The sequence below is a fragment of the Pseudorasbora parva genome, chromosome 16 (assembly GCF_024679245.1).
Source record: "Pseudorasbora parva isolate DD20220531a chromosome 16, ASM2467924v1, whole genome shotgun sequence".
Lineage (NCBI taxonomy): Eukaryota > Metazoa > Chordata > Actinopteri > Cypriniformes > Gobionidae > Pseudorasbora > Pseudorasbora parva.
The window spans coordinates 43,838,183-43,982,361 of NC_090187.1; the positions used below are offsets into that span (position 1 = coordinate 43,838,183).

Genomic DNA, 144,179 nt, shown 5'->3' on the forward strand with positions numbered 1-144,179 from the left:
CGAGCGTTTATTTGGCCCAGATTTGGAGTATTTCGATTTATTCCACGCAGCCGATATTTGGCTCATGAGTTACGATTTCGTCTTTGATTTTCCTCGTCCGACCATGCCTAATGTCGTCTACGTCGCCGGTTTCCAATGCAAACCCTCAAAAGAGCTTCCGGCTGATCTGGAGGCTTTCGTGCAAAGCTCCGGAGATCACGGCGTCATTATAATGTCTTTAGGAACGCTAGTTGGGCAACTTCCTCTTGACATAGCCGATGAAATCGCCGCTGCATTCGCTCAGCTTCCCCAAAAGGTGATTTGGAGATACACCGGAGAGCGGCCGTCTACCATAGGCAACAATACGTTACTGGTCAACTGGATACCACAGAATGATCTCCTCGGACATGTAAAGACTAAAGTTTTTGTGTCTCATGGAGGAATTAATGGTATTTTTGAAGCCATTTACCATGGTGTTCCATTAGTCGGGTTACCGCTTGTTTTCGATCAGGATGATAACATCTCAAAAATGAGGCATAAAGGTGTAGCTAAGTTCGTGGACATAGCCACCATAGATCGGAGTATATTTAAAGATGCCTTACAGGAGGTGATTAATGAGCCGTCCTACAGAGCCAACATGCAGAAGCTGTCCAGTCTCCACAGGGACACGCCATTAAGTCCATTAGACAGCGCCCTCTTCTGGACGGAGTTCGTCATGAGACACCGAGGAGCTGCTCACCTGCGGACCGACTCGTATAAGATGCCCTGGTACTCGTATCACAGTGTTGATGTCGGAGCGTTCTTAGTGTCGGTTGTGTCGTTTACAGTTTTTATTATATTTAAAGTGATCAGATGTTTATATTGCAGGTTTTGTGCGAAAAGAAAACGAGTAAAGCAAGATTAAGTTTGAAGGTGTGTTGCAAGGCTAAAGTGATATAAAGTTTGGGTAACGTGTGTGTGTGTGTGTGTGTGAGAGAGAGGGAGAGAGAGAGTGTGAGTGTGAGTGTGTGTGTGTGTGTGTGTGTGTGTGTGTGTGTGTGTGTGTGTGTGTGTGTGTGTGTGTGTGTGTGTGTGTGTGTGTGTGTGTGTGTGTGTAGATCCAAAAAGCTTGGATCCCAAAATGATTTAAAAAAAAATATAGAGTTTTTTCTGTAAAATGAGACCATTTTTATCAATTTCCTCCAATGTATGTGTGTAGGGCGCTCTTTTAAATTCAGATATTCCTAATTCTCAAAAAAATGTAAAATGTGCTGCAGAGCTGAAGGGGTTAAAAAAAACTCACATTTTTTCTAAAACATTCATTTTACTTCCATTAGATCACATATACTTTTTTGTTTTGTGTGTGTGTGTGTGTGTGTGTGTGTGTGTGTGTGTGTGTGTGTGTGTGTGTGTGTGTGTGTGTGTGTGTGACCTGGTAATCCCTACGTTATGGGGACAAAATGTCCCCACAAAGATGGCAATATCCGAAATCCTTGTCCTTGTGGGGACATTTTTAGGTCCCCATGAGGAAAACATCTTATAAATCACACAGAAGGAGTTTTTTTGAGAAAGTAAAAATGCAGAATGTCTCCTGTGATGGGTAGGTTTAGGGGCAGTGTAGGGGGATAGGATGTACAGTTTGTACAGTATGAAATCCATTACGCCTATGGAAAGTCCCCATAAAACATGGAAACATGACATGTGTGTGTGTGTGTGTGTGTGTGTGTGAGAGTGCTTGCGTGTTTGTGTGTGGGACAGAGTGTGCGTGTGAGTCTGTGTGTGTGAGATTGTGCGTGTGTGAGTGAGTATCTGTATGTGAGCGTGTGTGAGTGCTTGCGTGCTTGTGTGTGAGAGCATGCGTGTGAGAGAGTATCTGTGTGTGTGTGAGTGCTTGCGTGTTTGTGTGTGTGTGAGAGAGAGTGTGCATGTGAGTCTGTGTGTGAGAGTGTGCATGCATGTGTGTGTGAGAGCATGTTTGTTAGAGAGTGTCTGTGTGTGTGTGTGAGTGCTTGCATGTTTGTGTGTGAGTGTGTGTACGTGTGTGTGTGAGAGAGTGTGCATGCGTGTGTGTTTGAGAGCATGTGTGTGAGAGAGTATCTGTATGTGAGAGTGTGTGTGTGTGTACGTGTGTGTGAGTGTGTGAGAGAGAGTGTGCATGTGAGTCTGTGTGTGAGAGTGTGCATGCATGTGTGTGTGAGAGCATGTTTGTGAGAGAGTGTCTGTGTGTGTGTGTGTGTGTGTGTGAGTGCTTGCATGTTTGTGTGTGAGTGTGTGTACGTGTGTGTGTGTGAGAGAGTGTGCATGCGTGTGTGTTTGAGAGCATGTGTGTGAGAGAGTATCTGTATGTGAGAGTGTGTGTGTGTGTACGTGTGTGTGAGAGAGAGTGTGCATGTGAGTCTGTGTGTGAGTGTGCATGCATGTGTGTGTGAGAGCATGTTTGTGAGAGAGTATCTGTGTGTGTGTGTGTGTGTGCTTGCATGTTTGTGTGTGAGTGTGTGTACGTGTGTGTGAGAGTGTGCATGCATGTGTGTGTGAGAGCATGTTTGTGAGAGAGTATCTGTGTGTGTGTGTGTGAGTGCTTGCATGTTTGTGTGTGAGTGTGTGTACGTGTGTGTGTGTGAGAGTGTGCATGCGTGTGTGTTTGAGAGCATGTGTGTGAGAGAGTATCTGTATGTGAGAGTGTGTGTGAGAGTGTGCACGTGAGTCTGTGTGTGAGAGTGTGCATGCGTGTGTCTGTGAGAGCATGTTTGTGAGAGAGTATCTGTATGTGAGAGAGTGTGTGTGTGTGTGTGAGAGAGAGAGAGTGTCTGCATGTGAGAGTGTGTGTGCGTGCGAGCGAGTGTGTGTGATTGTGTGTGAGAGAGTGTCTGCATGTGAGTGCATGTGTGAGTGAGTAACAGATAGTGTCTGCATGCGCGTGTGTGTGTGTGTGTGTGTGTGTGTGTGTGTGTGTGTGTGTGTGTGTGTGTGTGTGTGTGTGTGTGTGTGTGTGTGTGTGTGAGAGAGAGAGAGTGTGTATTGACAGTCGAAAGTTTGTACTGTACATCATGTGATTAGTGATTAGTGAAGGATCATGTGACACTGAAGACTGGAGTAATGATGATAACCTCAGCTTTGGTGAGCAGAAGAGACTTCTTTCAAAAAACATTAAATCCTAATTATTCCAAACCTTTGAATGACAGCGTATTGTATAGAACTGCTTTTCTCTCCGGTTTGGAGCTGTTTATGTGGTTTTCTGATTATTTGATTAAAAGTTATGTCAACATGTATTTCTGGATTTCTGACAGACCTGAATGTGAGAATGCATAAAGGGCTATTTTCCTTTTTGGTTAATGTTATACACGGTAAAAAAAAAAAAAAAAAAAATGTCTCCAATTGAAAATTTTCTGGTGAATGATCACATCTAAATTTTTCAGTTGGGGGAACTGAAATTCTGTGAATTAATGCAATTTAATTCACAGAAATATTTTTTTTTCACAGTGTATAACGAATAAAAAATTTCAGTTGGAGACCTGATTTTTTTTTTACAATGTAGTTTGACATTTAGCCAGTGGCCCGTGTGCCTGAAGTCTGAGGCTACGTCTACAAAATAATACATTTTTAAATAAATTTAAAAACAGAGTTTTCGTCTAAAAATGCTCCGCGTCCACACCATCATTTTCAATCGTTTTCCAAAAAATGTTCATCTGCACTGAAACGTCTGAAAACGCTTACATCCCCGTACTGCGGGGTATGTACAAACTGACATTATTATTTAACAAGGCTGTCAAAACAGAAAGCATACAAAACAACTGCTGTACAATGTCGTTCACCATCTTGGCTGAATTGGTCATAAGACTGCATCACATGGCTAAAAATGCGTCATTGTATTAAAAAGCCTCCGTTTTCACCACACTACGGCGCGAAGACGGCGTTTTCAAAATGATACGTTTGCATTGACTTAAAACGCTGTCTCGGTGTGGACAGAAGGCCAAAACAGAGAGAAAAATAAACGTTGTCAAATGAAAACGTATCAGTGTGGACATGGCCTGAGCATTTCTACACAATAATGTGGACTGATGAAGCGTTCTCATAAGTAAATGGACTGTCAATGTGATTTCATGTGGACTTTAAAGATTAAAATCTTCCACTATAATCAGGAAAGCATTAGCACATCATTAGAGCGTTTTGTCCCGTCTGTAATTACGGTGATGTATTACAGTGACCTGCGGGACTCGAGTCTAATAGAGGTGACACTCAACACTACTTACACTGTTACTGCCTGTAATGAATAAAACCGCTTTAATATCCAACAGTGTTAAATCACTGCTGCGAGTCTTCAGAGCAATTACAGCTGATTGCAAGGATAACAAAGCGCTTAAATGCAACATACGTCAGTTAAAATGTATTTATTTTTTACACAAGAAAGTAGTACAATTTAACATATATAATTTTATTTTATACATGAGCACTCCTGATACAAAAGAGTCTAGTGTGATATGATGTGGAAACATCACATAGATATGCAGTATAAAAATAAAACAATAAAAAAAATTGACAACATATAAAACACTTTCTTGCTCATATCATGTTGACCTTTGCATTATGGGAAGGGTGAGCTGAGCTGAACATAAAATGCACGGGTTGTTCAATGACTTACACTTGCATAGTCTTTCCTAAATCCTTAAATAAACTCTTGCAACCCTACATTTTTCTTCACTATGAGGTACTAGTGACTAAAACAATGTGGTGATAATGTCAATCAAACTGCTGTTTGTGTACAGTTTTGTTTCCTTGTTCAGTTAGACGTTTGTGGAAGTAATTTGGGGGGACCATTAGTCTTGGCGATAATCATCAGTCCTAATTAACAGAACATGTCATGCATATAAAACCCTTTAGATAGTGTAGCACTTCACATTAGACTGACACGCAGAGAAAAAAAAAAAGGTGCAAAATTTATACTGGCGTGAAACCTTATCAAGCCCTAAAGCGTGCACATTATAAAATCGATTATTACCTTTAAAGGTGTGGCTGCATGCCATTTGACTTTTTTTACTTTAGTTAGTGTGTAATGTCGCTGCTTGAGTATAAACAGTCTCTGCAAAGTTACAGCGCTGAAAGTTCAATGCAAACGGAGATATTGTCTTTTAAAGTTACGGCGGTTTATTGCCTACAAAAATGGCCGGTTTGGACTACAACGAGCTTCTTCCTGGGTTGGTGACATCATAAACCCTCGCTAGTCTCCGCAGATGTGACTTCTGCCCGTAATGGGAAGGGGCGTGGCCTTAACCTGTGCTTGGCACTTCAGCCAATAAAAATACAGGAAACTACATTTGGCCATCTGACCAATCTAAGACCATTGTGTTTTTCAGAGGGAGGGGCTTCAGAGAAGCAGGAAGCAAACGAGCCGTTCAGAGGACAGACAGCGGTGTGGAATAAAGGGAGAATAGAAGAAAAAAAAAAGGATTAAGACATGTTATACTGCGCCCCATAAACACAACCAAGCCTAGAAAAAAAAACACAGAACCACCCCTTTAAAGTAGACAGATACTGCACATTTTTATGACTCATGAATAAAAAACATTAGTTTTTGCACCAACAAATGTATTTAAAGATGCATCTGAATTGGCAGCATCTGTGATGTGATGCTGATTGACACAGATAATGGCTTTCATTCGTCTTTTAGCTTTTAAAAACGAGCATGTTTGCGTTAAAGCACTTGCATTGGAAATCTACCAGTAAACAAACAGTAAACATTGGTGAAATTGTATTTATGATGTAAAAAATGTGACCATGTTTATCGGCTTCACATGGTCATGGCAGGAGTTGAAGAGTTGACTGTAACTCAGACAAGTTTAGTAAGTGGTTCTTATCACCCTTCAGTGTAAAAGAGTTAAACTTAGTTCACCCAGAAAGGCAATCATCATTGAATTATGCTAATGTTGTTTCAAACACATAAGACTTTTGTTCATCTTGGAAACACACATTTTGATATTTTTAATGATATCTGAGAGATTTTTGTCCCTCCATTGACAGCCTACGCAACTACCACTTTGATGCTTCAAAAAGTTAGTATCATAAAACAGTGGATTATTCCAATTTTTCTAAAGAGATACAGCCCTTTTTTTATGATGAAAATATTGAATTTAGGCTTTTATTCACATATGAACATTGATCAGCGAAAATATATGGAAGCTCGACATTTGATGTGCGAGAACAAATCTCACTGGTTCCTGCTCAACCTCAAACGTGATGCGTAACACGAGACTGAACCTCATTGGTTCTTGCTGAACCTCAAACGTGATGCGTAACACGAGAATTAACCTCATTGGTTCTTGAGAAGATTAAACGTGATGCGTAACACTAGAATTGACCTCATTGGTTCTTGCTGAACCTCAAACGTGATGCGTAACACTAGAATGAACCTCATTGGTTCTCGCTGAACCTCAAACGTGATGCGTAACACGAGACTGAACCTCATTGGTTCTTGCTGAACCTCAAACGTGATGCGTAACACGAGAATTAACCTCATTGGTTCTTGAGAAGATTAAACGTGATGCGTAACACTAGAATTGACCTCATTGGTTCTTGCTGAACCTCAAACGTGATGCGTAACACTAGAATGAACCTCATTGGTTCTCGCTGAACCTCAAACGTGATGCGTAACACTAGAATGAACCTCATTGGCTCTCGCTGAACCTCAAACGTGATGCGTAACACTAGAATGAACCTCATTGGTTCTTGAGAAGATTAAACGTGATGCGTAACACGAGAATGAACCTCATTGGCTCTCGCTGAAGCTCAAACGTGATGCGTAATACCAGAATGAACCTCATTGGTTCTTGAGAAGATTAAACGTGCTGTTTAAAATGAGAATGAACCTCATTGGCTCTCGCTAAAGCTAAAACGTGATGCGTAACACAAGAATTGACCTCATTGGCTTTCGCTGAAGCTCAAATGTGATGCGTCACACGAGAATGAACCTCATTGGCTCTCGCTGAACCTCAAACGTGATGCGTAACACGAGAACGAACCTCATTGGTTCTTGCTGAACCTCAAACGTGATGCGTAACACTAGAATAAGCCTCATTGGTTCTTGCTGAAGCTCAAACGTGATGCGTAACACGAGAACGAACCTCATTGGTTCTTGCTGAACCTCAAACGTGATGCGTAACACAAGAATGAACCTCATTGGCTCTCGCTGATGCTCAAACGTGATGCGTTACACAACAATGAACCTCATTGGCTCTGGCTGAAGCTCAAACGTGATGCGTAACACTAGAACGAACCTCACTGGCTCTCGCTGAACCTCAAACGTGATGCGTAACACAAGAACGAACCTCATTGGTTCTCGCTGAAGCTCAAACGTGATGCGTAACACCAAAATGAACCTCATTGGCTCTCGATGAAGCTCAAATGTGATGCGTAACACAAGAACGAACCTCATTGGCTCTCGCTGAAGCTCAAACGTGATGCGTAACACCAAAATGAACCTCATTGGCTCTCGATGAAGCTCAAACGTGATGCGTAACACGAGAATGAACCTCATTGGTTCTCGCTGAAGCTCAAACGTGATGCGTAACACAAGAATGAACCTCATTGGTTCTCGCTGAAGCTCAAACGTGATGCGTAACACGAGAATGAACCTCATTGGTTCTCGCTGAAGCTCAAACGTGATGCGTAACACCAGAATGAACCTCATTGGTTCTCGCTGAAGCTCAAACGTGATGCGTAACACGAGAATGAACCTCATTGGTTCTCGCTGAAGCTCAAACGTGATGCGTAACACGACAATGAACCTCATTGGTTCTCGCTGAAGCTCAAACTTGATGCGTAACACCAGAATGAACCTCATTGGTTCTCGCTGAAGCTCAAACGTGATGCGTAACACGAGAATGAACCTCATTGGTTCTCGCTGAAGCTCAAACTTGATGCGTAACACAAGAACGAACCTCATTGGTTCTCGCTGAAGCTCAAACGTGATGCGTAACACGACAATGAACCTCATTGGTTCTCGCTGAAGCTCAAACTTGATGCGTAACACCAGAATGAACCTCATTGGTTCTCGCTGAAGCTCAAACGTGATGCGTAACACGAGAATGAACCTCATTGGTTCTCGCTGAAGCTCAAACTTGATGCGTAACACCAGAATGAACCTCATTGGTTCTCGCTGAAGCTCAAACGTGATGCGTAACACGAGAATGAACCTCATTGGCTCTCGCTGAAGCTCAAATGTGATGCGTAACACCAGAATGAACCTCATTGGTTCTCGCTGAAGCTCAAACGTGATGCATAACACGAGAATGAACCTCATTGGTTCTCGCTGAAGCTCAAATGTGATGCGTAACACCAAAATTAACCTCATTGGCTCTCGCTGAAGCTCAAATGTGATGCGTAACACGAAAATGAACCTCATTGGTTCTCGCTGAAGCTCAAACGTGATGCGTAACACCAAAATGAACCTCATTGGCTCTCGCTGAAGCTCAAACGTGATGCGTAACACCAGAATGAACCTCATTGGTTCTCGCTGAAGCTCAAACGTGATGCGTAACACCAGAATGAACCTCATTGGTTCTCGCTGAAGCTCAAACGTGATGCGTAACACCAGAATAAACCTCATTGGCTCTGGCTGAAGCTCAAATGTGATGCGTAACACCAGAATGAACCTCATTGGCTCTGGCTGAAGCTCAAACGTGATGCGTAACACCAGAATGAACCTCATTGGCTCTGGCTGAAGCTCAAACGTGATGCGTAACACCAGAATGAACCTCATTGGCTCTGGCTGAAGCTCAAACGTGATGCGTAACACCAGAATGAACCTCATTGGCTCTGGCTGAAGCTCAAATGTGATGCGTAACACCAGAATGAACCTCATTGGCTCTCGATGAAGCTCAAATGTGATGCGTAACACCAAAATGAACCTCATTGGCTCTCGATGAAGCTCAAACGTGATGCGTAACACGAGAATGAACCTCATTGGTTCTCGCTGAAGCTCAAACGTGATGCGTAACACAAGAATGAACCTCATTGGTTCTCGCTGAAGCTCAAACGTGATGCGTAACACGAGAATGAACCTCATTGGTTCTCGCTGAAGCTCAAACGTGATGCGTAACACCAGAATGAACCTCATTGGTTCTCGCTGAAGCTCAAACGTGATGCGTAACACGAGAATGAACCTCATTGGTTCTCGCTGAAGCTCAAACGTGATGCGTAACACGAGAATGAACCTCATTGGTTCTCGCTGAAGCTCAAACTTGATGCGTAACACCAGAATGAACCTCATTGGTTCTCGCTGAAGCTCAAACGTGATGCGTAACACGAGAATGAACCTCATTGGCTCTCGCTGAAGCTCAAATGTGATGCGTAACACCAAAATTAACCTCATTGGCTCTCGCTGAAGCTCAAATGTGATGCGTAACACGAAAATGAACCTCATTGGTTCTCGCTGAAGCTCAAACGTGATGCGTAACACCAAAATGAACCTCATTGGCTCTCGCTGAAGCTCAAACGTGATGCGTAACACCAGAATGAACCTCATTGGTTCTCGCTGAAGCTCAAACGTGATGCGTAACACCAGAATGAACCTCATTGGTTCTCGCTGAAGCTCAAACGTGATGCGTAACACCAGAATAAACCTCATTGGCTCTGGCTGAAGCTCAAATGTGATGCGTAACACCAGAATGAACCTCATTGGCTCTGGCTGAAGCTCAAACGTGATGCGTAACACCAGAATGAACCTCATTGGCTCTGGCTGAAGCTCAAATGTGATGCGTAACACCAGAATGAACCTCATTGGCTCTGGCTGAAGCTCAAATGTGATGCGTAACACCAGAATGAACCTCATTGGCTCTGGCTGAAGCTCAAACGTGATGCGTAACACCAGAATGAACCTCATTGGCTCTCGCTGAAGCTCAAATGTGATGCGTAACACCAGAATGAACCTCATTGGTTCTCGCTGAAGCTCAAACGTGATGCGTAACACCAAAATGAACCTCACTGGCTCTGGCTGAAACTCAAACGTGATGCGTAACACCAGAATGAACCTCATTGGCTCTCGCTGAAGCTCAAACGTGATGCGTAACACCAGAATGAACCTCATTGGCTCTGGCTGAACCTCAAACGTGATGCGTAACACGAGAATGAACCTCATTGGTGAGCTTGATCTTCTGTTTACCATAACTGATGTGTGTATTGATGAATGTTTATGTGAATAAAAGCGTAAATTCAATCTGTTTATCATAATAAAGCGATCGAGTCTCTTCAGAAAATTTGGACTAAAACACTTGATGCAATGGATTCGTTTTACGATGTCTTTATGAACTATTAAACGTCAAAGTGGTAGTTGCGTAGCCTGTCAATGGAGGGACAGAAATCGCTCCAATTTCATTCAAAAGTCTTCATCCGTGTTTCGACGCTGAACGAAAGTCTAATGGGATTGGAACGACATGAGGGCGAGTAAATGATGCCAGAATGATCATATTTAGGTGAACTGTCCCTTTAATGGTTCACAGATGCTGTCAATAGAGCTTAACTTGGTCTGAACCTGGAATAATCCTTTAAAGTGTTAGTTAAGTTCCCTCCAAAAAATAACTTTTTCGTCATGTAATCGATAGCAGTATGACTTTATTTCCTCCTCAAGGATAATTGTGCTATTTGCTCTTCCATGCAATTTAGAAAGAACGGAGAACATTTCAAGCTTTTAAAAGGACAAACTGTATAAAAGGAGTCTTGAGTCGTTATTCACTGACGTTTTGTTCTCCCTGCGATCGGATCATGGATTCCAGTGTTGGGTAAGTTACTCTAAAAAAAGTAATGAATTACTAGTTACTAATTACATCTTCAATAATGTAATTAGATTACTGTACGAGTTACTCTCTCCAAAAAGTATTGAATTACTTTTTAATTAATTTCTAAATATCAACCTCGAGTTAAGCGATTCAAGGTTAAACGTGAAACGGCTCTTTTAATTCATTCAAATACATAATACAAAACTACATAAATTACTCTTTAACTGACCAAAGGATTAAAAAATGTGAGAAGGATACATAAAAACATGCATTTTAAAGCTAGACTTGAAATGTTGATGTTAAGTCCACTATTGAATTATGTATAATTATATTTAGTATTTTCAATTACACCTGAAGTAACTATAATCACAGAACAAATAAGAGTAATCCCTTACTTTACTTTTTCAAGGGAAAAGTAATTAAATGACTTAGTAACTAATTAAACCCAACACTGATGGATTCACGGATGCAGTGAAAAGAACGACCAGCACATTTGTCCTTTTCTCCGCAGAAGAAAGAAAGTCATACACGTCTGGCACACTTGAGGATGAGTGACTGAATCTTCTTTCTCGGGGTGAATTATCCCTGTAAGTACATGTTCTTGTGTTACTCACTGTGCTATTTAATGAACACTGTAATGTCCAGAGTGGCTCTACAGAAAGGCTTGTAACACGTGTTGTTTTCTTCAGACAGATGGAGGCGTATCAGCTGGAGCTGTAGAGGGTCATCTCCGCCACGTCGGCGTCTTGCGTTTCCAGTTCCTGCTGGCAGCTTTCTCTGATCACATGCACGACCAGTCCGAAACAGATTAAAATGAGCAGCACTATGCCGATCACCTGTTAATGAGACGGAGAAACACTGGGCATCTGTAACAGGTAACGTGTAACCACACTGTAAAAAACAAAACTGCTGCCTTAAAGGGATAGTTCACCCAAAAATGAACATGTTATGTTTATCTGCTAACCCCCAGAAGGGCTGTCAATTATTATTCGATATTCGAATATGCATTCGAACATGACGTGAAATATCCGTAATCGAACTATAAATAAACGATCCGGTTTTTACAGTGCCATGTACCGCTATTTTTTACAGTCGGGTGCGTTTACATGGAGCCATGGGCGTCGGAAACAGTGTGTGTGTGTGTGGGACAAGACCCACCCACTTTTTAAGACCAATGATATTGGACCAACTCACTTTTATCGTCTCTAATTCAGCACATGTCTGTTTACCTCGACTACCCCTTAACCGAGAAACGTATTATTAAACACATGTTAAACGCTTTATTTGCCCTTTTCTAATATTTTCTCTTTTTTATTGAAAAAAAATACCTTTCCGATCTGATATGTGATGGGGAAAGGGAGTAGAGCGAGTGCGGCAAAAGGCAGATTCGAATTTAATGTCATGCGTCTCTTACCCCTCAGTTTGTGTGAGCCACAGGGTTTTTGTGCATGTTGTCTAAGCATGTTTTGTTTTGCTCTCATAGAATTGTTACCCATTCACATGCATTATATGACCTACACACCGCAACGGTATAATTTGACTTTTTAAGAAAAGAAAAGAAAAGAAAAGAAAAGAAAAGAAAAGAAAAGAAAAGAAAAGAAAAGAAAAGAAAAGAAAAGAAAAGGAAGATATTTTCATGACATGTTTTGTGAGATTCCCCTATTACATTTTGGGGTTACAGAAGAAGTAAATGTAATGTCAAACGTTTCATTGGTGGTTGTCAAGAATCTAGTCAAGACTGGAACTAAACTAAAAAATATTCAATATCTTTGAGTCTCAAAGTACTATAGATGTTCTCTATAGCAAAAATCCACAAATGTTTCATTTTATCTTCAGCGTTCTAAAACGTTTCATTAAATCTTCAGCGTTCTAAAAATGTTTCATTATATCTTTAAAGTTCTACAAATGTTTCATTGTATCTTCAGAGTTTTAAAACGTTTCATTGTATCTTCAGCGTTCTAAAAATGTTTAATTGTATCTTCAGTGTTCTAAAAATGTTTCATTATATCTTCAGCATTCTAAAAATGTTTAATTGTATCTTCAGCGTTCTAAAAATGTTTCATTATATCTTCAGCATTCTAAAACGTTTCATTGTATCTTCAGCGTTCTAAAAATGTTTCATTATATCTTCAGCGTTCTAAAAGGGTTTCATTATATCTTTAAACTTCTAAAAATGTTTCATTGTATCTTCAGAGTTTTAAAACGTTTCATTGTATCTTCAGCGTTCTAAAAATGTTTCATTCTATCTTCAGCGTTCTTAAACGTTTCATTATATCTTCAGCGTTCTAAAAATGTTTCATTATATCTTCAACGTTCTAAAAGCGTTTCATTATATCTAGAGTTCTAAAAATGTGTCAGTGTGGTTTGACGGGCTACTGGATCTCACCTGAGACTCCACAAACAGTCGCTGTGAGCGCAGCATGAGTTCCTGAGGAGTGACACTCTCTTCCTGAATGGGCTCGCACCATTTCTGCGGAGCGGCTTTGTCCACGATCACGAAGCGTCCGTGCCAGTCTGTCATCGCGCAGGCGAAATACTGACCGTCCAGGAAAAGCAGGATCAACCAGACCACGGCAGGAACGAATCCGGACAGGGACACGGACCTCCTGCACCAAACGTCACACCTGCATCCCTGAATGATCATCATCAGCGCGAAGGCCATGACGGCGGGAATGATAAAGAATGCGGAGGAAAACAGCCCGTTCCAGGCCGGATTACACGGACACTCAAACTCCAGCTCCACCAACTTCTCCAGTCCCATCAGGATGAAGCCGAAAGCCACGTTGGACACCAGAGGACTGTTGCTCAGTTCATTCTTCAGTCTCGTAAGCCATTGTTGTCGACTTCCCATACTAACAACACCTGAAAGTCAAGAGGAGAGCTGGTGAAATTCCTCCCACACATTTGGAGAAGGTCACTGATGCGAGACGAATTGATCCTGGGGCAAGTTTTCCCCCCCTCCTGACCTTTAGCATCCCATTGGCTTGGGACAAATGTGGGTGTGTCGTTGGTCGCCTCTCCTCCGCACGTCATTGGCTGGCGGCGGACGGTGGGTGTGGCTTTCATTTAAATGTGTCTTTCATTGACGTGCTTGAGTAAAGTGGAGGGAAAAGTGGCTGCGCTGTTATTGGGCACGTCAGCGTGACTGCAGATCTCAGCGTGCTGTGTCATCAGAATCATTCTCAACTCATACGCATTGTCTAGGCTCGCCTTTACTCTCCTGAGAGCTTTTAAAAGAATCATTACAAAAGATGTGACCCTAAAACCTTTGAACCCACAGGCTTCTGCTTGCGTTGAGTTAGTTTAATGGCCATATATAAACTGTGCTTGCGTATGAATTTTAGCCTGACGTGGTCATACTCAACTCTAGTCAAAATATGAGTGATGCTCCGTTGGGCTTTGATTATGGGGTGTTTCAACCCAACCAGGAAAGTCCTCGATTGGACAGACCGACAACCAATCAGAGCAACAGATGCTAAAGACATCTTTCCCATCGACAAATGCCTTGATCGCGGTCCTCTGTTCCTCTTTTAAAATTAATACGCTGTCGATATCTTCTACAACAGACGCGATGGCGCACTCTACACATCTCAGTTCTTCAACAACAGCCATCATTGAGTGTGTTTACATGCACACCAGTAAGCTGATAACGCACACATATCAGCTTATTGAAATAACCAGTTTTCCCCGTTTACATGCAAACCAGTAAACTGACAACACAAGTAAAAATGGCTGAGTTCGGCTGGCATCCAGGCTATATGAATTTCTCTAGAAAACAAAAAGTCATGTGTTTTGTATGCATGTGTTGGTTTGTCCATCAGGTGGCGCTGTGTGAATGTGAGCGAGTGCAGATCATGATTGTGCTCAGCTCTTAATCCTGACTGACTGTGTGTTAATGACCACACTGTGTGGAGAACATGTGCTTTCTTCTGGGAATCTCAGTAGTGCCCTAGATACATATTCTAGACATTAATACACTGTACCATTATACTGACATGCTTATGGTGTTCTGTGGTTCTCAAGCTTTCATATATATATGGTTCTCATTCAGTTCTACAATACAAGGGAGATCGGGGCTAGTTGTCACAAGTGCTGTATTTACGTAAAGACTGTTTGTTTGGTTTTATTGTATTTATATGATATTTGTATGCAATATGCATTATATGCAATTTAATGTTTGCCATGAAAATAGCCTTAGATGCTGACATGGCATTAAATAAATCTGAATCTGAATCAGTAAAGGTTTCAGGTCATAAATGGTTATTTTCGTCAGTGCTTTTGTAAGTTAATTTCAAAATTACAGGTCAAAATGTAGGATTTTTTTTTTATTATTCTGTCATCTAAACTAAAATATAATTTTTTTTAACATGTGTTTGATACAAAAAAGTTGTATGTATGTGTGTGTATATATATATATATATATATATATATATATATATATATATATATATATATATATATATATATATATATATATAATATATAAAAAATTGGAACATGTAAAATTTGTATAGATAGATAGATAGATAGATAGATAGATAGATAGATAGATAGATAGATAGATAGATAGATAGATAGATAGATAGATAGATAGATAGATAGATCGATGCATTGTTGCATGTTGCAATTTTATAGTATTTATTTATTAATATTTCTAACGGCCAAATGTATACTCATAAAAAAATGTAAGCCTTTCTTCAACTAATTGTAAGATTCCATCGTATTGAATAATCTGTACATTTTATGAATTAAGAATTTTAAATCAGTAAAAATAAACTAGAGCTTAATAACACATTATGTATAAATCTTAAACAGTTTTTTAATTTATAAATACAGATATTTTATATATATATATATATATATATAATGTCCTACATACATTTTATAATGACTCTTCTTCTCTTTATGTCAATATGGGTTTATAGATATGGTACCATATAATTTAATATGGGTAACAGATATTACAAAAAAATGATATTTGTAATATTGACAGAATGCACAAAATAATAATAGGCTTTTTAAAGTTTTTTTTTCTTTCTTCAGAACTCTAAAAAATATGACGATTTTATATAATTATAATTTTTTCCCTAGATCAAATTTTAATGAGTTATTTTTGGGAGTGTAGTATAATTTAAAGTTTGTATTTATTATTTAATATGCATGTTCATTGCACTGCGTGCGACTGTATTGTAATGTAAACGTTCCAGTGATTGAATGCGCTGGAGCTACGCAGAGCTAATGCGCACGACGCACCGCGCACGAGAGCGCGCTCCGACAGCTGATGATGCGCGCGAATGAACCGCGGGGTGCGCGCACTGACAGCTGAAGGTTCTTCGTGATGACGGACACTCCGATGGCCCCTCATCACCATCATCAGCATCCGCGTCCGCGTCCCTGAGCGTCGGCCAGCCGCAGCATCCTCATCCTCATCCGTCCTCCATGCAGCAGAGCCGCGCCGTGTCTGTCGCGTTTCTCGCCGTGCGTCCGCGCTCCTCCTCCGCCATCCTCTGCGACTGAAGCCGCTCCGCGTCCATCTCTCTCTCTCTCTCTCCATCTCCCTCTCTCTCTATCTCTCTCTCTCCTCCTGAAGGATGCTGTCCTACACGGGGATGCTCGCGCTGCTCCTCATCCACGGGAACGTGATGCTCCCGTACGTCTCATCTCAGAGCGGTAAGGATAACGCGACGCGGACGTCCGGGATCTGTGTGTAATCTGCTTTAGAGGTCGATGCCATCTTTACGATGACAGACACCCAACCGCGGTACAGTCGTGTGTGTGTGTGTGTGTGTGTATGTGTGTGTGTGTGTGTGTGGTTCATCACGCGTAAACAGACCTATAGGATCATGTGTGCATGTTCGACAGTGATCGCACTTTCAATACGCGCGTTTTAATAGTGTGTGTGTGTGTCCTATTCTCCTGAGTAATCCGTGTTGTTTACACTTCACATCCTCACACCAGATCTTCAGATTATGTAATGCCTTGATGTCGCTGGTGTTGTGCATTGAGAGATCTTATGCTTTTGAGATGGAAAGTAGTGTGTTTGTGAGCAGTGTGTGTGTGTGTGTGTGTGTGTGTGTGTGTGTGTGTGTGTGTGTGTGTGTGTGTGTGTCCCTGAAGGCATGTGTCTGACTTTACACTGTGGAGAGTCACAGCTGTGACCAGGAGAGGGCAGATTCATCACCTACACACACACACACACACACACACACACACACACACACACTCAGGGCCAGGGTATTCCCTCCTCAGCCAGCAGGAACAACAACTCATGCATCAGTCCGGTTTATGTCTTCGTGCAATGCATGAAAACAGAAAAGCATCAGGTGATGAGTGTGTGTATCAGTGAGAGTTTGTGTGTGTTTGTGTTCAGATATGATGACATATTGATTATTGAGCAGGTCTTCCCAAACGTGTTGCATTGCGGCTTTATTAAACGGGTGTGAGAACATATTTCTATCTAGCTGCGACGTGTGTGTATATACAGCACTTTAAAAAGCAAATATACCTAGTTGTGTGTGTGTGTGTGTGTGTGTGTGTGTGTGTGTGTGTGTGTGTGTGTGTGTGGATTGCTGTTATAGTTGTATTGATATTTTTCAGGGTATAGTATCGGAAAATCGTGACGACACTAGTGTGTGTGTTTAAAGTGCTTGGTAAAGTAATGAATAAACATGCTCTGCTATAGCTGATGCAGTGTGTGAGTGTGTGTATGAGTCAGTGAGTGAGTGTGCATGTGTGCGTGTGTGTGTGTGTGTGTGTGTGTGTGTGTGTGTGTGTGTGTGTGTGCACCAAATGTCCCCACAATGTAATATAAACCTGAGATCACCAGCCAGTGGTCCCCACAATGTAAATTGATTTATACTAAATAATGTTTTTTTTGAAAATGTAAAACTGCAGAATGTTTCCTGTGATGGGTAGGTTTAGGGGCAGGTGCTGTTTGTGTGTGTGTGTGTGTGGGCATGTTTTTGTGACATATGAGGACACAAATGTGTATAATGCCATCGGTATGACACAGGTATTACAGGAGAGGGTGAAATATGAGGACATTACCCATGGCCCCACTTTTCAGTTTTTATTAGAAAGTAAAAATGCAGAATGTTTCCTGTGATGGGTAGGTTTAGGGTGTGTGTGTGTGTGTGATGGGTAGGTTTAGGGGCAGTGTAGGAGGATAGAATGTACAGTTTGTACGGTATAAAAACCATTACGTCTATGGAGAGTCCCCACAAATATAGTGAACCAGACGTGTGTGTGTGTGCGTGTGTGTGCATGCATGAGTGTGTGACAGTTTGTGTGTGTGTGTGCGTGTGCATGCATGTGTGTGTGTGTGTGTGTGTGTGTGTGTATGAGTGATTGTGTGTATGTGAAGGTCTGCTTTGATTGTCCAGACATAAGGTCAGTGGCTCTCCTCTATAATCCAGCTATTGTTTGGTAAATCCTCACACAGATTCCAGCCCCTCTGTAGCTCCACCGTCTGCTGTCTCCGCCTGAACTCTGCGACTCGAGCCTCGCTGCGGCCCACTCAAGACTTAACACTCAAATCTTATTATTAAAATACAGCCAGAATTAAATCAATGTTTAGCAATAACTCAGAACCCCAGAGGAGGAACACGCACCGTATCTGATGCAGAGCTGTTAGTGTGCATGTCTGAGGTTAGCCAGGCATTTAACTATCGACAAATTATATTCGCAGCTTATCCCAACAAAGAGACCCGAGCGGACGTAATATAATACATAACGTGATCAACGTTTCTGTGCTATTAAAGACAATCAATCCCATTTGCCATCATAGCATGCACTGTAAAAAAAATATCATTATACACAAAAATATCATTATACACATTCGTGTCCTCATATGTCACAAAGACATGCCCCGACACACACACACTAAAAACAAGTGACTGATCACATCTTAACTTTTTAGTTTTTATTGCATCAATGAATGAATTTCAATTTGGCCAACTGAAAAATTTAGATCAGTCACTTTTTTAGTGTGTGTGGGCATGTTTTTGTGACATATGAGGACACAAATGTGTATAATGCCATGGGTATGACACAGGTATTACAGGAGAGGGTGAAATATGAGGACATTACCCATGGCCCCACAAAAGTGGAGACATTTTAATTTTTTTTACAGTGTGCAAACTGTTCAAACATTTAACATATTTAAAAAGTGTGTTATTTTGTCTGGCTTTCCAGTGTTAAATAACATATTAAATGGGAGCGCATAATGGGAGTGTCGTCAAGGTCATGGCAATTCCCAGGGATGATAAAAATACATGCAATGAAAGTCACTTTCAAATCTCTCTCTATATATAAAATAAACTTTAATGAAGACATTGCACATGCTTTCCCTGGGAATTGACCCCATGACCTTGACGATACGCCGCCACGCTGCTGTTTGTAATATTAAAATTCATATCCCAGCTAAATATTCAGAGATGAGACGTCAGCGCTGCTCGATCTGTTTGGGAAAGCTGTTTTTAATATTGCATTGGTGTTTGCATCTCGTATCTGCGTTGCCTGCTCGTCCTGCTATTAAGGAATTGATCTGAAGATTGTGTGTGTGTGTGTGTGTGTGTGTGTGTGTGTGTGTGTGTGTGTGTGTGTGTGTGTGTGTGTGTGTGTGTGTGTGTGTGTGTGTGTGTGTGTGTGTGTGTGTGTGTGTGTGTGTGTGTGTGTGTGTGTGGGTAGGTTTAGGGGTAGGGGCAGTGTAAGGGGATAGAAAATACGATTTGTACAGAATAAAACCATTACGCCTATGGAGAGTCCCCACATTTCACAAAAACAAATGTGTGTGTGGGTGTGTGTGTGGGCATGTTTTTGTGACATATGAGGACACAAATGTGTATAATGCCATGGGTATGACACAGGTATTACAGGAGAGGGTGAAATATGAGGACATTACCCATGGCCCCACTTTTCAAAAGGCTTATAAATCACACAGGAGGAGTTTTTATGAGAAAGTCAAAATGCAGAATGTTTCCTGTGATGGGTAGGTTTAGGGGCAGTGTGTGTGTGTGTGTGTGTGTGTGTGATGGGTAGGTTTAGGGGCTGTGTGTGTGTGTGTGTGTGTGTGTGTGTGTGTGATGGGTAGGTTTAGGGGCAGTGTAAGGGGATAGAAAATACGGTTTGTACAGTATAAAAAACATTACGCCCATGGAATGCCCCCATATGTCACAAAAACAAGTGTGTGTGTGTGTGCGCGCGTGTGTGTGTGTGTAGAGAGAGCCCTGAAGCAGCAACAGATATGCGCAGGACTGTAAATGCTCTGCTTTATTCCGCTGCACGCGTCTATTATTAGAACAGACACGAGGAGCACAGAGAGAGTTATTTTGTGTGCGAGGGAATCCAGTGACTCTTAATGGACTGGCTTCATAGTGAGGACTGTGTGCTTTATTACAGACTATAACCTCGCTCTGATGGAAAGGGGACGTGAATATGTCTATGAAGCATGTCTAATCTGGCCTCATGAACAATTCACCGTATAAAGGCACTCTTTGGAGTATAAATAGCTCATGTGACATCCGTGGCCGACAGCCGTGTGTGTTTTCAAAGGGAGAGTGTGTCGTCATGTTCTCACCCTCATGACTTTTGTTCTAATAAAGACTTCTTTTATGATATGATTGCTGTTTTGTACAAGGCACGTCTTCTTTTGAGAAAGCAAAGCCCAACGAGGGCGATTACACAATGACAGAATATTCATTTTGTTTTTGGGTGAATTTTAAGCTATGAGCTTCAGCTTTTTTGAGATGATAATTACAGCATTAATCCTGTTTAAAGCAGATATGCTCATATCTTTGGCCTGACGTGGCGTGACTTTATCTAAAACCGTTTTAACTGCATTTTGGAGACGATTATTGTACAAATGCAGCGTTTCCAATATCATATTAATTGTGATATTTGTACTTTTAATGCATTTGTCACAGTGCAGAACCATTTAAAACGAGCTAGAGAAGATACTTCAAAGAAATTGTAGATGTTTGTTACTCATATAAATATTATGTTGATTAGTGCAAAATGATATGATACAAAATCTGATGTTTTCTGATTAATTCAGTTAAAATGAAGCAAGCTTATGCTTAAAATATGAGTCTCAGAAAAATAAACTCCCTTCAAATGGAAAATATTTCTCATTTTAAGCATAAGCTCACTAAACTTTCAGCATCTTATGACATTTTGCATGTTTATACGGATAAAAAGTACGAAAAAATCTGAAAATCAAGACAATTATGATTGTTAAAGGTGCTTTATTTGCATAATTGTTTTTATATACAGTACAGGTCAAGAGTTTGGACACATTACTATTTGTAATGTTTTTGTAAGACGTTTCTTCTGCTCATCAAGCCTGCATTTATTTGATCAAAAATATAGAAAAAAATGTAATATTGTGATGTATTATTATAATTTAAAATACTTGGTTTTCAATTTATTATACTTTAAATTATCATTTATTTCTGAGGAGTTCGTAAAAGTTGGAATAAATTTTCATCACGGAAAAATCGAATCGCCTTGAGCCAAGGAATCAGAGGAATTTCGTTTCTAGCCCTCGCGGTTCAAAAGTTATTAGCACAAACATAAGTGCAATTTTGGACAGGTGGTGGCGCTAGAGGGATTAAGTTTGGTATGGTGACAGTTCAGACTGTCCTCTACACTCAAAAAAATTAACTTTCACTGTTGTGAATTGCACTCAAATCATCCTTGTTAACATTACTTAACTCATGTAACCACATGAACGTAACTTTACTGAGTTGTTACTACTAAAAATTAGTATTGACAGCTTTACTTAAAGGACAACTCCGGTAAGAAATGAACCTAGGGGTAATTAACAGATGGTTACCGAGTAGATCGTTCTCTGGGATGTGTTTTCATGGAAATCGAATGTAAAGAGTTTTATCTTTAAAAACAGATTAGCTTATAACACTAGTCTATGGGGCACAGAGTAGCGAAATTAAACCGCTAGTTAATACCACTAACAAGGCTCAAAATAGCCTCACACTAACACAGCAGCATAATGAGGGTCCCTACATGCAAACCGAACCATTGAGAACTTTGTAAGAGTACAAACAGTTTAATTAGAAGATACTTTATAAACATAGTGCCTTACGCGTTTACGGACAGGCGCCATCTTGGAAAACAGTCGATAAAGTTAGTAGGCTATACAAGCTCGATAGTCCAGCTAACGACATATATTACAATTATGACCGGATGGGTAATATAGATGGAAAGAGGAAACAAACATACCGGTATATTAGGAGGATAGTATCTTACCTGTCGGACACATTGTGTGAGCTGATGGTTGAAGCACACAGTGAGGAGATTTAGATGCTCCATACGGTGTGGAAATGAACCGGTCTTTATCATCGCTGAAGTGAGACACAATACGATCGCAAATGGACAAACAAGCGAACATGACACGAGCATATTCAAGCAAAAGCAGCATATATTAGTTCTTTCTTGGCTAATGTCCGTCATGTGTGACTGTGCACTGAGCCTCTCTTCTCACCATAGACACGCCCCTTACCGGCTGATTGGCTCACTCTCTTCTCACCATAGACACGCCCCTTACCTGCTGATTGGCTCTCTCTCTTCTCACCATAGACACGCCCCTTACCTGCTGATTGGCTCACTCTCTCTCTTCTCACCATAGACACGCCCCTTACCGGCTGATTGGCTCACTCTCTTCTCACCATAGACACGCCCCTTACCTGCTGATTGGCTCTCTCTCTTCTCACCATAGACACGCCCCTTACCGGCTGATTGGCTCACTCTCTTCTCACCATAGACACGCCCCCTTACCTGCTGATTGGCTCTCTCTCTTCTTGCCATAGACACGCCCCTTACCTGCTGATTGGCTCTCTCTCTTCTCACCATAGACACGCCCCTTACCTGCTGATTGGCTCTCTCTCTTCTCACCATAGACACGCCCCTTACCTGCTGATTGTCTCTCTCTCTTCTCACCATAGACACGCCCCTTACCTACTGATTGGCTCTCTCTCTTCTCACCATAGACACGCCCCTTACCTGCTGATTGGCTCTCTCTCTTCTCACCATAGACACGCCCCTTACCGGTTGATTGGCTCACTCTCTTCTCACCATAGACACGCCCCTTACCTACTGATTGGCTCTCTCTCTTCTCACCATAGACACGCCCCTTACCTGCTGATTGGCTCTCTCTCTTCTCACCATAGACACGCCCCTTACCGGTTGATTGGCTCACTCTCTTCTCACCATAGACATGCCCGTTACCTACAGATTGGCTCTCTCTCTTCTCACCATAGACACGCCCCTTACCTGCTGATTGGCTCTCTCTCTTCTCACCATAGACACGCCCCTTACCTACTGATTGGCTCTCTCTCTTCTCACCATAGACATGTTTTTCTAAAACGGTTTTGAAATAACACTTACCCCACCTTTAAGTGTTTGACCCCTAATTATGCCGATTAAAGCTCACGTGCGTTATTTGTCATACTGTATATACACGCAAAAAATTACTTGTTGAATTTACTTCAAAAAGATGTGGTTGCACACAACTATATTGAGCAATTTTTACAAATAACAGTTTAGTTATATGAACAAAAGAAATTCAAGTAAAGCTGACAACATTTCTTTGAGTAAATAAAAACCATTTGAATTTGTCACTGTTACATGTGCAGTTTACTTAATAATGTTATGTTAACTTTATAAAGGTTAATTATGTAAGGTGAACACATTTATTAATTTAATCTACCTTTAAATATTTTAAATAACAACAAGCATATTTTTAGAAATAATATACCAAATAATGCATTGAACAAACTCTAATTTAATTGAGAGCAGGAATTCTGTCCAATTAATGTGTATAAGTGCTCACAGCCTAAACACACACACACACTCTTCTGCATAACGGTAACCACAAAATGACAGAAACTCCTCAATGTCCGACATAACTGAACATTAAACACTAACATAAACTAATAACATCGCTCCCTTTACTGAAAAACACATAAAATAACACGTTAATCCCTAAATTTACTCTTCTAACGCAGTCCCTTGCAAAGCATGCTGGGAACTACAGATCCACTGCCCAGTTAGTTATGTCAGCACAAATATTTCATGTAGTTTTAACACAAATTAATTAAGTAAACTTCAGTTTTAGATATATTAAGTTGATTGAACACAATTCAATTAAGTTGAGACAAAATTAGATATGTTTAAGTAAAGTGAACTGAAGGCCCTGAATCATTTTTTTCAGTCATTTTTTTAAAATCGAATGACTTTGAGCCATGTATAAAAAAACGGGAACATGTTCTTTACAATGGCAGCACATTAACTCAGAATGCGGTTGAGATTTACCAAGAATTGATGTCACACATGCGAGAGCCGTTAGAAGTTTCTGTCGGGCTGCAAGAAAAATGACTCATTCTTACCACCTGTGTTTCATAGTCCATATGCAATTTACAGGCGGCGGAAAAAGATGAAGAAAGCACATAAAAAGATGTGATATGCACTGCGTCGTGACTCTAAGATTATGATATAAACAAGCCACAGAATTACTGATTATTGCTTAATATGGTAGACACTCGTGACCCGCTCCACCTACTCAACACCCGTGTGTGTGGAAATGTGGTGTTTTATTGTCCTCCAGGGAGCCGTAGTTCCCAGCGGAGAGGTGAAAAACTCAAGTGATCCCGTTAACACACTCAAGCTGCCACCGTTAAACCTTTTTAAGTTGGCATAAGATACAATTAATAAAAGCATCTATTGCCAGTGAGTGATTATGCAGTGATTTCAGTGTGAATGCATGTTTTAAGAATTGCCGTATTGAAGAATCATCTTTTAAAAATGATTGCATGGTCTTTTTTAGTTTTAACCGAGACGTATGAGCATGCATCAGAAGCATAAGCTAATTTCCCTGATAGGTGCTGACTGAAAGCCTCAGTGAATGCATGTCATTACGCACCATCCAGATGTTTCTGTTCCCGCGGAGGCTTGCGGAGAATCGCGCTCCAGTAGAGGAGGTGTGAAAACCCAATCTGTTCGCTAGGGTGGCTGAAAACTCCAGACACGGATGTCTTTATTTCGAGAGAATATAATTATGGTTCACGTGATCGTGCCTCAGGCTGGGAATTCAACTAAGTGAAAATTGTGTCTTTTCATAGCTCGCTCCACACACGGCTTCCTTCAGTCTCTCTGCTGTTTCTGAGCAGGTGCTCACCTGAGCGATCATTGAAATTAAGATAATGTTGTTATTTAGATGTGGATTGATGAATCATTCACAATAAGAGCAGGAACTGTGATGCTTTTTTGCTGTTCGAGGATGAAAAAGCTCTGCCAGAGCTCCAGTTCTTTTCTATATCAGTGGCAATGTTTCTAAACTCCGTAAAAATAATATATATTGCAATTTGATTTCATGTTGACCTTACATGTCTAGGTCCATGAATGTGTAAAGGGGCCTGTTATGCCCCTTTTTACAAAATGTAAAAATCCTCAGTGTGTATGTGAAGTTTTAGCTCAAAATACCCCACATATAAAATGTTAAAATTGGCACTTTTTGAGGGTAAGCTGTTTTTGTTTGTCCCTTTAAATGCAAATGAGCTGCTGCTCCCCGCGCCCTTTTTAGAAGAGCTTTTGTTAGCAGCTCTGAAACTCAAGAAGAAGAGACGTCATGTAGAATGAGACAGGACGTTTCTGAAGGGATAGTTGATAAGTTCATGGGTTAACGATCTTCAATCATTGATTAGCATATTCTGTCATGATAATCTCTAAACCGCTGGTGTGGGAACTGTTGTGAAATGAGCCAGAGAATATCTGCTGATGAAGAGAGAACAGGGATAGTTTAGTTTAATTACGGTTATAATATCTGCTGATGAAGAGAGAACAGGGATAGTTTAGTTTAATTACGGTTATAATATCTGCTGATGAAGAGAGAACAGGGATAGTTTAGTTTAATTACGGTTATAATATCTGCTGATGAAGGGAGAACAGGGATAGTTTAGTTTAATTACGGTTATAATATCTGCTGATGAAGAGAGAACAGGGATAGTTTAGTTTAATTACGGTAATAATATCTGCTGATGAAGAGAGAACAGGGATAGTTTAGTTTAATTACGGTAATAATATCTGCAGATGAAGAGAGAACAGGGATAGTTTAGTTTAATTACGGTTATAATATCTGCTGATGAAGAGAGAACAGGGATAGTTTAGTTTAATTACGGTTATAATATCTGCTGATGTAGAGAGAACAGGGATAGTTTAGTTTAATTACGGTTATAATATCTGCTGATGAAGAGAGAGCAGGGATAGTTTAGTTTAATTACGGTTATAATATCTGCTGATGTAGAGAGAACAGGGATAGTTTAGTTTAATTACGGTTATAATATCTGCTGATGAAGAGAGAACAGGGATAGTTTAGTTTAATTACGGTTATAATTGATGTTGTCATCTTGCTTTATGACGTGCTATTGCGTTTGTGTTCGTACTGTATCAGTAAATGTGAAAGAAGGACGACAGCCTGAGCGACTCCCAAATGTGCTCGACTACAGCAACTCTTCCTTTTCTTCACATGTTCCCGGGGGCGGGGTTATGCAAATATTAGGGTTGGTGATGTCACTTTCTCGTAGTCCCTACAGTCGTTTGGTGTAGTCCTTAAAAAGAGATTTCTGTAAAAGAAAAATATCTCCCTTTGCTTTGAACTTTGAGCGTCGTAACTTTGCAGATGTTGTTCACAGATGTTGCAGCGACATCACACACTCATTAAAGTTAAAACAGTCAAATCATTATCAACCACCGCTTTAAGTCTGAAAGAAGCTCAGTTGTTGTTAGTGAAGTATGTCGGCACATTTCTATCTTTTAGTAGTGCCATTTTCCTCAACAGAGACGAATGAACACGCTGAGCTTGATCCATCTTTTATTTGTGTAAGAATGATGATTAAAAGATGGCTTAGAGCGCCGGTTCATTTGTCATCCTGAGATTATATGACAAAACCACCTCAGTCTTGAATGACCTGCCAAAATATTCCCTTTGTCAGTTTCTTGAGTATAAAATATGAAATTACTTTCCAAATATCCTTTAGATAGAGATAGAGTGATAAAAGGGCTGTGATGAAGATATAAACGAATCAATATTTTGTTGAATTATTTTCGTTCAGCTCAAGAAACATTTATGATTATTATCAATGTTTAAAAAAATCGTGTTGCTTCATATTTTGGTGGAAACCGTGATACATTTTATTTTTCATGATTCTTTGATGAATAGAAAGTTCAAAAGAATAGCGTTTATTTGAAATTGAAGCTTTTGTAACATTATAAATGTCTTTACTGTCACTTTGGATGTATTTGAGTAAGAGTATTCATTTATTTGAGAGGGGGAAAAAACAGAACGCTTGTGTGTATTATATTAAATCACAGATATTATATAAATCGCCCAGCCTGTGCACATTTTGACATGTTTTATTGATATTTTGGTTGCTGCGTTCCAGCACTGTACCGTAGATCTGTAAATGAGACGCATCCGGGATGATTGAGTCTCCGTCGTCTTCAGCTTCTTGGAGTCGAGCCGAGCCGAGCGTCTCGGGCCACATTCATCACGCACCAAGGTTAAACTCAACTGCAGTTTAGAACCATGAGCACCGCTATCATGCCAATGTGATATTTCATATTTGTGCCCAGAGGCAAGAACGATCACAAATGAGATCTAGAGTTGATCATAACTCTGTCTTCTGTCTTTTACTGAAGTCTCCTGCTTCTCAGATGTTTCTCCTGAGGAAAAGAACCTATAGTGAGATCTATCAGAACAACTGTGTGGACTTCAACACTTATGCCCTGTTTACTCCTGGTATTAAAGAGGTGGTTCTGTGGGGTTGTTTCTAGGCTTGGTTGTGTTTATGGGGCCCAGTATAACATGTCTTAATCCTTTTTCTTTTTTTTTACGCCGTATTTTTCTTCTATTCTCCCTTTATTCCACACCGCTGTCTGTCCTTTGAGCGGCTCGTTTGCTTCCTGCTTCTATGAAGCCCCTCCCTCTGACAAACGCAATGGTCTTAGATTGGTCAGATGGCCAAATGTAGTTTCCTGTATTTTTATTGGCTGAAGTGCCAAGCACAGGTTAAGGCCACGCCCCTTCCCATTACGGGCAGAAGTCCCATCTGCGGAGACTAGCGAGGGTTTATGATGTCACCAACCCAGGAAGAAGCTCGTTGTAGTCCAAACCGGCCATTTTTTAGGCAATAAACTGCCGTAACTTTAAAAGACAATATCTCCGTTTGCATTGAACTTTCAGTGCTGTAACTTTGCAGAGACTGTTTATGCTCAAGCAGCGACATTACACACTAACTAAAGTTACAAAAGTCAAATCGCATGCAGCCACACCTTTAAGATGCGTTTTGGTCGATCGGATCACAAGCAGACGAGGGAGACATTCCCGTTTACGCCTGGTGTTTTATACTATCTTCACGTGCTATCAGGATTATAGTATCTATGAGTTTCCGAGGTAAAAATTGCACATGAACGCCTCTGATGTCGTGTTTACCACTGGGAAGTGCGGAAATAATTTTGATACCCAAATTCCCAAAATGGGCGTGCCATAAACTTTAAACATAGAACTACTGCTGTGTCAGGTATGATTTATTCGTTTTTTCCCCCAAACAGCTAGATTGTCTTGTCTTGTCATAATGTAGTCCATAATTAGGCTATATATATGAGTAATAATATGCGTTTAAAGGGTTACTTCAGTGATTTAGCATTAAGCTTTGTATTTAATCTGCCTCATTAATGTAGTAGAAATGTGAAATTATTTTTGAGTTTGGTGCCTTCTTGACTGAGAAAAGACAGACAATGTATTTTTGTCTCATGAAGATGAAAGACAACAACTCCCAGAATGCATTGCTACGCTACCCTACAAGGCCACTCCCAAAGCCACCGCTACTGGATCATTTGCCCAATCAGATATTTATGAATATTTATTTAATTAAAATCACAGCCTTTATGCTTTCATAATCACACATAAGCCAAATCGCGATTGCTGTTCGATTTCGATTAATCGTGCCGCACTACTTTCATCATAACTAACAGTGCAAACACAATATAAATAAGAGATTAGTTGATTATAACGGGAGTCCAGAACTCAGTCACTGATAGACTCGCTCTGTTTGATTGACAGCTCCAGCGATTGTAAAGTGAGCATTCTTTGATTGCTTTCTATATATAATTTAATCACAGTTATAATTACAGATTATTTTCATTCTACTAAGAGAAACAAAGTGAAGTTGACGTTTAGTCACTGCTTTGATTTACTGACACACAGACAAAGATCATCTGACTGTACATGAATCAGAAATCACTGATCTCAGATCAGGCATTAGAATGAACACGGTTACTCACATGTTGTGGCATTACAGTCGAGTCCATATCATAAAAGTCAGTTTGCAAAGAAAATTATGACTGATTCCCCAAAGAATCCACGGTGAAATGTGCCGAATACAAATAAATAATGCTCAGCTGAGACATTCACATTGCTGAGAATAAATAAGCACAATCCTAGCATTAGGATCCTTGTGGAGGTGATGTTACGTTTAGTCGCTCTTCTCTCCTCGTCATCTCACTAACACTCCAGTGGGCGGAGCCAAAGTTGTGATGATGAAGTGGGCGTCGATCTTCTGTTCTTTTAGTAAGATGACCTCTTATATGTCAAAAGCTCAAGGAAAAGCTTAACTCTTTCTCCGCCAAACACAGAAATTTCCGTTATTTGTGAGACAACGCTTCCAGGCCAATAACAGAATTTTCTGTGTTTTCACTGTCGGGCGCTAGGGGGCGCTATTGCGCATCTTCTGAATGAGTACTGAATCTCCTAATAAAAACACACGTGAGGAAGACGCAGTGAAACGAGCGATCGCATGTAATCATATGCATATTAAAAATAACGTGATCATCCTCATTAAACAGCATATGAATCAAAACTGCCTAATGTTACTGAATGAGATGTGGACCCAGGATGAGCTACAGGACTGTGTAAGCATTAGGGGTTGATGGACTCGATCTACTCCATCTGTGTTTGATCATCTCTCTGAATCTGATCTGGAGTCAGTCTTTCACAAAAATTTGATTTTCTCAGCTTTTTGTTCAAAATGTTGCTTTTTTTATGAAACCTACCCATATTCAAGTGTTGATAAAAAAGGAATGCATGAAGCTAGAATAAAACGATTTTTTTTTGTTTAAAAGAAGAGGGTCAGCTCTTTATTTTGATATATTGCTCAGATATTCATTTAACAAAATATTCTATGGGCTATTAAATTTTGGTGAAAATTGTCAAAAACCCTGGCGGTGGCTGGCAACTTTTTTTTTAAACGCTGGCGGGGAAAGAGTTAAGCATTTGACAAATTGACACTTTAATATCTGGTAATGGGGTCAGAAAAATTGACAGATGTTGGCAGATATTTACCCTCGTTAATTTTGACTATTTTTTTCTTTATGTGCGATTTTGCTTCTCTAGTAAATAGGGATGCAGCGATTAACGGTGCTTAAAAAACGTCACGGTTAATTAACCTTAAAGGTTCTTCTACACCGAGTGTTTCTTTTGATTATCTGTGGCAGAGAGATATATTTCGCTGGTCAAATATGCCTTTATGCTTTCATAATCGCACATTAGTCAAATCGCGATTGCGGTTTAATTTCGATTAATCGTGCAACCCTACTTTCATCTTAACTAACAGTGCAAACACATGTGAATTAAAAGTGAATGTGTTTTGTCGTTTAAACATCTTTATAATGATCATGTTTGTTTATATAATGCACAATGAGTTTGTAATTCAGAGGATATGTTTTCATCACGTAAATTCATCAATTTTCCCCGAGATACATAGACTTTATTGTTTCATGCACATTGTGTATCTGATGTAAATAAAACATTTATTTAAATTATAATTGAAAGCATTATTGCATCTTCCATATATACACTGAAAAAAATGTGTGTTGGATTTACATGATTTAATCATGTACATCGGTTCCACATGAATCAATAAAAGGGGCGGTGAAACACTCAGTTTCAGTCAATCTCATGTAATCTTGAGTACCTATAGAGTAGTATTGCATCCTTCATATCTCCGAAAACTCTTTAGTTTTATTATATTTATAAAAGAAATATGGGCTGTACCGAGTCTTTCCGGAAAAAACGAGCGCCTGGAGGCGTATCGAATGGGCGGAGCTAAAGAATGACGAGCGGTGACGTCCTCAAGCGTGGAGAAACCCATCGCTATGGATCTCAGCTAATAGATATATGATCCAGAATCATTCGGAGGCTGAAATAAACTGAACAGGAGAAACAGCAGCAGCAGGACGTCCGTCTCTGTGGTATGGACTGTATTTAGTGGCCTGTCAACATTTGTGTGTCTTTACTCGCAGTTTATGAGGACATGATTCGGTTTATGGACTATTGTATGCGACTAAACCTTAGCAGTAGCAAGCAAAACGGTTTTGCACGTCAGACTAGTGTAACGTTATACAGAGAGCAGCAATGGAGTCCGTTAGCGCATTTGAATGAGGAAGCACGCGATCGTGTCGTTTACTGATGTTTACTCACGCGACGAGCCGACAGCACAGACATCTGAAGCAGTTTTACTCACCGGCTGCTTCCAAAGCAGGACCGAACCTTTATCGCTGGGACCGCTCCGTCAAAAACACACTTCTTTGGTATGATTTGGGGAAGTCCTGTGCGTGGAAGGCGTGGAAATCCGCGATGTTGTGAAGCTTCCCGTCATTTCTGCGTTCAAATCGGTTCAAATGCAGCGCTGCCTTCCCAGAATGCTGTGCTGAAGCGTTGAAGTCGCTCGACGTCACCCATAGGAATAAAGTGGAGCGGCGCGTCAGAAGTGTTCACGGACGACTGGATCTGCAGCTGAGAGTGTTTATGGGCGTGCGTTTCCTCTCTCGCTCTAGTCACGCGCGCGCACCCTACCGGGAGAAGAGCCGTACGGCCCATACAAGGACCTTCCGCTCTATTAACGTCAAGCCGACCCATACTCGAAAAAAAAACTCTGGAACTTGTGAGAAACCGGAAGGAGTATTTTTGACACAGACTAAGTTTCAAAAACTAATGTTGGGCGTTTGATGGAGTATTTCTATGTTTAGGATGGGAATCCGCCCCCCCCCCCCCCCCCTTTAAGTTAAACAAACATAATTTGTTCACATAACCTCAACATCATGGAATGAAGTAATTTTTAAGTAACCCAATTGAGTAATCTCAAAATGATTTTAAAATGGCTTCCTAACAACAGTGGTGTGCAGGGGGGCTTGAGACCCTGTCTCTTTAATCAAATCACAATCTTTATTATTTTTTTGTATTTTTTTTTTTTTTTGGTTACATGACTGATTTATAAAACTGTACTAACTAGCTTTCATTCAGTTAGTCAGCAATAGCACATAATGAACTTGTCAAGTGCTATGAAATGCTCTTTAATGCCATGTGCTGTCTCAGTCCACAGCCTCAGCAATCGCTCCGCTCTTCTCCACTACGGTAACCCAGTATAATTTAAATGGTTCTAATTATTCCAACATAATTAACATTAAACACTATTAAACAATCTAAAGTCTCTAATTTTGCCCAAATAACACATAAAACAACACTTAAGTTAAACAATTGTACTCTTCTCATCAAGTCCCAAGCAAAGCATGCTGGGAACTAGTTTCAGGAAAAATCATGTTCGAGTACTTGATTGGTTCACATTAATCTCAAATAATGTAATCTGCACATTTAAGAGAATTACATTAATCGAAAGCAAACAAATCACGCTTAGAAGAGAAACACAATATTGTTGCGAAGATCGCAAATAATATTACGTAAATTGGACAATGTGTGTTTTCCTTTTTTTCAGTGTACATATCAGTGAATGGAATATAATTTTAACAAACTACACACGTCTTTTTTTATATAGGCTATTAATTCATTTAAATGTCAATCTCAAAAACCTGCCTGAACGCAGCATTAGTGACAGTAAGAGTTGGGTTTATTCCCCTCATGTTGACAGAGCAGAGGTCAGCTTTCTTTAAATCCTTTCTTTAATTCCAAAGGGAGAGATGGACTTTTGTCTTTATTATTATTTTGTGCTGTATTATTTGGTTACTGTGTTATTTCTAGTCTAAAAGGTAGCAAAAAATAACACTTAGTGTTTGTGATTTTATACATTGTTGTGAAATTAATGAATGCATAATAATCGTGAAGCCGTGATCATTTATCAGACAATAATCGTACCACTAAAATCTGTAATCGTTGCATCCCTACTAATGTATGTTTAGATATTTGTTCTGGAAAACAAGACTACGCGAGTACACTGCAAAAAAAATACAAATAAATGCTCTTCTTCTTTAAAGGGGGGGTGAAACACTCAGTTTCAGTCAGTGTCATGTCAATCTTGAGTACCTATAGAGTAGCATTGCATCCTGCATATCTCCGAAAAGTCTTTATTTTTTTTATAATTATATAAGAAAGATGCGCTGTTCCGAGTCTTTCCGAAAAAAGCCGAGCGGGCGGGGGCGTATCGTGTGAGCGGAGCTAAATAATGACGTGTGCTCGCTGCTGCTATTGTGTTGAGTCGAGTGCGTCGTAAAGCTGTGTCATCCCTAACAGCGGGAAAAAAACTTTATTCAAAATAAAAATATGGCTTTTAATCAGATACAGCCATACATCTATGATCCGGAATCAGACCCAGAGGCTGCAGTTGAACAGGAGCAGCAGCAAAAACGACTAGAGCAGGACGTCTCTATGTGGTACAAGTTATACACTAACTATATAATATGCTTAGCGGCTTGTGTTATTTACATATTTATACTTGAATTATATCGTCGTATTTTTGTCTTTGAAGGTGTACATGTGGGAAGTGCAGTTGTGCACGTGTGTTTGTGTGTTTACGCGTGGTTTGTGTAGACAGTAAGCGGACTGGTTTTGCACGGCAGGCTAAGTTAGTGTTTACATAGAAAGACACGGAATAGTAGCGCATTTGAATGAAGAAGCGCGCTTATTGAGTTCAACATATTTCCCCCCTCTTTGTGTATTGTTGTTTGGAGTGCTTTTACAATACACAAACATAAAGTTACACATATAGTGGCCAGCTAAACAAATGTACACGCACTACACATCGCATGCTCCATTGATCAATTAACTATACGTGATCATGTTTGGGCTAACACAGACAAAAACACAGACATTTGAAGCAGTCTCACTCACCGCCTGCGGTTCTAACGTTGGGACTGCTCCATCCTTCAGCATTAGGCGATTGGAAAATCCGGCGTCGAGCTGGGCCTTGTTTATGAAACAGTCGGCACCGAAATGCAGCGAACAGATATAAACATTCGCGCAACTCAGTTGCTGATCCGGAAAAGCAAATTCCATCCACTGTTGCCTTAACGCGGGGTTTTGGGGAATCTGTGCAGGACTGTCTTGGTCTGGCAACCAAAAACGCACTTTTTTGGTGACATTGTTAGTTGTGCACATCACCTGTCCAGCAGCCTACAAGCCAGCGCTTTGATGGGCGTAGGCTGTTACTTTCGCTCTCCCTCTCTCTCTCTCTCTCTCTCTCTCTCTCTCTCTCTCTCTCTCTCTCTCTCTCTCTCTCTCTCTCTCTCTCTCTCTCTCTCCCCCTCTCTCTCTCTCTCTCTCTCTCTCTCTCTCTCTCTCTCTCTCTCTCTCTCTCTCTCTCTCTCTCTCTCTCTCTCTCCCTCCCTCTCTCTCTCTCTCTCTCTCTCTCTCTCTCTCTCTCTCTCTCTCTCTCACGCGCTTCCGGTAGAATTGTCCGTAAGGCCCATACAAGGAAATTCCGCCCCCATTAACGTCAAAGGGGACGCATGATCTCAAAAAACTTGCCGAAACTTATGACTAACCGGAAGTAGTATTTTTGACAAAGAAATACTCCCATCAAACGTCCACCTTAACTTTTGAAACTTTGTCTATGTTTAGTATGGGATTCCAAGTCTTTAACAGTGTAAAAAGATCAGTATGCATGAAACAGCATTTCACCGCCCCTTTAATATTTTTGTCTTGTTTCCAGTCCAAATATCTAAATATTCTTAAATCAAGATGCATTGACTAGATAAGTAAACGACATAAGATATTTTTTCTTTTTTTGTTGAAAATAACATCTAAATGAAGAGAGTTTTTGCTTAAAACAGACGAAATGATCTGCCAATGGGGTGAGAAAAATAATCTCGTTTCTGTTACAATAAGAAACAAGATTTCAATCAGAAATAAGATTATTTTTCTCACCCCATTGGCAGATCATTTCGGCTGTTTTAAGCAAAAACTCACTTCATTCTGATTTTATCTTCAACAAAACAAGAAAAAATATCTCATGTCGTTTTACTGATCTAGTAAATGCATCTTGATTTAAGAATATTTAGATATTTGGACTGGAAACAAGACAAAATGACTAAGTAAGAAGAGCATTTTTTGCAGTGTAGATGCCACGGTGATAAGCAAGCTCATGTTATTTTGTGTATAATGAAAGATGAAGATGATATGAAGCTCGGAGATGCAGCTGAGTCTCCTCCAGACTGTGACTAAGGTTACATGTTTGCGGCTCACACCACCTGTGCATTAGTCAGCTCTGACATCTCACGGATACATGTGACAATCTGAAACCATAAACGGGAACGATGTAAAACCATCAGGGGTCGAGCGCAAGCGAGCAGCGAGTAGATCTGAGGCACGATGCAAGCGAATTTTGGTAACACTTCAGAATAATGGTCTATTATTAATAGATAAATATGCAGGAAGTAATGCAGGACTAATAAGTACACTAAAAAAATGTGTTGGTTTAACTTTAAAAAAGTAAGTAACCTGGTTGCCTTAAACATTTGAGTTTATTGAAATAAACATTTTTGAGTTGATACAATGAAGGAAATTGGTTTAATAAATAGAAACCCAAAATATTATTGTATCTGAACCACATGAAAAATGTGATAAATCATGATAATAGGTAAATTTGGCATGTTTCACTGCGTCATCAGAAATAAAACACACACAATTACCCAATATGCTTACAAAATCGTTTAATAATATTTTAATAAAGGTTGTCGAATCTCAAAAAAATGTTCATTGTATTAACTCAAAATTTTAAGGCAACCAGGTTACTTATTTTTTTTACAATGTAGCCCTATATTAACACTTCAGCTATTATTAACTAATATAGAAACAAGCTGAACTAATCAGTGAGTAATATTAAATTCAGGACTAAGATAGTTTCTTATTATGCAATTAATAGCTACTGAATAAGACTGGCATCACTAATAACTAATTATAAAAATTATAAAGAATTACTAATTAAACGCTAATCATATTAACAAGTCTGAGATGTGAGAAATTGTCTTTTTTTAACTCTTAATGTGGTCATAAAATGCATCACTAATACTTAAGTGTTATCTAGTCATAAAGCAGGAACTTCTAGTGAGCTGGACCATTATTTAAAAGTGGAAAACATTGTTAGATCACTAGTAGATCTTAAAAATTGTCCTTTGTTACTCTGAATAAAGTAATAAAATGCATCGTACCCAATCACTCTTCAAGGATAATGGTGATCTGGACCATTATTTTAATGTGAAAAATCATATTTCCCACTTTAAAATAATGCTCCAGATGACCAGTAGCTCCTGCATAATGACTAGATAACACTTAAGTATTAGTGATGCATTTTATGACTTTATTCAGAGTAAAGAATATGATTAATTACATCTCAGACACACAATAATGTGATCATTGGTGAGTTAGTTAATAGTTATTAATGAGGCTAATCTCAGTCAGTAATTATTGATTACTTAATAAGTAACTATCTCCTAAATTCATTACTCACTGATTAGTTCAGCTTGTTTCTATATTAGTTAATAGTAGCTGAAGTGTTAATGTAGTGCTACGCATTAGTCCTGCTTTACTTCACTGTAAAAATAAATTGTTGATTTTTGTTGGTTTAACTTAAAAAAGTAAGTAACCTGGTTGCCTTAAAATTGTGAGTTTATTGAAATTAAAAATTTGAGTTGATACAATGAAGGAAATTTGTTTAATAAATAGAAACCCAAAATATTATTGTATCTGAACCACATAAAAAATGTGATAAATCATGAAAATAGCACTATTTGGCTGCGTCATCACAAATAAAACACACACAATTGCCCAATATGCTTACATAATCTTTAAAGGCCCACTGAAATCAAAACTGAAGTTTTTTAGCTTTTAGTATGACTGTGTTAGCCTTAAAGTTATTAATAAGCTGGTGTGTGCTCCAAAACTATGACAAAATTTGCATTTAGGAGATATGAGCATTCAAAATGTACAGTCTCTCATTTCCGTTAAAACGAATCTCGTGACATCATCGCAGACTTCACTTTCTCGTTAAATCTTCTGTCCAATCAAAATGCTCTCTAGAATCTAAAGCCCGCCCCCTACACTGCCGAAGCGGCGGCTGAAATCGGTCAGTTGTTTACACACATTTACTAATTTCTACATGGTGAAAGGCACAGCACACTATAATTGTGATAGGAAATAATTCAGTGTAAATATGCTTTCATTTGAGGTGAATGAAGTCTCACGTTAGTTTCACGCACCGCCTCTGCGCACACACACCAACGGCTCTGGTCTAAATTTAGACTACACACACGCGAGCGCAGCGCGGATCATATGCGCGAGTCGGCGCAGACAACAAACTTATCGGACCCATTTGAATTCTGCACAGAATGCTGCATTTCAAGGCGATATGGAGGAGATTATGATGATAAACGGTTAGAGGAAACTGGCTTTACCAAACAGAGAAAGGTCCGCTCTTGCGCTCTAGTCAAACTGTATATTAACGAAACGCTATTGGCTGTTTCAAAAAAGGGGAGGAGCCGCTAACAGCTGGAGCCGTTTCAGGGGAAATCACGTCAACACATCGAATAATGCGGCGTGTTTCAAAGCACTTCAGTGGGCCTTTAAATAATATTTTAATATAGGTTGTCGAATCTCAAAAAAATTTCATTGTATTAACTCAACATTTTATTTCAATGAACTCACAATTTTAAGGCAACCAGGTAACTTATATTTTCTAAATAATGTTTTACAGTGTTCCTGCATAGTTCATTGTAAAAAAATTACCAGGTTTAATAAGTTACCTGCTTACCTTAAAATTTTGAGTTCACTGAAATTGAAATTTTTAGTTAACCCTTAAAGACCGAGACAGCCGCCCGCGGCTAAAAATAACTATCCTTCTAAAATGTTTAATAACTTTTAAACTGCAAATCTAATCTGTATGCCGTAAACGGCACCGTAAAGAGGAGAATCTCCGCTTTCCATAGGTATAATCTCGCGATTGATCATTCAGAGGCTCCATAGTCAGCGTGGATGCGTCATCAAAATATGCAGCATTGATTTGTCCAGGAAACACACGTGGGTTGTTCCCCTGAGCCAAACAGAATTTTATTTTTTTATTATTAGTCCCACCCCCGTGCCCAGATTCGTTGAAACTTTCATCAACTCAACCAACAAACACAGTGTTTGGTCTTTTGAACCACGAATCACGTTTCTTTGAAAAATTAATGTGGGTGTGAATTTGCATGCATCATGAAACCAAACAGATATAAACGCGTGCAAAACGCTTATATTTCGCAGAGCACAGCCAGTATATTTCTCTATTTGTATGTAGTTTGTGTTTTACACAATTTTCACTATTATATTTTCCTCAATTTGTGTTTGAGAAGATTATGTGCAGAGAGGTTGAAATGTCCGTTTATGAAAATAGCCGCCCACATGTAAACGTAGCCCCAATATATTTTATTTCAAAACTTGATGTATTGTTTGCGTTTGTTTTTCATATTCAAATTATAATATATTTCTCTGAAGAAAAATGTTTGTTTCAGTGTTGTTATTATATAACAATCTTTCTGTTTACTTTATTACTTTATTACACACTGTCAGTAAATAAAATACACCCGTTTTCACTCAAAAACCTAGAAACGCCTAGAATAATGTTATAATAAAGGGCTATAACTTGCTGAGGGATTGTTACATGTAGACAAAATTTTATCTGGAAGTGTAAAACAACCAAGTCTAACTTTCTAAAGGAAAAAATCCAAACTTCATGAAATTCTGTTCGAGTTCACAGTAAAAACATCACATTTTTGCTGCCATTTTTCTTGAAATTATATGAATTTAATCCATTCTCAGAATAAATGAATGTAAAATTGGGACATCAAATGAGCTAGATGGAAACTTCAGGTTCTTCTGTTTAAAATGATATATAGCACTTGATGCTAACTGCTAGAATGGGTGAGAAAACAAAGAAAAGTAGAGGCACATCAGGCGCCCCAAAAATGTCCTAGGTCTTAAGGGTTAATCAATAACCTTTATTCATATATTGTTAAAAGATTTTGTAAGCATATTGGGTAAATGTGTGTTTTATTTGTGATGACGCAGCCAAATTGTGCTATTTTCATGATTTATCAAATGTTTTATGTGGTTCAGAAACAATAATATTTTGAGTTTCTATTTATTAAACAAATTTCCTTCATTGTATCAACTCAAATTTTTAATTTCAATGAACTCAAAATTTTAAGGCAACCAGGTTACTTACTTTAAGTTAAACCAACAATATTTTTTACAGTGTATTAATAACAGGCCATTATTCTAAGTTGTTACCTGTATTTCTTTCCCCCGTGCCCGTGAATATCACCTTTCTGTCGGCTCTAAACTCCGGCAAACCTTCATCATTTCATTTACAGGCCCGGTAATCCTTTACAATAATAACTTCATCTGGAAGGCCTCGTCTCTTCATATCTCTCGCTTTCCAGGATCAACAGCGATGCTGGTGTTTTTTTGCCATCTGGAGCTTTGCAAAATACCTTTTCTTAAGCGCTTAAAAGCTCACTGCAAAAACAATCTGAGGTTTGGGTCTTGTTTTGCAGCACAGAAAATATCTAAACATCCTTAAAACAAGGATTAACATTTAATTAGAGGAGAGCGTGTGCAATAAAAAGACTTGATTTCAGAGAATATATATCTTGAATTCAGTTTATTTCTGATTGACAAAAGGCTATTTATCAGGAAAACAATCAGGCAAACGACACATTCAAATTAAATTCACAAGATATATTAAAGCAAGAAAATGTTCACAATGTTGCTAAATTCTTGTTTTTTTTTGGGGGGGGGGTACAACATATATTGGTAAAGACAAAAAAAAAAGAAGCCACAAAAAATATATATATATATAATTTTTGTTTTTTTTTTGTTTTTTTTTGTTTTGTGGCGGTCATAAAATAAAATTTTAACGGGCAAAACTAAACCCACCTTCTGCTCTGATTGGTCAGATGGCCCAGTCTGTTGTGATTGGTCGACTCTTCTCTGATTGGTCAGATGGCCCAGTCTGCTGTGATTGGTCGACTCTGCTCTGATTGGTCAGATGGCCCAGTCTGCTGTGATTGGTCGACTCTGCTCTGATTGGCAGATGGCCCAGTCTGCTGTGATTGGTCGACTCTGCTCTGATTGGCAGATGGCCCAGTCTGTTGTGATGTCTGGAGTGTTACTATTGTGAGGAACTGAAAACCACTAACCATTGACCAACACACACCTGCTCTAAAGGCAATAGTGCAGCATTTCTGTGTTATTTAAAGGTTGCACTCTAAAAAATTCTGGGTAAAAAACAACTCAATGTTGGGTCAAATATGGACTAACCCAGCAATTAAGTTGTTTTAACCCAGCGATTGGGTTGTCTTAAGCAAATATTTAACCCAACTGCAGGATTAAAACAACCCAATCGCTGGGTTAATCCATATTTGACCCAACACTGGGTTAAAACAATCCAGCATTTTTTAGAGTGTGTGTTAGTAATATGAGCCTTTAGGCGGTGCACAACACACACACACACTCTGATTATTACACACATCAGAATGACCTATTTGCAGTAATGATGAATGAATGGCTAGTTATTTGACCAATCGTGGCAATACACACATGTATTTGAATGAATGAATGAATGAATGAAGGAATGAGGGGCATTTATATAGCGCTTTCAAATGTACTACTGTACACCCAAAACGCTTGTCAGGGGTCTCTCCTCAACCACCATATAACATATTTAAACTCATAGACAACCTCATCAGGTTGAATTAGGTGTCTATTAAATAGTGAATGGTGCGAGCACAACTGGCTTTTAAAGGGAAAGGGAGATGAGACCCTGATTGGTTTATTGCACGTTACGCCCAAAACGCACCCATGACTGATTAAGAGATAAGGGACGACCCTTTTAGACAATGCGTCGGCCGCTCTGACCATTTTTCCCGCCGTTAAACTAGCAAAAGTGGATTCAGACACGCCGTAAGAGCTTCAGACAATGTGCTCAGATCGTTAAAATCGGGCCCTTATTGTTTTAAACATTGTTAGTTAATGCATTAACATTAACTAAATGTCACATTTATGCCGAGTAACACAACATTTTGAAGTAGAAAAACTGCAATAATAATTTCTTGTAAAACATACTCCAATAATATTTATGGTGTACGAAGTATAGTGTATGAAGAAAAGTAAACAAGCCTTTACAAAAACGTGTATGAGAATGTTTAAAGTGGAAAAATCACTCAGAAATTAACATTTTGCCATCATTTGCTCGTATGCTGTTATTCTTTAACATTTCTGTTTTTGTGAAAGGGTTAGTTCACTTAAAAATAAAAATTCTGTCATTAATTACTTACCCTAATGTGGTTGGCCAGCCGTCAGACCTCCGCTCATCTTCACACACAGATGAAGATATTAGTGTTGAAATCCGATGGCTCAGAAAGGCCTTCATTGACATCGATTCATGATTCGGATCGCGTGTCAAACTGCTGAAGTCACGTGACTTTGGCGATTCGAATCATGAATCGATTCACTGATTCATAACGGTTTGAAGCTTTGTTTTGAAATCGTCCATCACTATATAAGTCGTTATTTAGTGTTTTTCCCGCACTAACTCTATTCTGGCCTCTTCATAAATGATTGTCGAGCCGCTGTAGTGAGATGGGCTTTGTAACGACGTCTTTAGTGCCTTTATGGGTCTTGAGAGAGGAAATGACATTGGTGTCAATGAAGGCCTTTCTGAGCCATCGGATTTCAACACTAATATCTTCATCTGTGTGTGAAGATGAGCGGAGGTCTGACGGCTGGCCAACCACAGGAGGAATTAATGACAGGATTTTCATTTTTTGGTGAACTAACCCTGAAATGGTGGCCAAATGCTTATTTCCTGGTGAACTATATCTACAATAGACTCCAAGATGAAGAGTGTCTGAAGATCCGTTAACCTGTTTCTCACTGATGCTGTTATTCTGTCTACTGTATTCCAACTGTTTTCCACTCATTTCTGATTTGTTGCTTGTTTCTTCTTGATTTGCATTTGGATCATTCTTCTTTTGTGTTTTCCAACTGATCCGACATTTTGGTTTTTCTCTCGCACATCCCTCTTCTCCCTGTTTTCCTTCACACACTCCCTCTTCCTCTCCAGCTGGGTTTGTGAAGTCGCCAATGTCAGAGATAAAGCTCACGGGAGACGCCTTTGAGCTGTACTGCGATGTGGTCGGTAATCCTGTGCCGGAGATCCAGTGGTGGTATGCCGATATTAACAGGGCGGACTCCTTCAAGCAGCTGTGGGACGGGGCCCGAAAGCGCCGGGTGTCCATCAACACGGCCTATGGAGCCAATGGAGTGAGCGTTTTGGCAATCTCTCGCCTCACACTGGAGGACGCCGGGATCTACGAATGCCGGGCCAGCAACGACGCGCGCCGAAACGACCTGCGCCAAAACCCGGCCATGAGCTGGATCCGAACGCAAGCCACCATATCCGTGTTGCAGAGTGAGTGGTCTATGTACTGTAGTAGCTAGAGGCTGAAACACACCGTAGTACGGCTGTGCGATATTGTAGAAAAACGCAATATGCAATACCTTGTTAAATAATGCGATACGATATTGCTATTAGTGTGTAAAATTTCAATTATATATAAAAAAAATAAGGTAACACTTAAGTATAGGAAACACATTCACTATTAACTACAACTTTACCTCAAACTCCAATTTACTGCTTATTAATAGTTAGTAAGGTAGATTTTGTAGAAATAAACAGCAAATATCCTAGTAATATGCATGCTAATAAGCAACTAGTTGATAGTTAATAACACAGTATAGTAGGGCTGTGCGATATTGAAGAAAAATGCGATATGCGATACCTTATTGCTATTAGTGTGTAACATTTAAATTATATATATATATATATATATATATATATATATATATATATATATATATATATATATATATATATATATATATATATATATATATAAATAAGGTAACACTTTAGTATAGGGAACTCATATTCACTATTACTATAACTTTTGCCTCAATTAACTCCTAATTTACTGCTTATTAATAGTTAGTAAGGTAGTTTTTGTAGTATTTAAGTTTAGGTATTGGGTCGGATTAAGGGATGCCAGGGCTGGACTGGGGCTAAAATTCAGCTCTGGCACGCCCTGCCCATCCGGCCCATGAGTTCCCCGTGAATGTTTTTCTGGGGTTGGGGCCTTAAATTCGCGTATATAAATAAAACTAGGACGAGGAAGAATAATGATAGATATTATCGAATTTGCTACAAATGCAGATAAACTTAATATTGCTTTTTTTGTCACACAGAAATGCCCTTGGCAGTAAAGCACTGATGATTTTGAGCTAGGATGCAGTAAATTTACTTCTTTTAAATGGTGTCATCATTTACTCTCATGTCGTTCCAAACCTGCATGACTTCTGGGAAACACAAAAGAAGATGTTTTGAAGAATGTTGGCAACCCAGCCATTTTGGTTAGGCTACCATTTGAATATTGCATGAACAAAAAAACACTCAAATTATTTTATTTTATGCTACACAGAAATAAAATCATTTAGGTTTGGAATGACATTAGGGTGAGTAAATGATCACATTTTTGGGTTGAACAATCATATTTTTCAAGAGTTAACACATCATTTAAGTAAGACACTGATATATATATATTTCACAAGGCTATTAAATTTCATTAAATGTATTAAAAAAAGTTAATAAAACTTTTAAAGAGAAAAAAAAAGCTTTGTCCTTGATTCATGGGATCCAGACTTTAAAGCTGTTTTATAGACTGTAGTTTAACTGTAGGCCGGATTCATTTAAATGTAAGATCATGGTGGTCACAGGGTAGAAAAAAAAAACCTTTCTTCTTCTATCTCTCCTTTCTTCTTTCCTTTTCTGGTTTTTGCTACTCTGAGCAGTATACAAATCTTGGTATTTAGGGCACTTTTTGTGTTTCGTCGCCTCTTCTTGACGGATCGCTTCCTGTTCTCCTGAGTTGTAAATTGCTTTGGATAAAAGCGTCTGCTAAATGCATAAATGTAATTGTAAAAAACATAGACTGTAAAAACCTTTCTCCTCATTATATGGCTATATGGTTTCTAAAATATATAAAACATATATAATAAACTATTATATTTGGAAAACGGCAACACACAAACGTTTAACTTCAGCAGAACCACAAGTTACATTGCAGCTAACAGCGAAGAAATATGGTGTTTTGGAAGAAACATTTATTAAAATGTTGCTATATTACTTAAATTAATATTGCAGAATATAAATCACTTTTATAGAGGCTGTTTTCGTATTTTCTACAGGTGAACATTTTTTTTACTTATATACCTCGTCATGAACACATGCTCGCGGCTGTTTTCAGCTGATTCGACACAGAGCCTGTAATGTTTCCATATCACACGATTGTGTTCGGAGTCAGAGAGCCGTTTATAGACCAGCATTTAAACGCAGCGTACGTTCGTCAGCGGCTGCGTTGTGCGGATATTAGCCTGCGCAGTTCCATGCGCTCAAATACTAATAAATAAATAGAAAAAAACGAAATATGGAGGGGAGATCTCTCGCGCTTCGGCTTGACAATTCAGAAGACAAACCAATGAGCCGTTATCGCTGCATGTTGTCAGTGGTACAACATTTTTACCGGCCCCAAAGTGCGTCGGCCCACGGTATGCCAGATTACCAGTCCAGCCCTGAGGGATGCAGAATAAGGCATTCATATGTGCTTTATCAGTCATGATAAAGTCCTTTTAACAGGCGTGTGGCCAGTCTATTCTCTGCTCTATGCGTCGACCTAAAACAAACACCTTTCACAATGTTGAAGTAGGCTATTAAAATCATTCAGATATTGCGTGCCGTTGCGATATGCATATTGCGAAATGTACGAATTTCGATATATTGCACAGCCCTACGCAGTAGTGTCGCACCACGTCCCTCGTGCTAAACAACTAAACTAGTCAGCTGGACGGCCTGACTTTATCATCCGGTTTATCCACCTTATTTTGCAGCACAAGTAAGCCAGTTTCTGTGAATGTGCGAGACTTCGAGTGATTAGCCTCTATCGGTGTATTTTAATGATCATGATTATAATAAACACATAATATCAAACTGTTTTTGTGCAGCTACACCGAAAGCTTCGTACATTCAAGTTACATATCCGGCTAAAAATAAGGTGGAGACCTGTGGTGCAATTTAAAATATCCAGCGTTTGTTTCGAACAACTCCAGTGTACATGGTTTGATTTCAATGGGAGTGATTTATTTAGTTTTGACACGATGTAACATATGAATCCAGAGCTGTTGTGCATTTCATGGGTTTAATATCAAGGTTTTGCAGCGTTCAGAACTGACTTGACCATGCTTTTTAAAATCCCATTCACACCGGAATTTAAACTGAGGTCGCAAACTGGACGTAGAATTGCATTTCGAATTAGAAATGAGTTGACTTTAAAAGTTTAACAAAAAGTCCTTTTGGAACAGGGTGAAAGAACACTTCATTTCCCAGAATGCATTGCGTGTGTAAGCTCCGATAGAGTGCATTAGTGCCCACCCTTTCTTTTTAAGCTGTGCTGATTTCGTTAGTATTTTTTCCATTCATTTCTGTTTTAAAAAAGTCTTTGTTAAAGCATTATTAAAGGATAATCACAACACTACAAACCTTTGATTTGAGGTTTTTGGAAATCAGACAGAAATACAAGATGAAATACTTAATGGCTTTAGTGAGGGAAAGAACTGCAATCCCATGAAGCATTTTATGAAATTATGAAAATGTATCTAAAAACAATGGAAAATATATAAAACTACTCATTTAAATATTTTGAGAGCGCTGCAAGATTAACTCAATTACGTCCTTCGTAACGATTTTGCTGCATTCTGCTCGTTTCGACTCTCTGATTGGTGGAATGCTCTGTACAGCATCATGGGTAATGTAGTTTTTCACCAGGACTTCCGCTGATAAACATGATTATTTTAAGACTAAGCTGAAATAATGCAGGTTGACAGCTTCAAAAGAATCAAATGCTATGATTGACAACCCCGTAGCTCACAGTAAGCCTGTCTTTATAGGTTTATAAGTTATAATGAATGGAGTTTTACACCCGGACGCCGACTGTTGCACTCTCTTCAAATTCACTCTTGAACTGAAAATGAGTCAGTCTTCAATTCTGAATTTTGCACAAGCCTGGTGTATTTTGGTGATTTTTATGCACATTCACTCATATTTATAATTCCAATAGAGTGTATTAGTGGCTGTACACTTTTTTTAGCTGCACTGGTTTTGTAAGTATTTTTTCCATTCATTTAAATGTTTTGTCTTTGTTAAAGCGTTATAAGCAATGAAACAAACCAACCAGCTACGAGAAAAATACGAGGTAGTGTACTTAACAGCTCTAGTGAGGGGAAAGAACTACAATCCCATGAAGCATTGTGACCTGCTAAATTTAACTAAAAATGATGGAAAAATATAAAACTACTGTTTTAAGTATTTTAAGAGCATTGATTTGATTACATCATTTGCATTTTGCATCAATTTTGCTGCATTCTGCTCGTTTCGACTCACTGATTGGTGGAATGCTCTGTACTGCATCATGGGTAATGTAGTTTTTCTCCAGGAATTCCGCTGATAAACATGATTCTTTTAAAACTAAGCTGATATGATGCAGGGTGACGGCTTCAACAGAGTCAGAGACCATCGATTAACAACCTCATTGCTCACAGTAAGCCTGTCTTTATAGGTTTATAAGTTATTGTTAAAAATGAATTTCCCTATGGAGAAAATGAATAGAGTTTTACATCCGGACGCCGACTGATGCACTCTCTTAAACCGAAAGTGAGTCAGTTCTGAATTTTGCACAACCCTGGGTTAGTTCGGCTATTTTATGCACATTCACTCCTATTTATAGTGCAATTTCTGTTTTATGAAATTGACTTTGTTTGTTTATAATGCATGTAATCTGATATTTTGGTTTGTGTTCATATAAAAAGAGGAAAGAATCAACTTCACTGGACTCAAAAGTATCACTGGATTATTCCAAAATAGTCATTAGCACATGATTATGTAATGTACACAGCATACACTGCAAAAAACGCTTTTCTTACTTAGTATTTTTGTCTTGTTTCTAGTCAAAATATCGTTTACATTAAGAAACATTTACTAGACAAGTAAAAATTATTGTCTTGTTTTGGGGAAAAATAACTCAAGATGAAGAGAGTTTTTGCTTAAAATAAGATAAATAATCTGCCAATGGGGTGAGAAAAATAATCTTGTTTTCTGTTTGAATTAAGATTATTTTTCTCACCCCATTGGCAGATTATTTATCTTATTTTAAGCAAAAACTCTCTTCATTTTGAGTTATTTTTCCCAAAACAAGACAATTACTTTTACTTGTCTAGTAAATACTTCTCGTTTTAAGAATTTTTAGATGTTTGGACTAGAAACAAGACAAAAATACTGAGTAAGAAAATTTTTTGCAGTGTATTAGGAGCAAAAATCCTGTTTTGTGGTCATACCGCCCAGCCCTACTATAAATGAAAATAAAACAAACCCCATATTATGTTCATTTGAGTTCCTGTTTTTCTGAACGGGGGCAGCATTGTATTGACTCCTTCTGTATTTCCTTGGTGTGTCCAAATGTCCCCCTTTCCTTTAGGCAGACTTTGAGGATTTCAGTAGTCACTCCTCTCCTCTCCTAATGCCCTTGAGCCTTTTGTTGTGGATGACCACAAACCCAGACAAAATCTGCCTCTTCTCCTCCTCCTCCTCCTCCTCCCTCTTTTCTTCCTCATGCCGTCCATCCTGGCTGTTTCTGTATTTCCTGTGTTGCTTCCCGTTTCTGGTGTCCTCTAGTTTTGCTTCCGTTCTTTCTGTTATTTCATATGGATATGATTTCGTCTGTTTGTTTTTGCATTGCGTGGGTTGTTTTATTGACTTCAAAGCCTGACATCGTGTGCCCTGTGTAGAGCGTAAAGCCCAACGGCGCTTTGAAGTCAAGCCGTGTTTTATCTGTGTGTATTTTGCCCTTGGAAAAGGGTGGATGGGACCAGGAAGAAGACACAAGGGGTCATTTCAGTTGTACAGCAATTCCTTATCTTAATACCGTGACACAAAAATCATAATCTTATCTCGGTGTGCCATCTGTTATAAAACTGGCCCGTGTGCCGGAGAATGCCCTTGTGCCTTCTTTGCATTGACTGTTTGCCTGCGATTCAGTAATGACATTATATTCCTCCCGCTCAGATCCACAAACGTAAAGCCAATCAGTGATTAATATGTGCATGAAGATATTCTGTCATTACTGAGAGTCGGTGTGTCTCATATTATATACATGTGACACGGCATCGCCACATGCATATAACAGGCTATACATGCTGAACACTGCAGAAAATGCTCTTCTTACTTAGTATTTTTGTCTTGTTTCTAGTCAAAATATCTAAAAATTCTCACACTAAAGCCCCTTTCACTGCACGTCGGCTCCGCAATATTCCCGGAGCATTGCCGGGTCGCCTTCTGTGTGAAAGCAACCACGTCCCGGCATTGATTACCGAATTCGACCCGGGTCGGGGACCTAGTAATATTGCGGGGTTCGACCCGGGACGAGCGCTGTGTGAACAAAAGCCGAAACTAATGCCGCAACGTGTGCGTAGTTATCGTGCGACTCCTAGAGCTTGTTTCTTCAATAACACAACCCTGCAGTGCCAGAAGAGCTCGTCTGTGTTTTAAACGCAGAGAGTGTTCGGATACAAAAGAAACTAAAATTAAACAAGCAGAAATGAGCGCAAACTGGACACAAGTCGAGACCACGGAGCTCCTTACTATCCGCGCTGAAGCGGAGATCGCTCGCCGTTATACGTCACATCCGGATGTCACGTGTCAACTCGACCCGGGACCGTTACGGGTTGTGTGTGAAAGCGCACATATTACGGTATTTCGCTGGCTGAAGCCCCTTTCACACTGCGATTCCGGCAAATACACGGATAATGTGACCCGGCATTTGTTCCCGGGCCGCTAGATTTGGTCCATTCATACTGCCAGCGAAATACCGTAATATGAGCGCTTTCACACACAACCCGTAACGGTCCCGGGTCGAGTTGACGCGTGACATCCGGATGTGACGTATAACGGCGAGCGATCTCCGCTTCAGCGCGGATAGTAAGGAGCTCCGTGGTCTCGACTTGTGTCCAGTTTGCGCTCATTTCTGCTTGTTTAATTTTAGTTTCTTTTGTATACGAACACACTCTGCGTTTAAAACACCGACGAGCTCTTCTGGCACTGCAGGGTTGTGTTATTGAAAACACAATCTCTAGGAGTCGCACGATAACTACACACACGTTGAGGCATTAGTTTCGGCTTTTGTTCACACAGCGCTCGTCCCGGATCGAACCCCGCAATGTTACTAGGTCCCCGACCCGGGTCGAATTCGGTAATCAATGCCGGGACGTGGTTGCTTTCACACAGAAGGCGACCCGGCAATGCTCCGGGAATATTGCGGGTCCGACGTGCAGTGTGGAAGGGGCTAGTGTGAATGGACCAAATCTAGCGGCCCGGGAACAAATGCTACGTCGCATTATCCGTGTATTTGCCGGAATCGGAGTGTGAAGGGCTTTAGAAACATTTACTAGACAAGCAAAAGTAATTGTCTTGTTTGGGGGAAAAAACTCAAAATGAAGAGAGTTTTTGCTTAAAATAAGATAAATAATCTGCCAATGGGGAGAGAAAAATAATCTTAATTCAACCAGAAAACAAGATTATTTTTCTCTCCCCATTGGCAGATTATTTATCTTATTTTAAGCAAAAACTCTCTTCATTTTGAGTTATTTTTCCCAAAACAAGACAAAAATACTAAGTAAGAAAAGCATTTTTGCAGTGAAGCGCTGTGGATAAGAATGTATAGTTTGTCGAGAGATTTCTGGTGGTCTTGTCGAGCTTCATAGGTCCAGCGTGCTTGTGTGTAGAGGCTTTAGCGTTAATACGCTCACCCCCAAACTTCTCTTCACAGTTTTCTTCCTTGACGGAATAATCGATGGCTTGTTGTTGGCTGAGGATTGTGGGGAGGAAATCAAATCCAGCGATTGACCATTAAACCCTTTCCTCTTAGCAGGTGTCCTCCAGATGACCTTCGGCAGGATCTCCACACAGATATTGACAGATATATACTGGGAGAATGAGGCGTTGAGGTGAGGGTAGGCTCTCTGACGCTGGCCTAGAGAGAGAATATTAGCCGTAACGTTCTCCTCGGATAAAGCAAACTGCAGGAGAAGGTGTGAGGAATGCTAATTGGCTCATCCGACGCTCCTCCCCCAGAGCGGGAATGATATCTAGAGGTTTACTGTACAAGCCAATCACTGGGATTATTTTCCTTCTGGGTGCTGGGGTTGCTACGGTAGAGCTGCTCAAAGCACACACACACACACGTTTGTTTTTGTGAAATTTGGGAACATTCCATAGGCGTACTGGTTTTTATACTGCACAACCCATATTTTCTATCCCCTTACACTGCCCCTAAACATACCCATCACACACACACACACACACACACACACACAGCCCCTGCCCCTAAACATACCCATCACACACACACACACACACACAGCCCCTGCCACTAAACCTACCCATCACACACACACACACACACAAACACACACACACACACACACACACACACACACACACACACACACACACACACACACACACACACAGCCCCTGCCCCTAAACCTACCCATCTCACACACACACTGCCTCTTAACCTACCCATCACACACACACACACACACACTGCCCCTAAACATACCCATCACACACACACACACACACACACACACACACACACACACACAGCCCCTGCCACTAAACCTACCCATCTCACACACACACACACACACACACTGCCCCTTAACCTACCCATCACACACACACACACACACTGCCCCTGCCCCTAAACATACCCATCACACACACACACACACACACACACACTGCCCCTTCCCTAAACATACCCATCACACACACACACACACACACACACACACACACACACACACTGCCCCTAAACATACCCATCACACACACACACACACACACACACACACACACACACTGCCCCTTCCCCTAAACATACCCATCACACACACACTGCCCCTGCCCCTTAACCTACCCATCACACACACACACACACACACACACACACACACACACAGTCCCTGCCCCTAAACATACCCATCACACACACACACACACACACACACACACTGCCCCTGCCCCTAAACATACCCATCACACACACACACACACACACACACACACACACACACACACACACACACACACTCTCCCTGCCCCTAAACATACCCATCACACACACACACACACACACACACTGCCCCTAAACATACCCATCACACACACACACACACTGCCCCTGCCCCTGCCCCTAAACCTACCCATCACACACACACACACACACACACACTGCCCCTGCCCCTAAACTTAGCCATTTTTACGTTCTCATAAACTTTACCTTCTCATCTTTGGGTGAACTAGACCTTTAATCAAGATTATTCAACTTCATTTACAGTGTGTTGTGTCCATTCTCCACACAGGTACACGTCCAGGAGGGCCTCAAGGAAACATAAGCGTTCGTAATGTTGTGTTCTCTAAATGTCCAGGACTTTGCCTTTGTTTCAGAGCCACGAATCAATGCTTCCGATCAGGAGATTTTGCAGCCTAAAGGCGGGCAGGAGTTACCCATCATCCTTCAGTGTAACCTCACGAACTCGCACAGCACCCATCAGGAAACCTTCTGGATGAAGAACGGCCAGGAGATTGCCAAGACAAAGACGGAGCACAAACACACAGTGTTCAAGTGAGATTTCAATGGAAAATTTGCTTTCTTTGCTTTGGGTTTACCAACTGAATGTCTTCTGCATCTGTGGCATGCTGTCAATTACCACAGATTAATCATTTCATCCCTCGGATTATAGCAACGAACAGGAAACTTGCTTAAATTGATAGATTAAGGAGTTCCAGTAGTTTAGCAGGCAGCACTGCAAATAAACGCTTAAAATATGCAATCTACTACAAATACACCCGGCTGACCGCTGGATGACTCTCATGAAAATGTGTTATATTATATTATATATGAAAATGTGTTATTTATCTATAAAGATCCGGTTAAAAAGAATGATTCGTTCGCGAACCGGACATCACTAGGGGTAAAGCAGTGGTCGGAGGTGAGGCACAATCTCACAATAAAATAACAATACATTTGCTACTTAACAGATGTGTTTTATTAACGCCAACATCTGCCCCGACCCTAAACATGCCCTTACAATAATGCAGATACGGTCATTAAATGAGGCGATATTGATGTGCGCATGCCCAGTGCCCGTCGTTGTATCCCTTAACTCTTTCACCATGCTGGACGTAGTGTGATGACATCACCGTTTCAGAAAATATACGGATTCGCTGTACACACGAAAACGGAAGATGATCGTTTTCAGATTTATCCGCTTTGGGACCCGGTTTCAAAAAATATCGAATTCGTTCTTCCAAAACGCCGGATCCGCCTGGACGAAACGCTGATACGGTACAAAATGTATACGTATACAGCTAAACGCATCAAATACACAGAATGATGTACAGATGTCCGTCTTTAGTGAGTATTCACATAAACACAGTCGGTTGTGTCTAACGCGAATATAAATAGTGCAATAGTACGCATGCAAATATTATGAGATCTAAATGTCATTGGTTTAACCAAAAGCTGGAGATTTTGTGATATTCGATCTTATGTTAGGCTATGTGTGTGTGTTGATCAGTTTAAAAAGAAAATACATGTCTAAATGAGATGGTTTGAATGATCCACTGGCCTGTCGATCTCTTAAAGGTGCACTATGCAGCTTTCCGTCCACTAAAGGGCGCCTATTCTTAACAAATGCGTAGTTTGATGACGCAAAGTGTGAGCGCAGCATCTTGGGACATGTGGTCTTCACCTCACAGCCGGTGGAAAACAGGACTCGGGCAGAAATCACGTTCATGCATGCGGTTATTAACGTTACGGTAGAGAAGCAGAGCAGGACCGAGTGTTGAGGAGCTGAGCACGGCCGCTGGAGCGATTTTTAAACAAATTCCCGCCTCGCGAATACCGGGACTTTTATTATGACGGGACGGGACACAGTCGCCGGGCGCTTGCACTGATCCGCTCTTCCAGTTATGATTATGAGGTAAAGCAGCTCTGTTTATCATATTAGATACATTTAAGTGTGTTTAACATGATGTTATGACGTCCCTCTGTGCGTTCACTTGTTCACACTGCTAAGAGTAAAGCGCTCCTGCTAAATAAAAGCCGAAACCGAGGCTAGCGCAGATATGACGCGATTGACAGGCGACTCCCTCAAACGCTATGCTGACACGTCCCGGTCCTCAGTTAAAATAGCAATTTTCTCACAATTTACAAATAGTTGGAAACATCTGGGATATTGTAGGTACTCAACTGAACAAAATATATAACACTGGCCTAGTGGTTTTTGGATATTTTACTGCAAAAATACTACATAGTTCACCTTTAAGAAGTCTTAAAGTCAGAATAGTGACAGATGCTTCTTGGCTAGATTTGATGGTTCTTCATCAGTTTTATAAGCAAAGTAATTACAAAGTTCACTTCTACTCCTCTCTTTATTAATTTGTTTTGAGCATCTTGAGTGAGATTCAACCATAGACCGTAAAAAAATATGGACGACGCAACATCACCCGTTTCCGCTTGCCATAGTTGAAGCTTTCAGGCGGCGGCCATCTTGTGACCGAGTCTGCGCAGTAGCGATTTCGGGCCCGGAGTTGCACAGTAAAGAGCAGGAAGGACAGCTGCGATTTCAAAAGCCCACCCACAACAATTAATTATGTTGGTGTGAAATAAACAGTTATGGAAATGTAGAAATTAAAGCTAAAACTCCAATCTGCTCCCAAAAATCCCGAAAAAAGTCTGTTAGTGCCTCAGTGCCAACTTCACTCAGAGAAGCCGTCGATCTCAGCTTTCAATGATGACGTCACACACCCGTTTTTATATCATCAAATATAAGTAAAACTAAACTTATTTTAAAAACGAACACTTGAAATGAAATCATCGTGATGTTGACGGCCTTCAATGACAAACTAACTTTGGGGAAAAAATATTTGAAGTGTAATTTTATTGTTTAGTTTGCCTCGCGTCCATTAGAAAACACTGAGGGGCGGCTATACTGGGACCGGCCACCGGGGGGCGATCGAGGCGCAAAAGCTTCAGTTTCTGAGAGGGAGACTGCAGGCTTGGATTCAACTGCTTCATCCATTTTGTTCGTCTGTTGTTGCCACATTTGCCGGTTGTTTCGGGTCAGTTTAGGTTGCGTGCGCTGCCATCTAGCGGTGATCTTCGGAAAAGCAGCATGCACCTGTGTGCAAAATCATGATATCGTACTGTTTTAAATAAAATATATACCTGTATTTTTCCAGTACCGGTATACCGCGCATCCCTAATAGGTATACAGCTAAATGTGTCTCTGTGTGGACAGGGCCTTAGTGAAACATCACGAGATACTCTGAGGACGATCAGGATGTTCAAGCACAAAATCTCTTTAGTAACACGTCTCATCAGAGCTGAGCCTCAGCCACTGAAGCCCCCCCAGACCCTTCAGAAAGCCAGTGATGTGGCGAAAGGCGATGTGCTGTCAGACTGCATGTCACCGGCTCCACAGAGACACTTCCACCCTGAACAGACAGCAGAGCGCCGGAAGCTCTTACACTGCGTAATCAAGTCCCCCGTACATGTTCCCAGTGCACCGCGCTGCCAAAGTACATCTCCACCTGAAAACTGCTTTCTGAAAACATTGTCATAATAGGGTTCTCTCCCTGGTGATTAATAATGTAACATATTTTGATGATTAACATTGGCTCTTAAAGTAACAGCGCGCCCAAAAATGCTTCATTGCCGTGCCAAATCTGTACGCTATTATTTTACTTACATACACTATATTGCCAAAAGTATTAGGACGCCCCTCTAAATCACTGAGTTCAGGTGTTCAATCTCTTCATGGCCACATTTACATTTACATTTATGCATTTGGCAGACGTTTTTATCCAAAGCGACTTACATTGCATTTTTAAGGAACACTTTTTACATTTTTGTCAATTCTTGCTTTCCCTGGGAATCGAACACCTAACCTTGGCATTGCTAGTGCCACGCTCTACTGGTTGAGCTACAGGAAAGCCCTCAGGTGTATAAATCCAGCTCTCGGCCTGCAGACGCTTCTACACACATTAGTGAAAGAATGGGTCGCTCTCAGGAGCTCGGTGAACTCAAGCGTGGGGCCGTGATAGGCTGACACCTGTGCAATAAGTCCATTCCTGACATTTCCTCACGACTAAATATTCCACGCTCAACTGTTAGTGGGATTATAACAAAGTGGAAGCCATTGGGAACAACAGCAACTCAGCCACAAAGTGATAGGCCACGTAAAATCACAGAGCAGGGTCAGCGCATGCACAGTGCGCAGAAGTCACCAACTTTCTACAGAGTCAACAGCTCCAGACCCCCAAACTTCTGTGGCCTTCAGATGAGCTCAAGAACAGCGTAGAGAGCTTCATGGAATGGGTTTCCATGGCCGAGCAGCTCATCCAAGCCTTACATCACCAAGAGCAATGCAAAGCGGAGCAAAGGAGTGGAGTAAAGCAGCCGCCACTGGACTCTAGAGCAGTGAGACGTGTTCTCTGAGCGACCAATCACGCTTCAGTCTGACAATCCCATGGACGAGTCTGGGTTTGGCGGTTGCCAGGAGAACAGGACTTGCCTGACTGCATTGTGCCGAGTGTAAAGTTTGGTGGTGGGAGGATTATGGGGTGGGGTTGTTGTTCAGGGCTTAGCCTCTTAGTTTGAGTCAAAGGAACTCTTAATGCTTCACCAAGACATTTTGGACAATTTCATGCTCCTATCTTTGTGGGATCAGTTTGTGGACGGCCCCTTCCTGTCCCAGCATGACTGCGCTCCAGTGCTCAAAGCGTCGCTCCATAAAGACATGGATGAGGAGTTTGGTGTGGAGGAACTTGACTGGCCTGCTCAGAGTCCTGAGCTCAACCCGATAGAACAGCTTTGGGATGAATTAGAGCGGAGACTGAGAGCCAGGCCTTCTCGTCCAACATCAGTGCCTGACCTCACAAATGAGCTTCTAGAAGAATGGGCAAAAATCCCCATAAACACACTCCTAAACCTTGAGGAAAGCCTTCCCAGAAGAGCTGGAGCTGTTAGAGAGGGTGGGCCGACTCAACGGATTAACAATGGGAAGCTCATGTGTGTGTAAAGGCAGGCGACACAAAACTTTTAGGCAATACAGTGTATTATTATATTTCAAATCTTCTTAAGTAAAGTTGTTATTTGCTGAAAATGTATTCAGGATCAGTGGTGTTTTCCAGATGTTGCACCCTTTTTTTTTATATGAAAAAAGATTTTCTGAGAATAATGATTACCTTCTTTCTGTTCTCGTATCTCATGATTCGATTCCCAGGGAAATGCATGTGCATGTAATTTTTCCTCACACATCTTTTGGAGACTTAAAATATACTGCAATCAGTGTAAGCGTGATGTATGTTTTTGTCGACTGTTCTTTTAAGACTTGGGAAATTGTTCTACTTTAGAGTTGACAGTGATTGTTGTGTTTCTTGTTTTGTAGGTTAAGTAAACCGAGGGCAGAGGATTCTGGTGAATACATGTGCGTTTACACCTTTAAATCGTCTCCAAATGCCAATGCTTCCATTGAGGTCAAAGGTAAGAAATCCTGTCAAAAACTCATTAACACACCGTTAACACCATCGAAAAGCTGTTGCCAGCTAGTAGAGACCTAACCCGTGTTATAATTAGGCATTGTTTGGAGTTGTAATTAGCCTCTCTTCACCTTAAAATAATCTCCCGTGAGAGCAACAGTTCTGCTCGGACTCAATCCAGACGGTCACGTCCTGAATTCTCACTGACGGTGAAGCCGTCTCGTTAGCCGTTCGTCCGCGCGGCGGGGGGGGGGCTAATGTCACCCGGATAGCTGCTGTCACTCATCATCAGGACTGCCATCCGGCCTGGACTTCATAACGAGACTAACGTGCTGCGACTGAACATGACGACTCCAGAGAGGGAGGAAAAATCACTCGCGGAAATGTTTTTGTAATTCTCATGATTCTCACTGGTGTTTCTCATTAGATTCTTGTTATTGTACAGCGCCTTTTACCGTAAAAAAAAAAAATTATACTATGATTTTCAACATTTACATTTTTAAATGTATTTTTTTTAATGTAAATAATCACAAATTAGTATAATTATAGCATTGTTTATTTGCACATTGCTAATGATATATATATATAATCATAACATTTAATTTTATTTTAAATAAATATTTTAATTTACATTTAAATGAACATAAATTAGTCCCTGACAATATACCAATATACAATTAAAGATAAAAAGATTTTTTTTATTACAATAAAAACTGCAATACTGTAATTGTTTTTTGTTTTTTTAATGTTTTAAATGTTTAAATGTATAAAATATTATATATATATATATATATATATATATATATATATATATATATATATATATATATATATATATATATATAAAGCACAAATTAGTATCTGATATATAATTATACACATTGCTAAAGATTTTTGTAATTATTTAAATTTTAATTTAACTAAGCATAAATTATTACCTGACAAATAGAATCGTTTTTTTGTTGTATGTTTTATTTATAAAAACTGTAACATTGTGATTTTTGTTAAATTTAAATATCCATTTTTATTTTATAAATTAAAAGTTTAATCACAATAATAAAGAAACTTAGTTTTTTTAATTTATAACATTTTAATTTAAATACGCATAAATTATTACCTGAAAAAAAGTATTTTTTGCATATTACAAAAATATATTTATTTATTTATTTGAAATCTGCTCGATCCAGGCGTGATGTTTAGTGAGAAGCGCTCATTTGGATGTTCTGCATATGAAGTGGATTGTGATCTGCAGTCCCTCGCAGCTCCAGCCCCAGAGACCGGCACAGTCTGAGCTTGCCTGTGTGTTCCTCACAGTTAAGCCAATTTGTTGTGACATCGCTGTCAAGCACACTGAGCATGCCCAGACCGTCATGTCAAGGCTCACTTTAAGCGTTGCCTGGTTACGTAACGCGATGATGTCGCTGTCCGCTTTGGCCGTGCTTTTCTGCCCGCAGCCTGCGAGATGACAGCGCAGCTCCAGTGTGCCACAAGCACCGTCCTGCTACACACACACACACACACACAGCCCCTAAACCTACCCATCACAGGAAACATTCTGCATTTTTACTTTCTCAAAAAAACTCATCCTGTATGATTTATAAGCATTTTGAAAACTGGCTGGTCCCCACAATGTAATGTAAACAAGGGCGCACACACACACACACACACACCATCCTCACGTACTGTCCCTGCCCTATTTATGTCTCTTTACATGCACAACTGGAGACACAAGACGCCTGATGAGCTTCATATCAGGCTGGGTTAAATTCACCAGTCAGCGCTGATTTGATGTTAGAAAGTATTTTGGTGAATATTTTATAATGTCTCCTCATTTTGCAAAAAGGAGAAAATGACTAAATGAAAACCGGACCAGGACATATTTCACCACGTAATCAAATGAACAAAAATTATAATATTTTGTACTTTTGTAATTCAAAATAAGTAATTATTTCTATTAATATTTTAAAAAACAAACTGCAAAAAGAAAATCACACCTATTTTATGACTGATGATTGTTTCTCATTACTTTAATACAGTAGTTTTTACTGCAATGTATTTTAATCTGCAGTCCATCAAATAGTGATGTTCAAATACTATACAGTTTAAATAATGTATAAATAATGTCACATGAAAATAATGTTACAAATACATTTCACCACAGTATATTTAATGGAAATTATTATTAATTATTGCAATATTAATTATTATATTATATACACGTACATGTATTGATAATAATAATTATTATTATTTTGTAATTTATTAAATTAATAATATATAATTAATTAATTATATATTAAATAATTATATTTTAATTTATATACAGTGAGGAAAATAAGTATTTAAACACCCTGGTATTTTGCAAGTTCTCCCACTTGGAAATCATGGAGGGCAGAAATCACAATATATGATTTTTTTAACTATTTATTTGTATGATACAGCTGCAAATAAGTATTTGAACACTTGTCTATCAGCTAGAATTCTGCCCCTCAAAGACCTGTTAGTCTGCCTTTAAAATGTCCATCTCCACTAAATTTATTATAAAGTTTATTATAAATTAGATGCACCTGTTTGAGGTTCTGCATAAAGACGCCTGTCCACCCCATACAATCAGTAAGAATCCTACTACTAACATGGCCAAGACCAAAGAGCTGTCCAAAGACACTAGAGACAAAATAGTACACCTCCACAAGCCTGGAAAGGGCTACGGGGATATTCCCAAGCAGCTTGGAGAAAAAAGGTCCACTGTTGGAGCAATCATTAGAAAATGGAAGAAGATAAACATGACTTTTAATCTCCCTCGGACTGGGGCTCCATGCAAAATCTAACCTCGTGGGGTCTCAATCATCCTAAGAAAGGTAAAAATCAGCCCAGAACTACACGGGAGGAGCTGGCCAATGACCTGAAAAGAGCTGGGACCACCGTTTCCTGTTGGTTATACACTAAGACGTCATGGTTTGAAATCATACATGGCACGGAAGGTTCCCCTGCTTAAACCAGCACATGTCCAGGCCCGTCTTAAGTTTGCCAATGACCATTTGGATGATCCAGAGGAGTAATGGGAGAAAGTCATGTGGTCAGATGAGACCAAAATATAACTTTTTGGTCATAATTCCACTAAATGTGTTTGGTAGAAGAAGAATGATGAGTACCATCCCAAGAATACCATCCCTACTGTGAAGCATGGGGGTGGCAGCATCATGCTGTGGGGGTGTTTTTCTGCGAATGAGACAAGGTGACTGCACTATTAAGGAGAGGATGACCAGGGCCATGTATTGCGAGATTTTGGGGAGACAACCTCCTTCCCTCAGTTAGAGCATTGATATATGCATACCATGGTCTGTCTGAATACTCGATTCTGATTGGCTGGAAGGTGTGTAATAAAAGTGTTTAAAGCACAGATAGTTATGATATCAGTTCTATATAAATGCACTGCTTTTACTGAATCAAACACACACACACTTACACACGGAGGTTGTAAAAAAAATCTTGTAATTTAAAAATATAAGTTACACTTATAACATGTGAAATATAAGCTCTGCATGTTCTTGAGCGGTTTGAGATTCACCTGAATACTAGAAATGTCCTCGAGCTCATAAATATCAGATGAATATGAGGTTGTGTTGAGGTTCAGGTTGAATGTGGCCCATCATGCAGTCTGTTCACCCCCAACTGCTCATGTCTTTGGCACGCGCTCTCGCTCTCTCTCTCTCTCTCTCTCTCTCTCTGTCTCTCTCTCTCTCTCTCTCTCTCTCTCTCTCTCTCTCTCTCTCTCTCTCTCTCTCTCTCTCTCTCTCTCTCTGAGGCAACAGATGGAGGTCTGCATGATGGGATGGGTTGGGATTAAGGCTCTGGATTCACTCCCAGCGTTTCTAATGGCAGGAGTTTACTGTCCACTATCATAATCTGCCCTGTGCATGCACATTTCAAGGTTTACGCGCTGAAGTCTTTTTAAATGGGAATATAATGTGATGTTTGTGCACAGTAATCAAAGATCGGCCTAATCGAATTAAACCACATCCCAGCCTGCACCTTTACGCGTGTTTATATTTAGTAAGGCATTATTAAGGAAGGATGACGGTCTGCCATCTGTCGTGAGCGTGACTCATTTTTACTCCATACATTGCCCAGCATGAGTTCCTGTCTCGATTCTAGTGTATATTTTCCATCTGTTGGCGATTTCATTCGGTTTCAGTTACACAAGCTCTTTCCTTTCAAGGCAAACGAGATGCTCCACAAATAGCAGCGTATAACGGCTATCAGTATCCGACACCGTTCCCGAGCTCTGCCCAGCATTGATCACACACTTCCGCTGCACATCACTAGTGGAGGTTTGGAAGATGATGTGAATTTGGGGAAAAATGTGTTTGTCATGAAAATGTCACAATATATAAAAAGGGCTTCATTCTCTTTTTGCAAATATTACAAAATTGAAAATAATTCAAAATTTACAAAAATACATTTAATTTATTTTCAGAAAAAAATATATCCACACTGATCAGGGGTTACATTATGAAGTGAATAACTCTGATGATCTCTTCATCACGGCTCCTGTTAGTGGGTGGGATATATTAGGCAGCAAGTGAACATTTTGTCCTCAGAGTTGATGTGTGTGAAGCAGGAGAAATGGGCAAGCGTAAGGATTTGAGCGAGTTTGGCCAGATTGTGACGGCTAGACGACTGGGTCAGAGCATCTCCAAAACTGCAGCTCTTGTGGGCTGTTCCCGGTCTGCAGTGGTCAGTATCTATCAAAAGTGCTCCAAGGAAGGACCAGTGGAGAACCGGCCACAGGGTCATGGGCGGCCAAGGCTCATTGATGCACGTGGGGAGCGAAGGCTGGCCCGTGGGGTCCGATCAAACAGACGAGCTACTGGAGCTCAAACTGCTCCAGAAGTTAATGCTGGTTCTGGAGGCAGTGTGATGCTTTGGCCAATGTTCTGCTGGGAAACCTTGGGTCCTCCATCCATGTGGATGTTACTTTGACACGCTCCACCTACCTAAGCATTGCTGAGACCATGTTCAGCCTTTCATGGAAACAGTATTCTGGTGGCTGTGGCTCTTCCAGCAGGATAATGCTCCTGACACAAAGCACAAATGCTTCAGGAATGGTTTGAGGAGCACAACAACCAGTTTGAGGCGTCGACTCGGCCTCCAGATTCTCCAGATCTCAATCCAATCGAGCATCTGTGGGATGTGCTGAACAAACAAGTCCAAGCCATGGAGGCCCCAACTCGCAACTTACAGGACGTAAAGGATCTGCGGCTAACATCTTGGTGCCAGATACCACAGCACACCTTCAGGGGTCTAGTGGAGTCCGTGCCTCGACGGGTCAGCAAAAGGGGGACTAACACAATACTAGGAGGTGGTGATCGGGGTATATATATATATATGACATATGTATATAATGTGTAGTTAGAAATATAAATGAATTATAAAAGCAGGCGAGGTGATGAAGTGTAAGGTAGAAAGTGGCATTTGTGTTTGGAAGGAGGCCGATTTATTGTGTCAAAGAGGCGCTGTGAGTGAGGATAATGCCGAGCTAAGCTCTCCATCGCTCCTCTGCTCGCGACACACACACACACACACACACACACACTCTATCCTCAGAAGGCACGTGTGCACCATAATTAGAGCTGATGATGTCAGCCAAGTTCCAATCCACGCCTTCTCCATCCTACACGTTCACGCTCAGAGATTCGCTTCATCCTGCTTAATTGCACGGAGGGAATTACGGCAATTTCGGAGATTAGCGGCGGCTGCAGAAGGTGCTGCGCGTTTAAACCAGCGAGGCGGTGGTGTGTGTGTGTGTGTGGGGTGGGGGGAATCATATCCAGTATTTCTTAATTCCGGGGAATATTGGAGCGCGGGTGTTTGTGACATTGAGCTCTGTATTATCCAGCGAAGGGGAATGACGGTGACTCAGCACATCAGAGAGGGGAAGCCTGAATTACTGCGCCCGCGGGGGGTTGCTTTTAATTAAGACTGCGCCATCTCATTTACGTCAGTCATTTGCGGTGTTAGGATACACAATTATGCAAGCATGGTTAAGATTTTAAAAGAAAATTAGTTTTTTTTTCTTCATCCAAAATTTAATGAGTGGCTGTATGCTTATGTATTTGTTCAGTATTGTCTTATTTTCCAGTACAAATATCTAAACATTTAAAAAATGAAGAAACATTTACTTAAAGGTGCAGTGTGTAGTATTTATGAGGATCTATTAACAGAAATGCAAAATGTTTTCAGTGGAGTATAAATACCTTATATAATGAACCGTTATGTTTTTATTACCTTAGAATGAGCCGTTTCTATGTACACACACCCGCGGGTCCTTTACAGTGAAGTCGCCATTTTGCGCCGCCATGTTTCTACGGTAGCCCTAAAGGGACAAACTTCTCTACAGAGTGCTAGTCACGCTCTGCTGTCTCAGACGACGGCCTTTTGGTCCTGTGTCGGCCACCGTAGCTTCTGTATGTGCTTCGAAAGGGAGGGGTGAGCGGATGCAATTCACAACCTCACCACTAGATGCTGCTAAAATGTACACACTGCACCTTTAATGCAAAATGGCACAATATATTAAGTTGTTTTTTAATTTAAGTGAGAAGAAATATGGGCTCAGAAAGATGACCCCATATTTTATGTCTGGATAAGATATTGCTGACTCATTTTGGGATCATCAGCATATGCAAATTTCTGTCCAATCAGATGCGGTCTTGAATTAGAATGCCCCGCCCCCCTGTGCAACCTACTTCAAACTTGTTCATAATTAATTTCTGTGATGATACTACTTTGCTTTATACATAAACATTTGATTTGTCCCATCCTGACTTCCTGCTGCAAATTATAATATTATTAGGATATATTATTAAAGTAAATGTGGCCAGTTTTTGAATATCATCAGGTTACTCCATTCAAATTATGTTCATGGTGAAATTGTATGAAAGTCATTGGAAAACAAGTCGATGGTTATGTGAAGGCAAATAAAGTCACAATTTTTTTCTAAGAACTGACCATGTAAAATGATGAAAAATCACATCACATGACCCAAATAATAAACAGCATGTCTAGACCAGAGAACGAGAGTTTAGAACAAGGTGTAAAGCAAAGGGACAAGCGGAAATCTGAGAGATGTAAACGCAATAGTATAAACTAAACCTGCCGGTCTTTTCTCTCTCTGTGCAGCTGCTCCTGAAATCTTGGGCCACAAACGAAGTGAGAACAAAAAAGAAGGAGAAAATGCGACGCTGCACTGCAAGGCGGTGGGATACCCGCATCCTGTGTGGCTGTGGAGAAAGAAAGTGGGCCGAGGGTCTTACATCGTACGTATCCCAAACACATCTCGTACTGAGAGTTTGGAAGCATTACTATTTTGGTAACACTTTATAATAATGGTCCGTTATTAATAGATAACAATGCAGAGAGTAATGCAGGACTAATGCGTAGCACTGCATTAACACTTCAGCTACTATTATTAACTAATATAGAAACAAGCTGAACTAATCAGTGAGTAATATTGAATTTAGGAGATAGTTCCTTATTAAGTAAACAATAATTACTGAGATTAGCCTCATTAATAACTATTAACTAACTGACCAATGATCACATTATTGTGTGTCTGAGATGTAATTAATCATATTCTTTACTCTGAATAAAGTCATAAAATGCATCACTAATACTTAAGTGTTATCTGGTCATTATGCAGGAGCTACTGAGCATTCTGGAGCATTATTTTAAAGTGGGAAATATGGTTTTCACATTAAAATAATGATCAGATCACCAGAAGTCCTTGAAGAGTGATTGGGTACTTGAGTAGCGATGCATTTTATGACCACATTGACAATAAAAAAAGACAATTTCTCACATCTCACACTTGTTAATGTTGTGATTAATAATTAATTAGTAATTCTTTAGAATTTATTATTGTTACCTATTAGTTATTAGTGATGCCAGTCTTATTCAGTAGCTATTAATTAGCTAATAAGAAACTATCTTTGTCCTGAATTTAATATTACTGATTAGTTCAGCTTGTTTCTATATTAGTTAATAATAGCTGAAGTGTTAATGGGCCCTATCTTGCACCCGGCGCAATTGACTTTGTACACCGCCGCCGCATGTGTCATTCCTATTTTGCACCGGCGCAAAGCGCGCTTTTCCCTCCACAGAAGCACGTCGCTAAACTAGTGAATGAACTTGCGCTCCCTGGGCGGTTCAGCGCAAAAAAGGAGGCGTGTTCCGGCGCAAACAATCCCTGGGGCTATTCTGCTGTTCCATTAAACAATCGCGCCACTGACCAGAAAAAACCTGGTCTAAAGTCAGCGGCGCGCTGCGCGTTGTTCATTATGCTATTTTAAGGGCGCATGCTTGACCATAATGTATAGCGTGCACAACGCGCAGACACTTTGCTCATGTAATCTACACAGATGCAACAGTTATTTTTGCAAATCATAAATTGTTACACTAAAGAAATATGAACACATGAGATGACGGAAATCATTGTGGTGTGCCACGAAGATGTGAAAAAATAGGCATAAATCTAGCTTACAAATTATTCAGGCTAATTGTAGTAATTAAGGATCAGACCTGTTTGCCCAATAGTGGCAAGACATATATGTATATAAGGACATCTGTCAGATTGGTTTGTCCGCCAAGAACCAGGAAACAAAATCGACTGAAAAACTGAAAAAACTGTTTAACCGACGCTATTTTGGGCGGGTTTCTCCCGTCCCCATACAACACAACTCCTCTGTCCTTCACTGCTCTTACGAAAGGAAAATATATTAACCAATATATTACTTGAAATATATTTTAATATATTGTAAATATATGGAATAATATATTGATGGTATTATAAAATATATTATATATTCATGTGATTGATAGATATAAATATTAATTCCCATATATGTGAATATATTTCCTAATGTATTGCATGAAATTTTCCAATATTCTGCAATATATTTTTGTTTCGTAAGGGCTGCTCTTACAAGAACATCCGTCTCCTCGGCTGTGAACCGCTCCTGGCGTGCGTCTGGTAAATACGCCATAATAATAGCGACCCATAATGGAGCTTGCGCAGCTGCTTTTAAAGGGAATGTTGGATGCCGCTCTGATTGGTTTATTCACGTTACGCCCAAACCACACCTATGAATAATGAAGCTACTTCAGACCCATTTTAGATCAAGAGCCATTTATCCCGCCGGGAAAATAGCAACAGCGCCGAGACCCGCCCACAAAGTTACGTTGCGCTTTGACACTTGCGTTTCAGATCGTTAAAATAGGGCCCAATGTAGTGCTACGCATTAGTCCTGCATTACTTCCTGCATAGTTATCTATTAATAACAGACCATTATTATAAAGTGTTACCACTATTTTTTATGTTTTTAAAAGAAGCCTTTAATGCTCATCCAGGCTGCATTTATTTGATCAAAAATACAGAAAAAAAATGTAATATTGTGAAATATTAAAATAGTGGTCTTCTATTAATATACTTTAAAATGTAATTCATTCCTGTGATCAAAGCTGAATTTATCATTCGGACAGCTATCAATTCTTTTAGTAATCAAGTATTCTACCGATTACTCCATCGATTAATCAGATAATAATTACTTTTTTCTTTATTAAAGAGCAATACTAAACATATACGAAAAAATAAGACGGGCATCTTAAAATTAACATCTAATTTGCTTTCTTTTTAGAAAAAATAAGTTGTATTGCTGAAATTGCATACATTAATAATTGTGAAACTAAACAATTTTAATGCATACAATTGCCATTTCAAATTTCTTTAAAAGGTAAACATAGCACAATCTAAAACTAAACCAACAACCGATAAACCAAAATAATAGTAATATAAATAACAATAATGCATAAAGATTTATGCATTATTGTTGCTTAACTTTAAAGTTTCAGTTTCAGCTCAGGCATGACAAGCCTTTACTTCACTGAGCTTGACGAATTCTGTGGGCGTGGTCTCAACTGGGCGAGCTCATGAATAGTAATGAGCTCAGGCAACACCACATCAGACTGACCAGCTTTTGTAAATGGCCTGATTTCTCCGCTTATTTCTTTTCAGTGGTTAGAGCTGACAGAGGAGGGAGCAATTTATATCCACATTCACGGCATAACACAAACACATATGGACCTAACATATTATGAGTTAAAACGGTTTTGTGTGCCAGGACACCTTTAAAATGTATATTGTTAGAAACGATTTCCATCTTGAATAAATGCTGTTCTTTTTATTTATCAAAGAATCCTGAAAAAAAGTATCACTGGTTATAAAAAAATATTTATCAGCACAACCGTTTCCAACAGTGAAGACTGGAATAATGATGGTGAAAATTCAGCTTTGCATCACAGAAATAAATTATATTTGAAAGTATATTAAAATAGAAAACCATTGTTTTAAATTGCAATAATATTTCACAATATTAGTTTTTTCTGTAGTCTTGATCAAATAAATAAAAGCTTTATGAGCATGATGAACCCTAAGCTTGTGTGTGTGTGTGTGTACATACTACAATTCAAAAGTGTACAGTTGGTCAAATTACAAAAACTATTTTAAAAAGACGTCTCTTCTGCTCACCAAGGCTGCATTTATTTGATAAAAATACAATAAAAACAGTGAAATATATTATTATAATGTAAAACTGCTGTTTTCTATGTGAATATATAGTAAAGTGTGATTTATTCCTGTGATCAAAGCTGAGTTTATCATCAATACTCCAGTCTTCAGAGTCACATGATCCTTCAGATGAGGATCTGATGCTCAACACACATTTATGATTATTATCAGTGTTGAAAACAGAACAAAAAACTGCATTTATTTGCAATATAATTTTTTGTAATATTAAAATGGCCACTTTTGAGCAATTTCATGCGTCATTGCTGAATAGAAGTATTCATTTCTTTTTTCTTTTTAAATCGTGTTCACCCCAAACTTTTGTATCCTGCGATTTAAATTCAATCTTGAATGTTCTCTGTAGGGGCAACATGACTTCAGGACTTTGCGTTAACATACACGGCACTTTCTGAAGCCAAGTGGCGTGTTATCTGTACGCATTTTGAGTGTGAATGTCAACGGCGAAACGAACCATTATGTGTGTGTAGGTTTTGGGGCTGTGTGTGTGTGTGTGATGGGTAGGTTTAGGGGCAGTGTGTGTGTGTGTGTGTGTGATGGGTAGGTTTAGGGGTAGTGTGTGTGTGTGTGTGTGTGTGTGTGTGATGGGTAGGATTAGGGGTAGAGGCAGTGTGTGTGTGATGGGTAGGTTTAGGGGCAGTGTGTGTGTGTGTGATATAGGTTTAGCTGCAGTGTGTTTGTGATGGGTAGGTTTAGGGGTAGTGTGTGTGTGATGGGTAGGTTTAGGGGCAGTGTGTGTGATGGGTAGGTTTAGCTGCAGTGTGTGTGTGTGTGTGATGGGTAGGATTAGGGGTAGGGGCAGTGTGTGTGTGATGGGTAGGTTTAGGGGCAGTGTGTTTGTGTGTGTGATGGGTAGGTTTAGCTGCAGTGTGTGTGTGTTTGTGATGGGTAGGTTTAGGCGTAGGGGCAGTGTGTGTGTGTGTGATGGGTAGGTTTAGCTGCAGTGTGTGTGTGTGTGTGTGTGATGGGTAGGTTTAGCTGCAGTGTGTGTGTGTGATGGGTAGGTTTAGCTGCAGTGTGTGTGTGTGATGGGTAGGTTTAGCTGCAGTGTGTGTGTGTGTGATGGGTAGGTTTAGCTGCAGTGTGTGTGTGTTTATGAAGGGTAGGTTTAGGGGTAGGGGGCTAGGGGCAATGTGTGTATGTGTGTGATGGGTAGGATTAGGGGCAGTGTGTGTGTGTGTGTGATGGGTAGGTTTAACTGCAGTATGTGTGTGTGATGGGTAGGTTCAGCTGCAGTGTGTGTGTGTGTGTGATGGGTAGGTTTAGCTGCAGTGTGTGTGTGTGTGTGTGATGGGTAGGTTTAGCTGCAGTGTGTGTGTGTGTGTGTGATGGGTAGGTTTAGCTGCTGTGTGTGTGTGTGTGTGTGTGTGTGATGGGTAGGTTTAACTGCAGTATGTGTGTGTGATGGGTAGGTTTAGCTGCTGTGTGTGTGTGTGTGTGATGGGTAGGTTTAGCTGCAGTGTGTGTGTGTGTGTGTGATGGGTAGGTTTAGCTGCAGTGTGTGTGTGTGTGTGTGTGATGGGTAGGTTTAGCTGCTGTGTGTGTGTGTGTGTGATGGGTAGGTTTAGCTGCAGTGTGTGTGTGTGTGTGATGGGTAGGTTTAGCTGCTGTGTGTGTGTGTGTGTGTGTGATGGGTAGGTTTAACTGCAGTATGTGTGTGTGATGGGTAGGTTTAGCTGCTGTGTGTGTGTGTGTGTGATGGGTAGGTTTAGCTGCAGTGTGTGTGTGTGTGTGTGATGGGTAGGTTTAGCTGCAGTGTGTGTGTGTGTGTGTGTGATGGGTAGGTTTAGCTGCTGTGTGTGTGTGTGTGTGATGGGTAGGTTTAGCTGCAGTGTGTGTGTGTGTGTGATGGGTAGGTTTAGCTGCTGTGTGTGTGTGTGTGTGTGTGTGTGTGTGTGATGGGTAGGTTTAGGGGCAGTGTGTGTGTGTGTGTGATGGGTAGGTTTAGCTGCAGTGTGTGTGTGTGTGTGTGTGTGTGTGATGGGTAGGTTTAGCTGCTGTGTGTGTGTGTGTGTGTGATGGGTAGGTTTAGCTGCAGTGTGTGTGTGTGTGTGATGGGTAGGTTTAGCTGCAGTGTGTGTGTGATGGGTAGGTTTAGCTGCTGTGTGTGTGTGTGTGTGATGGGTAGGTTTAGCTGCAGTGTGTGTGTGTGTGTGTGTGATGAGTAGGTTTAGCTGCAGTGTGTGTGTGTGATGGGTAGGTTTAGCTGCTGTGTGTGTGTGTGTGTGTGTGATGGGTAGGTTTAGCTGCAGTGTGTGTGTGTGATGGGTAGGTTTAGCTGCTGTGTGTGTGTGTGTGTGATGGGTAGGTTTAGCTGCTGTGTGTGTGTGTGTGTGTGTGTGTGTGATGGGTAGGTTTAGGGGCAGTGTGTGTGTGTGTGTGTGATGGGTAGGTTTAGCTGCAGTGTGTGTGTGTGTGTGTGTGTGATGGGTAGGTTTAGCTGCTGTGTGTGTGTGTGTGTGTGTGTGTGTGTGTGTGATGGGTAGGTTTAGCTGCAGTGTGTGTGTGTGTGTGATGGGTAGGTTTAGCTGCAGTGTGTGTGTGATGGGTAGGTTTAGCTGCTGTGTGTGTGTGATGGGTAGGTTTAGCTGCTGTGTGTGTGTGTGTGTGTGTGTGTGTGTGTGTGTGTGTGTGTGTGTGTGTGATGTGTAGGTTTAGGGGTAGGAGCAGTGTAAAAGGGATAGAATGAAACGGCGTTCATAAACACGCTAAAAATCGATTATCCGTCTATTATATGCCAAAATGGTGTATCATTCATACGCCATTTCATGAGATCAGTCTGGAAGGGGGATAGTTTACCCAATAATTAAAAAGTGTGGAATTGAATTCATAGACGATGTCCTAATCTTATATATGCCTCTGTGAAACTCTTCATGCAGGACATCGACAACAGCACTGGGCGATTCTTCATCACGAGCAGAGGAAATTTCACAGAGCTGAGTATCGTCAGTCTGGACATCAGCACAGACCCGGGCGAGTACGTCTGCAACGCCTCAAATATCATCGGCTCCAGAGAGTCCATGATCATCCTGCGGGTGCGGAGCCATCTCGCCCCGCTGTGGCCTTTTCTGGGCGTCCTGGCCGAGATCATCATCCTCGTGGTCATCATCGTGGTTTACGAGAAGCGCAAGAGGCCGGACGAGGTTCCTGACGGTAAGAGGCGCTTTCAGAAGTATTTCTGCAGTAGGATTTCCTGTAGGCGTTTGCTGATCAGGACTGGCAATACATTATCATTCAGAAGTGCTTAATGTGTCTACTGAAGTAAATTATTGCACAATAATGATCACTTATAATTACTAATTTTCCTTGATTTTAATAACACTTATTTTGTGTGAGACAGCTGCTTGCCATCTTCTCAATGAAGCTACACATCCAAATTAGACTGCTTTAGAGGGATAGTTCAGCCAAAAATGAAGTGTGATGTTTATCTACTGACCCCCGTGGTTTACGAGAAGCGCAAGGGGCCGGACGAGGTTCTTGACAGTAAAGGGGGTCGCACACCGGACGCGGAGCTCGGCGGCACGCCACGTCTTTAAAATTCGAACACATTGTTTTCAATGAGTGTACGCACACCGGTTGTTCTAGAGTTGTTCTAAATCCTAAATCCTGCCGCGCCACAGAGCGACATTTCAAGGCTTTATATTAAAAGTATATTATCGTTAAGGTATACTGATTTCACCCTTTGCTACAAGACACATTTGTTTTACATTCTAAAGTTCAACAGCTTGAATAAAGTCTATACATATTTTGGGGAAATGTATAATAAACGTAGCCTTTTAAAATGTGCGCGTCCGGTGTGCGATATCTGAGACGCTGCGCGGCGCGCCGCCGAGCTCCGCGTCCGGTGTGCGACCCCCTTAAGAGGGAACTGTATGTAAGAAATGTATTTCAATTAATCAGAAAATGGCCCTGATATGTCACTAGACATTAAGAAATTATGTTATTTCAAATACTCATAGATAATACTTATCTATAATAAAATGTGATGTTTATCTGCTATCCCCCAGGGCATCTGAGATGTAGGTGTGTTTGTTTCTTCAGGAGAACACAAATGAAGATTTTTAACTCAGCCGTTGCTCGTATAATGCGTGTCAATGGGGTGTATTTCTATGAGAGTAAAAAACACACAGACATACGAATCCATATTAAACCCTGAGGCTCGTGGAGACACACTGATGTCTTCAGACACGAAATGAGCGCTTTCTGCCAGAAACACAACAGTATTTGTGTTATGTTTTTCCCTTATATCAGACGAATCTCATCTAGTGTTCCCAGCGGCATTACTTCCGTTGAAGAAGGTCAAAATACTGGCGGGATCATAGTTATATATATATATATATATATATATATATATAGATTCCTCATTCAACCGTTCCGCGCAAGCACTAATGAGAAATTATATATATATGGTCGCAAATTTTAGCAGGCAACCTTGCCAAAATAACACACATTTTACCCCACAAACGTCATTTTGTCCGGAGAACCCCCGTCTAAAGCCCGCCCTGATGATCTCATTGGTCAGTTTCTGTTGATCTTCTGTCCGTCATCGTCTAAAGCCCGCCCTGATGATCTCATTGGTCAGTTTCTGTTGATCATCTGTCCGTCATCGGCTAAAGCCCGCCCTGATGATCTCATTGGTCAGTTTCTGTTGATCATCTGTCCGTCATCGTCTAAAGCCCGCCCTGATGATCTCATTGGTCAGTTTCTGTTGATCATCTGTCCGTCATCGTCTAAAGCCCGCCCTGATGATCTCATTGGTCAGTTTCTGTTGATCATCTGTCCGTCATCGGCTAAAGCCCGCCCTGATGATCTCATTGGTCAGTTTCTGTTGATCATCTGTCCGTCATCGGCTAAAGCCCGCCCTGATGATCTCATTGGTCAGTTTCTGTTGATCATCTGTCCGTCATCGGCTAAAGCCCGCCCTGATGATCTCATTGGTCAGTTTCTGTTGATCATCTGTCCGTCATCGTCTAAAGCCCGCCCTGATGATCTCATTGGTCAGTTTCTGTTGATCTTCTGTCCGTCATCGTCTAAAGCCCGCCCTGATGATCTCATTGGTCAGTTTCTGTTGATCATCTGTCCGTCATCGGCTAAAGCCCGCCCTGATGATCTCATTGGTCAGTTTCTGTTGATCATCTGTCCGTCATCGTCTAAAGCCCGCCCTGATGATCTCATTGGTCAGTTTCTGTTGATCATCTGTCCGTCATCGGCTAAAGCCCGCCCCTGATGATCTCATTGGTCAGTTTCTGTTGATCATCTGTCCGTCATCGGCTAAAGCCCGCCCTGATGATCTCATTGGTCAGTTTCTGTTGATCATCTGTCCGTCATCGGCTAAAGCCCGCCCTGATGATCTCATTGGTCAGTTTCTGTTGATCATCTGTCCGTCATCGGCTAAAGCCCGCCCTGATGATCTCATTGGTCAGTTACTGTTGATCATTTGTCCGTCATCGGCTAAAGCCCGCCCTGATGATCTCATTGGTCAGTTAAGGTTGATCATCTGTCCGTCATCGGCTAAAGCCCGCCCTGATGATCTCATTGGTCAGTTAAGGTTGATCATCTGTCCGTCATCGGCTAAAGCCCGCCCCTGATGATCTATTTGTGTGGCTATTGATGTTAAATTTTTATTTATTTTTTAATGAAAATTAAAAGAGACAGAGTGGTGTTTTTATGACGCATTTTGTTTTATAGTAGCCTAAAATATATATACAGGAGTGAGAGTGAGATATCATCCAGGTATCTATTTCACGCAAATGGATTCAAAATGTTCACGTGTCCAACTAGACGCGATTTATTCGCGTTTGGTATGAATGCAGAAATACACCCCATTGACATGCATTATACGACTGGCACAGAAACGGTCGGAGTTAAAAATCTTCATAAGTACCGCACGTTATATTATGTGAATATACGCAAATGGCTTTTGTGAATGTGCTTGTTAGCCCGCTGACATTAGAAATGTCTTTGAAAGAATATTTACAGAAAGCTGTGACAGAAAAATAAATGCTCTCTAGTATGAAATTTAACTGTTTAATTAACTTATGAGTTTGCATTATAAATATATTCATAAATATTGTTTATCAGAATGTGCTACAAAGAATATTTATTGTATGTTGTAATCCTGCGTTCACACCGCATGTGAATGATGCGATTCGCGCGAGTGATTTACATGTTAAGTCAATGCAGAGACGCGAATAGGCATTCTGCGGCACGATTCGCGCGAATGACGCAGCAAGAATCACGCGAATGGAGCGTCTGTTGTGTAGTGAATGTCACTCACGAATGAAGCGAATTTCACTCACGAATGAAGCGAATTTCACTCACGAATGAAGCGAATTTCACTCACGAATGAAGCGAATTTCACTCACGAATGAAGCGAATTTCACTCACGAATGAAGCGAATTTCACTCACGAATGAAGCGAATTTCACTCACGAATGAAGCGAATTTCACTCACGAATGAAGCGAATTTCACTCACGAATGAAGCGAATTTCACTCACGAATGAAGCGAATGTCACACGCGAATGAAGCGAATGTCACACGCGAATGAAGCGAATGTCACTCACGAATGAAGCGAATGTCACTCACGAATGAAGCGAATGTCACACGCGAATGAAGCGAATGTCACTCACGAATGAAGCGAATGTCACACGCGAATGAAGCGAATGTCACTCACGAATGAAGCGAATGTCACACGCGAATGAAGCGAATGTCACTCACGAATGAAGCGAATTTCACTCACGAATGAAGCGAATGTCACTCACGAATGAAGCGAATGTCACACGCGAATGAAGCGAATGTCACTCACGAATGAAGCGAATGTCACTCACGAATTAAGCGAATGTCACACGCGAATGAAGCGAATTTCACTCACGAATGAAGCGAATTTCACTCACGAATGAAGCGAATGTCACACGCGAATGAAGCGAATGTCACACGCGAATGAAGCGAATTTCACTCACGAATGAAGCGAATGTCACTCACGAATGAAGCGAATGTCACTCACGAATGAAGCGAATGTCACTCACGAATGAAGCGAATTTCACTCACGAATGAAGCGAATGTCACACGCGAATGAAGCGAATGTCACTCACGAATGAAGCGAATGTCACACGCGAATGAAGCGAATGTCACTCACGAATGAAGCGAATTTCACTCACGAATGAAGCGAATGTCACACGCGAATGAAGCGAATTTCACTCACGAATGAAGCGAATGTCACTCGCGAATGAAGCGAATTTCACTCACGAATGAAGCGAATTTCACTCACGAATGAAGCGAATTTCACTTACGAATGAAGCGAATTTCACTCACGAATGAAGCGAATTTCACTCACGAATGAAGCGAATTTCACTTACGAATGAAGCGAATTTCACTCACGAATGAAGCGAATTTCACTCACGAATGAAGCGAATTTCACTCACGAATAAAGCGAATTTCACTCACGAATGAAGCGAATGTCACACGCGAATGAAGCGAATGTCACACGCGAATGAAGCGAATGTCACACGCGAATGAAGCGAATTTCACTCACGAATGAAGCGAATGTCACACGCGAATGAAGCGAATGTCACACGCGAATGAAGCGAATGTCACTCACGAATGAAGCGAATTTCACTCACGAATGAAGCGAATTTCACTCACGAATGAAGCGAATTTCACTCACGAATGAAGCGAATTTCACTCACGAATGAAGCGAATGTCACACGCGAATGAAGCGAATGTCACACGCGAATGAAGCGAATTTCACTCACGAATGAAGCGAATTTCACTCACGAATGAAGCGAATTTCACTCACGAATGAAGCGAATGTCACTCACGAATGAAGCGAATGTCACACGCGAATGAAGCGAATTTCACTCACGAATGAAGCGAATGTCACACGCGAATGAAGCGAATGTCACACGCGAATGAAGCGAATTTCACTCACGAATGAAGCGAATGTCACACGCGAATGAAGCGAATGTCACACGCGAATGAAGCGAATGTCACACGCGAATGAAGCGAATGTCACACGCGAATGAAGCGAATGTCACACGCGAATGAAGCGAATGTCACACGCGAATGAAGCGAATTTCACTCACGAATGAAGCGAATTTCACACGCGAATGAAGCGAATGTCACACGCGAATGAAGCGAATTTCACTCACGAATGAAGCGAATTTCACACGCGAATGAAGCGAATGTCACACGCGAATGAAGCGAATTTCACACGCGAATGAAGCGAATTTCACACGCGAATGAAGCGAATGTCACACGCGAATGAAGCGAATGTCACACGCGAATGAAGCGAATTTCACACGCGAATGAAGCGAATGTCACACGCGAATGAAGCGAATTTCACTCACGAATGAAGCGAATTTCACACGCGAATGAAGCGAATGTCACACGCGAATGAAGCGAATTTCACTCACGAATGAAGCGAATGTCACACGCGAATGAAGCGAATGTCACACGCGAATGAAGCGAATGTCACACGCGAATGAAGCGAATGTCACACGCGAATGAAGCGAATGTCACACGCGAATGAAGCGAATGTCACACGCGAATGAAGCGAATTTCACTCACGAATGAAGCGAATGTCACACGCGAATGAAGCGAATGTCACACGCGAATGAAGCGAATTTCACTCACGAATGAAGCGAATGTCACACGCGAATGAAGCGAATGTCACACGCGAATGAAGCGAATGTCACTCACGAATGAAGCGAATGTCACTCACGAATGAAGCGAATGTCACTTACGAATGAAGCGAATGTCACTCACGAATGAAGCGAATGTCACTCACGAATGAAGCGAATTTCACTCACGAATGAAGCGAATTTCACTCACGAATGAAGCGAATTTCACTCACGAATGAAGCGAATGTCACACGCGAATGAAGCGAATGTCACACGCGAATGAAGCGAATTTCACTCACGAATGAAGCGAATTTCACTCACGAATGAAGCGAATTTCACTCACGAATGAAGCGAATGTCACTCACGAATGAAGCGAATGTCACACGCGAATGAAGCGAATTTCACTCACGAATGAAGCGAATGTCACACGCGAATGAAGCGAATGTGACACGCGAATGAAGCTAATTTCACTTACGAATGAAGCGAATGTCACTCACGAATGAAGCGAATGTCACACGCGAATGAAGCGAATGTCACACGCGAATGAAGCGAATTTCACTCACGAATGAAGCGAATGTCACTCACGAATGAAGCGAATTTCACTCACGAATGAAGCGAATTTCACTCACGAATGAAGCGAATGTCACTCACGAATGAAGCGAATTTCACTCACGAATGAAGCGAATGTCACACGCGAATGAAGCGAATGTCACACGCGAATGAAGCGAATGTCACACGCGAATGAAGCGAATTTCACTCACGAATGAAGCGAATTTCACTCACGAATGAAGCGAATGTCACACGCGAATGAAGCGAATTTCACTCACGAATGAAGCGAATGTCACACGCGAATGAAGCGAATGTCACACGCGAATGAAGCGAATGCCACACGCGAATGAAGCGAATTTCACTCGCGAATGAAGCGAATTTCACTCACGAATGAAGCGAATTTCACTCACGAATAAAGCGAATTTCACTCACGAATGAAGCGAATGTCACACGCGAATGAAGCGAATTTCACTCACGAATGAAGCGAATTTCACTCACGAATGAAGCGAATGTCACTCACGAATGAAGCGAATGTCACTCACGAATGAAGCGAATGTCACTCACGAATGAAGCGAATTTCACTCACGAATGAAGCGAATTTCACTCACGAATGAAGCGAATGTCACTTACGAATGAAGCGAATTTCACTCACGAATGAAGCGAATTTCACTCACGAATGAAGCGAATTTCACTCACGAATGAAGCGAATTTCACTCACGAATGAAGCGAATGTCACACGCGAATGAAGCGAATTTCACTCACGAATGAAGCGAATTTCACTCACGAATGAAGCGAATGTCACACGCGAATGAAGCGAATGTCACACGCGAATGAAGCGAATGTCACTCACGAATGAAGCGAATGTCACACGCGAATGAAGCGAATTTCACTCACGAATGAAGCGAATGTCACTCACGAATGAAGCGAATGTCACACGCGAATGAAGCGAATGTCACTCACGAATGAAGCGAATGTCACACGCGAATGAAGCGAATGTCACACGCGAATGAAGCGAATGTCACACGCGAATGAAGCGAATTTCACTCACGAATGAAGCGAATGTCACACGCGAATGAAGCGAATGTCACACGCGAATGAAGCGAATGTCACACGCGAATGAAGCGAATGTCACTCACGAATGAAGCGAATGTCACACGCGAATGAAGCGAATGTCACTCACGAATGAAGCGAATGTCACACGCGAATGAAGCGAATTTCACTCACGAATGAAGCGAATTTCACTCACGAATGAAGCGAATGTCACACGCGAATGAAGCGAATTTCACTCACGAATGAAGCGAATTTCACTCACGAATGAATTCAAACTGTTCAGGCGTCCAACTTCGCGCGAATAGCGCGATTTATTCGCGTGATTCGCGTGCGGTGTGAACGCAGCTTTAGAGAACAAAATGTTTTAAAATGTTGTAATACGCATTGCCAAAAAAAGCATTATTTTTGTCAATTATTTTATACGCCCAAATTGGAGACGTACAAATATTTTCAGAAAGATTATGAAAAATGCCCTGTCTCCCCCAGGATAAGTCGCCAGTTAACGGGTTAAAAAGAGACCAAACTTCAGTCTGTGATCAAAAGAATTTAAGATTTAAGTTGGAAATTTCATTTTCAGGTCTATACTGAAAAAGTAAATAAATGGATTAGAACTACTGCATAAATATAATTCAGTACAAACTAAAATATAATACAATCATTTCATTGAAATCCGAACAGTATCAGAGTTAATTGTGCAACTCTGGCATGCACCACACAAACATATTTATTGAACCTTTAGAATAATCCATGCAAGCCGCCATCAATTATGTATTCTGAAGCAGGCTGTTAGTGGGTCATTTACAGCCCGAGCTCTTAGCGTAGTTGCACAAGTGAATATTCATGAGAGTTGAGTCAGAAAAGACCCACTGGGAAATACTGACCTCTATGCTTGACCACGTTTTAATCTGAGACCCGATCCTGCACTAGAAAGACAAATCAGAACACCGGAGCTGCCTCACATTTGTACGCTCTTAAAGTTAATGAATAATTGATTCAGTCGACAGCTGCATATGATCTCTCGTCTCAATAAGACAAACACAAATGTTGATATTGTAGAGTCACCACAAGATATTTGGATGCAAGAACATCGAGAACATTTCAAGGCTACGTTTCTTCCCAATCTGTCTAGGGCTGAATTGTTTATTTATTTGTGTGTGTGTGTGTGGGCATGTTTTTGTTACATATGAGGACACGTGTGTATAATGCCATGGGTATGACACAGGTATTACAAGGAGAGGGTGAAATATGAGGACATTACCCATGGCCCCACTTTACAAAATGCAGAATGTTTCATGTGATGGTTAGGTTTAGGAGTAGGGGCTTTGCGTGTGTGTGTGTGTGTGTGTGTGTGTGTGTGTGTGTGTGTGTGTGTGTGTGTGTGTGTGTGTGTGTGTGTGTGTGTGATGGGTAGGTTTAGGGGTAGGGGCAGTGTAAGGGGATAGAAAATACGATTTGTACAGTATAAAAACCATTACGCCATGGAATGTCCCCATATGTCACAAAAACAAACGTGTGTGTGTGTGTGTGTGTGTGTGTGTGTGGATATTTTGATGTTTTGCACACATGAAGTTTCACCAGATGACTTGACCAGAAGAATGAATTAGGTTGGAGAGTTCATCTGCATAAAAAAAGAAAAAAGACAACAACAAAAAAATAGCTAAACATTACTCTGAAGACTTAAAGCACAAGATCTTTTTAGGGCAGAACGTTTTGGGACAAAATTGAAAAATGTGGGTGTTTATTTTTAATCTCTTTTCACTTGAGTGGTTATGTTTAATTTTGGGGATACGGTGAAGGGATTATATATGCAATATACAATCATAAATCAATATGTGCTTAATGCCTTTATAAACAATATTAATGCAATTAATGTCCAATAAAGGATGGTTTAAAGCACTTCATGACTGATTTTCTGTGACCTAATCTAAATTGAGAACTATTTACAGTTAAATTGTAAAACAAAGCATAATAAAAGTATAAGATAAGAGCGAATGAACCCTCGTGCTCAAATTCACAACCCTATCATTATGTGTGGGATGAAAATTCACTGAAATTAACTGCTATAAAAATGTATTAGATGTTTTTTGTATACATTTGTTTATCAGCCTCAGTCCAAATCAAAACTACTAAATGTTTTAAAAAATCCAGGATTTTTACTTGTTAATTTCCAAGTTCATGAATGACTGATTTGTGGAAAGAAACATAAACTGACTTAAAGGTGCACTATGCAACTTTCCGTCCACTAGAGGGTGCCTATTCAAAACAAATGCGTTGTTTGATGACGCAAAGTGTGAGCGCAGTATCTTGGGACATGTGGTCTTCACCTAGCCTGACAAGCCAAACCCACATCAAGATGTTTGGTCTGGAAACTCTCCATTGACAGCTCAATCTGAGGGGCGGATAAACGGCTGTCTGTCAAACTCCCTCTGCACGCGATATGATAGCGCTACACCAACCAGAGCAACGAAGGTGAGGAAGAGCTCGCTGACTGATTAAACATTCGCCGTATCCGGTCGGCTAAACTCCGAACACATCTTCCCTTCTTAAGAATGACTTCAGTGCCGTTCTTTGTTCTTTTCACAGAGAAAAGCTTAACTCCAAGTCTTCCAGAGTCAATCAGGTCAAAGCTGATTCGAAAGACCGCCGTTCGCCAGTTTCTGTTTACTAGAAGCACGCAAACGCAACTCAGCTGTCGTCATTATGGCCCCGCCCGCCGACTCTATACACGATGTGATTGGCCCGGCAAGAGTTAGGCGAATACAGCTCAGAAGGGTATTGAGAGTTGCTAGACGACACTTGCGGGCAAATTAAATTTGCTGCCGCTAGGGTGCGTCTAGATTTCTAGGCTAGTCTTCACCTCACAGACGGTGGAAAATGGGACTCGGGCAGAAATCATGTTTATGCATGCAGTTATTAACGTTACTGTAGAGAAGCAGAGCAGGAGCGAGTGTTGTGGACCTGAGCACGGCCGCTGGAGCGATTGTTAAACAAATACCCACCTCGCGAATACCGGGACTTTTATTATGACGGGACGGGAGACAGTCGCCGGGCGCCTGCACTGATCCGCTCTTCCGGTTATGATTATGAGGTAATGCAGCTGTTTATCATATTAGATAAGTTTAAGTGTGTTGAAAATGATGTTATGACGTTCCGTCCGTTTGTCAAATAACAACTGACAGTTGCAGAATTATGTCAAAGAACAAGAAAAATGAACCAAACAAATAGAAACTAATACTATACAATGAAAAATTTGTTGTTAATAATAACTGGTAAAGATAATTTAAATATGGACAAATGTGGTATTTTGTGGAGGCAGAAGCTCACAATATAAATCGTAATCTCTAATGTTCAAGAATCCCGACTAAATCCAGCGGTGCAGTCATCATTAAAGGGTTACTTCAGCGATTAGCATATGGCTTTGTATCAGTAGAAACCCTGGAGTATATTCAAATGATTGTGCTTTCCCCCCTCATATCCCCCTGAGACAAGAGATTTATGCATTTTATTTCTGGAAAAATTCCTCCTATGATGCAAATTGATGATATTTGCATCATATGAGGAATGTTTGGCCAGAGGCTAAAGACTACAGCCAGCAGAGGGAGCCATTTCCGCATGTTTTCAACCCGCACATGAGGGATGGAGATCACACTCACAGCTCAGCTCAGCTACAGGCACTCATTTAAACGGAGCTATGGTGAGCAATGTAAGTGTTTTAACTTCTCAAATTAATTTCTATGAAAGTTAAGCTTGCAAAGGCATGAACTGAAAAGCGCCAGACTGAACTCTTGTTGTGAATGTATGCCGCGAGTGTAGTCGTGATTACCTCAGCGCTCATCACCAGAGCTCATCAGCTTATTTATCTCACTCCTGCAGTCAGTGCTCAGTGCTGTGAGACTCGCGCGGTGACTCGATCATTATATTGGACAGACACGTTCAGTTTTTAATTGTAGTGTCTTCTCTAACTCAGTCACAGTAATCCAGTAGCGGTGGCTTTGGGAATGGCCTCACAGGGCAGCGAAGCATTCTGGGAATTGTAGTCTTTCATCTTCATGAGATAAAAATACATTTTCTGTCTTTTCTCAGTCTTGAAGGCACCAAATTCAAAAATAATTTCACATTTCTACTGCATTGATGACCCAGTTTAAATACAGGTTCATCTTCCCAGCGCTGAAGTACTCCTTTACCTGACGCCGCTTTAAAGTGACGTTAAAGGGAGCGAGGATACATCATTTCACTTGATTCAATTCCTCCGTCCTCGCGTCCTTCCCTCGCATCCTGAAGGGGCGGAGCTAAGGAGCGAGGAAAGGAAACGAGGATGCACAAATAAGAATTGGGAAGCACCCCATTATTATAGTTTATGGAATTAAATAAGACCTAAATAATTAATTTGATTTGTATATTTAGTTGAATAACTTGGATCATAATTTTAGATCATAATCATGAACTACATGTGTGTAAATGACACGCTTCACGTATATTCACTTAATAAAATTGCAGTCTTGATTTTATTTCGGTGTATATCGTGCAGCCCTGATTCTGTCACGCGTTGGCCGCGGGGGAAGAGCAGGAGAGGACGGGGATGATGCCGGTAACGGACGAGTCAGTCGGTTCTGAACATGTTTTGGCTGCGAGTGTGACAGTCTCTAAAGGGATGCAGTCAGGCATAGCTTCATGCTAATTTGACCTTTGCAGAACCACAGAAGGGTATCTCAGAGCCAGGGGTGGTCAGCCGCTACCCTTTAAAATGTGCTGCGAGATGCAGAGAGTACTAGTGACTGACAACACATGACTCTCAGTGAAACTATTGTACTTAAGATGCGTCTGTCTTATTTTGTGTCATTGCAGTTTTTATCAGATCCAACATCCACCCAGTAAATGTTTGGTTACATGTCAAGCAGTGATTTCCAATGTACAAACTCTAGTCCATTAGAAAAGAATGCACATATTAAAGGCAAAACGTTATACATTTCATATTATTAAACAAATTGTATATATACACCATTCAGGCATAACATTATGACCACTGACCTCAGGTGAAATTAAGAACACTGATGATCTCTTCATCACGGCTAAAAATATATATTAGGGAGCAAGTGAACATTTTGTTCTCAAAGTTGATTTGTTAGAAGCAGGGAAAAAAATTCAAGCACAAGGATTGTGGGGTGTTTCCAGTCTGCAGTGGTCAGTATCTATCAAAAGTGCTCCAAGGAAGGAACAGTGGAGAACCGGTGACAGGGTCATGGGCGACCAAGGCTCATTGAAGGCTGAATCACGTTTTCTTTTACATCACGTGGATGGCCGGGTGTGTGTGTGTGGCTTACCTGGGGAACACATGGCCCCAGGATGCACTATGGGAAGAAGGCGAGCCGGTGGAGGCAGTGTGATGCTTTGGCCAATGTTTTGCTAGGAAACCTTGGGTCCTCCATCCATGTGGATGTTACTTTTACATGCTCCACCTACCTAAGCATTGCTGAGACCATGTTCAGCCTTTCATGGAAACGGTATTCTGGTGGCTGTGGCTCTTCCAGCAGGATAATGCTCCTGACACAAAGCACAAATGCTTCAGGAATGGTTTGAGGAGCACGAGTTTGAGGCATCGACTCGGCCTCCAAATTCCCCAGATCTCAATCCAATCGAGCATCTGTGGGATGTGCAGAACAAACAAGTCCGATCCATGGAGACCCCACATCGCAACTTACAGGACTTATAGGATCTGCAGCTAACATCTTGGTGCCAGATACCACAGCACACCTTCAGGGGTCTAGTGGAGTCCATGCCTCGACGGGTCAGGGACCTACACAATATTAGCAAGGTGGTCATTATGTTATGCCTGATTGGTGTATGTATTGCATGATGGGCCAATTAATTATTTTAATTAAAATAAATTTAATCACCCCCCAAGATAGTCATTATTGTCTTAAATGAGAAAAGCATAGACATTACAAAAAGTAGCTTTAGAAATAAATATTTTTATCTATTTAATATAATCTCTCAGTGAAACTATTGTCCTCGAGCGAGAACTCAAGATACGTCTGTCTTATTTTGTGTCATTCCAGTTTTTATCAGACCCAACATCCACCCAGTAAATGTTTGTTGACATGTTTAGCAGTGCATTGCACGGGATGCACTGGGATTTCCGATGTACAAACCCTAATAATACGCTCTTTCTTTTCTACTTATATTGTAGCAAAGTCAACAATATACTTTCTGTATAAACATTCCTGGTCTTGTGAGCGATTCATCCGTGCTGGTTTTCAAGATATGTGTTAACCAATTGTCAAATAGCTGTTTAGTCATTGTTTAGGCTGGAGTTGCAATGTTGCAGCCGGTGTTCATGTATGAAAGGTTAATGATAGACTTAAAGTCCTATTCTATTGGGATACGGTGACTTTTCTGTTCTGTTGTTGGCATATAGTTGTGTGCTGATGAACCTGTGCTGGTGCTGCTCATAGGCCAAAAAAAAGACTGTTTCAAGTGGAAACTAAGGGGTTGTGCATGCTTATATTAAAATATACTCCCATGGCAAGTCATATAATGTCCCTGATGCTCAATCACACTAAATGAAAGTGTTTAATTTTTCCCTGCTGGAAAGTCAATTTTTAATTATTTAATGCTTTCATGTAAATAATGGGTAAAACTTGTTTTTTCCTTCTTTATGTGGCATCATATACTTTATTTTTGGTAAGTTTGAGAACTTGCATGTCTTCAGAGAGTTCTGCTTCTCTTTGTTTTCTTCTCATTCAGGCTGTGATGTTAACGCGTGGTTATTATTGATCGGAATTAAAAATCTGTTTTATCTTCAACAGTATACATTTATTATGGTGCGCGCAAGCTTCGTTTATAGTCTGAGGCAGACTGCAGTCGCGAACGGCTGATACAGTTAACATTAACAATGAACACATATCGGGCTGATTCCGATAACATAAAAAATAAACATATATTGGCAAATACCGATAACATAAAAAATAAAATATATATATCGGCTGATACCGATGAACATAATCCAGGCCGATACCGATAACATTAAAAATAAACATATCAGGCCGATACCGATAACATTAAAAATAAACATATCAGGCCGATACCGATAACATTAAAAATAAACATATCAGGCCGATACCTATAACATTAAAAATGAACATATCAGGCCGATACCGATAACATTAAAAATAAACATATCAGGCCGATACCGATAACATTAAAAATAAACATATCAGGCCGATACCGATAACATTAAAAATAAACATATCAGGCCGATACCGATAACATTAAAAATAAACATATCAGGCCGATACCGATAACATTAAAAATGAACATATCAGGCCGATACCGATAACATTAAAACTAAACATATATTGGCAAATACCGATAACATTAAAAAATGTAAATATATATATCGGCCGATACCGATGAACATATATCAGGCTAATATAATAACATTACAAATCAACATATCAGGCCGATACCGATAACATTAAAAATAAACATATATTGGCAAATAGCGATAATATTACAAATTAAAATATATCGGCCCATACCGATAACATTAAAAATGAACATATATCTGACGATACCGATAGCATTACAAATGAAAATATCGGGGCCAATACTGTTAACATTAAAAATTAACATATATCAGGCTGATCCCGATAACATTAAAAATAAACATATATTGGCAAATACCGATAACATTTAAAAAATAAATATATATATCGGCCGATACCGATGAACATATATCGGCCGATACAATAATATTAAAAATGAACATATCAAGGCCGATACCGATAACATTAAAATAAACATATTTTGGCAAATACCGATAATATAAAAAATTCTAATATATCGCCCACACCGATAACATTAAAAATGAACATATATCGGGCGATACAGGTAACATTAAAAATGAACATATCGAGTGATACAGGTAACATTAAAAATGAACATATATCGAGGTGCTACTGATAACATAAATTGGCTTATAGAGTGCATCCCTAATAAAATCATAGTAACGTGGGCAAAAATACACTGTTTTTAACCATAACTTCTGGCATGTGTCTGGCAGTTTTTGCCCTGGAATGGCCTCTACAGACCCTGTTTTACAGCAAAGAATGCATACAAAACATTGAGCAAGGAGAGGAAGTTTGCGTGCATGAACAGCGTGTTCTGTTTTGTGTTTTGGGGAGGATTTGTCCCCAGGAGAGGGACTGATGGGAGGGTGCGCTAGATTAAGGTAGATTATATCTGCCCACAGTCTTATCAACAGAATCCGAGATGAGGACATAATGCTATGACGCACATTACAGCTGAAATCCTCGTGCCAGGATTTCATATTTTCAACAGCGATGTCCTCTACACCTTTAGATGATATTTGTGTACATGTACTGACATGAGTGATTTTATCTCCGGAGGTCAACTAGTAATTAAACGTTAACAGTGGCCTTTGGTTTTTAAAAATCTGACCACAAATGGGATGTATTACTGGTATAAAAATAAAAAAAGCCAATATTATAATTTTTTTGATCCTGCCTATAAAAATACACATACTAGAAGGAAAGCGTACACTATACAATATGAAATATTTCTACTTCAATTAATATAATTCGTCTTTCTACTTCAAAATTACACTTTGAATTCAATTATACCTGCCGTTTCTTCACACATTTTTTTTTATTTACTAGCAATTTCTAAGTGAAAAATGTTTCTATACCAATTTGTTTGCTGTATGTATACAAGCAGCTGAATATAAGGCTTTAAATCATGAGCAAGATGATTGTTTATTGAAATTGTAGTTAAAGGTGGTGTAAGCAATGTTGCTTTGATCCCTTTTACCAGATGTTCTGCTCTCCTAAAGCATGTCAGCCAACCTCATGCAAAATGATTGACAGCATAGAGAATGCTTCTGATTGGCTAAAAAAAGTGGGCCGCTCCCAAATCGAATGCATCTCAGTCTTTACTAACATCTGGTCTAGAGCAGTCAGAGACAGAAGTGATTCCTCATGATACCTATTTCAGTGCAATTTCTCGGGTAGTTGTGACATTTTATGTGTTTTATTCCAATCACAGTGACAGAAGACTGATCACATGTGCGTTGTATGTGTCGTAATCGCCACATTTGCATAGTTAAAGTTCCGTCACATTTGTTTGGTCTGTTATTATGAGGGAAAAAATGGATAGATGTTGATCTGAAGGTTTAGTCTGATGATTGTGAATTCAAAAAGAGGTTTTTAACTTAAATGTACGCCAGAGGATCACATTGTCCTTTCAAAACCTGCTGTCAGTGGTGCGCATGTGCCGTCCTGACATACACTAACCAGAACTACCCATCTGTCTTCTTTAGTGTCCTCTAACTGAAAAAACCTTCCTGCGTCAGCAATAACCTGCTCTCTAAACATCTTGAGTGCTGTTGTTTTATTCATTTGCAGGGTTATTATACCACACATATTGATTTCCATGTCTTTTCCAGTTGTTTATGATTAATGGATTAGGATTATTGGTTACACTTTCCAACAAGGTTCCATTTTTTAACATTAGTGAATTGCATTGGTTAACATGAACTAACAATAAAAATATATCTAAAGGATTTATTAATCATAGCTATTTATTTCAACATTTTGTAATGCATTATTAAAATTGTATCTGTTCATATTATTTAATGGACCCGAGTAGGGATGCAAACAATTAATTGACAATCAAATAATTGTTGATAATAATGTATCGTTGGAGTGCGTAGATTTGAGGTGCATGCGGTAGGGGTGTGAGATATTGACAAAAAAAAAAATTATAGTTTCGATATTTTCTGGGATTTTCTCGATAGCGATAGACGATATTTGGCAGGTTTAGGATATTTGGCAAAAACTCCTAAAGTTTTTGATATTCTTCATATTCTGTGTGGTGGTCAGTTCACAGCAGTGACAAATAATTTTTTTACTTTAAATCCGACTTTCTATCTTGCATTTCTGACTTTATAACTTGCAGTTCCGACTTTCTATCACGCAATTCTGACTTCGTAACTTGCAATTCCGACTTTCTATCTCGCATTTCCGACTTTATAACTTGCAATTCTTACTTTCTATCTCGTAATTCTGACTTTCTCTCTCGCAATTCCGACTTTATAACTTAAAATTCTGACTTTCTATCTCGCAATTCCGACTTTATAACTTGCAATTCCGATTTTCTATCTCGCAATTCCGACTTTATAACTTAAAATTCTAAATTTCTATCTCGCATTTCCGACTTTATAACTTGCAACTCCGACTTTCTATCTCGTAATTATGACTTTCTATCTCGCAATTCCGACTTTATAACTTAAAATTCTAAATTTCTATCTCGCATTTCCGACTTTATGACTTGCAATTCCAACTTTCTCTCTCGCAATTCTGACTTTATAACTTGCAACTCCGACTTTCTATCTCGTAATTATGATTTTCTATCTCGCAATGCCGACTTTATAACTTGGAACTCCGACTTTCTATCTCGCAATTCTGACTTTATAACTTGCAACTCCGACTTTCTCGCAATTCAGACTTTACAACTTGCAATTCTTACTTTCTATCTCGCAATTCCGACTTTATAACTTGCAATTCTTACTTTCTATCTCGTAATTCCAACTTCATAACTTGCAATTCCAACTTTCTCGTAATTCCGACTTTATAACTTGCAATTCTTACTTTCTATCTCACAATTCCGACTTTATAACTTGCAATTCCAACTTTCTCGTAATTCCGACTTTATAACTTGCAATTCTTACTTTCTATCTCGCAATTCCGACTTTATAACTTGCAACTCCGAATCTCGTAATTATGACTTTCTATCTCGCAATGCCGACTTTATAACTTGCAATTCCGACTTTCTCTCTCGCAATTCCGACTTTAACTTGCAATTCTTACTTTCTATCTCGTAATTCTGACTTTCTATCTCGCAATTCTGACTTTCTATCAGTCTTAATTTTCGTTAATGACGAAAAAATTTCGTCAACGCCCACCTTTTTTGTGACTAAAACGAGACGTTGACAAGCTGAACTAATATCTGATGATAAAAACTATGACGAAACGTATGCCGTTTCTTTGTTAACGAGACTAGAATGTTATTTGTGGACTATCGGACATTAAAAATACATCTTTTCCTGTGCTGTCTTTCAAAAATGTGCGTCCATCAACAAAGGCGTCTGGATAATCTTATCTCTCGGGGTGCATCTCAATCAGCTCCCTAGTTCAGTAGTCAGGGCACTGATCAGGGATCAATCATCTTTATTTATATCGCGCTTTTACAATGCCGATTGTTTTAAAGCAGCTTCACAGGGTTAAACAGGACAATATTGCAACAGAATTAGATTTGGCTGTACAGTCGTTCTGAAAAAAACAGTAATGTTATCAGCTTATTTTAATTTATCATATAGTGAAAATATTGGCAAATCAGTATTATAGTTTATAGAATTAAATAAGACCTAATTAATAATTTTTATTTGTATATTTAGTTGAATAACTTAGATCATAATTTTAGTGTCCCCAACTGAGCAAGCCAAGCCAAAGGCGACCATCAAAGGGATCAGCCCATTGACTTGTGTCCTGAATATATCACACAATTGTGAGGGGAAAAAAGTTAAAATTGTTAAGATTAAAAAGTCACAATTATCTTTTAAATGGTTTAATTTTCTGGCAGAAACAAGCTTCCATACATCTGTCTCAATAATATAACTAATTAAAAAAGTAACATTTTACAATGACCATTTAAAGTGAAATAATGTTTTGTGTTGCATGAAAATATCCAGCGTAATGTGTGATGTATTCATGTCTTTTTTTCTTGCATGTTCTTCACCCCGATGAAGATGATGAACCAGCCGCACCAATGTAAGAACACAATTTATGAACGTGCATTTATTAAAACTTATGATGCATCAAAGTGTGTATTGACTGTGACATGTCTGTCATGCAGAAAAACAAACTCTACGAACAACCACAAAGACAAAAACGTACGACAGCGGAACACCAACTGAGCCCACGGACCAACGTAGAAAAACGCTGAAGGTTTACGCATTACAATTCGCTCTCAAGTTACAAACCAGCATGCAAATGTTCCCCTTAGTTGCCTAAATTCTTCCTGCTTTCTTTTCCAGACGACCAACTGCATATCCTGACCATACGGAGGAGAGGAGACGCTCCGGGCGTTTTTCAGCGACGCACATCCTGCCTCACGTGGTGAAGAAAACAACAATAACGACAGCATTACACTGGCAGAAACGAACAATAAAGGCTGTCTTAAGTTTGCCTTATCCAGGCTTATGATCTGTGTGAATGCGGACGCTGACTGAATCATTCTGAAGGTGACGATGATGATTTTATTACATGTGCTGTTAACGTTGCATTTCTTTCTTTTATCATGCCCTCCTGCTGCACTAATTCTTTTTCATATCTACATGTTGTCTCGAATGCATGCAATAACATAATCTAATAAGACTCAGATATCGTTTTCTATCGTTACTTTAAATGGCGTTGCATCCAAATGAATAACCTGTGTGTGTGTGTGTGTGCGTGTGTGAGTGAGGAGAGCATATCAGCGTGTGCGTGTTTTTAAAGAAATTTAAATGGATAAAAAAGTAAAGAATCATCGAGATCTTTGTACAGTTTATCATCCAATACTAAAAGGAGGTGTTTTGTCTTAAACTAGAATGCAAGAACCTTTGTGAGTGGCAGAACAGTATTTAATCTTAAAAAGCTGATATTGTATTAAATGAAATGGATACATGTAACATTTATTTTCTAGAGTTATTTAGACGTCTTGTACATGTGGTGCTGTAACTGTTCAAATATTACAATAGCATCTGTAAAAAGAAAAAGAATATATCTTTTTTTTAATTAAATGTCATTTCTTTTTAGAGAAAAGATGATTCTTGTACAGCATGGCTATAATCCTATGCAATATGTATTCATATAGACCTATTGACAATTGTAAGGTGGGGCGGGTTTGTTTAATTTCGGAGAATAATAATAATAAAGCTTTAACGGGACGGTGAGATAAGGGTGCTTTGCGTTTGAAATGCACTGCTGTAGTTGCATGACAACAGTGTGTGCGTCACTATAACAATGGACCAACATACATGGGAGGAAGTGGGTGGAGCTAAAGCCATTACAAACTATGTCAAACCAATTGTTTCCTTTTTCAGAATAAAGGTTCCAAAATACGGCAGTGTTTCCGTCTTATTCTGTAGAGCTTTTCTGACTTAGCAACAGTAACCAGTGGGGGCGGAGCTTATCAAAGGCGTACCTGGATTTTTAGCAGTGTTTTGATTAGTATTATTTATTTACTATTATGGTTTTGAATTGGCTATATATATATATATATATTAGGCATGTGCCGATATCAATTTTTCATGTTGCGATTAATTGCTGAAGTTTTATCACGATATACGATATTACCACGATATTGAAATACGTTGCAAAAAAAGTGTTGCTATAGCATAACAGCTTTAAGAACTCTTTTTGTAATAACAAAAATAACAATGTTTAAATACAATAATGCACCAAAAATATATACAGCTCTGGAGAAAAAAATGAAGAGACCACTTAACATTGAGAAACAATGAGAAATCAATGTTATGTGGTCTCTTGATTTTTTTCAGAGCTGTAAAAGTACAATTTTCAAACAGATTAAAGTGCAAAAGAATTAGGCTATAAAGAACAACAGGTAGGCTTACAAATTACAATAAGGTCTCATTACTTAATGCATTAACTAAGATTGAGCAATAGCTACATTTGGTACAGAAAGTATAATGTTTTTGGTAATGTTAGTTAAGAAATACTGATCATTGTTAGTTTTATCTTAGGTCCATTAAAAAAGTTATTTTGATTTTAATGTTATTAAACAGTAACTAAGAAATTAACATTACTTAGAATGATTAATTCTTTATAAGTGTTTTTCATTGTTAGTTTGGTAATAATGAATTAACATGTTAACTAATGAAGTCGTATGTCTCAAAGTTTTACTGAACAATAACAAATAATCAGAACAGTTCTGATCATTAGGGCATGTTGTAGTCCAGATTAAAGCATAAAAATGTTTAAGTTTGAAAATAAACAGCCTATTAAGTCTTTAAGTATTAAGTATTTGGTGCTGTGATTTACAACATTGAGATTACAAAAAACGAATGGATGTTTTTAAAACTACACACGTTTTTTGGGGGTTTCTGGGGTAATCGCTGCATTCTGCAGTTCATCAGCGCCCTCTGCTGTCACTGAGCGGCACTTCAGCAGCGCGTCTCCTCATGTGCTTCTCATTTACACCTGAGCGCGTGTCCCTTTGACGCGGAATACAGCGGTGTTGAGCATTTATACGGTTGATGGGCAAAGTATTCTTGAGTGCATTATAAAAAAAATATATAAATTGTTAATAAATTATTATCTACGATATTTTAAAGTGCCCACGATAACAATATTGTGCATATTCATTATCGTGATAAATCGCATTATCGAAAATCGGCACATGTCTAATATATATATATATATATATAAGTGTTGTCAAAAGTATCGACCTCGTTACAAAATCGATACTGAAATGTTAAAAATGTGACTCTTTGAGCGCTGTTGAGCTGGAATCGTAAACGCCTCTGACTGGTCATTGTGCTCACGCGCTCATCGGATGTGCCTGTGATTGGCTACAATGATCAACACACGGCAGAGGTTTGAAAGAACACGGAAGTGTTTGAAAGTGTTTCGAAAGCAGGGGTGTTTGAAAGCACAAGCAGAGATGTAGTGGAGGCTAAACAGACGTAAACGCCGTTTACGCACCTCCCAAAATTCGGAAATAGCGTTTACCCCCCACCAAAGTGTGTTTATCCACCTCTTAATTGAGTTTATCCACCTCTAAATAGCGTTTACCCACCTCTAAATAGCATTTATCCACCTCTAAATAGCCTACAGTTCCTAAGCCATTTTAAATTAAGCTTATGTCATTTTAGATTCATATTGTTCATTTTCATTGGTTGTTGTTAGGATCATTTTACTGACTCAGATCTTTGAGTCGTGTTCAGCAAAATGAACCAATCTTTTCTCTTTCGGTCTCTATCGGACGGATAGGAAGAACAAAAGACTCGGATGTCACCTGTCGATTCAGAATCAGAACGATCAGAACCCATATGCTGAGTAATGCGCATGCACGGTCAACACAAAATGAACGAATCACTCTCTGAGACAACTCGGTAGTCCCGAATCATATTAAAGATTCGTTCAAAATGAACGAATCATTCATGAACGACACGCATCCAAGATTCAAAAATGGATATCCGGCAATTTTCAAAATGACATCATTATCCATTTGTAGTACATTTAACCAGCTTGTGACACTTTTCAATCACTTATCAAGTGGACAAAGAGGCACTCTGGACATTGTTGTGATATTAATTAATCACAGGCAGCTGGTTTAATGTAGAGAGCATGTCCAAACCCTGTAGAAAAAGCTGTAATGAGGCAGTGTATTTCCTGTTCAAATGGAAAATCTTTGGTTTTATTGTTTTTTTAGCTTAGCAAAATCGTGTTAATGTCGGCAGTCATTAGGCTACACTTGTGGAAACTACAGTGCGACTTATATTGTCTTCTGTTGATTACAGAAACTGAGTTCTTTAAATTAAAATATGTGGTACCAAATTCATCCTCCTGTCGTTAATCTGCACCAGCCTCATTAGCAATTGGCAAAAACTGAAATCGACAACTATTTAGATAATCGATTAGTCGGCTTGAGTAACTTTTTAAGACAAAAGTAAAATTCTTTGATTCCAGCTTGTTTAATGTGAATATGTTCTAGTGTGTTCTCTCATATGTGCTCATATTAGCCACCTCGTAAAATTAGTACGAATTGCCGTGAGATCGGGCTGCATACACCGGTAGGCAGTGGCCCACCTTACCGTGACCACGATGCAGTCACCCAGAATTTATAGTTTGCACACCTCCTTTTTTTACCACTACACCTCTGAGCACAAGCAAGCGTCAACCAACGGACCGATGATAGACACCTGCATTCAAACGCTCTGTGTTTATCTGTGCAAGCGCTCTGAGAAAAGCGTCATTGATGTATTTTTGAATCGTGTATTTATTTATGTTTGTGAAGCGCTGATCGTAGTAGCCAATCACAGACCTATTTGATGAGCGCGTGAGCACAATGACCAGTCAGAGGTGTTTACGATTCCGCTCAACAGCGCTCAAAGAGTCACATTTTTAACATTTCAGTATCGATTTGGTATCGATACTTTTGACAACACTAATATATATATATACACACACACACACACACTATATGCACATGCAGTATATGTTTTCATTTTAGTTGTAATAATTTTGCTATGTGCTTTCGCCAATTTTATTAATTTTAATTTTCAGCAGTTATTTTAGTATTATTTATAAACTTATAGTATTTATTAATGTTTTGAATTGGCTATTTTATTTAAATTTTACTTCCAGTTTTAGTAATTTAATGTGCTTTGGTCTTTCTTATTGGTTTTGATTTTGAGCAGCTATTTTAGTATTATTTATAAACTATTACTGTATTTATTTTATATATATATATATATATATATATATATATATATATATATATAGAGAGAGAGAGAGAGAGAGAGAGAGAGAGTTTTAGCAATTTTACTATGTTTTTGATATTTTTATTTGCTTTGATTTGAGCAGTTATTTTAGTATTATTTATGAACTTATAATATTTATTAATATTTTGAATTGTTCGAGTTTTAGTAATTTAATTAAAATAACTGCTCAAAATCAAAACCACATAAAATTACTAAAACTCGAACTAAAATTAAAATAAAAAAACAATTCAAATAATAAATATTATAAGTTCATAAATAATACTAAAATAACTGCTCAAATCAAATAAAAATATCAAAAACATAGTAAAATTGCTAAAACTATATATATATATATATATATATATATATATATATATATATATATATATATATATATATATATAAAACATGTATTTAGTATATTTTTATTTAAAATGTATTGTTTTGTATTAAGATTTTGGATGAGTTTTAATTTTCATGTTTTAGAGGGTTTATTTCAATTTTAGTAATCTTGTGTTTTTGTCAGTTTTTTTATATTTCCATTTTAGTCTTATATATATTTATTTTATTTTTCATTTTAAATTTAGTTTTAGTAATTTTGTTACATGCATTTGCCTTTTTTATTTGTTTTGACTTGCTGTGTTTTTGAATGAGTTTTAATTTTAATTTTTTTATTTTCCATTTTAATTGTAGAAGCTGTATGTGTTGTTATTTTTTTGTTTTTTTATATAATTCTATTTTATTTTTGTTTTAGTCTTAGTACAACTTACAGCATTATTTCTATTTTGTATTACATTTTATTTAATCTAATATTGATATTTAATTCAGATCTATTTCAATTAATGATTCCGTTTATTTAACAGTCCCAGCACTGCGTTTGAGAGCTCGGCTCTACCTCACTCTTGCACTAGCTCCTTTAGCTTCTTCTCGACTTCCTCTACGAAAGCAGGAAAGCCCGAATCAAGCAGACAGAGGCGCAGTAACGCCTCCAGGTCTCCAGAGGGCAGCGTACACTGAAGATAAGCCATCGGCAGGGACAGCTCACGCTCGCCCAGGAAGTACTGAAGAGCAAGAGATTATAATGCATGAAAAAGTGAGTGTGCACTTCATGGATGACATCTCAGAGGTCACATTACAATATCACAGACTACAGCATCTAACTCAGCGCTCAGATCCAGGCTTTCAGAGCAATGCTACCTGAGAAAGGTGTTTGATTGACAGCGGTCCCATGGCAACGCCAGGGGCCTCCCGTGGTGCATCTTCAGGGGCCTGAAGTGGAAACAAAAATAGATCCATTCATTATAGTCTTAGGACTCACTGAGGGCAGATCAATAACCTCATTACTAATTGAATGTCTTCATCCCTGACAATCTTTCTCATTCCTGCTGCGGGGAAACAATGTCACTAACCATATTTTACAAAGAGACTTCCCTTTGTGCTTGTGTTCACTATCTATAGAGCCTGGAGTCTGTGTATTTACATTTCAGATTCACAAATAAGCAGTTCAGCTGAGGATGGGATTATTTCACTCTTGTCGCCCATTTAACATCATTATATGGCAACAGCACCACCTAGTGACGAAAACTCCAAATTAACATTCATTATTAGTTCAAATTAACTTGTTCCTGGTCTAGTTATGTACACTTAATTGGTGCATTATATAATAAAGACAAAATCAATCATTAATCAAAGTATGATAACTTCTTAAATTATTTCTGTGACTAACCAGGGGGAAACTAATATCAATTTAATTCCTTTCCTACATTACTTTTTGGTAAATATTCTGTTACACACATTACCTGCATTATTCGTGTTGCTCAACATTATTCAACTGTTTATCACTTGACATAAATATTATGTGGCATATGTTGTGATAGATAGACAGTTAGGTAGATATATATTTCATACTCTTTCATTAAAATATGATAATTTCCTAAATTATTTCAGCTGCCTAACCATGTATGATAACTTCTTAATTGATTTCTGTGACTAACCAGGGAAATGGGTTAGTCCAATTTCCCAGGGGATGGGATTGATGGGGAATTAATGGGTTAGTGGAGGGATGGATGGATGGATGTTTAGATGGGTGGATGGATGAATGAATGTGTGGATTGTGGATGGATAGATGGACTGGTGGATGGACGGATGAATGGATGGTTAATTGGATGGATGTGTGAGTGGATGGATGGATGGATGAAAGGTTGGGTGACTGGAGGGATGGATGGACGGATGCATGGGTGGATGGATGGATGTGTGGATGGCGGACAGATAAATGGATAGGTGGATGGATGGATGTGTGGATGGATGGACAGATGGTTAGTTGGATGGATGGGTTGATGGATGGATGGATGGACAGATGGTTAGTTGGATGTATGGGTGGATGGATGTATGGGTGGATGGATGGATGGACGGATGGGTGGGTGGATGGATGGACAGGTGGGTGGATGAATGGATAGGTGGATGGATAGGTGGATGATTAGTTGGATGGTTAGTTGGATGGATGGATGGATGGATGGGTGGGTTGATGGATGGATGGATGGATGGATGGATGGATGGATGGGTGGGTGGGTTGATGGATGGATGGATGGTTAGTTGGATGGATGGGTGGATGATTAGTTGGATGGATGTGTGGATGGTTAGTTGGATGGATGGACAGAAGGTTAGATGGGTGGATGGATGGATGGATGGATGGGTGGGTGGGTGGATGGATGGGTGCTTGTGTGGATGGATGGACAGATGGTTAGTTGGATGGATGGGTGGATGGATGTGTGGATGGTTAGTTGGATGGATGGATGGATGGATGGTTAGTTAGTTGGATGGATGTGAGGATGGATGTGTGGATGGTTAGTTGGATGGATGGATGGTTAGTTAGTTAGTTGGATGGATGGGTGGATGGATGTGTGGATGGTTAGTTGGATGGATGGACAGATGGTTAGTTGGATGGATGGATGGATGTTTGGGTGGGTGGATGTGTGGATGACTAGTTGGATGGATGTGTGGATGGATGTGTGGATGGATGGACAGATGGTTAGTTGGATGGATGGGTGGATGGATGGATGGGTGGGTGGATGGATGGATGAAGAGATGGATGGATGGGTGGATGGATGGACAGATGGATGTGTGGATGATTAGTTGGATGGATGTGTGGATGGATGGACAGATGGATGGATGGATGGATGGATGGATGGGTGGGTGTGTGGATGGAGAGATGGATGGGTGGGTGTGTGGATGGAGAGATGGATGGATGGGTGGATGGATGGACAGATGGACAGATGGATGTGTGGATGATTAGTTAGATGGATGTGTGGATGGTTAGTTGGATGGATGGACAGATGGATGGGTGGATGGATGGACAGATGGATGTGTGGGTGATTAGATGGATGGATGTGTGGACAGATGGTTAGTTGGATGGGAGGATGGATGGACAGATGGTTAGATGGATGGGTGGGTGGATGGATGGACAGATGGTTAGTTAGATGGATGGATGGGTGGGTTTTGGATGGATGGATGGATGGATATTTTAAACCTGCTGCTGCTGTGCCGATGTTCCAGGTTCTTCAGGGTTGGATGGAGCAGCAGATGCTGGTGTGGTCAGATGATCCTGGACAGGAGCATAATCCTGCAGCTTCTCCACGGCTTTACCACAAAAATCTGCTGCTTCTGCCCGACTTCTGCCATCAAACTGCAGTCGGATCAAACGGCTCTCCCCCTTACACACGCACACAACAGAAAACACAAACATCTCTGTGAGAAACACTCATTCAGCACAAAACAAACACAATCCCAGCTGGAAAAGGGCCAGTCAATGGTGCAAACAGAACCATTTATGCAATGCATTTCCATCAACAGGATGCTGTGCAATATATCGAAATTATCAGAATATCGCAAATGTATATAACGCAATATGCATATCGCAACGGCACGCAATATCTGAATGATTTTAATAGGCTTCTTCAACATTGTGAAGAGTGTTTGTTTTGGGTCGACACAGAGCAGAGCATAGACTGGGCACACGCCTGCTGTTACTTATGAGACTTGCCTGATGTTATAAAGAGTTATTAAACGCAATAACTTGCGAAAAACAACCACTTGGGAGTCTCGCGCTGTCTGACACACACACACACACACACACACACACACCGAAACGTGCACAAGTCGCCTCTCTAAAAGCGCGTGATCCCTTCAGTTCAGTTTCGTGTCTGCATTACATTCTTTGTTCGTTTACGTTGATGTTAAAATTATATTGTCAGATTTGTGACATTCATTTTTGCTAAAACGCTTCTGGTCGCTTTCAGAAGTTGTAGCGATGCTTTCTTTTCCCAGAGAGAATGTGAAACACATGAATGGTATCATTCTCAGTTTATTTTTTTAAAAATGTAATTTAAATAGATTTTACACACTAATTGCAATATCGTATTGCATATCAAATATCGCATTATTTAACATGGTATCGCATTTTTCTACAATATCGCACAGCCCTGTTTGCAACCATAATCACAACTTCATTAGAGGCGGTTGTTTTCAGGGTAAGCATCAGTATTCATAAAGTATGTGTTTTTTGTTGTTAGCTTAATTAACAAGGCACAAAGTCTGTTTTTGAGCTGCAAGTTGAAGGTCACTCAGCAGCAGCTATTTTTTTTTTTAAATTTGCATATTAAAATTGTTTATTGCTTTCAAGGACAAAGAGGCGGAGCCTGCCTCCAGGACAACACGCACAAATCACATCCTGCCGAGTTCCTCCAGAACTGGTAAATGTGAAAAATCGCAGTGCTGCTTCTCACCTTTAATGTGATGTTGAACAGCAGACTGTCTGATTTGTGCTGGATCTTCAGGAAGCTCTGTGCACTGAGCAAAGAAAAACCCTCCTACAATAAAACACACACACACACACACACACACACACACACACACACACACACAAGAAAACAGGACAACATCATCATCATCCAGCAGAGCCTCATTTAATAGGATTATATCAGGCTGAAAAAACATCATATAAGCAGAGCAGCCTCCTCCAGTGTTTCTAATGCACTGCAAAAAATGCTTTTCTTACTTAGTATTTGTGTCTTGTTTCTAGTCCAAACATCTAAAAATTCTTAAAACAAGAAGTATTTTCTAGACAAGCAACAGTAATTGTCTTGTTTTGGGAAAAATAACTCAAAATTAAGAGAGTTTTTGCTTAAAATAAGATAAATAATCTGCCAGTGGGGTATTATTTTACTTACCGCACTGGCAGATTATTTAGCTTATATTAAGCCAAAACTCTCTTAATTTTTAGTTATTTTTCCCCAAAACAAGACTTTTTAGACTTCAAAACAAGATTTCTTTTAGACTATAAACAAGACGAAAATACTAAGTAAGAAATGCATTTTTTGCAGTGTGCAGAGTCTGCTTATGTGATGCATTTCTGGTTGCTGTCAATCCGACTGTGAACTGAATGATCAAACACACTGTAATTCCCAACTACATTTTTACATATGTTTTTTACCAATACAAAAGTTGCCACCACAATGCAAGGATGTTGTGTGGGTGAATGCTCTCCCATTAAAACAATATTTTCTCCAGTGAGACGTTGTGCAATATATATTTGCTGTTACACAAGCATGCCAGAAGGGGGCTCTACTAACATGACTGTCGTGATCACCACGAGCCTGGTTTCCCAGACAGGGTTTAGATTAAGCCAGGATTAAGTCTTAGTTAAATTAAATGGCTTTTATAAATGTGCCTTAGATAAAATGGTGTGCATCTTGAGACAAAACAATGCCACTGACGTATTTTAAGATAAGTTGCTTCCAGTTATAACAGCTTTAACAATGCATGTTGGATTTAAACCTTCTGTCAGAGAAATCAGGGATAAAATGAGCACTATTTCTTTGATTTATCATCATGATGCATGATGTAGAAAGTGCTGTGATTAAATATATGACATTTTTAAAGAGCCACACCACCCATTAAGTTTATTTTTAACCTAAAAAACTTTCAAACAGATTTTTTTCCTCTCTGCAATTTGATTCGGTTTCACAGACAAGGTTTAACCCTAGTCCAGGGTTAAGACTAAAACCCAGACTAAAATGCATGTTTGAGCTGTTTTAACTGAAACTAATTATCACTGAAATACCTTAACATATGTCAGTGGCATTGTTTTGTCTCAAGATGCACACCAGTAATGTTTTTAACATTTCTAAAAGAGTTTATAAAAGCTACTTAAATGTCCTATTTATACTAAGACCTAATCGTAGCTTAATCTAAGCCCTGTCTGTGAAACCGGGCTGATCTGTAATGACGTCATAACTGCAAGATATCAAGTCATAATTGCGTTGTAAAGTCATAATCGCAAGATAAAGTCGCAAATGTGAGAAAATCAGAATTGCAAGATAAAGTCAGAGTTGCGATATAAAGTAGCAATTGCGAGATATAAAGTCAGAATTGCGAGATATAAAGTCAGAATTGTGAGATATAAAGTCAGAATTGCGAGACATAAAGTCAGAATTGCGATATAAAGTCAAATTGTGAGATATAAAGTCAGAATTGTGAGATATAAAGTCAGAATTGTGAGATATAAAGTCAGATTTGCGAGATATAAAGTCAGAATTGTGAGATATAAAGTCAGAATTGTGAGATATAAAGTCCGAATTGCAATATAAAGTCAGAATTGTGAGATATAAAGTCAGAATTGTGAGATATAAAGTCAGATTTGCGAGATATAAAGTCAGAATTGTGAGATATAAAGCCAGAATTGCGATATAAAGTCCCAATTGCGAGATATAAAGTCAGAATTGTGAGATGTAAAGTCAGAATTGTGAGATATAAAGTCAGAATTGTGAGATATAAAGTCAGAATTGTGAGATATAAAGTCAGAATTGTGAGATATAAAGTCAAATTGTGAGATATAAAGTCAGGATTGTGAGATGTAAAGTCAGGATTGTGAGATATAAAGTCAGAATTGTGTGATATAAAGTCAGAATTGTGAGATATAAAGTCAGAATTGTGAGATATAAAGTCAGGATTGTGAGATGTAAAGTCAGAATTGTGAGATATAAAGTCAGAATTGTGAGATATAAAGTCAGAATTGTGAGATATAAAGTCAGAATTGTGAGATGTAAAGTCAGGATTGTGAGATATAAAGTCAGAATTGTGTGATATAAAGTCAGAATTGTGAGATATAAAGTCAGAATTGTGAGATATAAAGTCAAATTGTGAGATGTAAAGTCAGGATTGTGAGATATAAAGTCAGAATTGTGTGATATAAAGTCAGAATTGTGAGATATAAAGTCAGAATTGTGAGATATAAAGTCAAATTGTGAGATATAAAGTCAAATTGTGAGATATAAAGTCAGAATTGCGAGATATAAAGTCAGAATTGTGAGATATAAAGTCAGAATTGTGAGATATAAAGTCAGAATTGTGTGATATAAAGTCAGAATTGTGAGATATAAAGTCAGAATTGTGAGATATAAAGTCAGAATTGTGAGATATAAAGTCAGAATTGTGTGATATAAAGTCAGAATTGTGAGATATAAAGTCAAATTGTGAGATGTAAAGTCAGAATTGTGAGATATAAAGTCAGAATTGTGAGATATAAAGTCAGAATTGTGAGATGTAAAGTCAGGATTGTGAGATATAAAGTCAGAATTGTGTGATATAAAGTCAGAATTGTGAGATATAAAGTCAGAATTGTGAGATATAAAGTCAAATTGTGAGATATAAAGTCAAATTGTGAGATATAAAGTCAGAATTGCGAGATATAAAGTCAGAATTGTGAGATATAAAGTCAGAATTGTGAGATATAAAGTCAGAATTGTGTGATATAAAGTCAGAATTGTGAGATATAAAGTCAGAATTGTGAGATATAAAGTCAGAATTGCGAGATATAAAGTCAGAATTGTGAGATATAAAGTCAGAATTGTGAGATATAAAGTCAGAATTGCGATATAAAGTCAGAATTGTGAGATATAAAGTCAGAATTGTGAGATATAAAGTCAGAATTGTGAGATATAAAGTCAGAATTGCGATATAAAGTCAGAATTGTGAGATATAAAGTCAGAATTGTGAGATATAAAGTCAGAATTGTGAGATATAAAGTCAGAATTGCGATATAAAGTCAGAATTGTGAGATATAAAGTCAGAATTGTGAGATATAAAGTCAGAATTGTGAGATATAAAGTCAGAATTGTGAGATATAAAGTCAGAATTGTGTGATATAAAGTCAGAATTGTGAGATATAAAGTCATAATTGTGAGATATAAAGTCAAATTGTGAGATATAAAGTCAGAATTGCGAGATATAAAGTCAGAATTGTGAGATATAAAGTCAGAATTGTGAGATATAAAGTCAGAATTGTGAGATATAAAGTCAGAATTGTGAGATATAAAGTCAGAATTGTGAGATATAAAGTCAGAATTGCGATATAAAGTCAGAATTGTGAGATATAAAGTCAGAATTGTGAGATATAAAGTCAGAATTGTGTGATATAAAGTCAGAATTGTGAGATATAAAGTCAGAATTGTGAGATATAAAGTCAGAATTGTGAGATATAAAGTCAGAATTGTGTGATATAAAGTCAGAATTGTGAGATATAAAGTCAGAATTGTGAGATATAAAGTCAGAATTGTGAGATATAAAGTCAGAATTGCGATATAAAGTCAGAATTGTGAGATATAAAGTCAGAATTGTGAGATATAAAGTCAGAATTGTGTGATATAAAGTCAGAATTGTGAGATATAAAGTCAGAATTGTGAGATATAAAGTCAGAATTGTGAGATATAAAGTCAGAATTGTGTGATATAAAGTCAGAATTGTGAGATATAAAGTCAGAATTGTGAGATATAAAGTCAGAATTGTGAGATATAAAGTCAGAATTGCGATATAAAGCCCCAAATGCGAGATATATTAAGTCAGAATTACGAGCCATAAATTCGAAATTGCAATATAAAGTCGGAATTGTGAGATATAAAGTCAGAATTGCGATATAAAGTCAGAATTGCGATATAAAGTCAGAATTGTGATATAAAGTCAGAATTGCGAGTTAAGTCCCAATTGCGAGATATAAAGTCAGAATTGCGAGTTAAGTCAGTTTTCCAAGATATAAAATCGCAATTGTGAGGTATAAAGTCAGAATTATGATATAAAGTCAGAATTGTGAGATAGTCGCAATTGTGAGTTATAAAGTCAGATCTGCAAGATATAAAATCAGAATTACCTTTTTCATTTTTTACTACGATGAAACAAGCTTCCATACTAAAAAAAATTATTTGCATTTTCTTGTTACCTGTGCAAGTAAAGAACAATTAGATTATGTTTAGAACAAAAACTTTTTCCTTCTGATTTTCAGAAACACATTTGATGGACATGGAAAAAGTAATGTGGCGCTTTATGGCATTCGGAAACTACTTCGTAAACTTGCTGGATATCATAAAAAAGTGGTGTTCAGATTATAGACACAATATCCATGACTGGCCGGCGGTTCCTGCTCTAACAATCACCCAATACTTTGCTCTGGATGGGCTGGTGCCTCGTTTGGCTCTGTTGTCCTGCATAAAGCTCAAAATGTGACTCATTCTCCAAATGCACCATGAGGAGCCAGAGACTATTGTGTGCATGAGTCCAAGATTGAGGCTTATTGTGGGGAGATATCCGAAGCACTCAGCCTGGCAATCTCTAAGGGACAGCAACAGTCCCGGTGGGACAGGAAGGGGATTATGCTGTTCTTTCTGTGGGTGAAAAGAAATATGGTCAAGCTCTTATGATGGGCTCAGTGGAACCTGCACTATCCTGACCCTGCACTTACAGCCTGATGGGAAGAAGAGTGTTGACGGCTTAGAGAGCACCATTTAAAAAATGGCCAACAAGCCAAAACATATTTCTTGGTCACTGGACAGATATTGTGTGTGTTTTTACATAATCTTACCAAGAGTTCCTGGCCTTGAGATACTAGCAGATGACCAGAGCCCAGAATATTCAGCTCCAGCTGGCCAGCACTTTCACTGGACTCGAAAATCTGAAAGAAACAACAATTATGTAAGAGTTTTTGGGATTAGAACAGAGACTTGAGGGTGGACTCGATTCCAGCAGGTAAGCAACAACCCAGAACACCCAGCGTCCACTTAAAGGGATATTTCACCCCAAAATGAAAATGTGATGTTTATCTGCTTGTTTGGGTAAACTATCTCTTTAACACCCAAGAAACCATCTAAAACTCCCAGCATCCACTTAACAAGGCCTTAGTAACCAACCAAAATACCCTGCATCCACTTAACAACGCCTTCGTAACTGAACCAAAACACCCTGCATCCACTTAACAACGTCCTAAAACATATCCAAAACACCCAGTATCCACGTAATAACGCCCTATAAACCATCCAAAACACCCAGTATCCACATAATAACGCCCTATAAACCATCCAAAACACCCTGCATCCACTTAACAATGACTTAGAACCCAACCTAAACACCCAGCATCTACCTAACAACGCCCTAGCAACCACGCAGCATCAATTAACAACGCCCTAGCAATAGCAACACGCCAAACCACAAACATTTAAGTAGTTTATCAAATACAAACATGAGAAGCAATAAAACAATCAACAGTTTAATATAGTAGTGGACAACTACACGAGCAAGCACTGTTTATAGTAACTTAGTGCTGTTTTTGTTTTCTCTTATCGAATTAAACTTCTAATCTTAACTAAATTCTTAAATAAACAGCAAAATGGTTAAAAACGAATACTCTGGGATGCTTAAATGAATAAGAAAATACACATATTGTCCATATAAAACGAAATTGTCCTGTTTTCCCTTCCGTTTAAACACGTGAGGGAAGAGAAAAGGGCGGGACGTTTCGCTCACCTTCCACGCGCAGTTACTGCCTGAGGACTTGGATTTTGCTTTTCCTTTGGGGATAAATCGACCATAGCGTCGCAGTTTCCAAACACTATTGGGAATTGTCGTGTCTTTCGCATGTGCTTTGAATGAAGAGTCGTTTTCCATGTTTCAAACGTACGCGTTTAACTTACTACTTTACTTTTTTCCTGGGCGGAGGAAAGGATGCGCTCAATGCGCATGCGTCAGAATCGCAACTGGTATTTTTTTCAACATCGCATTTTTTGAGCTAGTAAGAACAATTTAAATAATGTATTTTTCTGTAATATTTAGTTTAATAATGTCATTTATTGAATGATATTATATTTAGAATTGTTCTGAAGTAAAATTTGACACATTTTAGGAAAAGTTATGTTTAAAAAATGTGTAAAAAGCGGTGGTTTATTTTGTATAAATCTACTTTCATCATAGTTATTGACACCTAGGCCTATGTATATGTATTTTAATAGTACAAACTACTCTGGGTTCTGGCACATCTGGCATATGTAAACACGCGCAGCGCATGCGTCTGAACCGCTAGGCTTACTAGATATTTTATGGCATTTTAAATTTGTTAAAATTAAAATAATGTATTTTGCGATAATATTTAGTTTAATAATGTCCTTTATTTAATAATGTTATATTTAGAAATACGTCAAGTTTCTAATTCATTAAAATTCGACATGGTTTGGAAAACGGCTATTAGAAAACAACAAAATGTATTTATTTTGTATAAATCTACTTTCCTCAAGGTTATATTGATATAGGTATAGATATTATATAGGTATATAGATATTAGTGGTACCCGTCACAATAAATAATATACCTGAATATATATATGTGTGTGTGTGTGTGTGTGTGTGTGTGTGTGTGTGTGTGTGTGTGTGTGTGTGTGTGTGTGTGTGTGTGTGTGTGTGTGTGTGTGTGTGTGTGTGTATTAGTAATAGCATAGGCTATATGCTTCAGGGTTCTGGATGTAAATCACATTTTGAGTAGGGTATTCAGATAATGTATTTGGCTGTAGCTATAGCTAATATTTTTATTTAATAGGCTAATGTGATGTTTAGACGTTCTGAAGTTTCTAATTAATTAAAATGTGACATTTTAAAAAACATTTATTTAAAGAAAAAATTGTAAAAAGCGGGGTTTTATTTTCTATAAAAAATACTTCCCTCGAGATTATTGACATCTATCAGTGGTCCCCATCACAATAAATATTCGTAAGTAAAACATTAAATATTAATAATCAGAATTGCCGTCTGAAGTTGCTAATTCGTTCAAATTCGACATATTTTGGACGGCTATTAAAAAACAACAAAATGTGTAAACTACTTTCCTCAAGGTTATTGGCATCTAGTAGTAGGCTAGTCCCCGTCACAATGCCTAAATAAAAACAAATATAATAATTGGACAATGTAATTTGAATTGATAAAGCTGTTTTAAATATTGATAAAAGTATGATTGCCTATGTTATATTTTTATTAAAACAATATTATATATTAGTAATATAGAAATATATGCTATTCTGGGTTCAATGCAAACGCGCGCAATACGCATGCGTCAGAATCGCTATTATCGCTTCAGATTATGTATTTACTGTAATATTTTAGGCTATTTAATAATGTTATGATTAGAGTATACGTTCTGAAGTTTCTAATTAATTAAAATGCGACATATTTTGAAAAACGGGTATTAAAAAAACAACATGTGTAAAAAGCAGGGATTTATTTTGTATAAAAATGCTTCCCAAGGTTATTGACGTCTAGTGGTCCCCGTTACAATAAATATGGCTAAATCAAATATTAATAATCAGATTTGCATTGTCTAAGCCGCTCTAAATGTTGAGGTTTGTGCGTAATTGTTTTTTTTATTTAAAAAAAAATGTATTGCCATTAACAGAACCATACAAAAAAGAAGGCATACAACACACAACTTAGACCACAACAACAATAAATGAGACAACCATAGAAAGGATAAAGAAAGAAAGAAAAAAACAAAGAAGAGGAAGATGAGAGCCATTACATCACATCCAAATGTTCACATGAAAGGCATCCTAACTGTCTTTATAGCTTTCTTATTACTAGATACTCAAATTACATTTAAATAATTTTACATGTCTTTTAAGAAGACAGAACGCTTGTAAATTTACATTTGTCAATGTAAAATTTGCTCAGGAAAAATATTAAATTAATAGCGAAACAGATATTTTCGTTTGTGGGTCAAAATATTTTTGTGCGTAATTGTGTTTATGGGGTGTCGGGTCTACCTGACACAATGAGTGGGTGGGCTCTCGCTTCTATGGCAACCCGGTAGATCAGCATCACCATATTCAAGGGATCAGAGCGACTCGGGACGGCGGAAGGCGGGGATGTCAGCGTGGTGTCCCGGCTGATGGGTTACTGGATCGCGGGCGTTTTCTTGTGATTGACAGCTGATTGGGATCCATAAGGGTCCGTGACCTCCGCGTCTGCACCCCCCCATCACACGTGATCCGTGATTCCTCAGACTTTACGTGCGCGCAGAGCTGCACAGTCAGTGCCTTGAAGCTGGAGACCATTCTGGCGAATTTTGGGTAGCCTAATGCGCCGTGGCATGAGCGAAATAGGCGAACCTTCAGACTATTCGGGTTCTGATGGGGATAATCAGCAAACTGGATTCACTCGTCATTCAATTGCTCGCGCGTTCGTTTCAATGTCATAATGGACAGGTTGCATTCGTCCATGCGTAAAAGGCTCTACAGTTTGCCACAGCACATCGGGCAGAAAACGTCCATCATGGGAGATGCGTTAGACACAGACACCCGGAGGAAGAGCATCAGGATGAAGCCCCTTCCGTCGCCCGCCTCCGGGGAGCCTAAACGCGGGGAGTGCGTGATCATGGAGACGGACATCGGGAGACCCAGCTCCAACGGGGACTGTCGGAGGTTCCGAGGCAGCCTTTCGTCCATCACCAGTCGGCACCTCCACGACTCCGATGCAGCCGAGGAAAGGCGTCTGATCACGGATGGAGAAGTCACCCCGAGCGAGGAAAGCCCTCCTGGAGCCGCGGAGCCCGGAGCGCAAGGCGGAGAGGACCCAGCCGGTGCGAGCCAACAGCATCAGGGACTCCCGGAGCAACAGCAGGCTGGCTTTATAAAGCTGGAGGGCATCGAGCAGATCCTGCCGGACGACGAGAGGTATTATCAAGCGGGCTTCATGCACAGACAGTTCGGCGCGATGCTGCAGCCCGGGGTCAACAAGTTTTCCCTGAGGATGTTTGGGAGCGAGAAGGCGGTGGAACGGGAGCAGGAACGGGTCAAATCCGCGGGCTTCTGGATTATTCACCCCTACAGTGATTTCAGGTAAAAGTGTTCCTCTAAAACACTTTACACGTGGGTCAAGCAGTGCTGCAGCGGGGGATAGTTGCATATGAAATATGTTGTTTAGGATCTTAACAATGTCAAAAAGGCATCCGAGAGAGAAGGATGATTGATGCACTTTTGTCTGGCTTGTTTTAACCCAAATTTGGGTCAACAATGGACAAACCCAACATGTTAAAACTACCCAGTATTTTTTTTAGAGTGTAAGGTGCATCAATGATATTCATGCATATATTTTTAGTGATAGTTATGCATTTTTAACTTGTGTAAAGCAATACATGCATGTGTCCAAAAAAAGTCACAAACATTTCAGTTATATTTATATTTCTTTTTCTTCCCGATGTGTTTTACTGCCATTTTGCAGCGCTCTCCCAGCTGACAGCAGAAGTGCATTAGCTTGAATTTTATATGAAATCCAGACTCTCTCTCTCTCTCTCTCTCTCTCTCTCTCTCTCTCTCTCTCTCTCTCTCTCTCTCTCTCTCTCTCTCTCTCTCTCTCTCTTTATTCATTAAGACATGTCCTTGGGGATGACATTGACTCTATAGATTTGATATGTTCAGCCTGTTATTAATAATAACACGCACCGGTTCGCCTCAGGCTTCATTTGTGATGATTATGAGTGAACGCAGAAACAGATTCATGTGGTCATGATGACACTCTCCCCTAAAAAAAGCAAACCGTTTAACATTCAAGTCTAAAATGCGTATTGTCTGTGATTGGGTTGAATTTACACACTGTTTTCATTCATGAATGGGAATAACGTGTGCAGGGTTGACAGCGACCCAACCCCTCCGGAGACGCGACTGCTGTTTGCCTTGTTTACCTATTGATCCCGAGAAGATGCTTTTATTCTGCTCAACATTACGAGATTGCAGATTTGTTCCCGGAGGATATGAAAGGCAGTCATGTTTTGTGACATATGAGGACACAAATGTGTATAATGCCATGGGTTTGACACAGGTATTACAGGAGAGGGTGAAATATGAGGACATTACCCATGGCCCCACTTTACAAAAGGCTTATAAATCACACAGGAGGAGTTTTTAAGAGAAAGTAAAAATGCAGAATGTTTCCTGTGATGGGTAGGTTTAGGGGCAGTGTGTGTGTGTGATGGGGGTTTAGGGGCAGTGTGTGTGTGTGTGTGTGATGGGGGTTTAGGGGCAGTGTGTGTGTGTGTGTGTGTGTGTGTGTGTGTGTGTGTGTGTGTGTGTGTGTGTGTGTGTGTGTGTGTGTGATGGGGGTTTAGGGGCAGTGTGTGTGTGTGTGTGTGTGTGTGTGTGTGTATGTGTGTGTGTGAGATGGGGTTTAGGGGCAGTGTGTGTGTGTGTGTGTGTGATGGGGTTTAGGGGCAGTGTGTGTGTGTGTGTGTGTGTGATGGGGTTTAGGGGCAGTGTGTGTGTGTGTGTGTGTGTGTGTGTGTGTGTGTGTGTGTGTGTGATGGGGGTTTAGGGGCAGTGTGTGTGTGTGTATGTGTGTGTGTGATGGGGGTTTAGGGGCAGTGTGTGTGTGTGTGTATGTGTGTGTGTGTGTGTGTGTGATGGGGGTTTAGGGGCAGTGTGTGTGTGTGTATGTGTGTGTGTGATGGGGTTTAGGGGCAGTGTGTGTGTGTGTGTGTGTGTGTGTGTGTGTGATGGGTAGGTTTAGGGGCAGTGTGTGTCTGTGTGTGTGTGTGTGCTTGCATGCGTGCGTGTGTGGCGTGCGCGCGTGTGTGTGTGATGGGTTTAGGGGTAGGGGCAGTGTAAGGGGATAGAAAATACGGTTTGTACAGTATAAAAACCATTACGCCTATGGAGAGTCCCTGTAAACCACATAGACCAACGTCCGTGCGTGCGTGCGTGCGTGCGTGCGTGCGTGTGTGTGTGTGTGCGTGCGTGTGTGTGTGTGTGTGTGTGTCAGTTCTGAGAGAGGAATTTATTCTTTTGTGTCATCAGTTTTATAATTAAAGGTTATGCATGAGACGCTATCTCATTCCACATTTTTCTTGATACTTAAATAATCAGAGAGACCGTTTTAAAGTTATACATCTCTATGAAATGTCAATATTAACTCTCCATTATGTTGTTCCAGCTTATTATGGATAATATTCCCCTCTGCCGAAGCTATGACATCTCATTTGTCCGCTTTATAGACACATATTAGAAGAACCAGCGCTGTTTTGGCGTCTATTACCTCAGAACGCCGTTTTTGAATCTGAATGAGATTGTGAATGAGATTTCGGTGGAGGGGAAGATTATTATGGAAAAGACCTCTGTAAAGACTCTCGTTTTATCTTCCGCAGCTTATTTCTCCTTTTGGCCTGAGATATTCCTTTAAAGGGGACATATTATGCCCCTTTTCACAAGATGTAATATACATCTCTGGTGTCATGTCTGTGAAGTTTCAGCTCCGCAGATCATTTATCACAGCTTGTCGAATTTGCCCCTATTTGGATGTGAGCAAAAACACAGTGTTTGTGTGTGTGTCCCTTTAAATGCAAATGAGCTGATGTTCCCGCCCCCTTTCCAGAAGAGGGCGGATCCTTTACACGAGCTTCGGATACTCTGTCAACAACAAAACAGGCGAATCTCACTCAGCCAAAATGTCAGAAATAACCAATTGTGGAGCAGCCGTACATGTTTGAACCGGAGTCGGACTCAGATGAGAGACTGCATCTATTAGATGCACCTTTCTGGATGGTTAGTGGATGCGTTTATGTAACGTTAGTTGTTGTGAAGTCGTATCGGTGCTCGTGTGGGAACGTAAAAAAGTCTCCCGACAATACAATGCATAATAAATGTGCGTTTATGAATTACGCAGGATAAAACTAAAGACACAGCTCTAGTCTCTGTGAATAACTTTAGCCATATTAGCCGTACAGCGTTCTAGAAAAGCTCATTCAGAAAGGACATGTGCAAATATTCACAGTGCCATCTTTACTTGTTCTGGATATGAAGAGCACGAAGAAGCGTTACGCCCGTTTCACACATACTCCGTCTGCGGTGCGGTGCGTGTGTGGTGTGTATTGCGGTGTGTGTTGCGTTGCAGGATCCGCACGCCCTGTTGTGCTTTCACAACTGATCTGCTGTTGCATACCACAAACACAGCATTTATTAATGATTTTTGATTTAAAATTCAAAAGTTGTCACTAAACATGGCTCGTCAGAATTGCAATTCTCTTTGTTTACTCTTTCATAGAAGTCAGGTTAACGTACTACATTTAAACAACATTTATTCAATTCATTAATTCATATTTATATACTTAAGATTCAGCTCACAGAAGTGGCAAAACATTTAAACATAGGTTATAGCCTAAAATTAGCCACAAACATTTTAAATGAACTTTGCTTTCCACTTTCAAGAAAGTACGAGTGCTATCCATCATGGCACTCTTTTTTTTTTAACCTAAATGCAAGGTAAGGTGTCGTATTCAATGAGCCCAAAATGGCTGACGTCACACCTCTATTCATCTCTCTGCATTGGCTACCACTCGCTGCCCGGATCAAATTCAAAGCCCTGACTCTTGCTCATGGATCTTCCACAAGCTCAGCACCCGCATACTTCGACTCACTCCTACGAGTCTACACCGCCACCAGAAGCCTTCGCTCAGCTAATGAGAGGAGGCTTGTGGTACCATCACAGAGAGGCATGAAATCCCTCTCCAGGACTTTTTCTTTCACTGTTCCTGGTTGGTGGAACGATCTTCCGTCCTCCATACGCACAACAGAATCACTCGCTTCATTCAAAAGACAGGTAAAAACTCATCTCTTCCACGAGCACTTAATCTTACATTAAAAAAAACAAAAAAACAAAAAAAAAAACTTTCCCCCTCTATTTCTCCTTTCTTCTTTCCTTTTCTGGTCTTTGCTACTCTGAGCGGTATACAAATCTCGGTATTTAGGGCACTTTTTGTGTTTCGTCGCCTCTTCTTGACGGATCGCTTCCTGTTCTCCTGAGTTGTAAGTCGCTTTGGATAAAAGCGTCTGCTAAATGCATAAATGTAAATGTCGTTTTGTTGCTTTACTTGAGAAAAAAAGGCATGTGTTGACTTTGAAATGAGTATATTTTAATGCATCTGTGGTGAAATTACTAGATTTTCGCGTCAGTACATGTTTATTTTAATGCGAACAATGTTCTGTCGCTTTAATGCAGCAGCGCAGCAAAAAATAGACTCGAAAACGATCGCTGCACTGCTGCAGACGCAGCGCTCCTGGAACGAACTGATTGACCGCATCCGCGTGCAGTGTGAAAGCTGTCATCCGTTAACATGGGTACTGAAATAAATACGCACCGCACACACACTGCAGACGGAGTATGTGTGAGACGGGCGTTAGTATTGACCCATCCCTCTTCAGAAAATACCTTTTCTCCAATCCAGTGTTGTTCTGACTTTCCTCAGTAAAGCAGTCATGCATAAAAATCCATGTGGGGTTAAGAGTATTTATTTTTTCCACATTAATTTCACACATGTCTAGTTCAATTATGTGGTTTTGTTTAATTAATAAAGTGTATACTTTTTTCTTGATTTACCCCGAAAGAAAGGAAGTGAAATGTGACAGCATGCCCCATAGGTGGGGCACATTGAAACATTAGCAAATGACTGATTAAAGCTACACTGTGTAACTTTAGTTTATTCTTAGCTAAAAACACTTAGTTCTTTCAAAAATATATGTGCTCATTAATGTATATTTACTTCTTTCAACTAATAAAGTATTCTAGTAAGTTTATAATATGCCATTGAAAATACATACGGGTGAGGGGTTCGAATGCCGGTCGCCATGTTGGCCCTCCATCTTGAAAGTACAGTAGCCAAAGAGGGACATACCCATAAATTCAAGCTTCGCCTTTCGCGTTTTAACACTCGATGGCACCGTGTCGAATGTGAAGAGGGGGATTGCCGTGTTAATCTTGGACTAAATCGGCCACTGTAGGAGTTAAAACGAAATCAGAATTGAGAGGAACAGAAACTAATATTCTATATAATATAATATATATATATATATATTCATCATAGAAAACAGCATCATAAGTTCATTTTTTGAGTGTAAGTGGTAGGGCATTTAGTATCAATGCACGTAAATTATGAAATTCGCTTCCATCACCATTGTGTAGTTTATCATCTCTGTCTACCTTTCAAGACCCAGCTTAAGACATATCTATTTAATTTGTGTTTTGAATAATGTGGCTATATAAGACCTGTGCTTGTTGTGTTTGTGATGCATTATTGTGCAAATGTATTGTCTAACACTATGTAAAGCGACCTTGAGCTCTGGAAAGGCGCTACATTCAGTGCCCTCCACAATTATTGGCACCCCTGTTTAAGTTGTGGTCGCGGACTTCTAAAAATTCTCCTTGTTTTTTAAACAACAAACTTTGTGACTGCGGAACCATTTTTGTGTCGATTTTGCCACATGTTTTGGATCATTATCCTGGTGATGACGACCCATCTTCAGCTTTCTGCCAGAGGCCATCAGGTTTTTATTTAAAATGTCCTGGTAGTTCAAAGCATTCATAATGCCATGCGCCCTAACAAGGTTCCCAGGGCCTTTGGAAGAGAAACAGGCCCACAGCATCACAGATCCTCCACCATACTTCACGGTGGGCATGAGGTGCTTTTCGGCATACTAATCTTTTGTTTTACGCCAGACACACTTAGAGTGGCTGTTGTCAAAAAGATCAATCTTAGTCTCATCTGACCAAAGCACACGATCCCAGTTGAAGTCCCAGTACCGCTTATCAAACTCCAGACGTTTACGCTTGTGAGTGTTAGTGAGAAAAGGCTTTTTCCTTACATGCCTCCCAAACAGCTTGTTGGCATGTAGAGAGCGTCTGATGGCTGTTTTGGAGACTTTGTGACCCCAAGATTCACTCTTTGATGCAATTCTGTGACAGTGAGTTTAGGACATTTTTTTACTTCACTATGCGTTGTGGCAAGATAACCTTGGGACCTCTTCCAGGCTTGTTTGTCACTGTTTAGTTGTTTTAAACTTCTTAATGATTCCTCTGACTATAGATACGGGGAAGTTAAGGCGAGTGGCTATTTTCTTGTAACCATTGCCTGACTTATGAAGGTCGACACACATCTGCCTTTCTTGAATGGTGTGTTTTCTTGTCTTTGCCATGTTGACAAATGGGTAAGAGAATTAGGCCTCTGTGTCACATCATATTTATACCCCAGGGAAGCTAATTAAAATTTCCTAGATACTTTCTAATATTTAGAAAAAATTAAATTACATTTTTCAGAGGAATTGTTAGGGGTGCCAATAATTGTGGGACACATGATTTCAAGATTTTTTTTTTCCTAAATGTGTGATTTTTTTTTTTACCACCAAAGTAATGTGCTTAAAGGGTGAAATGCTGTTTCCTGCATACTGAGCTTTTTCCACTGTTAAAGACTTGGATTCCCATCCTAAACATAGACAAAGTTTCAAAAACTAATGTTGGACGTTTGATGGAGTATTTCTGTGTTAAAAATACTCCTTCCGGTTTCTCACAAGTTTCGGAGAGTTTTTTTCGAGTATGGGTCGGCTTGACGTTAATAGAGCGGAAGGTCCTTGTATGGGCCGTACGGGCTCTTCTCCCGGTAGGGTGCGCGCGCGTGACTAGAGCGAGAGAGGAAACGCACGCCCATAAACACTCTCAGCTGCAGATCCAGTCGTCCGTGAACACTTCTGACGCGCCGCTCCACTTTATTCCTATGGGTGACGTCGAGCGACTTCAACGCTTCAGCGCAGCATTCTGGGAAGGCAGCGCTGCATTTGAACCGATTTGAACGCAGAAATGACGGGAAGCTTCACAACATCGCTTCAGTCGCGTCGCAAAGTGGATCTCCACGGTCACTGCTGTCACAGGACTTCACCAAATCATACCAAAGAAGTGTGTTTTTGACGGAGCGGTCCCAGCGATAAAGGTTCGGTCCTGCTTTGGAAGCAGCCGGTGAGTAAAACTGCTTCAGATGTCTGTGCTGTCGGCTCGTCGCGTGAGTAAACATCAGTAAACGATGCTGCAGCCCGGGGTCAACAAGTTTTCCCTGAGGATGTTTGGGAGCGAGAAGGCGGTGGAACGGGAGCAGGAACGGGTCAAATCCGCGGGCTTCTGGATTATTCACCCCTACAGTGATTTCAGGTAAAAGTGTTCCTCTAAAACACTTTACACGTGGGTCAAGCAGTGCTGCAGCGGGGGATAGTTGCATATGAAATATGTTGTTTAGGATCTTAACAATGTCAAAAAGGCATCCGAGAGAGAAGGATGATTGATGCACTTTTGTCTGGCTTGTTTTAACCCAAATTTGGGTCAACAATGGACAAACCCAACATGTTAAAACTACCCAGTATTTTTTTTAGAGTGTAAGGTGCATCAATGATATTCATGCATATATTTTTAGTGATAGTTATGCATTTTTAACTTGTGTAAAGCAATACATGCATGTGTCCAAAAAAAGTCACAAACATTTCAGTTATATTTATATTTCTTTTTCTTCCCGATGTGTTTTACTGCCATTTTGCAGCGCTCTCCCAGCTGACAGCAGAAGTGCATTAGCTTGAATTTTATATGAAATCCAGACTCTCTCTCTCTCTCTCTCTCTCTCTCTCTCTCTCTCTCTCTCTCTCTCTCTCTCTCTCTCTCTCTCTCTCTCTCTCTCTCTCTTTATTCATTAAGACATGTCCTTGGGGATGACATTGACTCTATAGATTTGATATGTTCAGCCTGTTATTAATAATAACACGCACCGGTTCGCCTCAGGCTTCATTTGTGATGATTATGAGTGAACGCAGAAACAGATTCATGTGGTCATGATGACACTCTCCCCTAAAAAAAGCAAACCGTTTAACATTCAAGTCTAAAATGCGTATTGTCTGTGATTGGGTTGAATTTACACACTGTTTTCATTCATGAATGGGAATAACGTGTGCAGGGTTGACAGCGACCCAACCCCTCCGGAGACGCGACTGCTGTTTGCCTTGTTTACCTATTGATCCCGAGAAGATGCTTTTATTCTGCTCAACATTACGAGATTGCAGATTTGTTCCCGGAGGATATGAAAGGCAGTCATGTTTTGTGACATATGAGGACACAAATGTGTATAATGCCATGGGTTTGACACAGGTATTACAGGAGAGGGTGAAATATGAGGACATTACCCATGGCCCCACTTTACAAAAGGCTTATAAATCACACAGGAGGAGTTTTTAAGAGAAAGTAAAAATGCAGAATGTTTCCTGTGATGGGTAGGTTTAGGGGCAGTGTGTGTGTGTGATGGGGGTTTAGGGGCAGTGTGTGTGTGTGTGTGATGGGGGTTTAGGGGCAGTGTGTGTGTGTGTGTGTGTGTGTGTGTGTGTGTGTGTGTGTGTGTGTGTGTGTGTGATGGGGGTTTAGGGGCAGTGTGTGTGTGTGTGTGTGTGTGTGTGTGTGTATGTGTGTGTGTGAGATGGGGTTTAGGGGCAGTGTGTGTGTGTGTGTGTGTGATGGGGTTTAGGGGCAGTGTGTGTGTGTGTGTGTGTGTGATGGGGTTTAGGGGCAGTGTGTGTGTGTGTGTGTGTGTGTGTGTGTGTGTGTGTGTGTGTGTGATGGGGGTTTAGGGGCAGTGTGTGTGTGTGTATGTGTGTGTGTGATGGGGGTTTAGGGGCAGTGTGTGTGTGTGTGTATGTGTGTGTGTGTGTGTGTGTGATGGGGGTTTAGGGGCAGTGTGTGTGTGTGTATGTGTGTGTGTGATGGGGTTTAGGGGCAGTGTGTGTGTGTGTGTGTGTGTGTGTGTGTGATGGGTAGGTTTAGGGGCAGTGTGTGTCTGTGTGTGTGTGTGTGCTTGCATGCGTGCGTGTGTGGCGTGCGCGCGTGTGTGTGTGATGGGTTTAGGGGTAGGGGCAGTGTAAGGGGATAGAAAATACGGTTTGTACAGTATAAAAACCATTACGCCTATGGAGAGTCCCTGTAAACCACATAGACCAACGTCCGTGCGTGCGTGCGTGCGTGCGTGCGTGCGTGCGTGTGTGTGTGTGTGCGTGCGTGTGTGTGTGTGTGTGTGTGTCAGTTCTGAGAGAGGAATTTATTCTTTTGTGTCATCAGTTTTATAATTAAAGGTTATGCATGAGACGCTATCTCATTCCACATTTTTCTTGATACTTAAATAATCAGAGAGACCGTTTTAAAGTTATACATCTCTATGAAATGTCAATATTAACTCTCCATTATGTTGTTCCAGCTTATTATGGATAATATTCCCCTCTGCCGAAGCTATGACATCTCATTTGTCCGCTTTATAGACACATATTAGAAGAACCAGCGCTGTTTTGGCGTCTATTACCTCAGAACGCCGTTTTTGAATCTGAATGAGATTGTGAATGAGATTTCGGTGGAGGGGAAGATTATTATGGAAAAGACCTCTGTAAAGACTCTCGTTTTATCTTCCGCAGCTTATTTCTCCTTTTGGCCTGAGATATTCCTTTAAAGGGGACATATTATGCCCCTTTTCACAAGATGTAATATACATCTCTGGTGTCATGTCTGTGAAGTTTCAGCTCCGCAGATCATTTATCACAGCTTGTCGAATTTGCCCCTATTTGGATGTGAGCAAAAACACAGTGTTTGTGTGTGTGTCCCTTTAAATGCAAATGAGCTGATGTTCCCGCCCCCTTTCCAGAAGAGGGCGGATCCTTTACACGAGCTTCGGATACTCTGTCAACAACAAAACAGGCGAATCTCACTCAGCCAAAATGTCAGAAATAACCAATTGTGGAGCAGCCGTACATGTTTGAACCGGAGTCGGACTCAGATGAGAGACTGCATCTATTAGATGCACCTTTCTGGATGGTTAGTGGATGCGTTTATGTAACGTTAGTTGTTGTGAAGTCGTATCGGTGCTCGTGTGGGAACGTAAAAAAGTCTCCCGACAATACAATGCATAATAAATGTGCGTTTATGAATTACGCAGGATAAAACTAAAGACACAGCTCTAGTCTCTGTGAATAACTTTAGCCATATTAGCCGTACAGCGTTCTAGAAAAGCTCATTCAGAAAGGACATGTGCAAATATTCACAGTGCCATCTTTACTTGTTCTGGATATGAAGAGCACGAAGAAGCGTTACGCCCGTTTCACACATACTCCGTCTGCGGTGCGGTGCGTGTGTGGTGTGTATTGCGGTGTGTGTTGCGTTGCAGGATCCGCACGCCCTGTTGTGCTTTCACAACTGATCTGCTGTTGCATACCACAAACACAGCATTTATTAATGATTTTTGATTTAAAATTCAAAAGTTGTCACTAAACATGGCTCGTCAGAATTGCAATTCTCTTTGTTTACTCTTTCATAGAAGTCAGGTTAACGTACTACATTTAAACAACATTTATTCAATTCATTAATTCATATTTATATACTTAAGATTCAGCTCACAGAAGTGGCAAAACATTTAAACATAGGTTATAGCCTAAAATTAGCCACAAACATTTTAAATGAACTTTGCTTTCCACTTTCAAGAAAGTACGAGTGCTATCCATCATGGCACTCTTTTTTTTTTAACCTAAATGCAAGGTAAGGTGTCGTATTCAATGAGCCCAAAATGGCTGACGTCACACCTCTATTCATCTCTCTGCATTGGCTACCACTCGCTGCCCGGATCAAATTCAAAGCCCTGACTCTTGCTCATGGATCTTCCACAAGCTCAGCACCCGCATACTTCGACTCACTCCTACGAGTCTACACCGCCACCAGAAGCCTTCGCTCAGCTAATGAGAGGAGGCTTGTGGTACCATCACAGAGAGGCATGAAATCCCTCTCCAGGACTTTTTCTTTCACTGTTCCTGGTTGGTGGAACGATCTTCCGTCCTCCATACGCACAACAGAATCACTCGCTTCATTCAAAAGACAGGTAAAAACTCATCTCTTCCACGAGCACTTAATCTTACATTAAAAAAAACAAAAAAACAAAAAAAAAAACTTTCCCCCTCTATTTCTCCTTTCTTCTTTCCTTTTCTGGTCTTTGCTACTCTGAGCGGTATACAAATCTCGGTATTTAGGGCACTTTTTGTGTTTCGTCGCCTCTTCTTGACGGATCGCTTCCTGTTCTCCTGAGTTGTAAGTCGCTTTGGATAAAAGCGTCTGCTAAATGCATAAATGTAAATGTCGTTTTGTTGCTTTACTTGAGAAAAAAAGGCATGTGTTGACTTTGAAATGAGTATATTTTAATGCATCTGTGGTGAAATTACTAGATTTTCGCGTCAGTACATGTTTATTTTAATGCGAACAATGTTCTGTCGCTTTAATGCAGCAGCGCAGCAAAAAATAGACTCGAAAACGATCGCTGCACTGCTGCAGACGCAGCGCTCCTGGAACGAACTGATTGACCGCATCCGCGTGCAGTGTGAAAGCTGTCATCCGTTAACATGGGTACTGAAATAAATACGCACCGCACACACACTGCAGACGGAGTATGTGTGAGACGGGCGTTAGTATTGACCCATCCCTCTTCAGAAAATACCTTTTCTCCAATCCAGTGTTGTTCTGACTTTCCTCAGTAAAGCAGTCATGCATAAAAATCCATGTGGGGTTAAGAGTATTTATTTTTTCCACATTAATTTCACACATGTCTAGTTCAATTATGTGGTTTTGTTTAATTAATAAAGTGTATACTTTTTTCTTGATTTACCCCGAAAGAAAGGAAGTGAAATGTGACAGCATGCCCCATAGGTGGGGCACATTGAAACATTAGCAAATGACTGATTAAAGCTACACTGTGTAACTTTAGTTTATTCTTAGCTAAAAACACTTAGTTCTTTCAAAAATATATGTGCTCATTAATGTATATTTACTTCTTTCAACTAATAAAGTATTCTAGTAAGTTTATAATATGCCATTGAAAATACATACGGGTGAGGGGTTCGAATGCCGGTCGCCATGTTGGCCCTCCATCTTGAAAGTACAGTAGCCAAAGAGGGACATACCCATAAATTCAAGCTTCGCCTTTCGCGTTTTAACACTCGATGGCACCGTGTCGAATGTGAAGAGGGGGATTGCCGTGTTAATCTTGGACTAAATCGGCCACTGTAGGAGTTAAAACGAAATCAGAATTGAGAGGAACAGAAACTAATATTCTATATAATATAATATATATATATATATATTCATCATAGAAAACAGCATCATAAGTTCATTTTTTGAGTGTAAGTGGTAGGGCATTTAGTATCAATGCACGTAAATTATGAAATTCGCTTCCATCACCATTGTGTAGTTTATCATCTCTGTCTACCTTTCAAGACCCAGCTTAAGACATATCTATTTAATTTGTGTTTTGAATAATGTGGCTATATAAGACCTGTGCTTGTTGTGTTTGTGATGCATTATTGTGCAAATGTATTGTCTAACACTATGTAAAGCGACCTTGAGCTCTGGAAAGGCGCTACATTCAGTGCCCTCCACAATTATTGGCACCCCTGTTTAAGTTGTGGTCGCGGACTTCTAAAAATTCTCCTTGTTTTTTAAACAACAAACTTTGTGACTGCGGAACCATTTTTGTGTCGATTTTGCCACATGTTTTGGATCATTATCCTGGTGATGACGACCCATCTTCAGCTTTCTGCCAGAGGCCATCAGGTTTTTATTTAAAATGTCCTGGTAGTTCAAAGCATTCATAATGCCATGCGCCCTAACAAGGTTCCCAGGGCCTTTGGAAGAGAAACAGGCCCACAGCATCACAGATCCTCCACCATACTTCACGGTGGGCATGAGGTGCTTTTCGGCATACTAATCTTTTGTTTTACGCCAGACACACTTAGAGTGGCTGTTGTCAAAAAGATCAATCTTAGTCTCATCTGACCAAAGCACACGATCCCAGTTGAAGTCCCAGTACCGCTTATCAAACTCCAGACGTTTACGCTTGTGAGTGTTAGTGAGAAAAGGCTTTTTCCTTACATGCCTCCCAAACAGCTTGTTGGCATGTAGAGAGCGTCTGATGGCTGTTTTGGAGACTTTGTGACCCCAAGATTCACTCTTTGATGCAATTCTGTGACAGTGAGTTTAGGACATTTTTTTACTTCACTATGCGTTGTGGCAAGATAACCTTGGGACCTCTTCCAGGCTTGTTTGTCACTGTTTAGTTGTTTTAAACTTCTTAATGATTCCTCTGACTATAGATACGGGGAAGTTAAGGCGAGTGGCTATTTTCTTGTAACCATTGCCTGACTTATGAAGGTCGACACACATCTGCCTTTCTTGAATGGTGTGTTTTCTTGTCTTTGCCATGTTGACAAATGGGTAAGAGAATTAGGCCTCTGTGTCACATCATATTTATACCCCAGGGAAGCTAATTAAAATTTCCTAGATACTTTCTAATATTTAGAAAAAATTAAATTACATTTTTCAGAGGAATTGTTAGGGGTGCCAATAATTGTGGGACACATGATTTCAAGATTTTTTTTTTCCTAAATGTGTGATTTTTTTTTTTACCACCAAAGTAATGTGCTTAAAGGGTGAAATGCTGTTTCCTGCATACTGAGCTTTTTCCACTGTTAAAGACTTGGATTCCCATCCTAAACATAGACAAAGTTTCAAAAACTAATGTTGGACGTTTGATGGAGTATTTCTGTGTTAAAAATACTCCTTCCGGTTTCTCACAAGTTTCGGAGAGTTTTTTTCGAGTATGGGTCGGCTTGACGTTAATAGAGCGGAAGGTCCTTGTATGGGCCGTACGGGCTCTTCTCCCGGTAGGGTGCGCGCGCGTGACTAGAGCGAGAGAGGAAACGCACGCCCATAAACACTCTCAGCTGCAGATCCAGTCGTCCGTGAACACTTCTGACGCGCCGCTCCACTTTATTCCTATGGGTGACGTCGAGCGACTTCAACGCTTCAGCGCAGCATTCTGGGAAGGCAGCGCTGCATTTGAACCGATTTGAACGCAGAAATGACGGGAAGCTTCACAACATCGCTTCAGTCGCGTCGCAAAGTGGATCTCCACGGTCACTGCTGTCACAGGACTTCACCAAATCATACCAAAGAAGTGTGTTTTTGACGGAGCGGTCCCAGCGATAAAGGTTCGGTCCTGCTTTGGAAGCAGCCGGTGAGTAAAACTGCTTCAGATGTCTGTGCTGTCGGCTCGTCGCGTGAGTAAACATCAGTAAACGACACGATCGCGTGCTTCGTCATTTAAATGCGCTAACGTTACTCCATTGTTGTTCTCTGTATAACGTTACACTAGTCTGACGTGCAAAACCGTTTTGCTTGCTACTTCTAAGGTCTAGTCGCATACAATAGTCCATAAACCGAATCATGTCCTCATAAACTGCGAGTAAAGACACACAAATGTTGACAGGCCACTAAATACAGTCCATACCACAGAGACGGACGTCCTGCTGCTGCTGTTTCTCCTGTTCAATTTATTTCAGCCTCCGGATGATTCTGGATCATATCTGTATTAGCTGAGATCGATAGCGATGGGTCTCTCCACGCTTGAGGACGTCACCGCTTTGCGCTCGTCATTCTTTAGCTCCGCCCACTCGATACGCCTCCAGACGCTCGGTTTTTTCCGGAAAGACTCGGTACAGCCCATATTTCTCTTATAAATATAATAAAACTAAAGACATTTCAGAGATATGAAGGATGCAATACTACTCTATAGGTACTCAAGATTGACCCCCCCCCCCCCCCTTTTAAATGAAAGTTGGATTTTTCTCTTTTTTTGCATTTGGGTTTTATGTTGTTTTAAAAAAAGGGATAATTTTTAGAACATTAGGGGCGTGTCTTTGCTAAAAGAGCCAATCATCAACAGTCATGGGCGGGGCTTTCCTACTCTTACGTAAGAGTGGGGGGAAATGTAAGCGTTTTATGAGAGATTGATCATGATTTATATGGATTTAAAAAAATATATTGTTTGAATTGTTTACCATTATATGCTGGTTTTTTACACACTTTCTTCAAACACCTTATAAAAGTGAATTTTGCATAATAGGCACACTAGATTACAGATCGTTTATAGCCATGCTGGTGTTCTCCACATTGTTGCTGTGGCACAGATAATAGTGTCGTCGCTTCTCGCCGTCTGAACACAATAGACTGAATTTTCAGGCCTAATCTCCTCTTGCATGCACCTCTGTAATTACCACAGCAAGGTCACACTGTTACAGAAGATAAAGGCCACACGGCATTCTTCAGACTGAAGCTTGGATATCTCACTGACCCCTATTCATTCGATAGCTCTGTTTCCGACTTTGCTCAGCTACCTTTTAAGTCAGCATCCTCTTAGAAGAGGAAGCAGTTCTGAAGCACAACTGGAGATGTGACATGATGTGTTGCAATAGAGTTTAATATTTAAAGTCAGCATCAATCGCTCTTTAAACAAGAACAAATGTGGGCGGGGCTTGATTGTGTCTGTGGGGAATTGATTGGATGGTTGTGGCTTGCTATTGGTGGATCTTATGTGAGTGACAGGTTGAAGTTATTTTGATTTAAGATTACCAGGAACATTAATTTAACACAATATTAATGTGCATCGATAAATCATTTATAATAAACTGCAGTGTTCCATAACTTTTTTTATTTCATGGTGTTTTTATTATTATTTTTTGCTTATTTATTGTATTTCATGCCAAAATTTGCTTGACAAATATCTTAAAAGGGGTATGAGAAATAAAACGTGTGTGTGTACACTGTAAAAAAAAAATTTGTTGTTTTTTGTTGGTTTAACTTAAAAAAGTAAGTAACCTGGTTGCCTTACATTTTTGAGTTTATTGAAATAAAAAAATTGAGTTGATACAATGAAGGAAATTTGTTTAATAAATAGAAACTCAAAATATTATTGTATCTGAACCACATAAAAAATGTGATAAATCATGAAAATAGCACAATTTGGCTGCGTCATCAGAAATAAAACACACACAATTTCCCAATATGCTTACAAAATGTGGGGCGGTAGTGGCTCAGTGGTTCATGTAGGTTGTCTACAAACCAGAAGGTTGGTGGTTCAATCCCCGGTTCCACCTGACCAAGTGTCGAAGTGTCCATGAGCAAGACACCTAACCCCAGCTGCTCCCGACGAGCTGGATGAGCCTTACATGGCTAACACCGCCGTCGGTGTATGAATGGGTGAATGTGAGGCAAAATGTAAAGCGCTTTGGATAAAAGCGCTATATAAATGCAGTCCATTTACCAAAATCTTTTAATAATATTTTAATAAAGGTTGTCGGATCTCAAAAAAATGTTCATTGTATTAACTCAAAATTTTAATTTCAATAAACTCAAAATTTTAAGGCAACCAGGTAACTTTTTTCTATATATTTTTTACAGTGATATATATATATATATATATATATATATATATATATATATATATATATATATATATATATATATATATATATATATATATATATATATATATATATATATATATATAATTTTTTATATAAGAAAATAAGAAAAGGTAAAAATACAAACATTTTAGTTAGGGCTGTGTTGAAAAAATTGATACTACAGTCCTGTAATATTCAGGTAACAGCTGGAAAAAATGCTTTCTTTAAAAACATTTATCTAAATCTCAAAGATCGAATCGAATAATGATAATCGATTCAAGATCTTGAGAATCGGAATCGAAACGATTCTTGAAATTTGAATCGAAACCCAGCCCTAATTTTAGTGCTCTTGCTAATATCACCACTCTTGTGACGCCACTTGTTGAACTATTACACAATCATAGTCACTCTTGATGGCCTTCACCGACTAGGAAACAAAAAATACTCGTTGTATTTTCGCCACAGCGCATTCGCGTTCGGTGTGGAAGCACTCATTCCACCAACAGCTGATCAATAAATATTTGCATGTCAAAATCACGTCGAGTGTGACAGGACCTTAAGACCACCAGTAAAATCATTGGCTTAAAGGTGGGGTAAGTCTCATTTCAAAACTGTTTTAGAAAAAGGACTCGGGCCGAGTGGAATAACAAACTTGTAGCCAATCAGCAGGTAAGGGGCGTGTCTACTATTAATGGTGAGAAGAGCGCTCGCTCTCACTCTGTGCACATCATTATTCAAAACACACGAGTCACACATGACGGACATTAGCCGACAACTAGCCTAATATATGCTGCCTGAACATGCTCGTGTCATGTTCGCTTGTGTCTCACTTCAGCGATGATAAAGACCCGTTCATTTCCACACCGTATGGAGCATCTAAATCTCATCACTGTGTGCGTCAAGCATCAGCTCACACAATGTCTCCGACAGGTAAGATACTATACTCCTAATATATGTTTGCTTACTCTTTTCATGATCTATATAACCCTTATCCGGTCATAACTGTAATATGCCGTTAGCTGGACTGTCAACTCGTGCTATAGAGTTGTTCATGAGAACAGTTTGATCGCTATCTCTAATCTGGTCATAACTGTAATATGTTGTCAGCTGGACTGTGTGCTTGTGTACTATCGAGTTGATCATGAGAACGGTTTGTGTTTTGTGATCGCTATAACTCTAATCTTGTCATAATTGTAATATGTCGTTAGCTGGACTGTCCTGCTTGTGTGCTATAGAGTTGTTCATGAGAACAGTTTGTGTTTTTGTGATGGAAGGGATGACTTTTTCATCGAATATTCGACCTGGATTAGATACACAGAGATTCTGCCGTAGCCGTTGATGCCTCTGGGTTACGTATGTGTGGGGCGGAGCTATCAAAATAGGGGCGGACCCTTTTGGGGGTAGGGGCGTGTTTGTTTGGGTGATTTGAAATACCAACAACGGTTACCAGATAGCACTTACCCCACCTTAACGATTTAATCATTGAATCATTTAGTCAACCGATTCATTCAAAACGACTGATTCATTCAGAGTGAGTCATCGAGTCATTTATTAGGACGATTCGTTAAAAAATGCATGCAGGCCTACCGGGGCTCTTTTTCGAGGGGCCCAATCTAGGCCTGCACGATATTGAAAAAAAATTACATTGCGATATTTTTTTCCCCAGCGATATATACTGCGATATTGAGAGCCATCAATCCAGGCTAAAGTCAATAATTACCATTCCGTGATATTAATAATTTCACTAATAAGCAAGCTTCATTACAAGTGACAAAAAAAATGTTGGAAAGTATGTGCAAACATGAAACTAAACCTCCAGTAGGTGGCAGCAGGTGACCTGCTTAATGAGTGAGTCACTGAGTCGTTCATTCAAACGATTCATTCAAACGCTGAATCGTTCACACTTGTTGCTATGAGTTAGACGTGTTACGGGTCTGCTGTGAACGATTTTCACTGCTGAAATAGAACAAAAGCACTAAATGTTGCATCTAAAATGTAAGTGACTAAGTGAATGTTAATTAGTTGTTTATGGAGCTGTCATGAAATCAGTGTCATTTACAGTCGTGATTATATTCAGGAAAACGCTCAAGTGTTGTGATTTCTCCTCGAGAGGCTGCGCGAGCGTCAACAGCGCGACCTTATTATTACAATCAGTTCAACTGATCATTATATATTATCCACTATCGATCGTCACTTACACTAAATTAATGCACAAACATTCTTGCATTTTGGTGATTCGCTAGGTATTTTTTGTTTTAATCCGGTTCTTGTCAGTCAGTCAAGTAAAATTCTCTTTCACTTGTCCCTTCAAAACACCCACATGTCCCGGACAAGCGTTCATGTCGAGCCCTGCTTTATATTTGTCGTAAAAGCTTTGTGGTGCCGTTTTAAGTGATCAGACAAATTGGTGGTGTGTTGAAGACACTCCATGCAAAGTAGCTCTTTTTGTTCAATATCCTCCTTTATGTAGCCGAAATAGTCCCATAAATATGATTTCTGGTACGAACCTTTTTTTCCCTCTTCGGATCCTCTTCGTCGCTCATTTTAGCAGTGAATGTTTGGCGGTGAGCAGCGGCACAGCGAACCAATCACTGTGCAGGCATGAGGAACGTGCATGTCACTCCAGCAACACACTCGTGTTTACTGTGTGCTGCCGTTCTCTTAATACACCACGGGCTACGACCCTTCACATCGCATGTTCCGGCGATGTGACTATCGCACACGCGCACATCGCGATGTCTATGTTAAAACAGAATATCGTTCAGCCCTAGCCCAATCTATTGCACAACTCTTTTCAAGTGAAGGGCCGCTACCGTTTCTAGGTATGGCTGCTCATAGGTTTTGCAACAGAGCTGATCTTGTTCCTCCCTCTCATTCCTCACACAATACACTTCTAAAATCCTCTTCTGTTTAGCGTGTCATCCACCATATATTTATCTTGTCATGCTCTTAAAGTACTTGCGATGCTCAGTCTCTGTTCCCAAATCATTGAGCAGAGACAGATTTACCCCGCTGGCCTCCGCAGGAAATGGAAAAAGACAAATAAAGGACGTTTTTTTGCATCAGAGGTGGCTTATGTCTGCTGTTGCGTAATGGCCGTGTAATTAGTGTTATACGCCGTATGTGTAAAAATGAGCCCCTGTTAGCTGCACTTAAACCCGCCGATGATTACGGAACCTGCAATTAAAATCCTCCATGTCTCCATTCATCCGTATGCACAGATTTATCCCATTCGATTGATACCTTCACCCCTTCCACAGGTCACACGCAACACACTGCAAAAAAATGCTTTTCTTACTTAGTATTTTTGTCTTATTTCCAAATATCTACAAATTCTTACTTTACGAAACATTTACTAGACAAGTAAAAATTATTGTCTTGTTTTGGGAAAAATAACTCAAAATGAAGAGAGTTTTTGCTTAAAATAAGATAAATAATCTGCCAATGGGGTGAGAAAAATAATCTTAATTCAAACAGAAAACAAGATTATTTTTCTCACTGCAATGGCAGATTATTTATCTTATTTTAAACAAAAGATCTCTTAATTTTGAGTTATTTATTCCCAAAACAAGACATTCAGTTTTACTTGTCTAGTAAATACTTCTTGTTTTAAGAATTTCTAGATGTTTGGACTAGAAACAAGACGAAAATACTGAGTAAGAAAAGCATTTTTTGCAGTGCAGATTCTGTGATCAGCGCAGATCTGACCTTCACCGGCTCTAATGAGTGAGATCCACTTCTGCTCACTTTATAAAGACAGTAACCGCTATAATTAAAATAATGACAAGCGGTGGTGCATCTAAAGGCAAGCTCACACTACACGACTTTTGGCTGGATTTTGCTGTCGAAGACAGATTTCCAAAACCTCCGGACCGTGGGCGCCGAGCAGCGGCGTAGCACCAAATTTTGGGCCCTGGGTACAAATCATCTTGCTGGGCCCCCGTACCAAATACCATAATGATACCAATGGGTGGGGTATTGCCTTGGGCCCTGGGTACTCAGTACCCTTTATCCCCCCAGTCCGACGCCCCTGTTGCCGAGTAAGGGATAATGTCCACCCAGCCGGTTGTTATCGCAGAATAAACCCCTTCAGAGTGATCAGGACCCCGAGGCGAAGCGGAGCGTCACTCTGAAGGGGTTTATTCTGCGATAACAACCGGCTGGGTGGACATTATCCCGCTTATTACACGCCTACTAGTCTCAAATAAATAATTATTAGACACAAAATATTGTCTTGAGATTAAATATTTTATTAGCTCTTCCGCAAAGCTTCCGCAAAGAAAAACAGTTCCGTACTGCTTTAAGCCTTTATCTATCGCTGCTAAATGTTGAGAATGAATGCTGAAAGGGTTAGTTCACCCAAAAATGAAACCAAGCCTATGATTTACTCACCCTCAAGTCATTATAGGTGTTTATGACATTCTTCTGTCAGACAAATACAATCAGAGTTATATTTAAAAAGTCCAGGCTAACGTTAATCCCAGCAGTAGTTGGAGCTGTTTCTGAAGTCCATTAAATGCAGCTGTCCGTCAAATAACGCGCTCCACACGACTCCGATGGGTTAATAGAGCCTTCTGATTCCAATCGATGCGTTTGTGTCAGAAAAATATCCATATTAAAAACGTTATAAAGGAAACTCGCCTTGAAGTCTTCCATTGTAACCCACGGCTGTTTAAGCCACAAGATGGCGCCAGCGTTAAGCACAGAAGTAGAGCCGGTCAAGATAACTCGCAGTACCCGGATGAGCGGCTGTTATCTGGGAATAACACACCGCTGGAATGCGCGATTGACCAATCAGAATCAAGTATTTCACAGAGCCGTGTAATAATGCTCGTTAATTATGAGCAGGTCTGCGACGTTTAATATTATTGTGATGTGAATATTATTATATTAATATTATTGCATGTGATCTTCTAGTGTGTGCAATGCAACAACAAGGTGGAACTAATCCAGCCAATCACAGCGCAGATGGTATAAACTGAAAAACAGGGCTGCACAATATATCGAAATATCGCACATTTACGTATCACAATATGCATATCACACCGGCTGGAAGTTTTAGGTTAATATAACTTTACCAAGTTGAGCAAAGAGGTTTTGGAATTTAAAAATTGCCATAAAAATTTTTTGTTGTTTACATTGATGTTAAAAATACATTGTCAGATTTGTGCCATTCCTTTTAAACACTGCTATTCACTTTTTAGAAGTTGTAGTGATTTTTTCTTTTCATATAAAGAATGTGAAACATATTGGTTATTTACAGTTTTTAAATGTTTAAATATTTAAAATTAAAAAAAAAAAAAAATAATTAAAATTAATTCTAAAAACATATTTTTGCATTTTTCTTTTATATTGCACAGCCACCATATCAGTATCGGCTGATTTATGTAAATTTTTTATGTTATGGTTATTGGCTCGATGAGAAAATCTGTCCGATATATTAAAGCCGATAAATAATGCATTATTTCCTTCAGCTGAGACACTTCAGATGCGCACTGTTCATCATGAGGGTTATGAATTGCTTGAAATATGATTGTAATCACTTCAAAAAAGGAAAATACAGTTTAGTCTGTCATATTGGCTACATAATATTATGATGAGATCATAATAGTGTGTTTGGGACATGGATTTTAATGGTGAGACTTTTGATTTTGTAATCTCTCAATTCTCAAAAAGTATATACAAATTTGGATTTAGATTTATCGGGCAATTGATCGGTTATCGACTTTTAAATATAAAGAATTATCGGTTATCGGTATCGTCCAAAATGTTCATATCACTGCATCCATATAAAAAAGATCTCAAAATTATATAAAAAGTATATAAAATCCAAATTGATATAAAACTTTGAATTTAGATTTAACAGCCAATATATCGGACATCGACCTTAAAATATAAAGAATTATCGGTTATCGGTATTGGTCAAAATTGCCTATAAAAAACTCTCTCAAAACTTTATAAAAATTATATTAAATGTAAAAAATTATATAAAAATGTGGATTTAGATTTATCAGGCAAAATATCAGTTATCAGCTTTCAAATAGAAATAATTATCGGTTATCGGTATCGCCCAAATTGTTCACATCAGTGCATTCGTATTGAAAAATCTTGTGATCAGTTGCGTGAACTTCTCATGTCTGGGTCATATTTTTGGAGGCAAATAAAGTAAATGAAGCAAAACAACAACATTATTTCAATTTGATTTATTTTACATTATTCAAAAGTATAAATCAAATTGAAATAATGTTGTTGTTTTGCTTCATTTACTTTATTTGTCTCCAAAAATATGACCCAGACATGAGAAGTTCATGTTCGATGCCAAATTTATGCTGATTTGAATATTATTATTTTTCTCACTGAATTACAGTTTTTTGTATAACACTAATATGAGTCTAATAAGAAATAGCATTTGCAATAATGAGAATAACCTCAAACACACTACAAGAGTTTTAAATATCATGAAGATAATGTCCTACAATCTAAATTGCTTAATTTTCCTAATGCAAAATATGATTTATTATTATTTTGTGGTGAACGTGGCATCACCTGTGTGAGCAATGCAAACTTAAAATGAACGCTTTACATTGCTGTGTCTTTTTTGCATGCTAATGTAATTATTTTCAATAGCAGTAATGTTGTGTAATTACCCGCATTTCCACAGAATAATTATAGATTAAGTGCATGTTGCTCATTAGTATTTCTCCATGCACACTAATGGAATTATTGTAATGCGTGACTGTGTGTTATACACGGGCCACATCTGCCATATAGGACGTGTGTGTGTGTTATTTACTGAGAGTCACTGCTGGTGTTTGCTGGCAGGAAAGATTGATGTTGTGACAGATCAGGCAAAGCCTTAATGCTTTTATACTGTGATGTAAAACTCAGGAAGCGCCAGAACTGATGCCTGGAGATCAGCGGCAGGAAGGAAGAGCTTGTGTGAGGCTGAGACGTTGCTGTAGGCGATGCTTGTCATGTCAGGCATATTGTGTAATATCATTTGTGCAGGACATGAGCGATTGAGTGCGATCTTTCAGAGAGCAAATAAGGATTAAATAGGGACCATAATCATATCAATAATCTCATTTCCAGCTCTAAAGTATTTTCTTATCTTGTGTATATTTTATCCAGCCTTAAAGGATTAGTTCACCCAAAAATGAAATGTCTGTCATTAACTCCTCTCCCTAATGTCGCTCCACACCCGTAAGACCTCCGTTCATCTTCACACACAGTTTAAGATATTTTATATTTAGTCCGAGAGCGTATGCAAGTGTATGCACACTATACTGTCCATGTCCAGAAAGGGAATAAAAACATCATCACAGTAGTCCATATGAGACATCAGTGGGTTAATTAGAGTCTCTTGAAGCATCGGAAATACATTTGGGTCCAAAAATAACAAAAACTACGACTTTATTCAGCATTGGCTTCTCTTCCGCTTGTGTTCAATCCTCAAATAAAGATTCAAACGATTATGAATCAGCGAATTGATTCATGATTGTGCAATGCTGTACAGTAAGAGATGTCGTGTCAAAGCGAGCGGACAAACTCAGACGTATAAGCGCTTACTGCACCGATCTGATAACAATGGCATTAGGGACAAATCAGAGTGGTGTTCTTGTTTTCTTCCTGTGTGGCTGGTTTGCTTTCTATTCTTCATGTGAAGTGTAAGCCTGTGATGACTGTAATTATGAACATTAGATCTCTTGCTGTCTTTGGGAAGATGAATTATGTGGTGTGTGTTTAAGTGATTTTCCTCAATCATTTAGGCTGTGCTGTGGGTTAGTTATGTTCAGAAAAATGAATGTCAACCTTTGTGTATTTATTAATACATAAAACAATTTATCAGTGCATGTTGAGTTCTAAAAAAATCTTGGTTTCATCAATCTTTCATAGAAATATAACAGAAAATATAATTTGTGTGTGTATATATATATATATATATATATATATATATATATATATATATATATATATATATATATAACCCCATTGGGGTTGGGATACTGTACAAATTGTGAATAAAAACAGAATGGAATGATGTGGAAATTTCAATATTTTATTCAGAATACAACGTTGATGACATATCAAATGTTTAAACTGAGAAAATGTATCATTTCAAGGGAAAAATAAGTTGATTTTAAATTTCATGGCATCAACACATTTCAAAAAAGGTGGGACAAGGCCATGTTTCCCGCTGTGTGTCATCCCCTCTTCTTTTTATATCCGTCTGCAAACGTCTGGGGACTGAGGAGACGAGTTGCTCAAGTTTAGAAATAGGAATGTTGTCCCATTCTTGTCTAATACAGGCTTCTAGTTGCTCAACTGTCTTAGGTCTTCTTTGTCGCATCTTCTTCTTAATGATGCGTTAAATGTTTTCTAATGGGTGAAAGATCTGGACTGCAGGCTGGCCATATCAGTACCCGGATCCTTCTTCTACACAGCCATGATGTTGTAATTGATGCAGTATGTGGTCTGGCATTGTCATGTTGGAAAATGCAAGGTCTTCCAGATGTGTAAGCTGCCCATGCCACACACACTCATGAACCCCATACCACAGTCCATTTTAAATGAGCCTTGGCCCAGAGAAAACGCATGTGCTTCTGGATCATGTTTAGATAGGGCTTCTTTTTTGACCTGTAGAGTTTTAGCCGGCGACGGCGTATGGCACGGTGGATTGTGTTCACCGATGTTTTCTGGAAGTATTCCTGAGCCCATTCCTCCTTAGGAATAAGAATGTTGTCCCATTCTTGTCTAATATAGGCTCCTAGTTGCTCAACTGATTCCTGTTGTGATGTATATTACAGTCTCATTCCTGTATGTGATGCAGTGCCGTCTAAGGGCTGAAGATCACGGGCATCCAGTTTGGTTTTCCGGCCTTGACCCTTACACACAGAGATGGTTCCAGATTCTCTGAATGTTTGGATGATATTATGCACTGTAGATGATGATAACTTCAAACTCTTTGCAGTCTTTCTGATATTGCTCCACTATTGTCCGCCGCAGCATTGGGGGAATTGGTGATCCTCTGTCCATCTTGACTTCTGAGAGACACTGCCACTGTGAGAGGCTCTTTTATACCCAATCATGTTGCCAGTTGACCCAATAAGCTGCAAACTGGTCCTCCAGCTGTTCCTGATATGTACAGTTAACTCTTCTGGCCTCGTATCGCTACCTGTCCCAACTTTTTTGGAATGTGTAGCTCTTACAATTAGTGCTGTCAAATCGACTATTCACATCCAAAATAAAAGTTCATGTTTATGCAATATATATGTGTGTGTACTCTGTGTATAATTATTATGCATATAATAGAAATGCACATACATAATAATAATTATACACAGTCCACACGCATATATTACATAAACATGAACTTTTATTTTGGATGTGATTAATCACGATTAATCAGTTTGATTAATCTTATTATTGAGTATTGTTGATATATATATATATATAATATTAGGGCCGGGACTTTAATGCATTAATTAAGATTAATTAATTACGGGACTTTAACGCATTAACTAATATTAATTAATAACGGGACTTTAATGCGTTAATTAATATTAATTAATTACGGGACTTTAACGCGTTAACTAATATTAATTAATAACGGGACTTTAACGTGTTAACTAAGATTAATTAATAACGGGACTTTAATGCGTTAATTAATATTAATTAATAACGGGACTTTAACGTGTTAACTAAGATTAATAAATTACGGGACTTTAACGCGTTAATTAAGATTAATTAATTACGGGACTTTAACGCATTAACTAATATTAATTAATAACGGGACTTTAACGTGTTAACTAAGATTAATAAATTACGGGACTTTAACGCGTTAATTAAGATTAATTAACTACGGGACTTTAACGCGTTAACTAAGATTAATTAATTACGGGACTTTAATGCGTTAATTAAGATTAATTAATAACGGGACTTTAACGCGTTAATTAAGATTAATTAATAACGGGACTTTAACGCGTTAACTAAGATTAATTAATTACGGGACTTTAATGCGTTAATTAAGATTAATTAATAACGGGACTTTAACGCGTTAACTAAGATTAATTAATTACGGGACTTTAATGCGTTAATTAAGATTAATTAATAACGGGACTTTAACGCGTTAATTAAGATTAATTAATAACGGGACTTTAACGCGTTAATTAAGATTAATTAATAACGGGACTTTAACACGTTAATTAAGATTAATTAATTACGGGACTTTAAGATTACGGGAATTAAGATTAATTATAAATTAATCTTAATAAATAAATAACAATTTTAACCCCACTTATTTTTGCACCGCGGAACGTTTTTCAATGAATGAGTTTCGACGGACCGATTATACTGGAACACCAACTAGCGTTCACGAGTCACGACAACAACAAACCATAGTGAACATGAACGAAGAAGTGGAATGGACCGCTTGGCTTGGATTAAAATTTTGTTTTAAAAAACGAAAGGATGGAAGCGTCGACAGGAGCAGGGTTGTGTGTAAGCTATACAACAAGGAGTTAGCGTATCACCGCAGCACATCGAGCCTCAAATATCACAAATATGCTTTCGCTTCACTTAATGGCAAACATTGCACTGCTGGACTGAAATAAATAAACTATATTTTGTGGATTAAGCTTATGTATTCAGTCATTATTCAATGGGATACTAAAAATACATGTGAAAAATTACTTCTCATTATTCTCAGGTCAAAAATTTATATGCAATTAAAATGCGATTAATTTCAATTAATTAATTACAAAGCCTCTAATTAATTAGATTATTTTTTTTTATTGAGTCCCGGCCCTTATATATATATATGTATAATGTATATGTGCGTATATTTAAAAAGCAGAATAAAATTGTAATGATATCTTACTGCATTATTAGTATTTTTTATTATAATAATAATATTATTTACACTGTTTTATCACAGAGTCCGATTTGGCCATCATGTTAAAAAATTAGAATATAGTTGTAATTATGTAAAATTTGGTGAAGTGTATCATTCTCATATCAATAAAATTGCATTTATTATTATTACTATTACTATTTTTATTGTTATCTCTATTTTTCGCATATTTGTTTCATGTTTGCATATTTCTGATATTAAATATATATTTATTTTTTACCATTTTATAAATTGTTGAGTAAAATCCCATTTATTATACTATTATGTAATATTTGTATTAATTTATTTTTCTGTCTGTGTTAAAGACATGACTGAAGTAAAATGGGTTATGAATTTTATTTAATTGCATTGAAGAACATTGAGGACAATGCTGTACAGTTTATTGATATAAGCCATGAATATTATTTAGGTTGACCGATGATTAAATACAGAACTAATGCTGTTGAGTTTCTGTGTGAGGAGTGAGATTGTAGTTGAATTTGTTTAGGACAGGAGTGATTGGTCTAGGAGCTGGTGGATGATCATGTACAGTACACACACACACACACACACACACACACACTTGACTCCCAGCTCAAATGACAGAGTCTGATCCTCTCCGCAGGTTTTGATTGCACTTGATTGTTGGCTGCGTTTCTCTATTGATTTGTTTGTGTCTTGCGGGTGTGTGATCATGTCTCACACCTGATTTATTTGCGAATGAGGCGAGGCAGACCAGCGCCGCACACCTGCTCACACACTCTTATCAGGGGATACCATCTTATTACACACCTACAGGGTGCAGTTGATTTCTCATTAACATACGACTGCCTACATTTGCATAACACCTACTCAATATTCATGAGCTCTGATGAATGACGGCGTCAGCTATGCAGGAGTTAGCCGATGGGTGCGAACGACTGGGGAGCTCGGCTCTCCTTAAAGGGTTAGTTCACCCAATAATGAAATGTCTGAAATGTCTTACACCCGTCAGACCTCCGTTCATCTTCACACACAGTTTAAGATATTTTATATTTAGTCTGAGAGCGTATGCAAGTGTATGCACACTACTGTCCATGTCCAGAAAGGGAATAAAAACATCATCACAGTAGTCCATATGAGACATCAGTGGGTTAATTAGAGTCTCTTGAAGCATCCAAAATACATTTGGGTCCAAAAATAACAAAAACTACGACTTTATTCAGCATTGGCTTCTCTTCCGCGTTTGTGTTCAATCCTCAAATAAAGATTCAAACGGTTATGAATCAGCGAATTGATTCATGATTCGGATCGCCAATATCTCGTGATTTCAGCAGTTTGACACGCGATCCGAATCATGAATCGGTTCGCTGATTGGTAGACTAACACTAATCGTAAATATCACGTAAATATAATACAACTATTAAATATATAATATAATATAATATAATATAACACTGATCTGCGCGTGTCCATCATAGCCCTGGCGAAAAGAAAACAAAGCTGAATTCATTCTGGTGTTAAGGTGAGGCGTTATTCCCAGCGATGCTTCTGTGGCTGTGCTGTTCAGTGTCCTTCTTCTTCTTCTTCTTCTTCTTCTTCTTCTTCTTCTTCTTCTTCTTCTTCTTCTTCTTCTTCTTCTTCTTCTTCTTCTTCTTCTTCTTCTTCTTCTTCTTCTTTCCTCTTCTTCCTCCTCCTCTTCTTCCTCCTCCTCCTCTTCTTCCTCCTCCTCCTCTTCTTCCTCATCTTATTCTTCCTCTTCTTCCTCCTCTTCTTCCTCCTCTTCTTCTTCCTCCTCCGCTTCCTCCTCCTCTTCTTCTTCATCTTCCTCCTCCTCTTCTTCTTCCTCCTCCTCTTCTTCTTCCTCCTCCTCTTCTTCCTCCTCCTCTTCTTCCTCCTCTTCTTCTTCTTCCTCCTCCGCTTCCTCCTCCTCTTCTTCTTCCTCTACTTCCTCCTCTTCTTCTTCCTCCTCCTCTTCCTCCTCCTCCTCTTCCTCCTCTTCTTCTTCTTCCTCCTCTTCTTCCTCTTCCTCCTCTTCTTCCTCCTCCTCTTCCTCCTCCTCCTCTTCCTCCTCCTCCTCTTCTTCCTCCTCTTCTTCTTCCTCCTCCTCCTCTTCTTCTTCCTCCTCCTCCTCTTCCTCCTCCTCCTCTACTTCCTCCTCCTCCTCTTCTTCCTCCTCTTATTCTTCCTCCTCTTCCTCCTCTTATTCTTCCTCCTCTTCCTCCTCTTTTTCATCTTCTTCTTCCTCCTCCTGCTCCTCTTCCCCTTCTTCTTTTTGTTCCTCCCTCTCTTCCTCCTCTTCTTCTTCAATGACTTCCACGTTGTTATATTCTGTTTCCACTTTTTAAAACTGTCGTCTTATGTACCTATGCATCTGACGGACATTTGGATCATAAAATGTCTCTCTTTCCATTTTATATTATGCTGTCAAATGCAAGTATTCATTCTTATCAAATGTCACTCTTAAAAACTTAAGAATGTGGAATAAAACAAGAAGCAAACTTCTGAGAAGAGCCGGTGAAAGCGTGACCGACTGCCCCTCCTTGTGCTCTAGCTCAGTGAAGGTAAAGTGGGAATTATCGAGTGTCCTGGATGGACTGAAAGTGGGGTAATCAAAAGGCCACCAATATCAGGAGAACACAGCACAGAGGATTATTACAACACAATTTATTTAATGGAGGGATAGGGATGCGGCGCTGACGGGACGATAAGAGACAGAGACAGAGGGAGGGATGGAGCCGCAGAGTGATTGAAATAATGCCGTGACCTAGGCTCACTTACAGAGAGGTCAACGAACGGGACACGCCAACACCGCTCGCCTGAAAAGGCTTCTTTCTTTATATTAACTCTTTCCCCGCCAGCATTTAAAAAAAATTGCCAGCCACAATTGGCAAAAAGCCTCAAAATTATTGTCTTGTTTTGGGAAAAAATAACTGACAATGAAGAGAGTTTTTGCTTCAAATAAGCTAAATAATCTGCCAATGGGGTGAGAAAAATAACCTTGTTTTCTGTTTGAATTAAGATTATTTTTCTCACTCTATTGGCAGATTATTTATCTTATTTTAAGCAAAAACTCTCTTCATTTTAAGTTATTTTTTCCCAAAACAAGACAATTACTTTTGCTTGTCTAGTAAATACTTCTTGTTTTAAGAATTTTTAGATGTTTGGACGAGAAACAAGACAAAAATATTTGCGTATTCGTTTCGCTTTTTCGTAACGTGTCCTGTCCGGTGTGAAAGGGCCTTAACTCTTTGTTTAGCCAATGATGACATGAAGCACATGGGAGTGTTTGACAAAAAGCTAATAATTTTTTTTTTGATGCTGTAGTGCTGAAATTACTCTGCTTTATTTCAATAAAAAAAACATAGTTTTTCTTTGTTTTACTTAAGAATAACAAGACTAGTGTAATGCTTTGTGAGTTTTGATGTGCGAGTAATGGAGTCTCCAAAGACGCAGCGCTTGTTTTTCTTTTCGGTAAGGGGTTGAACACATTATTTTTCATCTCTCGCTTCAAATCTAGTCCTACACAGCACCAATTTACAGCCCCGGTGAGAGGACACACTGTATAGAAGGTGTCAGTGTTTCTGAAAGCACGAAACGCCTCCAGGATCAGTTCTTCATATCTGTCACACGCTTCATTTCTTGCAGATAGATTCAACCGATTTTTCTTCTGACCAAACAGAATTGGCCGCAAACATTTTGTGGTTGTGTGTTCAAACTGAAAGGATTGACAATGTCTTTTAGGTCTGCTGGAATGTAATTTTATCACTTACTGTACCGTAAAAGCATCTGTTGAACACCTGAACATTTATTTAACTAACAATATGTTTCTCTTTTCCATATAATGAAAGCAGACATATTAAAAAAAGTAACAAATTTACCCCTTATTCTGAGCCTTTGTCTGAAATGATCCATTTTTTAAGGTGCTGCTCCTTTAAGGCTTGTCATAAAATACCCACTTTAAAGATGGGCTAACATCAATGCATAAGAAACCTTATCAATGCCGACTGGATATACTGTACTCTGGAGGCAGGCAAATATATTTCCCTGTATAATATCACCCAATATCAAAAAGAGCAATTTTGGGAGCTTACTTAAATTATTGTTTTGTTTATAATTAGGATGTTTCAAGCTATCAAACTTGCTGGATTTTTTAATGGTACAAAGACCTCTTAATCACTATATTGCCAAAAGTATTGGGACGCCCCTCCAGATCACTGAGTTCAGGTGTTCAATCTCTTCATGGCCACAGGTGTATAAATCAAGCTCTAGGCCTGCAGACGCTTCTACACACATTAGTGAAAGAATGGGTCGCTCTCAGGAGCTCAGCCACGAAGTGTTAGGCCACGTAAAATCACAGAGCGGGGTCAGCGCATGCTGAGGGTCACAGTGCACAGAAGTCACCAACTTTCTGCAGAGTCAACAGCTCCAGACCTCCAGACTTCAGATGAGCTCAAGAACAGCGTAGAGAGCTTCATGGAATGGGTTTCCATGGCCGAGCAGCTCATCCAAGCCTTACATCACCAAGAGCAATGCAAAGCGGAGCAAAGGAGTGGAGTAAAGCAGCCGCCACTGGACTCTAGAGCAGTGAGACGTGTTCTCTGAGCGACCAATCACGCTTCAGTCTGACAATCCCATGGACGAGTCTGGGTTTGGCGGTCGCCAGGAGAACGTTGCCTGACTGCATTGTGCCAGGTGTAAAGTTTGTTGGAGGGGGGATTATGGGGTGGGGTTGTTTTTCAGGGGTTGGGCTTGGCCCCTTAGTTCCATTGAAAGGAACTCTTAATGCTTCAGCAAGACATTTTGGGACAATTTCATGCTCCCAACTTTGCGGGAACAGTTTGGGGACGGCCCCTTCCTGTCCCAGCATGACTGCGCTCCAGCGCACAAAGCGTCGGTCCATAAAGACATGGATGAGGAGTTTGGTGTGGAGGAACTTGACTGGCCTGCACAGAGTCCTGAGCTCAACCTGATAGAACAGCTTTGGGATGAATTAGAGCGGAGACTGAGAGCCAGGCCTTCTCGTCCAACATCAGTGCCTGACCTCACAAATGAGCTTCTAGAAGAATGGGCAAAAATCCCCATAAACACACTCCTAAACCTTGAGGAAAGCCTTCCCAGAAGAGCTGGAGCTGTTAGAGAGGGTGGGCCGACTCCATATTAAACCCTACGGATTAACAATGGGAAGCTCATGTGTGTGTAAAGGCAGGCGACACAAAACTTTTGGCAATATAATGTATGTCAAAAAAATCAAGGCAAATTTTATTTAAACCCATTTAAAAGGGTTTTATTAAAGGGTCCATGTCCTTTTCTTCAAAACCCAAGAGATAAAAACTGTCTGCACTTCAATTCTGTTAATTCTCATGACAAACATTCATATGGAAATGACAAGTGTCGATCATTTATTTTTCATTTGCAGTTCTTTGGAGACTGTTTGCTTAAAGGCTCAATGGAGAGATGATTGACAGCCACTCTTAAAGTCGAGACATGAGCAGATAAGACGGCTAAGCGGCGTCTGTCTCACTCACTCACTTGCAGCCAGAATCAACCACACACTGTACTAAGAATAGTGTAAGTGTGTGTGTGTGTGTGTGTGCGTGAGTGTGTGTGTGTGTGTGTGTGTGTGTGTGTGTGTGTGTGTGTGTGTGTGTGTGTGTGTGTGTGTGTGTGTGTGTGTGTGTGTGTGTGTGTGTGTGTGTGTGTGTGTGTGTGTGTGTGTGTGTGTAGGTCATGTGGAAGGGTAAGTGCCTCTCTGATACGTGCATCAAGCTTGCTGCTGGATCTTCGGTGTATTTCAGACTTGGTTAAGAGCCACGGATGACAAGGCAGTAGCAAGATGGATCTGACACACATGTGCAAGCACACACACGTGTGTCTCTGGGGAATGCGGCATTTTTCCATGCAGCGTGAAATGAAATATTTTCCAGTTCTGTATTTGTCATTTGGGTCAATTCTATCATGCATATCAAGAAGATTTAAAGAGTTTTAGGGTGCGTTCACACTTGTCATGTGTGGTTGGATTAAAACGAACTCTGGTGCGATTGCTCGTTTAGTGCGGTTCATCTGAACATATGTGAACGCTGCCATCTGAACCCTGGAGCGAACCAAACAAGCGGACCGAGAGCGCTAAAAAGACGAGTCTCAGTCCGCTTCCAAACCAACTCTGGTGCGGTTCGACTGATATATGAACGCAACACGGACCGAAGACATGTAAACGAACCAAAAACAGGACGTGATGTCACAAGATGCGACGCATAGTCAGCTGATTTGACGGCGCGGAAAGATCGGTGTATCCAGAATGAGTAACGTTAACGTTAGAGGGCAAACGTAGAGCAACGAGGAAGAGCCTCATCAATATTTGGTCCGATGAGCATGTTTCTAAAATGCCAGAAAAAACACACAAAAAGCAAACCTGGTTCTTCTCATCAGAGGACCTGTGCTGCCCATTATTATCTGGTTCAGACGACAGAACGGCCGTCTCTTTTCTGCACAACGGAGGAAATCCTGCTGCTGTTTTAAATGTTTTGAACATTTTATGAGCTCTTCATGAGTTCTCAGCAGGTAAATAATGCCATATGTACACGCATAAAATGATGGCGTTTAATCCGCACACAGCGTTGTTCTGAATGTTCGGTAAGCAGCTCCTACGTCATATAAGCCGACCAATCAGGTTGTGAGCGTCTCCCTGAGCCTTTGGTTCGGTAACTTTAGGTTCGCTGTTATAAACGCCAGTGTGAACGCTAAGCGGACCAGGACTTTATGTTATGTTTTTGTTTTTCGGTCCGGACCAAACGAACCGAACTAACCGAACTACAAGTGTGAACGCACCCTTAGTAACTAATTAGCTTAATTTAACACTTTAGTCAAGCACCGTTGCAATCAGAATATATAGGTGGTATCGCTTAGTACACTACACACACCCTAGAGATGATTGACAGCATAAGCAAGCAGGGAAAATCTGCGCAGATGCAGTTTTTGCTTCATAGTAAAGTGCAATTAGGGCATGTCCAAATCCACTTTTGCTATAATGACGGCAAAACCGGTTGGAACGCCCGACGCATGGTCTAAAAGGGTCGTCCCTTATCTCTTAATCAGTCATGGGTGTGTTTTGGGCGTAACGAGCAATAAACCAATCAGAGTCTCATCTCCCTTCCCCTTTAAAAGCCAGTTGTGCTCGCACCGTGAGCGGATTTACAGGTGAGCGGAAAGACTGAACACTTCTCCAGAGAGGAATCCTTTATTTTTAATATTTAAAAATGTGTGTGTAATAATCAGAGTGTACGCATGTTGTGCTCCGCCTATAGGCTCATACACTGCCAAAAATGCTCTTCTTACTCAGTAATTTTGTCTTGTTTCTAGTCTAAATATCTGAAAATTCTTAAATCAAGATGCATTTACTAGACAAGTAAATTGACAAAAGAAATTTATTCTTGTTTTCTGGGGAAATCATAAGTGAAATGATCTGCCAATGGGGTGAGCTTGTTTCTTGTTTCCGTCCCAAAGAGAAACAAGATTATTTTTCTCACCCCATTGGCAGATTATTTATCTTTTTTAAGCAAAAACTCTCTTCATTATGAGTTATTTTCCCCCAAAACAAGACAATTACTTTTGCTTGTCTAGTAAATACTTCTTGGTTTAAGAATGTTTAGATATTTGGATTAGAAACAAGACAAAAATACTGAGTGAGTAAGAAAGGCACAATAGCAACGCTCCAACAATGCTCCTGAACACTAGACCAGACGCCCATGGGAGAACACACACACACACACGTTTCTTGTGCCATTGTGCATGCATTGATTGCAGTTCTTAGTTTGCCCTTTTGGCATACATGACAATGCAACCATTTGAAGAAAGTCTTGGTGAGTTTGCATTGCATTTGTGTCTGCATTATAATATTATTGATCATTGAAGTGCCAGGTTGAACTCCCCAGGTCTCTCTCCTTCTCTCTCTCTGGATCAGTTTGGCTGTAAGGGATCGTGCAGCTTTCATTCTGCTCTTTCCATTTGCTGATTACATCACCTGCTGCTGGGGATAATGCTGTGTGGGGGGGGGGGGGGTGACATATATATGTTGTGACATATGAGGACACAAATGTGTATAATGCCATGGGTATGACACAGGTATTACAGGAGAGGGTGAAATATGAGGACATTACCCATGGCCCCACTTTTCAAAAGGCTTATAAATCACACAGGAGGAGTTTTTATGAGAAAGTAAAAATGCAGAATGTTTCCTGTGATGGGTAGGTTTAGGGGCTGTGTGTGTGTGTGTGTGTGTGTGTGTGTGTGTGTGTGTGTGTGTGTGTGATTGGTAGGTTTAGGGGCAGTGTAAGGGGATAGAAAATACGGTTTGTACAGTATAAAAACCATGCCTATGGAATGTCCCCACATGTCACAAAAACAAACGTGTGTGTGTGCAACACAGACTACTTTTTGCATTATACCTTGTAAATTGGGTTACGTTCTGATTATGTGATGGTACACAGCGTCCACTTACACTATCCCTCTCTCTTTATCACACACACAGAAATCCTGTCTTTACTCATTCGTCTCATTCAGTGATAAACTTTCTCAGATGCACTCATGCTGTTGGTTTTCCTCT

The 144,179-nt window shown here is 39.7% G+C and overlaps 3 protein-coding genes across 7 annotated transcripts in view; 2 read left to right on the forward strand and 1 right to left on the reverse strand.

Annotated features, from left to right (window-relative positions):
- ugt5f1 (UDP glucuronosyltransferase 5 family, polypeptide F1) overlaps nt 1-985 on the forward strand; it is a 23,762-nt gene extending 22,777 nt beyond the window's left edge. For both annotated transcript variants that reach the window (XM_067419882.1, XM_067419881.1), the window contains exon 2: nt 1-985. This exon is cut by the window's left edge and continues 730 nt beyond it. In XM_067419882.1, coding sequence (XP_067275983.1) covers nt 1-883 — 883 coding nt within the window. In that variant the 3' untranslated portion in view covers nt 884-985.
- Nucleotides 986-11,220: 10,235 nt separating this feature from the next.
- Nucleotides 11,221-90,862, forward strand: nptnb (neuroplastin b). Of its 3 annotated transcripts, XM_067419137.1 has the most exons (10): nt 11,221-11,311; nt 11,414-11,599; nt 42,179-42,526; nt 51,731-51,908; nt 56,740-56,834; nt 64,010-64,146; nt 70,346-70,619; nt 89,508-89,529; nt 89,615-89,706; nt 89,796-90,862. In XM_067419137.1, the coding sequence occupies exons 3-9, from the start codon at nt 42,199-42,201 to the stop codon at nt 89,673-89,675; spliced, it is 1,095 nt and encodes a 364-aa protein (XP_067275238.1). In that variant the 5' UTR covers nt 11,221-11,311; nt 11,414-11,599; nt 42,179-42,198; the 3' UTR covers nt 89,676-89,706; nt 89,796-90,862. The 3 variants fall into 3 exon arrangements, with proteins under 3 accessions (XP_067275238.1, XP_067275237.1, XP_067275239.1); XM_067419136.1 differs by lacking the exons at nt 11,221-11,311; nt 11,414-11,599 and adding an exon at nt 15,973-16,394; XM_067419138.1 differs by lacking the exons at nt 11,221-11,311; nt 11,414-11,599; nt 42,179-42,526 and adding an exon at nt 15,973-16,394.
- Nucleotides 89,727-105,297, reverse strand: rec114 (REC114 meiotic recombination protein). 2 transcript variants are annotated; one of them, XM_067419140.1, is made up of 7 exons: nt 105,090-105,297; nt 104,152-104,241; nt 99,026-99,109; nt 97,771-97,953; nt 95,442-95,513; nt 95,140-95,305; nt 89,727-89,865 (listed from the first exon to the last, which is right to left on the reverse strand). In XM_067419140.1, the coding sequence occupies exons 1-6, from the start codon at nt 105,228-105,230 to the stop codon at nt 95,141-95,143; spliced, it is 735 nt and encodes a 244-aa protein (XP_067275241.1). In that variant the 5' UTR covers nt 105,231-105,297; the 3' UTR covers nt 89,727-89,865; nt 95,140. The 2 variants fall into 2 exon arrangements, with proteins under 2 accessions (XP_067275241.1, XP_067275240.1); XM_067419139.1 differs by having other exon boundaries at nt 89,734-89,869.
- Nucleotides 105,298-144,179: the final 38,882 nt, after the last annotated feature.

What these genes read in the sequence shown, in the direction of transcription:
- nptnb (XM_067419136.1), top strand. Translation starts at nt 16,316, where the DNA reads ATGCTGTCCTACACGGGGATGCTCGCGCTGCTCCTCATCCACGGGAAC. An exon ending in TGGGCCGAGGGTCTTACATC is followed by an intron (nt 64,147 to 70,345) that starts GTACGTATCCCA and finishes CTCTTCATGCAG; the next exon opens with GACATCGACAACAGCACTGG. An exon ending in GCCGGACGAGGTTCCTGACG is followed by an intron (nt 70,620 to 89,507) that starts GTAAGAGGCGCT and finishes ACCCCGATGAAG; the next exon opens with ATGATGAACCAGCCGCACCA.
- rec114 (XM_067419140.1), bottom strand. Translation starts at nt 105,230, where the DNA reads ATGGAAAACGACTCTTCATTCAAAGCACATGCGAAAGACACGACAATT. An exon ending in CTCAAGGCCAGGAACTCTTG is followed by an intron (nt 99,110 to 104,151) that starts GTAAGATTATGT and finishes GTTTTATTGTAG; the next exon opens with GAGGGTTTTTCTTTGCTCAG. An exon ending in CATCGGCACAGCAGCAGCAG is followed by an intron (nt 95,514 to 97,770) that starts GTTTAAAATATC and finishes TTTCCACTTCAG; the next exon opens with GCCCCTGAAGATGCACCACG.